At 47.9% G+C, this 107,306-nt stretch overlaps 1 protein-coding gene and 148 non-coding genes across 149 annotated transcripts; 49 read left to right on the plus strand and 100 right to left on the minus strand.

Annotated features, from left to right (window-relative positions):
• Positions 1-8,078: 8,078 nt before the first annotated feature.
• trnak-uuu (transfer RNA lysine (anticodon UUU)) lies at positions 8,079-8,151 on the minus strand. The gene has a single exon. It is a non-coding gene; the product is annotated as a tRNA-Lys (tRNA).
• A 657-nt stretch (positions 8,152-8,808) lies between these two features.
• trnaf-gaa (transfer RNA phenylalanine (anticodon GAA)) lies at positions 8,809-8,881 on the minus strand. The gene has a single exon. It is a non-coding gene; the product is annotated as a tRNA-Phe (tRNA).
• A 328-nt stretch (positions 8,882-9,209) lies between these two features.
• trnaa-agc (transfer RNA alanine (anticodon AGC)) lies at positions 9,210-9,282 on the plus strand. Its single transcript has one exon. It is a non-coding gene; the product is annotated as a tRNA-Ala (tRNA).
• A 1,524-nt stretch (positions 9,283-10,806) lies between these two features.
• trnak-uuu (transfer RNA lysine (anticodon UUU)) lies at positions 10,807-10,879 on the minus strand. Its single transcript has one exon. It is a non-coding gene; the product is annotated as a tRNA-Lys (tRNA).
• Positions 10,880-12,740: 1,861 nt separating this feature from the next.
• trnaf-gaa (transfer RNA phenylalanine (anticodon GAA)) lies at positions 12,741-12,813 on the minus strand. The gene has a single exon. It is a non-coding gene; the product is annotated as a tRNA-Phe (tRNA).
• Positions 12,814-13,151: 338 nt separating this feature from the next.
• Positions 13,152-13,224, plus strand: trnaa-agc (transfer RNA alanine (anticodon AGC)). Its single transcript has one exon. It is a non-coding gene; the product is annotated as a tRNA-Ala (tRNA).
• A 388-nt stretch (positions 13,225-13,612) lies between these two features.
• trnak-uuu (transfer RNA lysine (anticodon UUU)) lies at positions 13,613-13,685 on the minus strand. Its single transcript has one exon. It is a non-coding gene; the product is annotated as a tRNA-Lys (tRNA).
• A 428-nt stretch (positions 13,686-14,113) lies between these two features.
• trnaf-gaa (transfer RNA phenylalanine (anticodon GAA)) lies at positions 14,114-14,186 on the minus strand. The gene has a single exon. It is a non-coding gene; the product is annotated as a tRNA-Phe (tRNA).
• Positions 14,187-14,524: 338 nt separating this feature from the next.
• Positions 14,525-14,597, plus strand: trnaa-agc (transfer RNA alanine (anticodon AGC)). Its single transcript has one exon. It is a non-coding gene; the product is annotated as a tRNA-Ala (tRNA).
• Positions 14,598-14,985: 388 nt separating this feature from the next.
• trnak-uuu (transfer RNA lysine (anticodon UUU)) lies at positions 14,986-15,058 on the minus strand. Its single transcript has one exon. It is a non-coding gene; the product is annotated as a tRNA-Lys (tRNA).
• Positions 15,059-15,486: 428 nt separating this feature from the next.
• Positions 15,487-15,559, minus strand: trnaf-gaa (transfer RNA phenylalanine (anticodon GAA)). The gene has a single exon. It is a non-coding gene; the product is annotated as a tRNA-Phe (tRNA).
• Positions 15,560-15,897: 338 nt separating this feature from the next.
• trnaa-agc (transfer RNA alanine (anticodon AGC)) lies at positions 15,898-15,970 on the plus strand. The gene has a single exon. It is a non-coding gene; the product is annotated as a tRNA-Ala (tRNA).
• A 388-nt stretch (positions 15,971-16,358) lies between these two features.
• trnak-uuu (transfer RNA lysine (anticodon UUU)) lies at positions 16,359-16,431 on the minus strand. The gene has a single exon. It is a non-coding gene; the product is annotated as a tRNA-Lys (tRNA).
• A 428-nt stretch (positions 16,432-16,859) lies between these two features.
• Positions 16,860-16,932, minus strand: trnaf-gaa (transfer RNA phenylalanine (anticodon GAA)). Its single transcript has one exon. It is a non-coding gene; the product is annotated as a tRNA-Phe (tRNA).
• Positions 16,933-17,270: 338 nt separating this feature from the next.
• On the plus strand, positions 17,271-17,343 carry trnaa-agc (transfer RNA alanine (anticodon AGC)). Its single transcript has one exon. It is a non-coding gene; the product is annotated as a tRNA-Ala (tRNA).
• A 388-nt stretch (positions 17,344-17,731) lies between these two features.
• trnak-uuu (transfer RNA lysine (anticodon UUU)) lies at positions 17,732-17,804 on the minus strand. The gene has a single exon. It is a non-coding gene; the product is annotated as a tRNA-Lys (tRNA).
• Positions 17,805-18,232: 428 nt separating this feature from the next.
• trnaf-gaa (transfer RNA phenylalanine (anticodon GAA)) lies at positions 18,233-18,305 on the minus strand. Its single transcript has one exon. It is a non-coding gene; the product is annotated as a tRNA-Phe (tRNA).
• A 338-nt stretch (positions 18,306-18,643) lies between these two features.
• Positions 18,644-18,716, plus strand: trnaa-agc (transfer RNA alanine (anticodon AGC)). The gene has a single exon. It is a non-coding gene; the product is annotated as a tRNA-Ala (tRNA).
• A 388-nt stretch (positions 18,717-19,104) lies between these two features.
• Positions 19,105-19,177, minus strand: trnak-uuu (transfer RNA lysine (anticodon UUU)). Its single transcript has one exon. It is a non-coding gene; the product is annotated as a tRNA-Lys (tRNA).
• Positions 19,178-19,605: 428 nt separating this feature from the next.
• Positions 19,606-19,678, minus strand: trnaf-gaa (transfer RNA phenylalanine (anticodon GAA)). The gene has a single exon. It is a non-coding gene; the product is annotated as a tRNA-Phe (tRNA).
• A 338-nt stretch (positions 19,679-20,016) lies between these two features.
• On the plus strand, positions 20,017-20,089 carry trnaa-agc (transfer RNA alanine (anticodon AGC)). Its single transcript has one exon. It is a non-coding gene; the product is annotated as a tRNA-Ala (tRNA).
• A 388-nt stretch (positions 20,090-20,477) lies between these two features.
• On the minus strand, positions 20,478-20,550 carry trnak-uuu (transfer RNA lysine (anticodon UUU)). The gene has a single exon. It is a non-coding gene; the product is annotated as a tRNA-Lys (tRNA).
• A 428-nt stretch (positions 20,551-20,978) lies between these two features.
• trnaf-gaa (transfer RNA phenylalanine (anticodon GAA)) lies at positions 20,979-21,051 on the minus strand. Its single transcript has one exon. It is a non-coding gene; the product is annotated as a tRNA-Phe (tRNA).
• A 338-nt stretch (positions 21,052-21,389) lies between these two features.
• Positions 21,390-21,462, plus strand: trnaa-agc (transfer RNA alanine (anticodon AGC)). The gene has a single exon. It is a non-coding gene; the product is annotated as a tRNA-Ala (tRNA).
• Positions 21,463-21,850: 388 nt separating this feature from the next.
• On the minus strand, positions 21,851-21,923 carry trnak-uuu (transfer RNA lysine (anticodon UUU)). The gene has a single exon. It is a non-coding gene; the product is annotated as a tRNA-Lys (tRNA).
• A 428-nt stretch (positions 21,924-22,351) lies between these two features.
• Positions 22,352-22,424, minus strand: trnaf-gaa (transfer RNA phenylalanine (anticodon GAA)). Its single transcript has one exon. It is a non-coding gene; the product is annotated as a tRNA-Phe (tRNA).
• A 338-nt stretch (positions 22,425-22,762) lies between these two features.
• On the plus strand, positions 22,763-22,835 carry trnaa-agc (transfer RNA alanine (anticodon AGC)). Its single transcript has one exon. It is a non-coding gene; the product is annotated as a tRNA-Ala (tRNA).
• A 388-nt stretch (positions 22,836-23,223) lies between these two features.
• trnak-uuu (transfer RNA lysine (anticodon UUU)) lies at positions 23,224-23,296 on the minus strand. The gene has a single exon. It is a non-coding gene; the product is annotated as a tRNA-Lys (tRNA).
• A 428-nt stretch (positions 23,297-23,724) lies between these two features.
• trnaf-gaa (transfer RNA phenylalanine (anticodon GAA)) lies at positions 23,725-23,797 on the minus strand. Its single transcript has one exon. It is a non-coding gene; the product is annotated as a tRNA-Phe (tRNA).
• Positions 23,798-24,135: 338 nt separating this feature from the next.
• Positions 24,136-24,208, plus strand: trnaa-agc (transfer RNA alanine (anticodon AGC)). The gene has a single exon. It is a non-coding gene; the product is annotated as a tRNA-Ala (tRNA).
• Positions 24,209-24,596: 388 nt separating this feature from the next.
• On the minus strand, positions 24,597-24,669 carry trnak-uuu (transfer RNA lysine (anticodon UUU)). Its single transcript has one exon. It is a non-coding gene; the product is annotated as a tRNA-Lys (tRNA).
• A 428-nt stretch (positions 24,670-25,097) lies between these two features.
• trnaf-gaa (transfer RNA phenylalanine (anticodon GAA)) lies at positions 25,098-25,170 on the minus strand. The gene has a single exon. It is a non-coding gene; the product is annotated as a tRNA-Phe (tRNA).
• Positions 25,171-25,508: 338 nt separating this feature from the next.
• Positions 25,509-25,581, plus strand: trnaa-agc (transfer RNA alanine (anticodon AGC)). Its single transcript has one exon. It is a non-coding gene; the product is annotated as a tRNA-Ala (tRNA).
• A 388-nt stretch (positions 25,582-25,969) lies between these two features.
• Positions 25,970-26,042, minus strand: trnak-uuu (transfer RNA lysine (anticodon UUU)). Its single transcript has one exon. It is a non-coding gene; the product is annotated as a tRNA-Lys (tRNA).
• A 428-nt stretch (positions 26,043-26,470) lies between these two features.
• Positions 26,471-26,543, minus strand: trnaf-gaa (transfer RNA phenylalanine (anticodon GAA)). The gene has a single exon. It is a non-coding gene; the product is annotated as a tRNA-Phe (tRNA).
• A 338-nt stretch (positions 26,544-26,881) lies between these two features.
• trnaa-agc (transfer RNA alanine (anticodon AGC)) lies at positions 26,882-26,954 on the plus strand. Its single transcript has one exon. It is a non-coding gene; the product is annotated as a tRNA-Ala (tRNA).
• Positions 26,955-27,342: 388 nt separating this feature from the next.
• trnak-uuu (transfer RNA lysine (anticodon UUU)) lies at positions 27,343-27,415 on the minus strand. Its single transcript has one exon. It is a non-coding gene; the product is annotated as a tRNA-Lys (tRNA).
• Positions 27,416-27,843: 428 nt separating this feature from the next.
• Positions 27,844-27,916, minus strand: trnaf-gaa (transfer RNA phenylalanine (anticodon GAA)). Its single transcript has one exon. It is a non-coding gene; the product is annotated as a tRNA-Phe (tRNA).
• A 338-nt stretch (positions 27,917-28,254) lies between these two features.
• trnaa-agc (transfer RNA alanine (anticodon AGC)) lies at positions 28,255-28,327 on the plus strand. Its single transcript has one exon. It is a non-coding gene; the product is annotated as a tRNA-Ala (tRNA).
• Positions 28,328-28,715: 388 nt separating this feature from the next.
• Positions 28,716-28,788, minus strand: trnak-uuu (transfer RNA lysine (anticodon UUU)). Its single transcript has one exon. It is a non-coding gene; the product is annotated as a tRNA-Lys (tRNA).
• Positions 28,789-29,216: 428 nt separating this feature from the next.
• trnaf-gaa (transfer RNA phenylalanine (anticodon GAA)) lies at positions 29,217-29,289 on the minus strand. The gene has a single exon. It is a non-coding gene; the product is annotated as a tRNA-Phe (tRNA).
• Positions 29,290-29,627: 338 nt separating this feature from the next.
• Positions 29,628-29,700, plus strand: trnaa-agc (transfer RNA alanine (anticodon AGC)). The gene has a single exon. It is a non-coding gene; the product is annotated as a tRNA-Ala (tRNA).
• A 388-nt stretch (positions 29,701-30,088) lies between these two features.
• Positions 30,089-30,161, minus strand: trnak-uuu (transfer RNA lysine (anticodon UUU)). Its single transcript has one exon. It is a non-coding gene; the product is annotated as a tRNA-Lys (tRNA).
• Positions 30,162-30,589: 428 nt separating this feature from the next.
• Positions 30,590-30,662, minus strand: trnaf-gaa (transfer RNA phenylalanine (anticodon GAA)). The gene has a single exon. It is a non-coding gene; the product is annotated as a tRNA-Phe (tRNA).
• A 338-nt stretch (positions 30,663-31,000) lies between these two features.
• Positions 31,001-31,073, plus strand: trnaa-agc (transfer RNA alanine (anticodon AGC)). The gene has a single exon. It is a non-coding gene; the product is annotated as a tRNA-Ala (tRNA).
• A 388-nt stretch (positions 31,074-31,461) lies between these two features.
• Positions 31,462-31,534, minus strand: trnak-uuu (transfer RNA lysine (anticodon UUU)). Its single transcript has one exon. It is a non-coding gene; the product is annotated as a tRNA-Lys (tRNA).
• A 428-nt stretch (positions 31,535-31,962) lies between these two features.
• On the minus strand, positions 31,963-32,035 carry trnaf-gaa (transfer RNA phenylalanine (anticodon GAA)). The gene has a single exon. It is a non-coding gene; the product is annotated as a tRNA-Phe (tRNA).
• A 338-nt stretch (positions 32,036-32,373) lies between these two features.
• Positions 32,374-32,446, plus strand: trnaa-agc (transfer RNA alanine (anticodon AGC)). Its single transcript has one exon. It is a non-coding gene; the product is annotated as a tRNA-Ala (tRNA).
• Positions 32,447-32,825: 379 nt separating this feature from the next.
• trnak-uuu (transfer RNA lysine (anticodon UUU)) lies at positions 32,826-32,898 on the minus strand. Its single transcript has one exon. It is a non-coding gene; the product is annotated as a tRNA-Lys (tRNA).
• A 428-nt stretch (positions 32,899-33,326) lies between these two features.
• On the minus strand, positions 33,327-33,399 carry trnaf-gaa (transfer RNA phenylalanine (anticodon GAA)). Its single transcript has one exon. It is a non-coding gene; the product is annotated as a tRNA-Phe (tRNA).
• Positions 33,400-33,737: 338 nt separating this feature from the next.
• trnaa-agc (transfer RNA alanine (anticodon AGC)) lies at positions 33,738-33,810 on the plus strand. Its single transcript has one exon. It is a non-coding gene; the product is annotated as a tRNA-Ala (tRNA).
• A 388-nt stretch (positions 33,811-34,198) lies between these two features.
• Positions 34,199-34,271, minus strand: trnak-uuu (transfer RNA lysine (anticodon UUU)). The gene has a single exon. It is a non-coding gene; the product is annotated as a tRNA-Lys (tRNA).
• A 428-nt stretch (positions 34,272-34,699) lies between these two features.
• trnaf-gaa (transfer RNA phenylalanine (anticodon GAA)) lies at positions 34,700-34,772 on the minus strand. The gene has a single exon. It is a non-coding gene; the product is annotated as a tRNA-Phe (tRNA).
• A 338-nt stretch (positions 34,773-35,110) lies between these two features.
• Positions 35,111-35,183, plus strand: trnaa-agc (transfer RNA alanine (anticodon AGC)). The gene has a single exon. It is a non-coding gene; the product is annotated as a tRNA-Ala (tRNA).
• A 379-nt stretch (positions 35,184-35,562) lies between these two features.
• trnak-uuu (transfer RNA lysine (anticodon UUU)) lies at positions 35,563-35,635 on the minus strand. Its single transcript has one exon. It is a non-coding gene; the product is annotated as a tRNA-Lys (tRNA).
• Positions 35,636-36,063: 428 nt separating this feature from the next.
• On the minus strand, positions 36,064-36,136 carry trnaf-gaa (transfer RNA phenylalanine (anticodon GAA)). Its single transcript has one exon. It is a non-coding gene; the product is annotated as a tRNA-Phe (tRNA).
• Positions 36,137-36,474: 338 nt separating this feature from the next.
• trnaa-agc (transfer RNA alanine (anticodon AGC)) lies at positions 36,475-36,547 on the plus strand. Its single transcript has one exon. It is a non-coding gene; the product is annotated as a tRNA-Ala (tRNA).
• A 388-nt stretch (positions 36,548-36,935) lies between these two features.
• On the minus strand, positions 36,936-37,008 carry trnak-uuu (transfer RNA lysine (anticodon UUU)). The gene has a single exon. It is a non-coding gene; the product is annotated as a tRNA-Lys (tRNA).
• A 428-nt stretch (positions 37,009-37,436) lies between these two features.
• On the minus strand, positions 37,437-37,509 carry trnaf-gaa (transfer RNA phenylalanine (anticodon GAA)). The gene has a single exon. It is a non-coding gene; the product is annotated as a tRNA-Phe (tRNA).
• Positions 37,510-37,847: 338 nt separating this feature from the next.
• On the plus strand, positions 37,848-37,920 carry trnaa-agc (transfer RNA alanine (anticodon AGC)). The gene has a single exon. It is a non-coding gene; the product is annotated as a tRNA-Ala (tRNA).
• A 388-nt stretch (positions 37,921-38,308) lies between these two features.
• On the minus strand, positions 38,309-38,381 carry trnak-uuu (transfer RNA lysine (anticodon UUU)). The gene has a single exon. It is a non-coding gene; the product is annotated as a tRNA-Lys (tRNA).
• Positions 38,382-38,809: 428 nt separating this feature from the next.
• On the minus strand, positions 38,810-38,882 carry trnaf-gaa (transfer RNA phenylalanine (anticodon GAA)). Its single transcript has one exon. It is a non-coding gene; the product is annotated as a tRNA-Phe (tRNA).
• A 338-nt stretch (positions 38,883-39,220) lies between these two features.
• trnaa-agc (transfer RNA alanine (anticodon AGC)) lies at positions 39,221-39,293 on the plus strand. Its single transcript has one exon. It is a non-coding gene; the product is annotated as a tRNA-Ala (tRNA).
• A 388-nt stretch (positions 39,294-39,681) lies between these two features.
• On the minus strand, positions 39,682-39,754 carry trnak-uuu (transfer RNA lysine (anticodon UUU)). The gene has a single exon. It is a non-coding gene; the product is annotated as a tRNA-Lys (tRNA).
• Positions 39,755-40,182: 428 nt separating this feature from the next.
• Positions 40,183-40,255, minus strand: trnaf-gaa (transfer RNA phenylalanine (anticodon GAA)). Its single transcript has one exon. It is a non-coding gene; the product is annotated as a tRNA-Phe (tRNA).
• A 338-nt stretch (positions 40,256-40,593) lies between these two features.
• trnaa-agc (transfer RNA alanine (anticodon AGC)) lies at positions 40,594-40,666 on the plus strand. The gene has a single exon. It is a non-coding gene; the product is annotated as a tRNA-Ala (tRNA).
• A 388-nt stretch (positions 40,667-41,054) lies between these two features.
• trnak-uuu (transfer RNA lysine (anticodon UUU)) lies at positions 41,055-41,127 on the minus strand. Its single transcript has one exon. It is a non-coding gene; the product is annotated as a tRNA-Lys (tRNA).
• Positions 41,128-41,555: 428 nt separating this feature from the next.
• Positions 41,556-41,628, minus strand: trnaf-gaa (transfer RNA phenylalanine (anticodon GAA)). Its single transcript has one exon. It is a non-coding gene; the product is annotated as a tRNA-Phe (tRNA).
• Positions 41,629-42,418: 790 nt separating this feature from the next.
• Positions 42,419-42,491, minus strand: trnak-uuu (transfer RNA lysine (anticodon UUU)). Its single transcript has one exon. It is a non-coding gene; the product is annotated as a tRNA-Lys (tRNA).
• Positions 42,492-42,919: 428 nt separating this feature from the next.
• On the minus strand, positions 42,920-42,992 carry trnaf-gaa (transfer RNA phenylalanine (anticodon GAA)). The gene has a single exon. It is a non-coding gene; the product is annotated as a tRNA-Phe (tRNA).
• Positions 42,993-43,330: 338 nt separating this feature from the next.
• On the plus strand, positions 43,331-43,403 carry trnaa-agc (transfer RNA alanine (anticodon AGC)). The gene has a single exon. It is a non-coding gene; the product is annotated as a tRNA-Ala (tRNA).
• Positions 43,404-43,791: 388 nt separating this feature from the next.
• Positions 43,792-43,864, minus strand: trnak-uuu (transfer RNA lysine (anticodon UUU)). Its single transcript has one exon. It is a non-coding gene; the product is annotated as a tRNA-Lys (tRNA).
• A 428-nt stretch (positions 43,865-44,292) lies between these two features.
• On the minus strand, positions 44,293-44,365 carry trnaf-gaa (transfer RNA phenylalanine (anticodon GAA)). Its single transcript has one exon. It is a non-coding gene; the product is annotated as a tRNA-Phe (tRNA).
• A 338-nt stretch (positions 44,366-44,703) lies between these two features.
• Positions 44,704-44,776, plus strand: trnaa-agc (transfer RNA alanine (anticodon AGC)). The gene has a single exon. It is a non-coding gene; the product is annotated as a tRNA-Ala (tRNA).
• Positions 44,777-45,164: 388 nt separating this feature from the next.
• Positions 45,165-45,237, minus strand: trnak-uuu (transfer RNA lysine (anticodon UUU)). The gene has a single exon. It is a non-coding gene; the product is annotated as a tRNA-Lys (tRNA).
• A 428-nt stretch (positions 45,238-45,665) lies between these two features.
• trnaf-gaa (transfer RNA phenylalanine (anticodon GAA)) lies at positions 45,666-45,738 on the minus strand. Its single transcript has one exon. It is a non-coding gene; the product is annotated as a tRNA-Phe (tRNA).
• A 338-nt stretch (positions 45,739-46,076) lies between these two features.
• Positions 46,077-46,149, plus strand: trnaa-agc (transfer RNA alanine (anticodon AGC)). The gene has a single exon. It is a non-coding gene; the product is annotated as a tRNA-Ala (tRNA).
• A 388-nt stretch (positions 46,150-46,537) lies between these two features.
• trnak-uuu (transfer RNA lysine (anticodon UUU)) lies at positions 46,538-46,610 on the minus strand. The gene has a single exon. It is a non-coding gene; the product is annotated as a tRNA-Lys (tRNA).
• A 428-nt stretch (positions 46,611-47,038) lies between these two features.
• Positions 47,039-47,111, minus strand: trnaf-gaa (transfer RNA phenylalanine (anticodon GAA)). The gene has a single exon. It is a non-coding gene; the product is annotated as a tRNA-Phe (tRNA).
• A 338-nt stretch (positions 47,112-47,449) lies between these two features.
• On the plus strand, positions 47,450-47,522 carry trnaa-agc (transfer RNA alanine (anticodon AGC)). Its single transcript has one exon. It is a non-coding gene; the product is annotated as a tRNA-Ala (tRNA).
• Positions 47,523-47,910: 388 nt separating this feature from the next.
• Positions 47,911-47,983, minus strand: trnak-uuu (transfer RNA lysine (anticodon UUU)). Its single transcript has one exon. It is a non-coding gene; the product is annotated as a tRNA-Lys (tRNA).
• A 428-nt stretch (positions 47,984-48,411) lies between these two features.
• Positions 48,412-48,484, minus strand: trnaf-gaa (transfer RNA phenylalanine (anticodon GAA)). Its single transcript has one exon. It is a non-coding gene; the product is annotated as a tRNA-Phe (tRNA).
• Positions 48,485-48,822: 338 nt separating this feature from the next.
• Positions 48,823-48,895, plus strand: trnaa-agc (transfer RNA alanine (anticodon AGC)). Its single transcript has one exon. It is a non-coding gene; the product is annotated as a tRNA-Ala (tRNA).
• A 388-nt stretch (positions 48,896-49,283) lies between these two features.
• Positions 49,284-49,356, minus strand: trnak-uuu (transfer RNA lysine (anticodon UUU)). Its single transcript has one exon. It is a non-coding gene; the product is annotated as a tRNA-Lys (tRNA).
• A 428-nt stretch (positions 49,357-49,784) lies between these two features.
• trnaf-gaa (transfer RNA phenylalanine (anticodon GAA)) lies at positions 49,785-49,857 on the minus strand. The gene has a single exon. It is a non-coding gene; the product is annotated as a tRNA-Phe (tRNA).
• A 338-nt stretch (positions 49,858-50,195) lies between these two features.
• On the plus strand, positions 50,196-50,268 carry trnaa-agc (transfer RNA alanine (anticodon AGC)). Its single transcript has one exon. It is a non-coding gene; the product is annotated as a tRNA-Ala (tRNA).
• Positions 50,269-50,656: 388 nt separating this feature from the next.
• trnak-uuu (transfer RNA lysine (anticodon UUU)) lies at positions 50,657-50,729 on the minus strand. Its single transcript has one exon. It is a non-coding gene; the product is annotated as a tRNA-Lys (tRNA).
• Positions 50,730-51,157: 428 nt separating this feature from the next.
• Positions 51,158-51,230, minus strand: trnaf-gaa (transfer RNA phenylalanine (anticodon GAA)). The gene has a single exon. It is a non-coding gene; the product is annotated as a tRNA-Phe (tRNA).
• A 338-nt stretch (positions 51,231-51,568) lies between these two features.
• On the plus strand, positions 51,569-51,641 carry trnaa-agc (transfer RNA alanine (anticodon AGC)). Its single transcript has one exon. It is a non-coding gene; the product is annotated as a tRNA-Ala (tRNA).
• Positions 51,642-52,029: 388 nt separating this feature from the next.
• Positions 52,030-52,102, minus strand: trnak-uuu (transfer RNA lysine (anticodon UUU)). Its single transcript has one exon. It is a non-coding gene; the product is annotated as a tRNA-Lys (tRNA).
• A 428-nt stretch (positions 52,103-52,530) lies between these two features.
• trnaf-gaa (transfer RNA phenylalanine (anticodon GAA)) lies at positions 52,531-52,603 on the minus strand. The gene has a single exon. It is a non-coding gene; the product is annotated as a tRNA-Phe (tRNA).
• A 338-nt stretch (positions 52,604-52,941) lies between these two features.
• Positions 52,942-53,014, plus strand: trnaa-agc (transfer RNA alanine (anticodon AGC)). Its single transcript has one exon. It is a non-coding gene; the product is annotated as a tRNA-Ala (tRNA).
• A 388-nt stretch (positions 53,015-53,402) lies between these two features.
• On the minus strand, positions 53,403-53,475 carry trnak-uuu (transfer RNA lysine (anticodon UUU)). Its single transcript has one exon. It is a non-coding gene; the product is annotated as a tRNA-Lys (tRNA).
• Positions 53,476-53,903: 428 nt separating this feature from the next.
• trnaf-gaa (transfer RNA phenylalanine (anticodon GAA)) lies at positions 53,904-53,976 on the minus strand. The gene has a single exon. It is a non-coding gene; the product is annotated as a tRNA-Phe (tRNA).
• Positions 53,977-54,314: 338 nt separating this feature from the next.
• On the plus strand, positions 54,315-54,387 carry trnaa-agc (transfer RNA alanine (anticodon AGC)). Its single transcript has one exon. It is a non-coding gene; the product is annotated as a tRNA-Ala (tRNA).
• Positions 54,388-54,775: 388 nt separating this feature from the next.
• On the minus strand, positions 54,776-54,848 carry trnak-uuu (transfer RNA lysine (anticodon UUU)). The gene has a single exon. It is a non-coding gene; the product is annotated as a tRNA-Lys (tRNA).
• A 428-nt stretch (positions 54,849-55,276) lies between these two features.
• trnaf-gaa (transfer RNA phenylalanine (anticodon GAA)) lies at positions 55,277-55,349 on the minus strand. Its single transcript has one exon. It is a non-coding gene; the product is annotated as a tRNA-Phe (tRNA).
• A 338-nt stretch (positions 55,350-55,687) lies between these two features.
• trnaa-agc (transfer RNA alanine (anticodon AGC)) lies at positions 55,688-55,760 on the plus strand. The gene has a single exon. It is a non-coding gene; the product is annotated as a tRNA-Ala (tRNA).
• Positions 55,761-56,139: 379 nt separating this feature from the next.
• trnak-uuu (transfer RNA lysine (anticodon UUU)) lies at positions 56,140-56,212 on the minus strand. Its single transcript has one exon. It is a non-coding gene; the product is annotated as a tRNA-Lys (tRNA).
• A 428-nt stretch (positions 56,213-56,640) lies between these two features.
• On the minus strand, positions 56,641-56,713 carry trnaf-gaa (transfer RNA phenylalanine (anticodon GAA)). The gene has a single exon. It is a non-coding gene; the product is annotated as a tRNA-Phe (tRNA).
• Positions 56,714-57,051: 338 nt separating this feature from the next.
• On the plus strand, positions 57,052-57,124 carry trnaa-agc (transfer RNA alanine (anticodon AGC)). Its single transcript has one exon. It is a non-coding gene; the product is annotated as a tRNA-Ala (tRNA).
• A 388-nt stretch (positions 57,125-57,512) lies between these two features.
• On the minus strand, positions 57,513-57,585 carry trnak-uuu (transfer RNA lysine (anticodon UUU)). Its single transcript has one exon. It is a non-coding gene; the product is annotated as a tRNA-Lys (tRNA).
• A 428-nt stretch (positions 57,586-58,013) lies between these two features.
• Positions 58,014-58,086, minus strand: trnaf-gaa (transfer RNA phenylalanine (anticodon GAA)). Its single transcript has one exon. It is a non-coding gene; the product is annotated as a tRNA-Phe (tRNA).
• Positions 58,087-58,424: 338 nt separating this feature from the next.
• On the plus strand, positions 58,425-58,497 carry trnaa-agc (transfer RNA alanine (anticodon AGC)). The gene has a single exon. It is a non-coding gene; the product is annotated as a tRNA-Ala (tRNA).
• A 388-nt stretch (positions 58,498-58,885) lies between these two features.
• On the minus strand, positions 58,886-58,958 carry trnak-uuu (transfer RNA lysine (anticodon UUU)). The gene has a single exon. It is a non-coding gene; the product is annotated as a tRNA-Lys (tRNA).
• Positions 58,959-59,386: 428 nt separating this feature from the next.
• trnaf-gaa (transfer RNA phenylalanine (anticodon GAA)) lies at positions 59,387-59,459 on the minus strand. Its single transcript has one exon. It is a non-coding gene; the product is annotated as a tRNA-Phe (tRNA).
• A 338-nt stretch (positions 59,460-59,797) lies between these two features.
• On the plus strand, positions 59,798-59,870 carry trnaa-agc (transfer RNA alanine (anticodon AGC)). Its single transcript has one exon. It is a non-coding gene; the product is annotated as a tRNA-Ala (tRNA).
• Positions 59,871-60,258: 388 nt separating this feature from the next.
• trnak-uuu (transfer RNA lysine (anticodon UUU)) lies at positions 60,259-60,331 on the minus strand. The gene has a single exon. It is a non-coding gene; the product is annotated as a tRNA-Lys (tRNA).
• A 428-nt stretch (positions 60,332-60,759) lies between these two features.
• On the minus strand, positions 60,760-60,832 carry trnaf-gaa (transfer RNA phenylalanine (anticodon GAA)). Its single transcript has one exon. It is a non-coding gene; the product is annotated as a tRNA-Phe (tRNA).
• A 338-nt stretch (positions 60,833-61,170) lies between these two features.
• trnaa-agc (transfer RNA alanine (anticodon AGC)) lies at positions 61,171-61,243 on the plus strand. The gene has a single exon. It is a non-coding gene; the product is annotated as a tRNA-Ala (tRNA).
• Positions 61,244-61,631: 388 nt separating this feature from the next.
• trnak-uuu (transfer RNA lysine (anticodon UUU)) lies at positions 61,632-61,704 on the minus strand. Its single transcript has one exon. It is a non-coding gene; the product is annotated as a tRNA-Lys (tRNA).
• Positions 61,705-62,132: 428 nt separating this feature from the next.
• trnaf-gaa (transfer RNA phenylalanine (anticodon GAA)) lies at positions 62,133-62,205 on the minus strand. Its single transcript has one exon. It is a non-coding gene; the product is annotated as a tRNA-Phe (tRNA).
• Positions 62,206-62,543: 338 nt separating this feature from the next.
• trnaa-agc (transfer RNA alanine (anticodon AGC)) lies at positions 62,544-62,616 on the plus strand. Its single transcript has one exon. It is a non-coding gene; the product is annotated as a tRNA-Ala (tRNA).
• Positions 62,617-63,004: 388 nt separating this feature from the next.
• Positions 63,005-63,077, minus strand: trnak-uuu (transfer RNA lysine (anticodon UUU)). Its single transcript has one exon. It is a non-coding gene; the product is annotated as a tRNA-Lys (tRNA).
• Positions 63,078-63,505: 428 nt separating this feature from the next.
• On the minus strand, positions 63,506-63,578 carry trnaf-gaa (transfer RNA phenylalanine (anticodon GAA)). Its single transcript has one exon. It is a non-coding gene; the product is annotated as a tRNA-Phe (tRNA).
• Positions 63,579-63,916: 338 nt separating this feature from the next.
• trnaa-agc (transfer RNA alanine (anticodon AGC)) lies at positions 63,917-63,989 on the plus strand. Its single transcript has one exon. It is a non-coding gene; the product is annotated as a tRNA-Ala (tRNA).
• Positions 63,990-64,377: 388 nt separating this feature from the next.
• trnak-uuu (transfer RNA lysine (anticodon UUU)) lies at positions 64,378-64,450 on the minus strand. The gene has a single exon. It is a non-coding gene; the product is annotated as a tRNA-Lys (tRNA).
• Positions 64,451-64,878: 428 nt separating this feature from the next.
• On the minus strand, positions 64,879-64,951 carry trnaf-gaa (transfer RNA phenylalanine (anticodon GAA)). The gene has a single exon. It is a non-coding gene; the product is annotated as a tRNA-Phe (tRNA).
• Positions 64,952-65,289: 338 nt separating this feature from the next.
• Positions 65,290-65,362, plus strand: trnaa-agc (transfer RNA alanine (anticodon AGC)). The gene has a single exon. It is a non-coding gene; the product is annotated as a tRNA-Ala (tRNA).
• Positions 65,363-65,753: 391 nt separating this feature from the next.
• On the minus strand, positions 65,754-65,826 carry trnak-uuu (transfer RNA lysine (anticodon UUU)). The gene has a single exon. It is a non-coding gene; the product is annotated as a tRNA-Lys (tRNA).
• Positions 65,827-66,254: 428 nt separating this feature from the next.
• Positions 66,255-66,327, minus strand: trnaf-gaa (transfer RNA phenylalanine (anticodon GAA)). The gene has a single exon. It is a non-coding gene; the product is annotated as a tRNA-Phe (tRNA).
• Positions 66,328-66,665: 338 nt separating this feature from the next.
• Positions 66,666-66,738, plus strand: trnaa-agc (transfer RNA alanine (anticodon AGC)). Its single transcript has one exon. It is a non-coding gene; the product is annotated as a tRNA-Ala (tRNA).
• Positions 66,739-67,126: 388 nt separating this feature from the next.
• trnak-uuu (transfer RNA lysine (anticodon UUU)) lies at positions 67,127-67,199 on the minus strand. The gene has a single exon. It is a non-coding gene; the product is annotated as a tRNA-Lys (tRNA).
• A 428-nt stretch (positions 67,200-67,627) lies between these two features.
• On the minus strand, positions 67,628-67,700 carry trnaf-gaa (transfer RNA phenylalanine (anticodon GAA)). The gene has a single exon. It is a non-coding gene; the product is annotated as a tRNA-Phe (tRNA).
• Positions 67,701-68,038: 338 nt separating this feature from the next.
• trnaa-agc (transfer RNA alanine (anticodon AGC)) lies at positions 68,039-68,111 on the plus strand. The gene has a single exon. It is a non-coding gene; the product is annotated as a tRNA-Ala (tRNA).
• A 391-nt stretch (positions 68,112-68,502) lies between these two features.
• Positions 68,503-68,575, minus strand: trnak-uuu (transfer RNA lysine (anticodon UUU)). The gene has a single exon. It is a non-coding gene; the product is annotated as a tRNA-Lys (tRNA).
• A 428-nt stretch (positions 68,576-69,003) lies between these two features.
• trnaf-gaa (transfer RNA phenylalanine (anticodon GAA)) lies at positions 69,004-69,076 on the minus strand. Its single transcript has one exon. It is a non-coding gene; the product is annotated as a tRNA-Phe (tRNA).
• Positions 69,077-69,414: 338 nt separating this feature from the next.
• Positions 69,415-69,487, plus strand: trnaa-agc (transfer RNA alanine (anticodon AGC)). Its single transcript has one exon. It is a non-coding gene; the product is annotated as a tRNA-Ala (tRNA).
• Positions 69,488-69,875: 388 nt separating this feature from the next.
• trnak-uuu (transfer RNA lysine (anticodon UUU)) lies at positions 69,876-69,948 on the minus strand. Its single transcript has one exon. It is a non-coding gene; the product is annotated as a tRNA-Lys (tRNA).
• Positions 69,949-70,376: 428 nt separating this feature from the next.
• trnaf-gaa (transfer RNA phenylalanine (anticodon GAA)) lies at positions 70,377-70,449 on the minus strand. The gene has a single exon. It is a non-coding gene; the product is annotated as a tRNA-Phe (tRNA).
• Positions 70,450-70,787: 338 nt separating this feature from the next.
• trnaa-agc (transfer RNA alanine (anticodon AGC)) lies at positions 70,788-70,860 on the plus strand. The gene has a single exon. It is a non-coding gene; the product is annotated as a tRNA-Ala (tRNA).
• Positions 70,861-71,248: 388 nt separating this feature from the next.
• trnak-uuu (transfer RNA lysine (anticodon UUU)) lies at positions 71,249-71,321 on the minus strand. Its single transcript has one exon. It is a non-coding gene; the product is annotated as a tRNA-Lys (tRNA).
• Positions 71,322-71,749: 428 nt separating this feature from the next.
• trnaf-gaa (transfer RNA phenylalanine (anticodon GAA)) lies at positions 71,750-71,822 on the minus strand. The gene has a single exon. It is a non-coding gene; the product is annotated as a tRNA-Phe (tRNA).
• Positions 71,823-72,160: 338 nt separating this feature from the next.
• trnaa-agc (transfer RNA alanine (anticodon AGC)) lies at positions 72,161-72,233 on the plus strand. Its single transcript has one exon. It is a non-coding gene; the product is annotated as a tRNA-Ala (tRNA).
• Positions 72,234-72,621: 388 nt separating this feature from the next.
• Positions 72,622-72,694, minus strand: trnak-uuu (transfer RNA lysine (anticodon UUU)). Its single transcript has one exon. It is a non-coding gene; the product is annotated as a tRNA-Lys (tRNA).
• A 428-nt stretch (positions 72,695-73,122) lies between these two features.
• On the minus strand, positions 73,123-73,195 carry trnaf-gaa (transfer RNA phenylalanine (anticodon GAA)). The gene has a single exon. It is a non-coding gene; the product is annotated as a tRNA-Phe (tRNA).
• A 338-nt stretch (positions 73,196-73,533) lies between these two features.
• Positions 73,534-73,606, plus strand: trnaa-agc (transfer RNA alanine (anticodon AGC)). Its single transcript has one exon. It is a non-coding gene; the product is annotated as a tRNA-Ala (tRNA).
• Positions 73,607-73,994: 388 nt separating this feature from the next.
• On the minus strand, positions 73,995-74,067 carry trnak-uuu (transfer RNA lysine (anticodon UUU)). The gene has a single exon. It is a non-coding gene; the product is annotated as a tRNA-Lys (tRNA).
• A 428-nt stretch (positions 74,068-74,495) lies between these two features.
• On the minus strand, positions 74,496-74,568 carry trnaf-gaa (transfer RNA phenylalanine (anticodon GAA)). Its single transcript has one exon. It is a non-coding gene; the product is annotated as a tRNA-Phe (tRNA).
• A 338-nt stretch (positions 74,569-74,906) lies between these two features.
• trnaa-agc (transfer RNA alanine (anticodon AGC)) lies at positions 74,907-74,979 on the plus strand. The gene has a single exon. It is a non-coding gene; the product is annotated as a tRNA-Ala (tRNA).
• A 388-nt stretch (positions 74,980-75,367) lies between these two features.
• trnak-uuu (transfer RNA lysine (anticodon UUU)) lies at positions 75,368-75,440 on the minus strand. Its single transcript has one exon. It is a non-coding gene; the product is annotated as a tRNA-Lys (tRNA).
• Positions 75,441-75,868: 428 nt separating this feature from the next.
• On the minus strand, positions 75,869-75,941 carry trnaf-gaa (transfer RNA phenylalanine (anticodon GAA)). Its single transcript has one exon. It is a non-coding gene; the product is annotated as a tRNA-Phe (tRNA).
• Positions 75,942-76,279: 338 nt separating this feature from the next.
• On the plus strand, positions 76,280-76,352 carry trnaa-agc (transfer RNA alanine (anticodon AGC)). The gene has a single exon. It is a non-coding gene; the product is annotated as a tRNA-Ala (tRNA).
• Positions 76,353-76,740: 388 nt separating this feature from the next.
• On the minus strand, positions 76,741-76,813 carry trnak-uuu (transfer RNA lysine (anticodon UUU)). Its single transcript has one exon. It is a non-coding gene; the product is annotated as a tRNA-Lys (tRNA).
• A 428-nt stretch (positions 76,814-77,241) lies between these two features.
• trnaf-gaa (transfer RNA phenylalanine (anticodon GAA)) lies at positions 77,242-77,314 on the minus strand. The gene has a single exon. It is a non-coding gene; the product is annotated as a tRNA-Phe (tRNA).
• Positions 77,315-77,652: 338 nt separating this feature from the next.
• On the plus strand, positions 77,653-77,725 carry trnaa-agc (transfer RNA alanine (anticodon AGC)). Its single transcript has one exon. It is a non-coding gene; the product is annotated as a tRNA-Ala (tRNA).
• A 388-nt stretch (positions 77,726-78,113) lies between these two features.
• trnak-uuu (transfer RNA lysine (anticodon UUU)) lies at positions 78,114-78,186 on the minus strand. Its single transcript has one exon. It is a non-coding gene; the product is annotated as a tRNA-Lys (tRNA).
• Positions 78,187-92,758: 14,572 nt separating this feature from the next.
• On the plus strand, positions 92,759-94,944 carry LOC139658358 (uncharacterized). Its single transcript, XM_071536472.1, has 2 exons — positions 92,759-93,064; positions 93,611-94,944. The coding sequence occupies exon 2, from the start codon at positions 93,631-93,633 to the stop codon at positions 94,660-94,662; it is 1,032 nt and encodes a 343-aa protein (XP_071392573.1). The 5' UTR covers positions 92,759-93,064; positions 93,611-93,630; the 3' UTR covers positions 94,663-94,944.
• Positions 94,945-101,930: 6,986 nt separating this feature from the next.
• Positions 101,931-102,003, minus strand: trnaf-gaa (transfer RNA phenylalanine (anticodon GAA)). The gene has a single exon. It is a non-coding gene; the product is annotated as a tRNA-Phe (tRNA).
• Positions 102,004-107,306: the final 5,303 nt, after the last annotated feature.

The following is a 107,306-nucleotide window of genomic DNA, read 5'->3' on the forward strand; positions in this document are numbered from 1 at the left end:
CTATAGAAAATACTGTTCACCTCAGCTTTCAGATGGTAAATACTATAGAAAATACTGTTCTCCTCAGCTTTCAGATGGTAAATACTATAGAAAATACTGTTCACCTCAGCTTTCAGATGTAAATACTACAGAAAATACTGTTCACCTCAGCTGCCTGCCTAAAACTGCCTGTTTTATTCTTCCATAACCCTTTTTAATGTTTATCTTAATGCCTTTTATTGTTCCCCATGATGAAATCGGGGGATATAGATCAGTCTGCTTCTTTGTTAGTTCGTTTGTCTGTCCGTTCGTCACATTCAATATCTCAGCCACTGATTTTGACGATTTTTGTATAATGATGCATCTCACCACTGAAGGCATTTTCATTACACTGCCCAAAAGAGGGCACTACAATGACGGGTCAAAATTTTAAATGTTTAATGGCCTAACCCTAACCCTTCCACACCACATGATGTAATGACATGAAGTATGGTGAACATACAAGTACTGTCACCTTTTCCAGCTTTGCCAATTCATTCTCTATGGAGCTGTGTATCACAGACGTCAGTGTTGTCAAGTATGGCTCTATCTTAGTAGATCAGTGAACATCTGCTTTTGGACTTCATTAGGAAAATAGATGGTTTTGACTCCTGTATTTATGATATGATTAAATCTTGCAGTATTTAGATAAATAATTGCAATGTGAGTTTTTTTGTCTAGATTGTGCTGATCAAAGAAGCACAAACACACACAGAGCCTAAGAGCACTTTTCTGAGGCAACGTGCACCCACACACATGCACGCACACACACACACACAGTCCTACCAGTATTTTGAGACAGGCCAGGTCTTTGCGATGATATGCCTGTAGCCAGAGTCCGTAGTAATCTGTGGCGTAGCAGCAGAAGATCAAAGCACTGTAGTTGGAAACTGCTATCAGTGCTAATACAACCAGAGCTATCATCATCAACCTACAAGAGAGAGAGAGAGAAACAGAGGAAAAAGTGTTTGATATCAGCACTCTTGAGTTAGGGCCTTATGTGTGTACATATTGTACCTGCACGGGGTGTATAGGGTTTTCGATCAATGGCAATGACAATCAACTCAATGGCAAAATAGTAGTAGTAGTAGTAGTTGTAGTAATAGTAGTACACATACTCTCTGTCCCATAGCAGTAGCCAAATCATGTTCATCACCATGTTGGCCAGCCAGCTCCCATAGAAGCCCAGGGGCAGCAGACACAGAGCCCAGGATCTAAACAGAGAGAGGGAGAGAGTGAGAGAGCGAGAGAGAGAAATGTCAGTTACATCTGCATGTTGGTCAACTGGCTGCAGGAGACAGGACAGGACATGGGAACAAGACACACATACCCAACATAGGGATATTAATATGCACTTCCATTAGTGATATCACTACCAGTCTCTCTTTAGTGTTTGCATTGCAAAATTACAAATACAAATTTGCAGTCTGTTAACAGCAGAGCCAGCCATATATGTTACAGCTCACATAGCTCACATCAAAAACACAAAATACATATTTGCATCTGGATATAATAGGCTAATAGACTACTAGCTTAATCTCTAATAAATAGGTGGTGATATATGTTATCAGACTTGCTGTATCTACAATACACATTAGATACTATCTAAAATACTAAAAGGAGTCCTCTAAGACAATCCAATGAGCTGTATGTACATGAGTTAATAAGCAAAGTGTCTGCTAGGGCTGAATGATTTTGAAAAAATATCTAATTACTGCGATTATTTTGACAGATTTTGCAATTGTGATATGATTTGCGATATTAGAGGGAATGATCATTTTTACATCATTATTCTCATTTTCATTGAAAAATGTATTAAAATGATTACGGTGTGATTTTTGCGGGGATCTGTACCAAACAAAGATGTCTTCTTAAGTCTGTAGAATATGATGTGTAGGCCAGGACATCTCTGCAGCACCACAATATTTACTTTAAAATGGTATTTTGACACATTTCACCTTTAACAAATATTGCGCCTCCTGCGATTTGAAAATTGCAGTAGGCCATATTGCGATTTCGAGAAAATTTTGATTGTTCAGCCCTAGTGTCTGCATTCTAGAACAGAATATCTTTGTCATTGTACAAGTACAACGAGATTAAGTTTGCGACTTCCATACTCGATGCAATAAAAGAACAATAAATAGGTAAAAATAGAACAATAAATACAAGAAATATAAACTACAGCTCAGATGTGCAAAGCAGCAACAAAACCAGTACAGTACGGGAATGTAGATATAGAGTCTTCATAAAACACAAAGTGGATGAATGTATTAATCCCTGAAAACTGAGGTCTGTTGTTAGCTTACCCTCTGAATACATAGGTGGTGAGGTATATGACCATCAGGGTAAGCCAGGTATAGATGACGCCCCAGATGGAGAAGGTCCAGCCAGCAGGAGTGATGTCTGTCTCAAAGCGGCTCGACACATTGCCGGTAGAGGAGTGGAACGGACCTGGAGATAGAGAACAGAAAACATAAGCCAGAATTCAGAATTGGTCACAATTAGAGATGTACTGAATGAATGAATTACAAAAAGTATGGTGAAGCAGCTTTCTGTTCTTATGCACTAAAGATTTGGAACAAACTCCCATTACAGATAAGACAAGCAACTTCTGTTTTAAGTTTTAAGAAACAGCTCAAAACCCATTTTTATGATCTTGCTTTTAATTAATTCCACCTTTTTATTTTAACACCACTGTTATTAATTCATACTTCCTTTATTTTTCTTATACTTGTTTTCTATTTCTTATACTTGTTTTATGCTTTTTATATCTAGGATTGTTCTTTATTTTTTTCAATTTATTTTATACTTGTACTTGTTTTATGCTTTTTATATCTAGGATTGTTCTTTATTATTTTTAATTTATTTTATTATTATACCTGTTTTATATTTCTTATACTTGTTTTATGCTTTTTATATCTAGGATTGTTCTTTATTATTTTCAATTTATTTTATACTTATACTTGTTTTATGCTTTTTATATCTTAGGATTGTTTTTTTATCATTATTTACTGATTTTTTTCTTTGATCTGCATTTTATTATATGAAAGGTGCTATATAAATAAAGTTTATTATTATTATTATCATTATTATCATTATTATTATCATTATTATTACTGGAGGGTAAACCCGACAAACTCACTTTACCTGTTTTTTAGTTATGGAATAGAGTTTATCACCTTTCAAGGCTGACAAATAGATTCACAGTGTACATCACAGTAAAGCAGTATTAAACTGATGGAAATGATATGGTTATATGGTCCTAGTTTACTTTTTATTTACCACTACATCACTGGTTACAATACACTTTCCCCAGTGAAGAAAAACAAAACAGAACAGATGAGTCAGGCTCCAATTCACAGTTGGCTGACACAAATTCCTCAGACAAGGCAGTTGTGTTATGAGTTATGTGGGAAATTAATGTAGAACATATGGAACCACTACTCCAACCAAAGAACCCTTCTTTCCCAAGCTGACTTCATTCTGTTCTTTAATGACCAAATTATATGTTACAATTAAATCCTATTTGTTCTCTTCAACTAAACTCTACTCTCTGACTCAGGTCCAGTCCTGCCTGAGGTCAGTTTTTCCTTCGAGACTCCAGCTGGAACCACAGGCAGTAAACTGACCTTGGAACAGAATTCATCATCGTTGTGTAACAACAACCAATGAGGTTTTATGGGTTTTATGTAACAACATAAGCTGCCAACACTTCCTCGTTGCTTGGGAGTATCCCTTCTGTTTAAAAAAAAAAAAAAAACACGCCACGCCAAAATACTTAAAATTCTGGCAGTTATACAGTATATTACCTTGTTTGTCGGCAAAGGTGCATACCAGAACATTACTTAAGTGCTTCACTGAATTGTTAGGGGTAACTCTTCAATTCGGCACACATCCAATATACCAAAAATAACTTATTTCAATAAATTGTCGGCTTTTGGGATTGATTAGCCATCACTCCCACTATCCTCTTCAACCAAAATACACCGGGGAGGGCAGCGGTGAACGGCGTGAACCAATTGAAATGCTGCTTGATTGATCACCAACTGTATCTGCAGAAGGTCTTAGGTCAGTTGCACGAGGTGGAAACTTTAAATTCCCGTTTTTTTTAATGCAGTTTGACATGACATTCTCACCGTACAAGACAATGGGGCGTATCGGGGCTGTTAGCAACAGTTAAAATTAGAAGGAAGACTATTTTCCGAATTGAACACCGAACACAGAGTCAAAGACCATTTTAAGAAATACAATATCGTTGCCTACTGGAGAACACTGAAGCCTCTATACATTTGAAAACATGTCCGTAAACACATGGTCATGTAACTCACCTTTGCCCGCCCCAGCCAGAGCGTTGACAGCTATAACTGCCATAAAAACCACCGCACACAAGACGATGACAATAACACGAAACACATTACTCTCCCGCATTTTCTCCCAATAGTTAACGTTACGTCGTTAGCTGTATGTTTGTTGGTCAGTTGTTGAAGAGCTCCAGGAAGGCTGAGAAACAACCATAAACTGAAAAAATTTCCACGTCGATTTTGGCAGCTGTGTTATACCAAATGCTGCCTTCAAGTGTTCCTCGTAAATTTCTACTTCCTAGTTCGAAAGTTGTATAATACAGTGGTTCTCATCGGGTACCACCAGGGGTCTTTGAGGGGGTTCCAGGGGGTCCCCAGCAAACTGATGAATTATTTAACTTCAGCATTATTTAATTTACAAGAAGTTAACACAATTAGAGAATGTAGAAGAATGACTGATTTGATCGTTATCTCTCTACCTACAATAGTCATTGGATTCTGGACAAAATCATATCTAACAATAAAAATAATCTCAGATTTGGGTCTGAGAGACAAAATCTCATCAAATGGGGGTCTGTGGCCCTAATGTGGACCAAATTAGAGTCCTTGAGATGCAAAAGGTTGAGAATCACTAGTATAATAGGCTAAGTCTTGTCGCTCACCAGATGCTTTTGGTGAGACGGGTCAGTCATAACAAAATGGACATTACAACAAAAGTAGTTTTTAGTAGAGCAACTTTGACCTGGAGTGGCAAAATGCAAGAGAGAAAATGGGCATAAGGCATGTAATTGTTTATTTATTAAAAACAAAAATCGTTGAAGTTAAACAGAGTGGGGGGAAAAAATCATACAACAAAACTAGGTTGTACTAAGGTTGGACGTTTTGGTGGTAGATGAAATATGATGTAGCGACTTTGCCATACCTTAGGGCAATGGTTCTCACCCTGGGATTCGGGACTCCCCAGGACATCATGAGGGGTTTTGAGGGGTCGTGAGATGATTTATTGGATAGGGAAAACATATTTAGGCTATATCATACAAATTTATTATGTCTATTTTTTGTATTTTATTTATTTATTTTTACTTTTTATTTATATCTTTTATATCAAATTGATATGTTAAGCTTGTTGTGAAGATATTGCTTGGTTTATTTGATTGTAAATTGCTTGTTCTTATTTGGGAAACCTATCTCTTTTTGTCTATCTTTTTGTCTATCTATTTTTGTCTATCTCCTCAATACAAAATGTCCACTTTCCCATATTTACCACTTTTTTGGATCATTGTTGTGCGCTTAAATTGGAATTTAGATATTTCAGACAGCACTTGAAAGCAGCAAAAGTCCTTTCTCTTCTTCTTGTCATGAGTTTTGAGGCAGATTAGATGCATGTGAGGCGTACTGCTGCCCTCCATAGGAAATGAATAGGAATATAGACTGCTCACTGTAAAAACTGTGGCCAGCGGGGTGCCTGTCCTCTGTCTTCTGAATAAACAACTGCCCACTCAATATGTAAATAAAAATAAAAGATGTTGTTCTCAAAATGTCTTTTCATCATAGCTGTATAGGCCCATGCAAGATGCCAAATACATATAAAGACTCCAACACAAACCATGTACGAGACAACTTGGAAGGAGGTCTACTCACTGAGAGAGTCCATTTTATCCCATAAGTTTAACATAGGCTACATAACATCAATCAGTAGTCTCCCTAGTTAAATGATAATTCCGGTTATTTTCAATCTGGGCCTTACTTTCCTAGTTTTTGCCCATCATGATGATTGATTGTGTTGAAAAATGTAATCACTTCACTGTAGAGCGTCAACGCACACACACACACACACACACACACACACACACACACACACACACACAGGGCCAACTGTAATCTCCAACAGTTGAATCCAAAAAGCGACTAAAACACATCCTTTCAACACAATAACAGTCATAACTTAAATAGACAATACATTGACCAGTTCAACTGTACGGCAGCGTATTGATGTCACAGTGAAAAAAGAAAATCGTCTCAGTATCTCATTATAACAAGATTTTTCTTTTTATAACAATATATTTTAACGTTATAACGACATATTTTAATGACATACCAACATATCTCGTTATAACAAGATACCAAGAAACTTTCAAATGTTGTTATAATGAGAAAAAAGATCTATAACCTAATGAGAAAACAGCCTATGGACATAACGAGAAACGTTTCTCGTTATGAGATAAGTTGGTATGTCGTAATAACGAGAAAAGATGTCATTATAACGTGAAAATATCTTGCTATAACGAGAAAAAGATCTACTATATTTTTTTCCCACTGTGACATCAATACGCTTTCGTACAACTGCATTGAGAATCTGATGTTTATCTTCTTATAACAGAGTTCAGTCGTCTGTTAGCGGAGAGATTTTCCAAAGGCCTCTATAAGTGAAACATCTATAATCTATATGAGTTATGAAAGTTCATAGCAGTGCTGATATACAGTATAACAGCAGTTATTTCTGGTCGAGTAATTTGATTGGACAGAAGGGATTCCATGTGTGCTGATATACAGTATAATAACACTACATCCTGTGGAAAAAACAGCGGCAACCCAATGAGATATCAGTTAAGGAAAGAAAGGCAGTTTTATTTGAGGGGAGAGGCTGGATTGTTAAAAAATCTGTGATAGTTTTATTGGTTAGAATTTGTATTTATGCCTACTGGTGCACGGTGATTGCCTGATATTCAGACTGAAGAGGTAACCACTAAAAATACACTGTTTTCCAGGAAGTAAAAGCAATGGGATTTTGATATAAAAGACTTATTGATAAATACAGTAGGTGTATGTTACGGCATGCAAACAAGGTGAAGAAGTCATAAAAAGTTATATGGTGTGATCACAAAAGGGGGGTATCCTAGGAAGTGCTATTCCTACTATTTCTGGTGATTTTGGTACTTGGAGGTGTAAAGTAATCACAATAAAAAAAGCAGAATCATATTACTATGCCGTTTCCCCACAGTCACCAACTAAAAAACATGCCCCCTTGTACAAGCCAGTCAGATTTTACTCCAGATTCTACATAGACACTGGACTGTCTAAAATTGACCAATGAGCACTAACTACTCATTGGCATATTTACGCCCCAACACCTGCAAACTTCGCCCACCGTGTCCGCTACTTCTGCGACTCTTAGTAATGAGCAAGATGACAAGTAAAACAGGCAACGCCAACTGCTCTGTTTCTGGCTGCAAATCAGCCAACAAGTCCTTACATCGACTTCCCAAAGATATGGGACTTCGTTCTCAGAGGCTTCACTATTTTTAGTAACTGCATATCCTCGAAAGTCAGCCACCACTTTTTGGTATGTTCTGCACACTTTTCAACCGACAGCCTAATGAATGAGGCTCAACACATCGCCGTATTTGCAGGGAGACATTTACTCCAAACCAGGATCAGTACCAACCATCCGGGATCCAAGAGTAAGTAAGAGATCAATGCTCTTTCATGATTTGGCTTGAAACACCAGTGCCTTGCACTTCACATTGCGGCGACAAATACCTGCTCCGTGCGCCGAGCGTGGCGTGTGCTTGTCCTCGGCACCAACTGGGCTTGATTTAGAGCTGCGATTCTACAGCGTACTGCTGCAACGGTGGGAGCGTTTGCTTGACCTTCAATGTACAAAAGCCCAGTGCAGCAATTGTAGTCCTCCTTGGTTTGTTGCCAGTGTCCTCGCTTGGGGCGATTGGTTTCACATTGCTTCAGCAAGTGCTACGCGCACGCCTGAACAGGGACTTGAACCCTGGACCCTCAGATTAAAAGTCTGATGCTCTACCGTCTGAGCTACCCAGGCTCTCAGTGCCTCTCCAGAGTGTCCTTGATCGTACAATTCAACTGCCAAGGTCATTGTTGCATGAAGGAATAGCAGAAAAATCACGCCCAAGTTTGTGCAGCGAAATGTGCTGCAACCAATCATTCTGCCATCTTCCGTAGGGCGGGATAGGAAAAGGGCGCCGGTTTTGTATGCAGACACATCTGTGTTGGTTACTTTGCTTTTGCATTCCAGTCTTTCAAACCGAGAACCTTGCTTTGCTGTGCCACCATATTTGCAACCTAACGCCTGTTGAAAAGGCCCATTGACGGACAGTTTTCAATGAACGCAAATTATAAGTGAATGCCAGCCACTGATTTAAGAATTGTGTGGAACGCTAACATGAAGCTAGGTCCTGCCCTGTCAAAGGGTGCAGCCCGTTTGAGTGTTGCGAATCAAAGCGCCAATGGAGAAGGGAGTTATCTCAAACACTTAAACGCTGTCCTCCAGTGCGAGACGGAGCCCTATGCATGCTTGCGTTCTCCTAAAAGGGTATTTCTTTGTAAATGTGCGCCGTGTTTTGGGAAATCACGCGCCAGAAAATCACGGGATTAAAACGTTTGCCGCGCCAGCTGTTACGGACATTGGGAAATACATGGCAACCAAAAGGGACGATGTTACACAAGTGACCTCCGCACTTGCCGAAACCCGGGATCGAATCAGGGACCTTTAGATCTTCAGTCTAACACTCTCCCAACTGAGCTATTTCGGCTTGTCGTCAGAGAGCCATCCCATGCACCGCCAGGGACCGCAACCGGCATGTGAAAGGATCACTGGGCGCGCTTGCAGGGACATGTATCTTCCAATGCACTTTGCATATGTTAATTAAAGACTTCTGCCTCTAAAACTGAAGAGCTCGGCCTGCTGTGCCATCACATTGGCAATATAACGGCTCTTGAAATGGTTCAGTGAGCACCGATTTTTAACGACTGCAAGTTGCCAGACACTGATTTATCAATTTGGGGTGACCCTAATAGACAGCGAGGTCCTGCCACAGGGTGAAAAGTCTCGAGGCTTCCCTATGGCTTGGCTTACAGGCCGGGGAATTAGCTCAAATGGTAGAGCGCTCGCTTAGCATGCGAGAGGTAGCGGGATCGATGCCCGCATTCTCCAAATGACCTGTCCATCCTATGACAGGGGCTTGTCTTTTGAACAAATAAGCCGTAGCCATTTGTAAAAACCCAGGATTTAAACTGGATCTTTGCATCCGGAGTTCAACGCTCTTTCATGATTTGGCTTGAAACACGAGTGCCTTGCAGTTGACACTGCGCCGACAAATACCTGCTCCGAGTACTGAGAGTGGCGTGTGCCTGTCCTCGGCACCGAATGGGCTTGATCTAGAACTGCGATTCTACAGCGTACAGCTGCAAAGGTGGGAGCGTTTGCTTGACCTTCAATGTACAAAAGCCCAGCGGAGCAATTGCAGTCCTCCTTGGCTTGTTGCCAGCGTCCTCGCTTGGGGCGATTGGTTTCACATTGCTTCAGCAAGTCTGCCCTGCAAAGGCAAAAGACCTTAACTCGCCAGAGTGTAGAACTGAGAAAAATGACTTTAAAGTTTTTTTGTTGTCCAGCCAAATGAATTGTAGGCAGATTATTGGAAATGTGGCAATTCTTTGTTTTTTTAATGAAGTTATATATCTACATAAAAATTTTGGGCTCAAACTTGACCTTTGACCCTTATTCGGAAGTTACTGTACTCTGCCTTTGCATTGTCTGCAAAATAATAAGGGGTCATGCCAAGGCAAAAGGCATTAACTTACATTTGATCGCTCACTTGGTTGGATTTAACTTCTCAGTGGACATTGTTTGCAATGGATTTTTTATCAGGTTACAAGAAAAGGTTATTTAATTGTGAATTGTTATACTGCTGAGCTTGTGTGTGTGTGATTAGGCTACTTAGGAGGTGTGTCGTGTGTCTATGCGAGCCCTAACCCACTTGCACTGTTTCCTTGGCTGTCAGTGTCGGGCTGTCACAGGCTGGCACTGACTAGCCTGCATGACACGAAAAAAGCATTCATTGCGTATGATTTACGATTACTTATAGCTGGCAAGCCATCTAGTTATTGTTTGTTCCCAATGCTTTGTTTGCATTCTGATTGCATATGGGAGCAGTTTAGTTTTGTTTGTCAAGTAGTTAGCCTAAGCTAGCTAACGCTAGCTAGCTCGCTAACAAGTAACATTAGTAAAAACAACCACTGCAACACTATTTGCTTTACACTATATTCAAGCTACTGTGTGTGTGTCAGAAATGCTTCGATGACAGATATTAATACATAGGTATAACACCGTAACTCCAGCGCGGTAAACAGTAACTTCACTTGATGTGCAGCAAAACAAAGGCAGAGCACCTTAACTCCTACCTTAACTCTGAACTGAACGGGACTGAGTGTTCCAGAGTGCAGCGAAACAAAGACAAAGAACCGTAACTGATGTTACGGGATTCTGCCTTGGCTTTTCTAGGGCTTTTGGAAGTTACAGCAAAGACAACCTACTATTTTCTACAAAAAACAACAAAATTGACAGATATTTGTCCACTTGAAAGCTGATCTTTAATGTTCCAAAAATCACAATAACTCATTTTCGACCAAAATTGAAGTCAAGGCCTTTTGCCTTTGCACAGCAGAAGTGCTACGCACACACCTGAACAGGGACTTGAACCCTGGACCCTCAGATTAAAAGTCTGATGCTCTACTGTTTGAGCTACCCAGGGTCTCAGTGCCTCTCCAGAGTGTCCTTTTTTGTTCCTACAATTCAACTGCCAAGGTCATTGTTGCGTGAAGGAATAGCAGAAAAATCACGCCCACGTTTACACTGGCTACCAGTCACTCAGAGAATTGATTTCAAAATCTTGCTGCTTGTCTACAAATCACTCTGTGGCTCTGGGCCCAAATACATCTCTGACTCAGATTTAAATTTCAATTGCCACATCAAATCGGTAACTTCGTCAGCTTACTACCATCTAAAAAATATTGCAAGAGTCAGAGGACTAATGTCCAAACAAGACCTAGAAAGGCTAACCCACGCCTTTATTTCCAGTAGATTGGATTACTGCAATGGCCTGTTCACAGGGCTTTCAAAAAAAGCTCTTCAGCAACTCCAATTTATTCAGAACGCCGCTGCCAGGGTCCTGACGAAAACTAAGAAATATGACCACATTACACCAGTTCTAAAATCCTTACACTGGCTACCAGTCACTCAGAGAATTGATTTCAAAATCTTGCTGCTTGTCTACAAATCACTCTGTGGCTCTGGGCCCAAATACATCTCTGACATGATTGTGCCATATGAACCTTCTAGGACCCTTAGGACATCTGGGGCTGGCCTACTGGCTGTCCCAAGAGTTAGAACAAAACACGGTGAAGCAGCGTTTTGTTATCATGCAACACAGACCTGGAATAACCTCCCAGATGATATTAGACAAGCCCCGACTCTGACCACTTTTAAGTCAAAGCTAAAAACTTTCATATTTTACGCTGCCTACTCTACCCTGTAATGGCTAAAAACTTATCTTTTCAGCTTAGCTTTTAAATAACCTTAAATTTAACTCTTTCTGTTTAGGATCCCAACAGAGCTGACACGGGCAAGTACGAATTTTCATTAGTCTTGTCCAGGTAATGCTTACTTGCGCATGAGTGAACACTATATGTGGGGGGGACAGAGCTTTACCCTGTATGATTCTCATCCATCTGTAGATGGTGAGGTTTTTGACCAAGAGGAGAATCTATGATTCTCGTCTGCCTTAGGCAGTGAGATCTGACATAAATCAGATCAAGAGTAGAATCAGGAAGGACAGGGGAAAAGAAAATTACAGAAAAACATATGGGTTCACAATGTGCATCTAAAAGTGGGAGTATTTGTTGTATTTGTTGTGTTCTTTCATCTTTCTATCTCATTTGATTTGAACTGCACTAGTTTACTTTTTAAGTCTTTTATCTTTTGTATCTCTTGTCTGTACTTTTGCACTTTTTAATTGTAAATCTTTTACCTTTACTGTATTTTTATCACTCTGTAAAGCACTTTGAACTGCCACAGTGTATGAAATGTGCTATACAAATAAAGATACCTTGCCTTGCCTTGCCTTTGTATGCAGACACATCTGTGTTGGTTACTTTGCTTTTGCATTCCAGTCTTTCAAACCGAGAACCTCGCTTTGCTGTGCCACCATATTTGCAACCTAACGCCTGTTGAAAAGGCCCATTGACGGCCAGTTTTTAATGAAAACAAATTATAAGTGAATGCCAGCCACTGATTTAAGAATTGTGTGGAACGCTAACATGAAGCTAGGTCCTGCCCTGTCAAAGGGTGCGGCCCGTTTGAGTGTTGCGAATAGAAGCGGCGTTACTTTGCTTTTGCATTCCAGTCTTTCAAACCGAGAACCTCGGTTTGCTGTGCCACCCTATGCATGCCTACGTTGTCCTAAAAGGGTATTTCTTTGTAAATGTCCGCCGTGTTTTGGGAAATCACGAGGCAGAAAATCACAGGCTTAAAACGGTTGCCGCGCCAGCCGTTACGGACACTGGGAGATAGATGGCAACCAAAAGGGACCGCTTCCCGCAAGTGACCTCCTCACTTGCCGAAACCCGGGATCGAACCAGGGACCTTTAGATCTTCAGTCTAACGCTCTCCCAACTGAGCTATTTCGGCTTGTCGTCAGAGAGCCATCCCACGCACCGCCAGGGACCGCAACCGGCATGTGAAAGGATCACTGGGCGCGCTTGCAGGGACATGTATTTTCCAATGCACTTTGCATATGTCAATCAAAGACTTCTGCCTCTGAAACGGAAGAGCTCGGTCTGCTGTGCCATCACATTGGCAACATAACGGCTCTTGAAATGGTTCAATGAGCACCGATTTTTCACGACTGCAAGTTGCCAGTCAATGCCAGACACTGATTTATCAACTTGGGGTAACCCTAATAGACAGCGAGGTCCTGCCACAGGGTGAAAAGTCTCGAGGCTTCCCTATGGCTTGGCTTGCAGGCAGGGGAATTAGCTCAAATGGTAGAGCGCTCGCTTAGCATGCGAGAGGTAGCGGGATCGATGCCCGCATTCTCCAGGTGACTTGGCCTTCCTATGACAGGGGCTTGGCTTTTGAACAAAAGAGCCGTAGCCGCTTGTCAAAAGCCCGGATTTAAACTGGACCTTTGCATCCGGAGTTCAACGCTCTTTCATGGTTTGGCTTGAAACACCAGTGCCTTGCACTTGACGCTGCGCCCACAAATACCTGCTCCGAGTGCTGAGAGTGGCGCGTGCCTGTCCTCGGCATCAAATGGGCTTGATGTAGAGCTGCGGTTCCACAGCGTACCCGTGCAAAGGTGGGAGCGTAAGCTTGACCTTCAATGTACAAAAGCCCAGCGCAGCAATTGCAGTCCTCCCTGGTTTGTTGCCAGCGTCCTGGCTTGGGGCGATTGGTTTCACATTGCTTACAGCAAGTGCTACGCGCACGCCTGAACAGGGACTTGAACCCTGGACCCTCAGATTAAAAGTCTGATGCTCTACCGTCTGAGCTACCCAGGCTCTCAGCGCCTCTCCAGAGTGTCCTTTTTTGATCCTACAATTCAACTGCCAAGGTCATTGTTGCGTGAAGGTATAGCAGAAAGATCCCGCCCACGTTTGTGCAGTGAAATGTGCTGCAACCAAGCGTTCTGCCATCTGCCGTAGGGTGGGATAGGAAAAGGGCGCCGGTTTTGTATGCATACACATCTGAGTTGTTTACTTTGCTTTTGCATTCCAGTCTTTCAAACCGAGAACCTCGGTTTGCTGTGCCACCCTATGCATGCCTACGTTGTCCTAAAAGGGTATTTCTTTGTAAATGTCCGCCGTGTTTTGGGAAATCACGAGGCAGAAAATCACAGGCTTAAAACGGTTGCCGCGCCAGCCGTTACGGACACTGGGAGATAGATGGCAACCAAAAGGGACCGCTTCCCGCAAGTGACCTCCTCACTTGCCGAAACCCGGGATCGAACCAGGGACCTTTAGATCTTCAGTCTAACGCTCTCCCAACTGAGCTATTTCGGCTTGTCGTCAGAGAGCCATCCCACGCACCGCCAGGGACCGCAACCGGCATGTGAAAGGATCACTGGGCGCGCTTGCAGGGACATGTATTTTCCAATGCACTTTGCATATGTCAATCAAAGACTTCTGCCTCTGAAACGGAAGAGCTCGGTCTGCTGTGCCATCACATTGGCAACATAACGGCTCTTGAAATGGTTCAATGAGCACCGATTTTTCACGACTGCAAGTTGCCAGTCAATGCCAGACACTGATTTATCAACTTGGGGTAACCCTAATAGACAGCGAGGTCCTGCCACAGGGTGAAAAGTCTCGAGGCTTCCCTATGGCTTGGCTTGCAGGCAGGGGAATTAGCTCAAATGGTAGAGCGCTCGCTTAGCATGCGAGAGGTAGCGGGATCGATGCCCGCATTCTCCAGGTGACTTGGCCTTCCTATGACAGGGGCTTGGCTTTTGAACAAAAGAGCCGTAGCCGCTTGTCAAAAGCCCGGATTTAAACTGGACCTTTGCATCCGGAGTTCAACGCTCTTTCATGGTTTGGCTTGAAACACCAGTGCCTTGCACTTGACGCTGCGCCCACAAATACCTGCTCCGAGTGCTGAGAGTGGCGCGTGCCTGTCCTCGGCATCAAATGGGCTTGATGTAGAGCTGCGGTTCCACAGCGTACCCGTGCAAAGGTGGGAGCGTAAGCTTGACCTTCAATGTACAAAAGCCCAGCGCAGCAATTGCAGTCCTCCCTGGTTTGTTGCCAGCGTCCTGGCTTGGGGCGATTGGTTTCACGTTGCTTACAGCAAGTGCTACGCGCACGCCTGAACAGGGACTTGAACCCTGGACCCTCAGATTAAAAGTCTGATGCTCTACCGTCTGAGCTACCCAGGCTCTGAGCACCCCTCCAGAGTGTCCTTTTTTGATCCTACAATTCAACTGCCAAGGTCATTGTTGCGTGAAGGTATAGCAGAAAAATCCCGCCCACGTTTGTGCAGTGAAATGTGCTGCAACCAAGCGTTCTGCCATCTGCCGTAGGGTGGGATAGGAAAAGGGCGCCGGTTTTGTATGCATACACATCTGAGTTGGTTACTTTGCTTTTGCATTCCAGTCTTTCAAACCGAGAACCTCGGTTTGCTGTGCCACCCTATGCATGCCTACGTTGTCCTAAAAGGGTATTTCTTTGTAAATGTCCGCCGTGTTTTGGGAAATCACGAGGCAGAAAATCACAGGCTTAAAACGGTTGCCGCGCCAGCCGTTACGGACACTGGGAGATAGATGGCAACCAAAAGGGACCGCTTCCCGCAAGTGACCTCCTCACTTGCCGAAACCCGGGATCGAACCAGGGACCTTTAGATCTTCAGTCTAACGCTCTCCCAACTGAGCTATTTCGGCTTGTCGTCAGAGAGCCATCCCACGCACCGCCAGGGACCGCAACCGGCATGTGAAAGGATCACTGGGCGCGCTTGCAGGGACATGTATTTTCCAATGCACTTTGCATATGTCAATCAAAGACTTCTGCCTCTGAAACGGAAGAGCTCGGTCTGCTGTGCCATCACATTGGCAACATAACGGCTCTTGAAATGGTTCAATGAGCACCGATTTTTCACGACTGCAAGTTGCCAGTCAATGCCAGACACTGATTTATCAACTTGGGGTAACCCTAATAGACAGCGAGGTCCTGCCACAGGGTGAAAAGTCTCGAGGCTTCCCTATGGCTTGGCTTGCAGGCAGGGGAATTAGCTCAAATGGTAGAGCGCTCGCTTAGCATGCGAGAGGTAGCGGGATCGATGCCCGCATTCTCCAGGTGACTTGGCCTTCCTATGACAGGGGCTTGGCTTTTGAACAAAAGAGCCGTAGCCGCTTGTCAAAAGCCCGGATTTAAACTGGACCTTTGCATCCGGAGTTCAACGCTCTTTCATGGTTTGGCTTGAAACACCAGTGCCTTGCACTTGACGCTGCGCCCACAAATACCTGCTCCGAGTGCTGAGAGTGGCGCGTGCCTGTCCTCGGCATCAAATGGGCTTGATGTAGAGCTGCGGTTCCACAGCGTACCCGTGCAAAGGTGGGAGCGTAAGCTTGACCTTCAATGTACAAAAGCCCAGCGCAGCAATTGCAGTCCTCCCTGGTTTGTTGCCAGCGTCCTGGCTTGGGGCGATTGGTTTCACATTGCTTACAGCAAGTGCTACGCGCACGCCTGAACAGGGACTTGAACCCTGGACCCTCAGATTAAAAGTCTGATGCTCTACCGTCTGAGCTACCCAGGCTCTCAGCGCCTCTCCAGAGTGTCCTTTTTTGATCCTACAATTCAACTGCCAAGGTCATTGTTGCGTGAAGGTATAGCAGAAAGATCCCGCCCACGTTTGTGCAGTGAAATGTGCTGCAACCAAGCGTTCTGCCATCTGCCGTAGGGTGGGATAGGAAAAGGGCGCCGGTTTTGTATGCATACACATCTGAGTTGTTTACTTTGCTTTTGCATTCCAGTCTTTCAAACCGAGAACCTCGGTTTGCTGTGCCACCCTATGCATGCCTACGTTGTCCTAAAAGGGTATTTCTTTGTAAATGTCCGCCGTGTTTTGGGAAATCACGAGGCAGAAAATCACAGGCTTAAAACGGTTGCCGCGCCAGCCGTTACGGACACTGGGAGATAGATGGCAACCAAAAGGGACCGCTTCCCGCAAGTGACCTCCTCACTTGCCGAAACCCGGGATCGAACCAGGGACCTTTAGATCTTCAGTCTAACGCTCTCCCAACTGAGCTATTTCGGCTTGTCGTCAGAGAGCCATCCCACGCACCGCCAGGGACCGCAACCGGCATGTGAAAGGATCACTGGGCGCGCTTGCAGGGACATGTATTTTCCAATGCACTTTGCATATGTCAATCAAAGACTTCTGCCTCTGAAACGGAAGAGCTCGGTCTGCTGTGCCATCACATTGGCAACATAACGGCTCTTGAAATGGTTCAATGAGCACCGATTTTTCACGACTGCAAGTTGCCAGTCAATGCCAGACACTGATTTATCAACTTGGGGTAACCCTAATAGACAGCGAGGTCCTGCCACAGGGTGAAAAGTCTCGAGGCTTCCCTATGGCTTGGCTTGCAGGCAGGGGAATTAGCTCAAATGGTAGAGCGCTCGCTTAGCATGCGAGAGGTAGCGGGATCGATGCCCGCATTCTCCAGGTGACTTGGCCTTCCTATGACAGGGGCTTGGCTTTTGAACAAAAGAGCCGTAGCCGCTTGTCAAAAGCCCGGATTTAAACTGGACCTTTGCATCCGGAGTTCAACGCTCTTTCATGGTTTGGCTTGAAACACCAGTGCCTTGCACTTGACGCTGCGCCCACAAATACCTGCTCCGAGTGCTGAGAGTGGCGCGTGCCTGTCCTCGGCATCAAATGGGCTTGATGTAGAGCTGCGGTTCCACAGCGTACCCGTGCAAAGGTGGGAGCGTAAGCTTGACCTTCAATGTACAAAAGCCCAGCGCAGCAATTGCAGTCCTCCCTGGTTTGTTGCCAGCGTCCTGGCTTGGGGCGATTGGTTTCACGTTGCTTACAGCAAGTGCTACGCGCACGCCTGAACAGGGACTTGAACCCTGGACCCTCAGATTAAAAGTCTGATGCTCTACCGTCTGAGCTACCCAGGCTCTGAGCACCCCTCCAGAGTGTCCTTTTTTGATCCTACAATTCAACTGCCAAGGTCATTGTTGCGTGAAGGTATAGCAGAAAAATCCCGCCCACGTTTGTGCAGTGAAATGTGCTGCAACCAAGCGTTCTGCCATCTGCCGTAGGGTGGGATAGGAAAAGGGCGCCGGTTTTGTATGCATACACATCTGAGTCGGTTACTTTGCTTTTGCATTCCAGTCTTTCAAACCGAGAACCTCGGTTTGCTGTGCCACCCTATGCATGCCTACGTTGTCCTAAAAGGGTATTTCTTTGTAAATGTCCGCCGTGTTTTGGGAAATCACGAGGCAGAAAATCACAGGCTTAAAACGGTTGCCGCGCCAGCCGTTACGGACACTGGGAGATAGATGGCAACCAAAAGGGACCGCTTCCCGCAAGTGACCTCCTCACTTGCCGAAACCCGGGATCGAACCAGGGACCTTTAGATCTTCAGTCTAACGCTCTCCCAACTGAGCTATTTCGGCTTGTCGTCAGAGAGCCATCCCACGCACCGCCAGGGACCGCAACCGGCATGTGAAAGGATCACTGGGCGCGCTTGCAGGGACATGTATTTTCCAATGCACTTTGCATATGTCAATCAAAGACTTCTGCCTCTGAAACGGAAGAGCTCGGTCTGCTGTGCCATCACATTGGCAACATAACGGCTCTTGAAATGGTTCAATGAGCACCGATTTTTCACGACTGCAAGTTGCCAGTCAATGCCAGACACTGATTTATCAACTTGGGGTAACCCTAATAGACAGCGAGGTCCTGCCACAGGGTGAAAAGTCTCGAGGCTTCCCTATGGCTTGGCTTGCAGGCAGGGGAATTAGCTCAAATGGTAGAGCGCTCGCTTAGCATGCGAGAGGTAGCGGGATCGATGCCCGCATTCTCCAGGTGACTTGGCCTTCCTATGACAGGGGCTTGGCTTTTGAACAAAAGAGCCGTAGCCGCTTGTCAAAAGCCCGGATTTAAACTGGACCTTTGCATCCGGAGTTCAACGCTCTTTCATGGTTTGGCTTGAAACACCAGTGCCTTGCACTTGACGCTGCGCCCACAAATACCTGCTCCGAGTGCTGAGAGTGGCGCGTGCCTGTCCTCGGCATCAAATGGGCTTGATGTAGAGCTGCGGTTCCACAGCGTACCCGTGCAAAGGTGGGAGCGTAAGCTTGACCTTCAATGTACAAAAGCCCAGCGCAGCAATTGCAGTCCTCCCTGGTTTGTTGCCAGCGTCCTGGCTTGGGGCGATTGGTTTCACGTTGCTTACAGCAAGTGCTACGCGCACGCCTGAACAGGGACTTGAACCCTGGACCCTCAGATTAAAAGTCTGATGCTCTACCGTCTGAGCTACCCAGGCTCTGAGCACCCCTCCAGAGTGTCCTTTTTTGATCCTACAATTCAACTGCCAAGGTCATTGTTGCGTGAAGGTATAGCAGAAAAATCCCGCCCACGTTTGTGCAGTGAAATGTGCTGCAACCAAGCGTTCTGCCATCTGCCGTAGGGTGGGATAGGAAAAGGGCGCCGGTTTTGTATGCATACACATCTGAGTCGGTTACTTTGCTTTTGCATTCCAGTCTTTCAAACCGAGAACCTCGGTTTGCTGTGCCACCCTATGCATGCCTACGTTGTCCTAAAAGGGTATTTCTTTGTAAATGTCCGCCGTGTTTTGGGAAATCACGAGGCAGAAAATCACAGGCTTAAAACGGTTGCCGCGCCAGCCGTTACGGACACTGGGAGATAGATGGCAACCAAAAGGGACCGCTTCCCGCAAGTGACCTCCTCACTTGCCGAAACCCGGGATCGAACCAGGGACCTTTAGATCTTCAGTCTAACGCTCTCCCAACTGAGCTATTTCGGCTTGTCGTCAGAGAGCCATCCCACGCACCGCCAGGGACCGCAACCGGCATGTGAAAGGATCACTGGGCGCGCTTGCAGGGACATGTATTTTCCAATGCACTTTGCATATGTCAATCAAAGACTTCTGCCTCTGAAACGGAAGAGCTCGGTCTGCTGTGCCATCACATTGGCAACATAACGGCTCTTGAAATGGTTCAATGAGCACCGATTTTTCACGACTGCAAGTTGCCAGTCAATGCCAGACACTGATTTATCAACTTGGGGTAACCCTAATAGACAGCGAGGTCCTGCCACAGGGTGAAAAGTCTCGAGGCTTCCCTATGGCTTGGCTTGCAGGCAGGGGAATTAGCTCAAATGGTAGAGCGCTCGCTTAGCATGCGAGAGGTAGCGGGATCGATGCCCGCATTCTCCAGGTGACTTGGCCTTCCTATGACAGGGGCTTGGCTTTTGAACAAAAGAGCCGTAGCCGCTTGTCAAAAGCCCGGATTTAAACTGGACCTTTGCATCCGGAGTTCAACGCTCTTTCATGGTTTGGCTTGAAACACCAGTGCCTTGCACTTGACGCTGCGCCCACAAATACCTGCTCCGAGTGCTGAGAGTGGCGCGTGCCTGTCCTCGGCATCAAATGGGCTTGATGTAGAGCTGCGGTTCCACAGCGTACCCGTGCAAAGGTGGGAGCGTAAGCTTGACCTTCAATGTACAAAAGCCCAGCGCAGCAATTGCAGTCCTCCCTGGTTTGTTGCCAGCGTCCTGGCTTGGGGCGATTGGTTTCACGTTGCTTACAGCAAGTGCTACGCGCACGCCTGAACAGGGACTTGAACCCTGGACCCTCAGATTAAAAGTCTGATGCTCTACCGTCTGAGCTACCCAGGCTCTGAGCACCCCTCCAGAGTGTCCTTTTTTGATCCTACAATTCAACTGCCAAGGTCATTGTTGCGTGAAGGTATAGCAGAAAAATCCCGCCCACGTTTGTGCAGTGAAATGTGCTGCAACCAAGCGTTCTGCCATCTGCCGTAGGGTGGGATAGGAAAAGGGCGCCGGTTTTGTATGCATACACATCTGAGTTGGTTACTTTGCTTTTGCATTCCAGTCTTTCAAACCGAGAACCTCGGTTTGCTGTGCCACCCTATGCATGCCTACGTTGTCCTAAAAGGGTATTTCTTTGTAAATGTCCGCCGTGTTTTGGGAAATCACGAGGCAGAAAATCACAGGCTTAAAACGGTTGCCGCGCCAGCCGTTACGGACACTGGGAGATAGATGGCAACCAAAAGGGACCGCTTCCCGCAAGTGACCTCCTCACTTGCCGAAACCCGGGATCGAACCAGGGACCTTTAGATCTTCAGTCTAACGCTCTCCCAACTGAGCTATTTCGGCTTGTCGTCAGAGAGCCATCCCACGCACCGCCAGGGACCGCAACCGGCATGTGAAAGGATCACTGGGCGCGCTTGCAGGGACATGTATTTTCCAATGCACTTTGCATATGTCAATCAAAGACTTCTGCCTCTGAAACGGAAGAGCTCGGTCTGCTGTGCCATCACATTGGCAACATAACGGCTCTTGAAATGGTTCAATGAGCACCGATTTTTCACGACTGCAAGTTGCCAGTCAATGCCAGACACTGATTTATCAACTTGGGGTAACCCTAATAGACAGCGAGGTCCTGCCACAGGGTGAAAAGTCTCGAGGCTTCCCTATGGCTTGGCTTGCAGGCAGGGGAATTAGCTCAAATGGTAGAGCGCTCGCTTAGCATGCGAGAGGTAGCGGGATCGATGCCCGCATTCTCCAGGTGACTTGGCCTTCCTATGACAGGGGCTTGGCTTTTGAACAAAAGAGCCGTAGCCGCTTGTCAAAAGCCCGGATTTAAACTGGACCTTTGCATCCGGAGTTCAACGCTCTTTCATGGTTTGGCTTGAAACACCAGTGCCTTGCACTTGACGCTGCGCCCACAAATACCTGCTCCGAGTGCTGAGAGTGGCGCGTGCCTGTCCTCGGCATCAAATGGGCTTGATGTAGAGCTGCGGTTCCACAGCGTACCCGTGCAAAGGTGGGAGCGTAAGCTTGACCTTCAATGTACAAAAGCCCAGCGCAGCAATTGCAGTCCTCCCTGGTTTGTTGCCAGCGTCCTGGCTTGGGGCGATTGGTTTCACATTGCTTACAGCAAGTGCTACGCGCACGCCTGAACAGGGACTTGAACCCTGGACCCTCAGATTAAAAGTCTGATGCTCTACCGTCTGAGCTACCCAGGCTCTCAGCGCCTCTCCAGAGTGTCCTTTTTTGATCCTACAATTCAACTGCCAAGGTCATTGTTGCGTGAAGGTATAGCAGAAAGATCCCGCCCACGTTTGTGCAGTGAAATGTGCTGCAACCAAGCGTTCTGCCATCTGCCGTAGGGTGGGATAGGAAAAGGGCGCCGGTTTTGTATGCATACACATCTGAGTTGTTTACTTTGCTTTTGCATTCCAGTCTTTCAAACCGAGAACCTCGGTTTGCTGTGCCACCCTATGCATGCCTACGTTGTCCTAAAAGGGTATTTCTTTGTAAATGTCCGCCGTGTTTTGGGAAATCACGAGGCAGAAAATCACAGGCTTAAAACGGTTGCCGCGCCAGCCGTTACGGACACTGGGAGATAGATGGCAACCAAAAGGGACCGCTTCCCGCAAGTGACCTCCTCACTTGCCGAAACCCGGGATCGAACCAGGGACCTTTAGATCTTCAGTCTAACGCTCTCCCAACTGAGCTATTTCGGCTTGTCGTCAGAGAGCCATCCCACGCACCGCCAGGGACCGCAACCGGCATGTGAAAGGATCACTGGGCGCGCTTGCAGGGACATGTATTTTCCAATGCACTTTGCATATGTCAATCAAAGACTTCTGCCTCTGAAACGGAAGAGCTCGGTCTGCTGTGCCATCACATTGGCAACATAACGGCTCTTGAAATGGTTCAATGAGCACCGATTTTTCACGACTGCAAGTTGCCAGTCAATGCCAGACACTGATTTATCAACTTGGGGTAACCCTAATAGACAGCGAGGTCCTGCCACAGGGTGAAAAGTCTCGAGGCTTCCCTATGGCTTGGCTTGCAGGCAGGGGAATTAGCTCAAATGGTAGAGCGCTCGCTTAGCATGCGAGAGGTAGCGGGATCGATGCCCGCATTCTCCAGGTGACTTGGCCTTCCTATGACAGGGGCTTGGCTTTTGAACAAAAGAGCCGTAGCCGCTTGTCAAAAGCCCGGATTTAAACTGGACCTTTGCATCCGGAGTTCAACGCTCTTTCATGGTTTGGCTTGAAACACCAGTGCCTTGCACTTGACGCTGCGCCCACAAATACCTGCTCCGAGTGCTGAGAGTGGCGCGTGCCTGTCCTCGGCATCAAATGGGCTTGATGTAGAGCTGCGGTTCCACAGCGTACCCGTGCAAAGGTGGGAGCGTAAGCTTGACCTTCAATGTACAAAAGCCCAGCGCAGCAATTGCAGTCCTCCCTGGTTTGTTGCCAGCGTCCTGGCTTGGGGCGATTGGTTTCACGTTGCTTACAGCAAGTGCTACGCGCACGCCTGAACAGGGACTTGAACCCTGGACCCTCAGATTAAAAGTCTGATGCTCTACCGTCTGAGCTACCCAGGCTCTGAGCACCCCTCCAGAGTGTCCTTTTTTGATCCTACAATTCAACTGCCAAGGTCATTGTTGCGTGAAGGTATAGCAGAAAAATCCCGCCCACGTTTGTGCAGTGAAATGTGCTGCAACCAAGCGTTCTGCCATCTGCCGTAGGGTGGGATAGGAAAAGGGCGCCGGTTTTGTATGCATACACATCTGAGTCGGTTACTTTGCTTTTGCATTCCAGTCTTTCAAACCGAGAACCTCGGTTTGCTGTGCCACCCTATGCATGCCTACGTTGTCCTAAAAGGGTATTTCTTTGTAAATGTCCGCCGTGTTTTGGGAAATCACGAGGCAGAAAATCACAGGCTTAAAACGGTTGCCGCGCCAGCCGTTACGGACACTGGGAGATAGATGGCAACCAAAAGGGACCGCTTCCCGCAAGTGACCTCCTCACTTGCCGAAACCCGGGATCGAACCAGGGACCTTTAGATCTTCAGTCTAACGCTCTCCCAACTGAGCTATTTCGGCTTGTCGTCAGAGAGCCATCCCACGCACCGCCAGGGACCGCAACCGGCATGTGAAAGGATCACTGGGCGCGCTTGCAGGGACATGTATTTTCCAATGCACTTTGCATATGTCAATCAAAGACTTCTGCCTCTGAAACGGAAGAGCTCGGTCTGCTGTGCCATCACATTGGCAACATAACGGCTCTTGAAATGGTTCAATGAGCACCGATTTTTCACGACTGCAAGTTGCCAGTCAATGCCAGACACTGATTTATCAACTTGGGGTAACCCTAATAGACAGCGAGGTCCTGCCACAGGGTGAAAAGTCTCGAGGCTTCCCTATGGCTTGGCTTGCAGGCAGGGGAATTAGCTCAAATGGTAGAGCGCTCGCTTAGCATGCGAGAGGTAGCGGGATCGATGCCCGCATTCTCCAGGTGACTTGGCCTTCCTATGACAGGGGCTTGGCTTTTGAACAAAAGAGCCGTAGCCGCTTGTCAAAAGCCCGGATTTAAACTGGACCTTTGCATCCGGAGTTCAACGCTCTTTCATGGTTTGGCTTGAAACACCAGTGCCTTGCACTTGACGCTGCGCCCACAAATACCTGCTCCGAGTGCTGAGAGTGGCGCGTGCCTGTCCTCGGCATCAAATGGGCTTGATGTAGAGCTGCGGTTCCACAGCGTACCCGTGCAAAGGTGGGAGCGTAAGCTTGACCTTCAATGTACAAAAGCCCAGCGCAGCAATTGCAGTCCTCCCTGGTTTGTTGCCAGCGTCCTGGCTTGGGGCGATTGGTTTCACGTTGCTTACAGCAAGTGCTACGCGCACGCCTGAACAGGGACTTGAACCCTGGACCCTCAGATTAAAAGTCTGATGCTCTACCGTCTGAGCTACCCAGGCTCTGAGCACCCCTCCAGAGTGTCCTTTTTTGATCCTACAATTCAACTGCCAAGGTCATTGTTGCGTGAAGGTATAGCAGAAAAATCCCGCCCACGTTTGTGCAGTGAAATGTGCTGCAACCAAGCGTTCTGCCATCTGCCGTAGGGTGGGATAGGAAAAGGGCGCCGGTTTTGTATGCATACACATCTGAGTCGGTTACTTTGCTTTTGCATTCCAGTCTTTCAAACCGAGAACCTCGGTTTGCTGTGCCACCCTATGCATGCCTACGTTGTCCTAAAAGGGTATTTCTTTGTAAATGTCCGCCGTGTTTTGGGAAATCACGAGGCAGAAAATCACAGGCTTAAAACGGTTGCCGCGCCAGCCGTTACGGACACTGGGAGATAGATGGCAACCAAAAGGGACCGCTTCCCGCAAGTGACCTCCTCACTTGCCGAAACCCGGGATCGAACCAGGGACCTTTAGATCTTCAGTCTAACGCTCTCCCAACTGAGCTATTTCGGCTTGTCGTCAGAGAGCCATCCCACGCACCGCCAGGGACCGCAACCGGCATGTGAAAGGATCACTGGGCGCGCTTGCAGGGACATGTATTTTCCAATGCACTTTGCATATGTCAATCAAAGACTTCTGCCTCTGAAACGGAAGAGCTCGGTCTGCTGTGCCATCACATTGGCAACATAACGGCTCTTGAAATGGTTCAATGAGCACCGATTTTTCACGACTGCAAGTTGCCAGTCAATGCCAGACACTGATTTATCAACTTGGGGTAACCCTAATAGACAGCGAGGTCCTGCCACAGGGTGAAAAGTCTCGAGGCTTCCCTATGGCTTGGCTTGCAGGCAGGGGAATTAGCTCAAATGGTAGAGCGCTCGCTTAGCATGCGAGAGGTAGCGGGATCGATGCCCGCATTCTCCAGGTGACTTGGCCTTCCTATGACAGGGGCTTGGCTTTTGAACAAAAGAGCCGTAGCCGCTTGTCAAAAGCCCGGATTTAAACTGGACCTTTGCATCCGGAGTTCAACGCTCTTTCATGGTTTGGCTTGAAACACCAGTGCCTTGCACTTGACGCTGCGCCCACAAATACCTGCTCCGAGTGCTGAGAGTGGCGCGTGCCTGTCCTCGGCATCAAATGGGCTTGATGTAGAGCTGCGGTTCCACAGCGTACCCGTGCAAAGGTGGGAGCGTAAGCTTGACCTTCAATGTACAAAAGCCCAGCGCAGCAATTGCAGTCCTCCCTGGTTTGTTGCCAGCGTCCTGGCTTGGGGCGATTGGTTTCACATTGCTTACAGCAAGTGCTACGCGCACGCCTGAACAGGGACTTGAACCCTGGACCCTCAGATTAAAAGTCTGATGCTCTACCGTCTGAGCTACCCAGGCTCTCAGCGCCTCTCCAGAGTGTCCTTTTTTGATCCTACAATTCAACTGCCAAGGTCATTGTTGCGTGAAGGTATAGCAGAAAGATCCCGCCCACGTTTGTGCAGTGAAATGTGCTGCAACCAAGCGTTCTGCCATCTGCCGTAGGGTGGGATAGGAAAAGGGCGCCGGTTTTGTATGCATACACATCTGAGTTGTTTACTTTGCTTTTGCATTCCAGTCTTTCAAACCGAGAACCTCGGTTTGCTGTGCCACCCTATGCATGCCTACGTTGTCCTAAAAGGGTATTTCTTTGTAAATGTCCGCCGTGTTTTGGGAAATCACGAGGCAGAAAATCACAGGCTTAAAACGGTTGCCGCGCCAGCCGTTACGGACACTGGGAGATAGATGGCAACCAAAAGGGACCGCTTCCCGCAAGTGACCTCCTCACTTGCCGAAACCCGGGATCGAACCAGGGACCTTTAGATCTTCAGTCTAACGCTCTCCCAACTGAGCTATTTCGGCTTGTCGTCAGAGAGCCATCCCACGCACCGCCAGGGACCGCAACCGGCATGTGAAAGGATCACTGGGCGCGCTTGCAGGGACATGTATTTTCCAATGCACTTTGCATATGTCAATCAAAGACTTCTGCCTCTGAAACGGAAGAGCTCGGTCTGCTGTGCCATCACATTGGCAACATAACGGCTCTTGAAATGGTTCAATGAGCACCGATTTTTCACGACTGCAAGTTGCCAGTCAATGCCAGACACTGATTTATCAACTTGGGGTAACCCTAATAGACAGCGAGGTCCTGCCACAGGGTGAAAAGTCTCGAGGCTTCCCTATGGCTTGGCTTGCAGGCAGGGGAATTAGCTCAAATGGTAGAGCGCTCGCTTAGCATGCGAGAGGTAGCGGGATCGATGCCCGCATTCTCCAGGTGACTTGGCCTTCCTATGACAGGGGCTTGGCTTTTGAACAAAAGAGCCGTAGCCGCTTGTCAAAAGCCCGGATTTAAACTGGACCTTTGCATCCGGAGTTCAACGCTCTTTCATGGTTTGGCTTGAAACACCAGTGCCTTGCACTTGACGCTGCGCCCACAAATACCTGCTCCGAGTGCTGAGAGTGGCGCGTGCCTGTCCTCGGCATCAAATGGGCTTGATGTAGAGCTGCGGTTCCACAGCGTACCCGTGCAAAGGTGGGAGCGTAAGCTTGACCTTCAATGTACAAAAGCCCAGCGCAGCAATTGCAGTCCTCCCTGGTTTGTTGCCAGCGTCCTGGCTTGGGGCGATTGGTTTCACGTTGCTTACAGCAAGTGCTACGCGCACGCCTGAACAGGGACTTGAACCCTGGACCCTCAGATTAAAAGTCTGATGCTCTACCGTCTGAGCTACCCAGGCTCTGAGCACCCCTCCAGAGTGTCCTTTTTTGATCCTACAATTCAACTGCCAAGGTCATTGTTGCGTGAAGGTATAGCAGAAAAATCCCGCCCACGTTTGTGCAGTGAAATGTGCTGCAACCAAGCGTTCTGCCATCTGCCGTAGGGTGGGATAGGAAAAGGGCGCCGGTTTTGTATGCATACACATCTGAGTCGGTTACTTTGCTTTTGCATTCCAGTCTTTCAAACCGAGAACCTCGGTTTGCTGTGCCACCCTATGCATGCCTACGTTGTCCTAAAAGGGTATTTCTTTGTAAATGTCCGCCGTGTTTTGGGAAATCACGAGGCAGAAAATCACAGGCTTAAAACGGTTGCCGCGCCAGCCGTTACGGACACTGGGAGATAGATGGCAACCAAAAGGGACCGCTTCCCGCAAGTGACCTCCTCACTTGCCGAAACCCGGGATCGAACCAGGGACCTTTAGATCTTCAGTCTAACGCTCTCCCAACTGAGCTATTTCGGCTTGTCGTCAGAGAGCCATCCCACGCACCGCCAGGGACCGCAACCGGCATGTGAAAGGATCACTGGGCGCGCTTGCAGGGACATGTATTTTCCAATGCACTTTGCATATGTCAATCAAAGACTTCTGCCTCTGAAACGGAAGAGCTCGGTCTGCTGTGCCATCACATTGGCAACATAACGGCTCTTGAAATGGTTCAATGAGCACCGATTTTTCACGACTGCAAGTTGCCAGTCAATGCCAGACACTGATTTATCAACTTGGGGTAACCCTAATAGACAGCGAGGTCCTGCCACAGGGTGAAAAGTCTCGAGGCTTCCCTATGGCTTGGCTTGCAGGCAGGGGAATTAGCTCAAATGGTAGAGCGCTCGCTTAGCATGCGAGAGGTAGCGGGATCGATGCCCGCATTCTCCAGGTGACTTGGCCTTCCTATGACAGGGGCTTGGCTTTTGAACAAAAGAGCCGTAGCCGCTTGTCAAAAGCCCGGATTTAAACTGGACCTTTGCATCCGGAGTTCAACGCTCTTTCATGGTTTGGCTTGAAACACCAGTGCCTTGCACTTGACGCTGCGCCCACAAATACCTGCTCCGAGTGCTGAGAGTGGCGCGTGCCTGTCCTCGGCATCAAATGGGCTTGATGTAGAGCTGCGGTTCCACAGCGTACCCGTGCAAAGGTGGGAGCGTAAGCTTGACCTTCAATGTACAAAAGCCCAGCGCAGCAATTGCAGTCCTCCCTGGTTTGTTGCCAGCGTCCTGGCTTGGGGCGATTGGTTTCACATTGCTTACAGCAAGTGCTACGCGCACGCCTGAACAGGGACTTGAACCCTGGACCCTCAGATTAAAAGTCTGATGCTCTACCGTCTGAGCTACCCAGGCTCTCAGCGCCTCTCCAGAGTGTCCTTTTTTGATCCTACAATTCAACTGCCAAGGTCATTGTTGCGTGAAGGTATAGCAGAAAGATCCCGCCCACGTTTGTGCAGTGAAATGTGCTGCAACCAAGCGTTCTGCCATCTGCCGTAGGGTGGGATAGGAAAAGGGCGCCGGTTTTGTATGCATACACATCTGAGTTGTTTACTTTGCTTTTGCATTCCAGTCTTTCAAACCGAGAACCTCGGTTTGCTGTGCCACCCTATGCATGCCTACGTTGTCCTAAAAGGGTATTTCTTTGTAAATGTCCGCCGTGTTTTGGGAAATCACGAGGCAGAAAATCACAGGCTTAAAACGGTTGCCGCGCCAGCCGTTACGGACACTGGGAGATAGATGGCAACCAAAAGGGACCGCTTCCCGCAAGTGACCTCCTCACTTGCCGAAACCCGGGATCGAACCAGGGACCTTTAGATCTTCAGTCTAACGCTCTCCCAACTGAGCTATTTCGGCTTGTCGTCAGAGAGCCATCCCACGCACCGCCAGGGACCGCAACCGGCATGTGAAAGGATCACTGGGCGCGCTTGCAGGGACATGTATTTTCCAATGCACTTTGCATATGTCAATCAAAGACTTCTGCCTCTGAAACGGAAGAGCTCGGTCTGCTGTGCCATCACATTGGCAACATAACGGCTCTTGAAATGGTTCAATGAGCACCGATTTTTCACGACTGCAAGTTGCCAGTCAATGCCAGACACTGATTTATCAACTTGGGGTAACCCTAATAGACAGCGAGGTCCTGCCACAGGGTGAAAAGTCTCGAGGCTTCCCTATGGCTTGGCTTGCAGGCAGGGGAATTAGCTCAAATGGTAGAGCGCTCGCTTAGCATGCGAGAGGTAGCGGGATCGATGCCCGCATTCTCCAGGTGACTTGGCCTTCCTATGACAGGGGCTTGGCTTTTGAACAAAAGAGCCGTAGCCGCTTGTCAAAAGCCCGGATTTAAACTGGACCTTTGCATCCGGAGTTCAACGCTCTTTCATGGTTTGGCTTGAAACACCAGTGCCTTGCACTTGACGCTGCGCCCACAAATACCTGCTCCGAGTGCTGAGAGTGGCGCGTGCCTGTCCTCGGCATCAAATGGGCTTGATGTAGAGCTGCGGTTCCACAGCGTACCCGTGCAAAGGTGGGAGCGTAAGCTTGACCTTCAATGTACAAAAGCCCAGCGCAGCAATTGCAGTCCTCCCTGGTTTGTTGCCAGCGTCCTGGCTTGGGGCGATTGGTTTCACGTTGCTTACAGCAAGTGCTACGCGCACGCCTGAACAGGGACTTGAACCCTGGACCCTCAGATTAAAAGTCTGATGCTCTACCGTCTGAGCTACCCAGGCTCTGAGCACCCCTCCAGAGTGTCCTTTTTTGATCCTACAATTCAACTGCCAAGGTCATTGTTGCGTGAAGGTATAGCAGAAAAATCCCGCCCACGTTTGTGCAGTGAAATGTGCTGCAACCAAGCGTTCTGCCATCTGCCGTAGGGTGGGATAGGAAAAGGGCGCCGGTTTTGTATGCATACACATCTGAGTCGGTTACTTTGCTTTTGCATTCCAGTCTTTCAAACCGAGAACCTCGGTTTGCTGTGCCACCCTATGCATGCCTACGTTGTCCTAAAAGGGTATTTCTTTGTAAATGTCCGCCGTGTTTTGGGAAATCACGAGGCAGAAAATCACAGGCTTAAAACGGTTGCCGCGCCAGCCGTTACGGACACTGGGAGATAGATGGCAACCAAAAGGGACCGCTTCCCGCAAGTGACCTCCTCACTTGCCGAAACCCGGGATCGAACCAGGGACCTTTAGATCTTCAGTCTAACGCTCTCCCAACTGAGCTATTTCGGCTTGTCGTCAGAGAGCCATCCCACGCACCGCCAGGGACCGCAACCGGCATGTGAAAGGATCACTGGGCGCGCTTGCAGGGACATGTATTTTCCAATGCACTTTGCATATGTCAATCAAAGACTTCTGCCTCTGAAACGGAAGAGCTCGGTCTGCTGTGCCATCACATTGGCAACATAACGGCTCTTGAAATGGTTCAATGAGCACCGATTTTTCACGACTGCAAGTTGCCAGTCAATGCCAGACACTGATTTATCAACTTGGGGTAACCCTAATAGACAGCGAGGTCCTGCCACAGGGTGAAAAGTCTCGAGGCTTCCCTATGGCTTGGCTTGCAGGCAGGGGAATTAGCTCAAATGGTAGAGCGCTCGCTTAGCATGCGAGAGGTAGCGGGATCGATGCCCGCATTCTCCAGGTGACTTGGCCTTCCTATGACAGGGGCTTGGCTTTTGAACAAAAGAGCCGTAGCCGCTTGTCAAAAGCCCGGATTTAAACTGGACCTTTGCATCCGGAGTTCAACGCTCTTTCATGGTTTGGCTTGAAACACCAGTGCCTTGCACTTGACGCTGCGCCCACAAATACCTGCTCCGAGTGCTGAGAGTGGCGCGTGCCTGTCCTCGGCATCAAATGGGCTTGATGTAGAGCTGCGGTTCCACAGCGTACCCGTGCAAAGGTGGGAGCGTAAGCTTGACCTTCAATGTACAAAAGCCCAGCGCAGCAATTGCAGTCCTCCCTGGTTTGTTGCCAGCGTCCTGGCTTGGGGCGATTGGTTTCACGTTGCTTACAGCAAGTGCTACGCGCACGCCTGAACAGGGACTTGAACCCTGGACCCTCAGATTAAAAGTCTGATGCTCTACCGTCTGAGCTACCCAGGCTCTGAGCACCCCTCCAGAGTGTCCTTTTTTGATCCTACAATTCAACTGCCAAGGTCATTGTTGCGTGAAGGTATAGCAGAAAAATCCCGCCCACGTTTGTGCAGTGAAATGTGCTGCAACCAAGCGTTCTGCCATCTGCCGTAGGGTGGGATAGGAAAAGGGCGCCGGTTTTGTATGCATACACATCTGAGTCGGTTACTTTGCTTTTGCATTCCAGTCTTTCAAACCGAGAACCTCGGTTTGCTGTGCCACCCTATGCATGCCTACGTTGTCCTAAAAGGGTATTTCTTTGTAAATGTCCGCCGTGTTTTGGGAAATCACGAGGCAGAAAATCACAGGCTTAAAACGGTTGCCGCGCCAGCCGTTACGGACACTGGGAGATAGATGGCAACCAAAAGGGACCGCTTCCCGCAAGTGACCTCCTCACTTGCCGAAACCCGGGATCGAACCAGGGACCTTTAGATCTTCAGTCTAACGCTCTCCCAACTGAGCTATTTCGGCTTGTCGTCAGAGAGCCATCCCACGCACCGCCAGGGACCGCAACCGGCATGTGAAAGGATCACTGGGCGCGCTTGCAGGGACATGTATTTTCCAATGCACTTTGCATATGTCAATCAAAGACTTCTGCCTCTGAAACGGAAGAGCTCGGTCTGCTGTGCCATCACATTGGCAACATAACGGCTCTTGAAATGGTTCAATGAGCACCGATTTTTCACGACTGCAAGTTGCCAGTCAATGCCAGACACTGATTTATCAACTTGGGGTAACCCTAATAGACAGCGAGGTCCTGCCACAGGGTGAAAAGTCTCGAGGCTTCCCTATGGCTTGGCTTGCAGGCAGGGGAATTAGCTCAAATGGTAGAGCGCTCGCTTAGCATGCGAGAGGTAGCGGGATCGATGCCCGCATTCTCCAGGTGACTTGGCCTTCCTATGACAGGGGCTTGGCTTTTGAACAAAAGAGCCGTAGCCGCTTGTCAAAAGCCCGGATTTAAACTGGACCTTTGCATCCGGAGTTCAACGCTCTTTCATGGTTTGGCTTGAAACACCAGTGCCTTGCACTTGACGCTGCGCCCACAAATACCTGCTCCGAGTGGCGCGTGCCTGTCCTCGGCATCAAATGGGCTTGATGTAGAGCTGCGGTTCCACAGCGTACCCGTGCAAAGGTGGGAGCGTAAGCTTGACCTTCAATGTACAAAAGCCCAGCGCAGCAATTGCAGTCCTCCCTGGTTTGTTGCCAGCGTCCTGGCTTGGGGCGATTGGTTTCACGTTGCTTACAGCAAGTGCTACGCGCACGCCTGAACAGGGACTTGAACCCTGGACCCTCAGATTAAAAGTCTGATGCTCTACCGTCTGAGCTACCCAGGCTCTGAGCACCCCTCCAGAGTGTCCTTTTTTGATCCTACAATTCAACTGCCAAGGTCATTGTTGCGTGAAGGTATAGCAGAAAAATCCCGCCCACGTTTGTGCAGTGAAATGTGCTGCAACCAAGCGTTCTGCCATCTGCCGTAGGGTGGGATAGGAAAAGGGCGCCGGTTTTGTATGCATACACATCTGAGTCGGTTACTTTGCTTTTGCATTCCAGTCTTTCAAACCGAGAACCTCGGTTTGCTGTGCCACCCTATGCATGCCTACGTTGTCCTAAAAGGGTATTTCTTTGTAAATGTCCGCCGTGTTTTGGGAAATCACGAGGCAGAAAATCACAGGCTTAAAACGGTTGCCGCGCCAGCCGTTACGGACACTGGGAGATAGATGGCAACCAAAAGGGACCGCTTCCCGCAAGTGACCTCCTCACTTGCCGAAACCCGGGATCGAACCAGGGACCTTTAGATCTTCAGTCTAACGCTCTCCCAACTGAGCTATTTCGGCTTGTCGTCAGAGAGCCATCCCACGCACCGCCAGGGACCGCAACCGGCATGTGAAAGGATCACTGGGCGCGCTTGCAGGGACATGTATTTTCCAATGCACTTTGCATATGTCAATCAAAGACTTCTGCCTCTGAAACGGAAGAGCTCGGTCTGCTGTGCCATCACATTGGCAACATAACGGCTCTTGAAATGGTTCAATGAGCACCGATTTTTCACGACTGCAAGTTGCCAGTCAATGCCAGACACTGATTTATCAACTTGGGGTAACCCTAATAGACAGCGAGGTCCTGCCACAGGGTGAAAAGTCTCGAGGCTTCCCTATGGCTTGGCTTGCAGGCAGGGGAATTAGCTCAAATGGTAGAGCGCTCGCTTAGCATGCGAGAGGTAGCGGGATCGATGCCCGCATTCTCCAGGTGACTTGGCCTTCCTATGACAGGGGCTTGGCTTTTGAACAAAAGAGCCGTAGCCGCTTGTCAAAAGCCCGGATTTAAACTGGACCTTTGCATCCGGAGTTCAACGCTCTTTCATGGTTTGGCTTGAAACACCAGTGCCTTGCACTTGACGCTGCGCCCACAAATACCTGCTCCGAGTGCTGAGAGTGGCGCGTGCCTGTCCTCGGCATCAAATGGGCTTGATGTAGAGCTGCGGTTCCACAGCGTACCCGTGCAAAGGTGGGAGCGTAAGCTTGACCTTCAATGTACAAAAGCCCAGCGCAGCAATTGCAGTCCTCCCTGGTTTGTTGCCAGCGTCCTGGCTTGGGGCGATTGGTTTCACGTTGCTTACAGCAAGTGCTACGCGCACGCCTGAACAGGGACTTGAACCCTGGACCCTCAGATTAAAAGTCTGATGCTCTACCGTCTGAGCTACCCAGGCTCTGAGCACCCCTCCAGAGTGTCCTTTTTTGATCCTACAATTCAACTGCCAAGGTCATTGTTGCGTGAAGGTATAGCAGAAAAATCCCGCCCACGTTTGTGCAGTGAAATGTGCTGCAACCAAGCGTTCTGCCATCTGCCGTAGGGTGGGATAGGAAAAGGGCGCCGGTTTTGTATGCATACACATCTGAGTCGGTTACTTTGCTTTTGCATTCCAGTCTTTCAAACCGAGAACCTCGGTTTGCTGTGCCACCCTATGCATGCCTACGTTGTCCTAAAAGGGTATTTCTTTGTAAATGTCCGCCGTGTTTTGGGAAATCACGAGGCAGAAAATCACAGGCTTAAAACGGTTGCCGCGCCAGCCGTTACGGACACTGGGAGATAGATGGCAACCAAAAGGGACCGCTTCCCGCAAGTGACCTCCTCACTTGCCGAAACCCGGGATCGAACCAGGGACCTTTAGATCTTCAGTCTAACGCTCTCCCAACTGAGCTATTTCGGCTTGTCGTCAGAGAGCCATCCCACGCACCGCCAGGGACCGCAACCGGCATGTGAAAGGATCACTGGGCGCGCTTGCAGGGACATGTATTTTCCAATGCACTTTGCATATGTCAATCAAAGACTTCTGCCTCTGAAACGGAAGAGCTCGGTCTGCTGTGCCATCACATTGGCAACATAACGGCTCTTGAAATGGTTCAATGAGCACCGATTTTTCACGACTGCAAGTTGCCAGTCAATGCCAGACACTGATTTATCAACTTGGGGTAACCCTAATAGACAGCGAGGTCCTGCCACAGGGTGAAAAGTCTCGAGGCTTCCCTATGGCTTGGCTTGCAGGCAGGGGAATTAGCTCAAATGGTAGAGCGCTCGCTTAGCATGCGAGAGGTAGCGGGATCGATGCCCGCATTCTCCAGGTGACTTGGCCTTCCTATGACAGGGGCTTGGCTTTTGAACAAAAGAGCCGTAGCCGCTTGTCAAAAGCCCGGATTTAAACTGGACCTTTGCATCCGGAGTTCAACGCTCTTTCATGGTTTGGCTTGAAACACCAGTGCCTTGCACTTGACGCTGCGCCCACAAATACCTGCTCCGAGTGGCGCGTGCCTGTCCTCGGCATCAAATGGGCTTGATGTAGAGCTGCGGTTCCACAGCGTACCCGTGCAAAGGTGGGAGCGTAAGCTTGACCTTCAATGTACAAAAGCCCAGCGCAGCAATTGCAGTCCTCCCTGGTTTGTTGCCAGCGTCCTGGCTTGGGGCGATTGGTTTCACGTTGCTTACAGCAAGTGCTACGCGCACGCCTGAACAGGGACTTGAACCCTGGACCCTCAGATTAAAAGTCTGATGCTCTACCGTCTGAGCTACCCAGGCTCTGAGCACCCCTCCAGAGTGTCCTTTTTTGATCCTACAATTCAACTGCCAAGGTCATTGTTGCGTGAAGGTATAGCAGAAAAATCCCGCCCACGTTTGTGCAGTGAAATGTGCTGCAACCAAGCGTTCTGCCATCTGCCGTAGGGTGGGATAGGAAAAGGGCGCCGGTTTTGTATGCATACACATCTGAGTTGGTTACTTTGCTTTTGCATTCCAGTCTTTCAAACCGAGAACCTCGGTTTGCTGTGCCACCCTATGCATGCCTACGTTGTCCTAAAAGGGTATTTCTTTGTAAATGTCCGCCGTGTTTTGGGAAATCACGAGGCAGAAAATCACAGGCTTAAAACGGTTGCCGCGCCAGCCGTTACGGACACTGGGAGATAGATGGCAACCAAAAGGGACCGCTTCCCGCAAGTGACCTCCTCACTTGCCGAAACCCGGGATCGAACCAGGGACCTTTAGATCTTCAGTCTAACGCTCTCCCAACTGAGCTATTTCGGCTTGTCGTCAGAGAGCCATCCCACGCACCGCCAGGGACCGCAACCGGCATGTGAAAGGATCACTGGGCGCGCTTGCAGGGACATGTATTTTCCAATGCACTTTGCATATGTCAATCAAAGACTTCTGCCTCTGAAACGGAAGAGCTCGGTCTGCTGTGCCATCACATTGGCAACATAACGGCTCTTGAAATGGTTCAATGAGCACCGATTTTTCACGACTGCAAGTTGCCAGTCAATGCCAGACACTGATTTATCAACTTGGGGTAACCCTAATAGACAGCGAGGTCCTGCCACAGGGTGAAAAGTCTCGAGGCTTCCCTATGGCTTGGCTTGCAGGCAGGGGAATTAGCTCAAATGGTAGAGCGCTCGCTTAGCATGCGAGAGGTAGCGGGATCGATGCCCGCATTCTCCAGGTGACTTGGCCTTCCTATGACAGGGGCTTGGCTTTTGAACAAAAGAGCCGTAGCCGCTTGTCAAAAGCCCGGATTTAAACTGGACCTTTGCATCCGGAGTTCAACGCTCTTTCATGGTTTGGCTTGAAACACCAGTGCCTTGCACTTGACGCTGCGCCCACAAATACCTGCTCCGAGTGCTGAGAGTGGCGCGTGCCTGTCCTCGGCATCAAATGGGCTTGATGTAGAGCTGCGGTTCCACAGCGTACCCGTGCAAAGGTGGGAGCGTAAGCTTGACCTTCAATGTACAAAAGCCCAGCGCAGCAATTGCAGTCCTCCCTGGTTTGTTGCCAGCGTCCTGGCTTGGGGCGATTGGTTTCACGTTGCTTACAGCAAGTGCTACGCGCACGCCTGAACAGGGACTTGAACCCTGGACCCTCAGATTAAAAGTCTGATGCTCTACCGTCTGAGCTACCCAGGCTCTGAGCACCCCTCCAGAGTGTCCTTTTTTGATCCTACAATTCAACTGCCAAGGTCATTGTTGCGTGAAGGTATAGCAGAAAAATCCCGCCCACGTTTGTGCAGTGAAATGTGCTGCAACCAAGCGTTCTGCCATCTGCCGTAGGGTGGGATAGGAAAAGGGCGCCGGTTTTGTATGCATACACATCTGAGTCGGTTACTTTGCTTTTGCATTCCAGTCTTTCAAACCGAGAACCTCGGTTTGCTGTGCCACCCTATGCATGCCTACGTTGTCCTAAAAGGGTATTTCTTTGTAAATGTCCGCCGTGTTTTGGGAAATCACGAGGCAGAAAATCACAGGCTTAAAACGGTTGCCGCGCCAGCCGTTACGGACACTGGGAGATAGATGGCAACCAAAAGGGACCGCTTCCCGCAAGTGACCTCCTCACTTGCCGAAACCCGGGATCGAACCAGGGACCTTTAGATCTTCAGTCTAACGCTCTCCCAACTGAGCTATTTCGGCTTGTCGTCAGAGAGCCATCCCACGCACCGCCAGGGACCGCAACCGGCATGTGAAAGGATCACTGGGCGCGCTTGCAGGGACATGTATTTTCCAATGCACTTTGCATATGTCAATCAAAGACTTCTGCCTCTGAAACGGAAGAGCTCGGTCTGCTGTGCCATCACATTGGCAACATAACGGCTCTTGAAATGGTTCAATGAGCACCGATTTTTCACGACTGCAAGTTGCCAGTCAATGCCAGACACTGATTTATCAACTTGGGGTAACCCTAATAGACAGCGAGGTCCTGCCACAGGGTGAAAAGTCTCGAGGCTTCCCTATGGCTTGGCTTGCAGGCAGGGGAATTAGCTCAAATGGTAGAGCGCTCGCTTAGCATGCGAGAGGTAGCGGGATCGATGCCCGCATTCTCCAGGTGACTTGGCCTTCCTATGACAGGGGCTTGGCTTTTGAACAAAAGAGCCGTAGCCGCTTGTCAAAAGCCCGGATTTAAACTGGACCTTTGCATCCGGAGTTCAACGCTCTTTCATGGTTTGGCTTGAAACACCAGTGCCTTGCACTTGACGCTGCGCCCACAAATACCTGCTCCGAGTGCTGAGAGTGGCGCGTGCCTGTCCTCGGCATCAAATGGGCTTGATGTAGAGCTGCGGTTCCACAGCGTACCCGTGCAAAGGTGGGAGCGTAAGCTTGACCTTCAATGTACAAAAGCCCAGCGCAGCAATTGCAGTCCTCCCTGGTTTGTTGCCAGCGTCCTGGCTTGGGGCGATTGGTTTCACATTGCTTACAGCAAGTGCTACGCGCACGCCTGAACAGGGACTTGAACCCTGGACCCTCAGATTAAAAGTCTGATGCTCTACCGTCTGAGCTACCCAGGCTCTCAGCGCCTCTCCAGAGTGTCCTTTTTTGATCCTACAATTCAACTGCCAAGGTCATTGTTGCGTGAAGGTATAGCAGAAAGATCCCGCCCACGTTTGTGCAGTGAAATGTGCTGCAACCAAGCGTTCTGCCATCTGCCGTAGGGTGGGATAGGAAAAGGGCGCCGGTTTTGTATGCATACACATCTGAGTTGTTTACTTTGCTTTTGCATTCCAGTCTTTCAAACCGAGAACCTCGGTTTGCTGTGCCACCCTATGCATGCCTACGTTGTCCTAAAAGGGTATTTCTTTGTAAATGTCCGCCGTGTTTTGGGAAATCACGAGGCAGAAAATCACAGGCTTAAAACGGTTGCCGCGCCAGCCGTTACGGACACTGGGAGATAGATGGCAACCAAAAGGGACCGCTTCCCGCAAGTGACCTCCTCACTTGCCGAAACCCGGGATCGAACCAGGGACCTTTAGATCTTCAGTCTAACGCTCTCCCAACTGAGCTATTTCGGCTTGTCGTCAGAGAGCCATCCCACGCACCGCCAGGGACCGCAACCGGCATGTGAAAGGATCACTGGGCGCGCTTGCAGGGACATGTATTTTCCAATGCACTTTGCATATGTCAATCAAAGACTTCTGCCTCTGAAACGGAAGAGCTCGGTCTGCTGTGCCATCACATTGGCAACATAACGGCTCTTGAAATGGTTCAATGAGCACCGATTTTTCACGACTGCAAGTTGCCAGTCAATGCCAGACACTGATTTATCAACTTGGGGTAACCCTAATAGACAGCGAGGTCCTGCCACAGGGTGAAAAGTCTCGAGGCTTCCCTATGGCTTGGCTTGCAGGCAGGGGAATTAGCTCAAATGGTAGAGCGCTCGCTTAGCATGCGAGAGGTAGCGGGATCGATGCCCGCATTCTCCAGGTGACTTGGCCTTCCTATGACAGGGGCTTGGCTTTTGAACAAAAGAGCCGTAGCCGCTTGTCAAAAGCCCGGATTTAAACTGGACCTTTGCATCCGGAGTTCAACGCTCTTTCATGGTTTGGCTTGAAACACCAGTGCCTTGCACTTGACGCTGCGCCCACAAATACCTGCTCCGAGTGCTGAGAGTGGCGCGTGCCTGTCCTCGGCATCAAATGGGCTTGATGTAGAGCTGCGGTTCCACAGCGTACCCGTGCAAAGGTGGGAGCGTAAGCTTGACCTTCAATGTACAAAAGCCCAGCGCAGCAATTGCAGTCCTCCCTGGTTTGTTGCCAGCGTCCTGGCTTGGGGCGATTGGTTTCACGTTGCTTACAGCAAGTGCTACGCGCACGCCTGAACAGGGACTTGAACCCTGGACCCTCAGATTAAAAGTCTGATGCTCTACCGTCTGAGCTACCCAGGCTCTGAGCACCCCTCCAGAGTGTCCTTTTTTGATCCTACAATTCAACTGCCAAGGTCATTGTTGCGTGAAGGTATAGCAGAAAAATCCCGCCCACGTTTGTGCAGTGAAATGTGCTGCAACCAAGCGTTCTGCCATCTGCCGTAGGGTGGGATAGGAAAAGGGCGCCGGTTTTGTATGCATACACATCTGAGTCGGTTACTTTGCTTTTGCATTCCAGTCTTTCAAACCGAGAACCTCGGTTTGCTGTGCCACCCTATGCATGCCTACGTTGTCCTAAAAGGGTATTTCTTTGTAAATGTCCGCCGTGTTTTGGGAAATCACGAGGCAGAAAATCACAGGCTTAAAACGGTTGCCGCGCCAGCCGTTACGGACACTGGGAGATAGATGGCAACCAAAAGGGACCGCTTCCCGCAAGTGACCTCCTCACTTGCCGAAACCCGGGATCGAACCAGGGACCTTTAGATCTTCAGTCTAACGCTCTCCCAACTGAGCTATTTCGGCTTGTCGTCAGAGAGCCATCCCACGCACCGCCAGGGACCGCAACCGGCATGTGAAAGGATCACTGGGCGCGCTTGCAGGGACATGTATTTTCCAATGCACTTTGCATATGTCAATCAAAGACTTCTGCCTCTGAAACGGAAGAGCTCGGTCTGCTGTGCCATCACATTGGCAACATAACGGCTCTTGAAATGGTTCAATGAGCACCGATTTTTCACGACTGCAAGTTGCCAGTCAATGCCAGACACTGATTTATCAACTTGGGGTAACCCTAATAGACAGCGAGGTCCTGCCACAGGGTGAAAAGTCTCGAGGCTTCCCTATGGCTTGGCTTGCAGGCAGGGGAATTAGCTCAAATGGTAGAGCGCTCGCTTAGCATGCGAGAGGTAGCGGGATCGATGCCCGCATTCTCCAGGTGACTTGGCCTTCCTATGACAGGGGCTTGGCTTTTGAACAAAAGAGCCGTAGCCGCTTGTCAAAAGCCCGGATTTAAACTGGACCTTTGCATCCGGAGTTCAACGCTCTTTCATGGTTTGGCTTGAAACACCAGTGCCTTGCACTTGACGCTGCGCCCACAAATACCTGCTCCGAGTGCTGAGAGTGGCGCGTGCCTGTCCTCGGCATCAAATGGGCTTGATGTAGAGCTGCGGTTCCACAGCGTACCCGTGCAAAGGTGGGAGCGTAAGCTTGACCTTCAATGTACAAAAGCCCAGCGCAGCAATTGCAGTCCTCCCTGGTTTGTTGCCAGCGTCCTGGCTTGGGGCGATTGGTTTCACGTTGCTTACAGCAAGTGCTACGCGCACGCCTGAACAGGGACTTGAACCCTGGACCCTCAGATTAAAAGTCTGATGCTCTACCGTCTGAGCTACCCAGGCTCTGAGCACCCCTCCAGAGTGTCCTTTTTTGATCCTACAATTCAACTGCCAAGGTCATTGTTGCGTGAAGGTATAGCAGAAAAATCCCGCCCACGTTTGTGCAGTGAAATGTGCTGCAACCAAGCGTTCTGCCATCTGCCGTAGGGTGGGATAGGAAAAGGGCGCCGGTTTTGTATGCATACACATCTGAGTCGGTTACTTTGCTTTTGCATTCCAGTCTTTCAAACCGAGAACCTCGGTTTGCTGTGCCACCCTATGCATGCCTACGTTGTCCTAAAAGGGTATTTCTTTGTAAATGTCCGCCGTGTTTTGGGAAATCACGAGGCAGAAAATCACAGGCTTAAAACGGTTGCCGCGCCAGCCGTTACGGACACTGGGAGATAGATGGCAACCAAAAGGGACCGCTTCCCGCAAGTGACCTCCTCACTTGCCGAAACCCGGGATCGAACCAGGGACCTTTAGATCTTCAGTCTAACGCTCTCCCAACTGAGCTATTTCGGCTTGTCGTCAGAGAGCCATCCCACGCACCGCCAGGGACCGCAACCGGCATGTGAAAGGATCACTGGGCGCGCTTGCAGGGACATGTATTTTCCAATGCACTTTGCATATGTCAATCAAAGACTTCTGCCTCTGAAACGGAAGAGCTCGGTCTGCTGTGCCATCACATTGGCAACATAACGGCTCTTGAAATGGTTCAATGAGCACCGATTTTTCACGACTGCAAGTTGCCAGTCAATGCCAGACACTGATTTATCAACTTGGGGTAACCCTAATAGACAGCGAGGTCCTGCCACAGGGTGAAAAGTCTCGAGGCTTCCCTATGGCTTGGCTTGCAGGCAGGGGAATTAGCTCAAATGGTACTTAGCATGCGAGAGGTAGCGGGATCGATGCCCGCATTCTCCAGGTGACTTGGCCTTCCTATGACAGGGGCTTGGCTTTTGAACAAAAGAGCCGTAGCCGCTTGTCAAAAGCCCGGATTTAAACTGGACCTTTGCATCCGGAGTTCAACGCTCTTTCATGGTTTGGCTTGAAACACCAGTGCCTTGCACTTGACGCTGCGCCCACAAATACCTGCTCCGAGTGCTGAGAGTGGCGCGTGCCTGTCCTCGGCATCAAATGGGCTTGATGTAGAGCTGCGGTTCCACAGCGTACCCGTGCAAAGGTGGGAGCGTAAGCTTGACCTTCAATGTACAAAAGCCCAGCGCAGCAATTGCAGTCCTCCCTGGTTTGTTGCCAGCGTCCTGGCTTGGGGCGATTGGTTTCACGTTGCTTACAGCAAGTGCTACGCGCACGCCTGAACAGGGACTTGAACCCTGGACCCTCAGATTAAAAGTCTGATGCTCTACCGTCTGAGCTACCCAGGCTCTGAGCACCCCTCCAGAGTGTCCTTTTTTGATCCTACAATTCAACTGCCAAGGTCATTGTTGCGTGAAGGTATAGCAGAAAAATCCCGCCCACGTTTGTGCAGTGAAATGTGCTGCAACCAAGCGTTCTGCCATCTGCCGTAGGGTGGGATAGGAAAAGGGCGCCGGTTTTGTATGCATACACATCTGAGTTGGTTACTTTGCTTTTGCATTCCAGTCTTTCAAACCGAGAACCTCGGTTTGCTGTGCCACCCTATGCATGCCTACGTTGTCCTAAAAGGGTATTTCTTTGTAAATGTCCGCCGTGTTTTGGGAAATCACGAGGCAGAAAATCACAGGCTTAAAACGGTTGCCGCGCCAGCCGTTACGGACACTGGGAGATAGATGGCAACCAAAAGGGACCGCTTCCCGCAAGTGACCTCCTCACTTGCCGAAACCCGGGATCGAACCAGGGACCTTTAGATCTTCAGTCTAACGCTCTCCCAACTGAGCTATTTCGGCTTGTCGTCAGAGAGCCATCCCACGCACCGCCAGGGACCGCAACCGGCATGTGAAAGGATCACTGGGCGCGCTTGCAGGGACATGTATTTTCCAATGCACTTTGCATATGTCAATCAAAGACTTCTGCCTCTGAAACGGAAGAGCTCGGTCTGCTGTGCCATCACATTGGCAACATAACGGCTCTTGAAATGGTTCAATGAGCACCGATTTTTCACGACTGCAAGTTGCCAGTCAATGCCAGACACTGATTTATCAACTTGGGGTAACCCTAATAGACAGCGAGGTCCTGCCACAGGGTGAAAAGTCTCGAGGCTTCCCTATGGCTTGGCTTGCAGGCAGGGGAATTAGCTCAAATGGTAGAGCGCTCGCTTAGCATGCGAGAGGTAGCGGGATCGATGCCCGCATTCTCCAGGTGACTTGGCCTTCCTATGACAGGGGCTTGGCTTTTGAACAAAAGAGCCGTAGCCGCTTGTCAAAAGCCCGGATTTAAACTGGACCTTTGCATCCGGAGTTCAACGCTCTTTCATGGTTTGGCTTGAAACACCAGTGCCTTGCACTTGACGCTGCGCCCACAAATACCTGCTCCGAGTGCTGAGAGTGGCGCGTGCCTGTCCTCGGCATCCAATGGGCTTGATGTAGAGCTGCGGTTCCACAGCGTACCCGTGCAAAGGTGGGAGCGTAAGCTTGACCTTCAATGTACAAAAGCCCAGCGCAGCAATTGCAGTCCTCCCTGGTTTGTTGCCAGCGTCCTGGCTTGGGGCGATTGGTTTCACGTTGCTTACAGCAAGTGCTACGCGCACGCCTGAACAGGGACTTGAACCCTGGACCCTCAGATTAAAAGTCTGATGCTCTACCGTCTGAGCTACCCAGGCTCTGAGCACCCCTCCAGAGTGTCCTTTTTTGATCCTACAATTCAACTGCCAAGGTCATTGTTGCGTGAAGGTATAGCAGAAAAATCCCGCCCACGTTTGTGCAGTGAAATGTGCTGCAACCAAGCGTTCTGCCATCTGCCGTAGGGTGGGATAGGAAAAGGGCGCCGGTTTTGTATGCATACACATCTGAGTTGGTTACTTTGCTTTTGCATTCCAGTCTTTCAAACCGAGAACCTCGGTTTGCTGTGCCACCCTATGCATGCCTACGTTGTCCTAAAAGGGTATTTCTTTGTAAATGTCCGCCGTGTTTTGGGAAATCACGAGGCAGAAAATCACAGGCTTAAAACGGTTGCCGCGCCAGCCGTTACGGACACTGGGAGATAGATGGCAACCAAAAGGGACCGCTTCCCGCAAGTGACCTCCTCACTTGCCGAAACCCGGGATCGAACCAGGGACCTTTAGATCTTCAGTCTAACGCTCTCCCAACTGAGCTATTTCGGCTTGTCGTCAGAGAGCCATCCCACGCACCGCCAGGGACCGCAACCGGCATGTGAAAGGATCACTGGGCGCGCTTGCAGGGACATGTATTTTCCAATGCACTTTGCATATGTCAATCAAAGACTTCTGCCTCTGAAACGGAAGAGCTCGGTCTGCTGTGCCATCACATTGGCAACATAACGGCTCTTGAAATGGTTCAATGAGCACCGATTTTTCACGACTGCAAGTTGCCAGTCAATGCCAGACACTGATTTATCAACTTGGGGTAACCCTAATAGACAGCGAGGTCCTGCCACAGGGTGAAAAGTCTCGAGGCTTCCCTATGGCTTGGCTTGCAGGCAGGGGAATTAGCTCAAATGGTAGAGCGCTCGCTTAGCATGCGAGAGGTAGCGGGATCGATGCCCGCATTCTCCAGGTGACTTGGCCTTCCTATGACAGGGGCTTGGCTTTTGAACAAAAGAGCCGTAGCCGCTTGTCAAAAGCCCGGATTTAAACTGGACCTTTGCATCCGGAGTTCAACGCTCTTTCATGGTTTGGCTTGAAACACCAGTGCCTTGCACTTGACGCTGCGCCCACAAATACCTGCTCCGAGTGCTGAGAGTGGCGCGTGCCTGTCCTCGGCATCCAATGGGCTTGATGTAGAGCTGCGGTTCCACAGCGTACCCGTGCAAAGGTGGGAGCGTAAGCTTGACCTTCAATGTACAAAAGCCCAGCGCAGCAATTGCAGTCCTCCCTGGTTTGTTGCCAGCGTCCTGGCTTGGGGCGATTGGTTTCACGTTGCTTACAGCAAGTGCTACGCGCACGCCTGAACAGGGACTTGAACCCTGGACCCTCAGATTAAAAGTCTGATGCTCTACCGTCTGAGCTACCCAGGCTCTGAGCACCCCTCCAGAGTGTCCTTTTTTGATCCTACAATTCAACTGCCAAGGTCATTGTTGCGTGAAGGTATAGCAGAAAAATCCCGCCCACGTTTGTGCAGTGAAATGTGCTGCAACCAAGCGTTCTGCCATCTGCCGTAGGGTGGGATAGGAAAAGGGCGCCGGTTTTGTATGCATACACATCTGAGTCGGTTACTTTGCTTTTGCATTCCAGTCTTTCAAACCGAGAACCTCGGTTTGCTGTGCCACCCTATGCATGCCTACGTTGTCCTAAAAGGGTATTTCTTTGTAAATGTCCGCCGTGTTTTGGGAAATCACGAGGCAGAAAATCACAGGCTTAAAACGGTTGCCGCGCCAGCCGTTACGGACACTGGGAGATAGATGGCAACCAAAAGGGACCGCTTCCCGCAAGTGACCTCCTCACTTGCCGAAACCCGGGATCGAACCAGGGACCTTTAGATCTTCAGTCTAACGCTCTCCCAACTGAGCTATTTCGGCTTGTCGTCAGAGAGCCATCCCACGCACCGCCAGGGACCGCAACCGGCATGTGAAAGGATCACTGGGCGCGCTTGCAGGGACATGTATTTTCCAATGCACTTTGCATATGTCAATCAAAGACTTCTGCCTCTGAAACGGAAGAGCTCGGTCTGCTGTGCCATCACATTGGCAACATAACGGCTCTTGAAATGGTTCAATGAGCACCGATTTTTCACGACTGCAAGTTGCCAGTCAATGCCAGACACTGATTTATCAACTTGGGGTAACCCTAATAGACAGCGAGGTCCTGCCACAGGGTGAAAAGTCTCGAGGCTTCCCTATGGCTTGGCTTGCAGGCAGGGGAATTAGCTCAAATGGTAGAGCGCTCGCTTAGCATGCGAGAGGTAGCGGGATCGATGCCCGCATTCTCCAGGTGACTTGGCCTTCCTATGACAGGGGCTTGGCTTTTGAACAAAAGAGCCGTAGCCGCTTGTCAAAAGCCCGGATTTAAACTGGACCTTTGCATCCGGAGTTCAACGCTCTTTCATGGTTTGGCTTGAAACACCAGTGCCTTGCACTTGACGCTGCGCCCACAAATACCTGCTCCGAGTGCTGAGAGTGGCGCGTGCCTGTCCTCGGCATCAAATGGGCTTGATGTAGAGCTGCGGTTCCACAGCGTACCCGTGCAAAGGTGGGAGCGTAAGCTTGACCTTCAATGTACAAAAGCCCAGCGCAGCAATTGCAGTCCTCCCTGGTTTGTTGCCAGCGTCCTGGCTTGGGGCGATTGGTTTCACATTGCTTACAGCAAGTGCTACGCGCACGCCTGAACAGGGACTTGAACCCTGGACCCTCAGATTAAAAGTCTGATGCTCTACCGTCTGAGCTACCCAGGCTCTCAGCGCCTCTCCAGAGTGTCCTTTTTTGATCCTACAATTCAACTGCCAAGGTCATTGTTGCGTGAAGGTATAGCAGAAAGATCCCGCCCACGTTTGTGCAGTGAAATGTGCTGCAACCAAGCGTTCTGCCATCTGCCGTAGGGTGGGATAGGAAAAGGGCGCCGGTTTTGTATGCATACACATCTGAGTTGTTTACTTTGCTTTTGCATTCCAGTCTTTCAAACCGAGAACCTCGGTTTGCTGTGCCACCCTATGCATGCCTACGTTGTCCTAAAAGGGTATTTCTTTGTAAATGTCCGCCGTGTTTTGGGAAATCACGAGGCAGAAAATCACAGGCTTAAAACGGTTGCCGCGCCAGCCGTTACGGACACTGGGAGATAGATGGCAACCAAAAGGGACCGCTTCCCGCAAGTGACCTCCTCACTTGCCGAAACCCGGGATCGAACCAGGGACCTTTAGATCTTCAGTCTAACGCTCTCCCAACTGAGCTATTTCGGCTTGTCGTCAGAGAGCCATCCCACGCACCGCCAGGGACCGCAACCGGCATGTGAAAGGATCACTGGGCGCGCTTGCAGGGACATGTATTTTCCAATGCACTTTGCATATGTCAATCAAAGACTTCTGCCTCTGAAACGGAAGAGCTCGGTCTGCTGTGCCATCACATTGGCAACATAACGGCTCTTGAAATGGTTCAATGAGCACCGATTTTTCACGACTGCAAGTTGCCAGTCAATGCCAGACACTGATTTATCAACTTGGGGTAACCCTAATAGACAGCGAGGTCCTGCCACAGGGTGAAAAGTCTCGAGGCTTCCCTATGGCTTGGCTTGCAGGCAGGGGAATTAGCTCAAATGGTAGAGCGCTCGCTTAGCATGCGAGAGGTAGCGGGATCGATGCCCGCATTCTCCAGGTGACTTGGCCTTCCTATGACAGGGGCTTGGCTTTTGAACAAAAGAGCCGTAGCCGCTTGTCAAAAGCCCGGATTTAAACTGGACCTTTGCATCCGGAGTTCAACGCTCTTTCATGGTTTGGCTTGAAACACCAGTGCCTTGCACTTGACGCTGCGCCCACAAATACCTGCTCCGAGTGCTGAGAGTGGCGCGTGCCTGTCCTCGGCATCAAATGGGCTTGATGTAGAGCTGCGGTTCCACAGCGTACCCGTGCAAAGGTGGGAGCGTAAGCTTGACCTTCAATGTACAAAAGCCCAGCGCAGCAATTGCAGTCCTCCCTGGTTTGTTGCCAGCGTCCTGGCTTGGGGCGATTGGTTTCACGTTGCTTACAGCAAGTGCTACGCGCACGCCTGAACAGGGACTTGAACCCTGGACCCTCAGATTAAAAGTCTGATGCTCTACCGTCTGAGCTACCCAGGCTCTGAGCACCCCTCCAGAGTGTCCTTTTTTGATCCTACAATTCAACTGCCAAGGTCATTGTTGCGTGAAGGTATAGCAGAAAAATCCCGCCCACGTTTGTGCAGTGAAATGTGCTGCAACCAAGCGTTCTGCCATCTGCCGTAGGGTGGGATAGGAAAAGGGCGCCGGTTTTGTATGCATACACATCTGAGTCGGTTACTTTGCTTTTGCATTCCAGTCTTTCAAACCGAGAACCTCGGTTTGCTGTGCCACCCTATGCATGCCTACGTTGTCCTAAAAGGGTATTTCTTTGTAAATGTCCGCCGTGTTTTGGGAAATCACGAGGCAGAAAATCACAGGCTTAAAACGGTTGCCGCGCCAGCCGTTACGGACACTGGGAGATAGATGGCAACCAAAAGGGACCGCTTCCCGCAAGTGACCTCCTCACTTGCCGAAACCCGGGATCGAACCAGGGACCTTTAGATCTTCAGTCTAACGCTCTCCCAACTGAGCTATTTCGGCTTGTCGTCAGAGAGCCATCCCACGCACCGCCAGGGACCGCAACCGGCATGTGAAAGGATCACTGGGCGCGCTTGCAGGGACATGTATTTTCCAATGCACTTTGCATATGTCAATCAAAGACTTCTGCCTCTGAAACGGAAGAGCTCGGTCTGCTGTGCCATCACATTGGCAACATAACGGCTCTTGAAATGGTTCAATGAGCACCGATTTTTCACGACTGCAAGTTGCCAGTCAATGCCAGACACTGATTTATCAACTTGGGGTAACCCTAATAGACAGCGAGGTCCTGCCACAGGGTGAAAAGTCTCGAGGCTTCCCTATGGCTTGGTTTGCAGGCAGGGGAATTAGCTCAAATGGTAGAGCGCTCGCTTAGCATGCGAGAGGTAGCGGGATCGATGCCCGCATTCTCCAGGTGACTTGGCCTTCCTATGACAGGGGCTTGGCTTTTGAACAAAAGAGCCGTAGCCGCTTGTCAAAAGCCCGGATTTAAACTGGACCTTTGCATCCGGAGTTCAACGCTCTTTCATGGTTTGGCTTGAAACACCAGTGCCTTGCACTTGACGCTGCGCCCACAAATACCTGCTCCGAGTGCTGAGAGTGGCGCGTGCCTGTCCTCGGCATCAAATGGGCTTGATGTAGAGCTGCGGTTCCACAGCGTACCCGTGCAAAGGTGGGAGCGTAAGCTTGACCTTCAATGTACAAAAGCCCAGCGCAGCAATTGCAGTCCTCCCTGGTTTGTTGCCAGCGTCCTGGCTTGGGGCGATTGGTTTCACATTGCTTACAGCAAGTGCTACGCGCACGCCTGAACAGGGACTTGAACCCTGGACCCTCAGATTAAAAGTCTGATGCTCTACCGTCTGAGCTACCCAGGCTCTCAGCGCCTCTCCAGAGTGTCCTTTTTTGATCCTACAATTCAACTGCCAAGGTCATTGTTGCGTGAAGGTATAGCAGAAAGATCCCGCCCACGTTTGTGCAGTGAAATGTGCTGCAACCAAGCGTTCTGCCATCTGCCGTAGGGTGGGATAGGAAAAGGGCGCCAGTTTTGTATGCATACACATCTGAGTTGGTTACTTTGCTTTTGCATTCCAGTCTTTCAAACCGAGAACCTCGGTTTGCTGTGCCACCCTATGCATGCCTACGTTGTCCTAAAAGGGTATTTCTTTGTAAATGTCCGCCGTGTTTTGGGAAATCACGAGGCAGAAAATCACAGGCTTAAAACGGTTGCCGCGCCAGCCGTTACGGACACTGGGAGATAGATGGCAACCAAAAGGGACCGCTTCCCGCAACTGACCTCCTCACTTGCCGAAACCCGGGATCGAACCAGGGACCTTTAGATCTTCAGTCTAACGCTCTCCCAACTGAGCTATTTCGGCTTGTCGTCAGAGAGCCATCCCACGCACCGCCAGGGACCGCAACCGGCATGTGAAAGGATCACTGGGCGCGCTTGCAGGGACATGTATTTTCCAATGCACTTTGCATATGTCAATCAAAGACTTCTGCCTCTGAAACGGAAGAGCTCGGTCTGCTGTGCCATCACATTGGCAACATAACGGCTCTTGAAATGGTTCAATGAGCACCGATTTTTCACGACTGCAAGTTGCCAGTCAATGCCAGACACTGATTTATCAACTTGGGGTAACCCTAATAGACAGCGAGGTCCTGCCACAGGGTGAAAAGTCTCGAGGCTTCCCTATGGCTTGGCTTGCAGGCAGGGGAATTAGCTCAAATGGTAGAGCGCTCGCTTAGCATGCGAGAGGTAGCGGGATCGATGCCCGCATTCTCCAGGTGACTTGGCCTTCCTATGACAGGGGCTTGGCTTTTGAACAAAAGAGCCGTAGCCGCTTGTCAAAAGCCCGGATTTAAACTGGACCTTTGCATCCGGAGTTCAACGCTCTTTCATGGTTTGGCTTGAAACACCAGTGCCTTGCACTTGACGCTGCGCCCACAAATACCTGCTCCGAGTGCTGAGAGTGGCGCGTGCCTGTCCTCGGCATCAAATGGGCTTGATGTAGAGCTGCGGTTCCACAGCGTACCCGTGCAAAGGTGGGAGCGTAAGCTTGACCTTCAATGTACAAAAGCCCAGCGCAGCAATTGCAGTCCTCCCTGGTTTGTTGCCAGCGTCCTGGCTTGGGGCGATTGGTTTCACATTGCTTACAGCAAGTGCTACGCGCACGCCTGAACAGGGACTTGAAGCCTGGACCCTCAGATTAAAAGTCTGATGCTCTACCGTCTGAGCTACCCAGGCTCTCAGCGCCTCTCCAGAGTGTCCTTTTTTGATCCTACAATTCAACTGCCAAGGTCATTGTTGCGTGAAGGTATAGCAGAAAGATCCCGCCCACGTTTGTGCAGTGAAATGTGCTGCAACCAAGCGTTCTGCCATCTGCCGTAGGGTGGGATAGGAAAAGGGCGCCGGTTTTGTATGCATACACATCTGAGTTGTTTACTTTGCTTTTGCATTCCAGTCTTTCAAACCGAGAACCTCGGTTTGCTGTGCCACCCTATGCATGCCTACGTTGTCCTAAAAGGGTATTTCTTTGTAAATGTCCGCCGTGTTTTGGGAAATCACGAGGCAGAAAATCACAGGCTTAAAACGGTTGCCGCGCCAGCCGTTACGGACACTGGGAGATAGATGGCAACCAAAAGGGACCGCTTCCCGCAAGTGACCTCCTCACTTGCCGAAACCCGGGATCGAACCAGGGACCTTTAGATCTTCAGTCTAACGCTCTCCCAACTGAGCTATTTCGGCTTGTCGTCAGAGAGCCATCCCACGCACCGCCAGGGACCGCAACCGGCATGTGAAAGGATCACTGGGCGCGCTTGCAGGGACATGTATTTTCCAATGCACTTTGCATATGTCAATCAAAGACTTCTGCCTCTGAAACGGAAGAGCTCGGTCTGCTGTGCCATCACATTGGCAACATAACGGCTCTTGAAATGGTTCAATGAGCACCGATTTTTCACGACTGCAAGTTGCCAGTCAATGCCAGACACTGATTTATCAACTTGGGGTAACCCTAATAGACAGCGAGGTCCTGCCACAGGGTGAAAAGTCTCGAGGCTTCCCTATGGCTTGGCTTGCAGGCAGGGGAATTAGCTCAAATGGTAGAGCGCTCGCTTAGCATGCGAGAGGTAGCGGGATCGATGCCCGCATTCTCCAGGTGACTTGGCCTTCCTATGACAGGGGCTTGGCTTTTGAACAAAAGAGCCGTAGCCGCTTGTCAAAAGCCCGGATTTAAACTGGACCTTTGCATCCGGAGTTCAACGCTCTTTCATGGTTTGGCTTGAAACACCAGTGCCTTGCACTTGACGCTGCGCCCACAAATACCTGCTCCGAGTGCTGAGAGTGGCGCGTGCCTGTCCTCGGCATCAAATGGGCTTGATGTAGAGCTGCGGTTCCACAGCGTACCCGTGCAAAGGTGGGAGCGTAAGCTTGACCTTCAATGTACAAAAGCCCAGCGCAGCAATTGCAGTCCTCCCTGGTTTGTTGCCAGCGTCCTGGCTTGGGGCGATTGGTTTCACATTGCTTACAGCAAGTGCTACGCGCACGCCTGAACAGGGACTTGAACCCTGGACCCTCAGATTAAAAGTCTGATGCTCTACCGTCTGAGCTACCCAGGCTCTCAGCGCCTCTCCAGAGTGTCCTTTTTTGATCCTACAATTCAACTGCCAAGGTCATTGTTGCGTGAAGGTATAGCAGAAAGATCCCGCCCACGTTTGTGCAGTGAAATGTGCTGCAACCAAGCGTTCTGCCATCTGCCGTAGGGTGGGATAGGAAAAGGGCGCCGGTTTTGTATGCATACACATCTGAGTTGGTTACTTTGCTTTTGCATTCCAGTCTTTCAAACCGAGAACCTCGGTTTGCTGTGCCACCCTATGCATGCCTACGTTGTCCTAAAAGGGTATTTCTTTGTAAATGTCCGCCGTGTTTTGGGAAATCACGAGGCAGAAAATCACAGGCTTAAAACGGTTGCCGCGCCAGCCGTTACGGACACTGGGAGATAGATGGCAACCAAAAGGGACCGCTTCCCGCAAGTGACCTCCTCACTTGCCGAAACCCGGGATCGAACCAGGGACCTTTAGATCTTCAGTCTAACGCTCTCCCAACTGAGCTATTTCGGCTTGTCGTCAGAGAGCCATCCCACGCACCGCCAGGGACCGCAACCGGCATGTGAAAGGATCACTGGGCGCGCTTGCAGGGACATGTATTTTCCAATGCACTTTGCATATGTCAATCAAAGACTTCTGCCTCTGAAACGGAAGAGCTCGGTCTGCTGTGCCATCACATTGGCAACATAACGGCTCTTGAAATGGTTCAATGAGCACCGATTTTTCACGACTGCAAGTTGCCAGTCAATGCCAGACACTGATTTATCAACTTGGGGTAACCCTAATAGACAGCGAGGTCCTGCCACAGGGTGAAAAGTCTCGAGGCTTCCCTATGGCTTGGCTTGCAGGCAGGGGAATTAGCTCAAATGGTAGAGCGCTCGCTTAGCATGCGAGAGGTAGCGGGATCGATGCCCGCATTCTCCAGGTGACTTGGCCTTCCTATGACAGGGGCTTGGCTTTTGAACAAAAGAGCCGTAGCCGCTTGTCAAAAGCCCGGATTTAAACTGGACCTTTGCATCCGGAGTTCAACGCTCTTTCATGGTTTGGCTTGAAACACCAGTGCCTTGCACTTGACGCTGCGCCCACAAATACCTGCTCCGAGTGCTGAGAGTGGCGCGTGCCTGTCCTCGGCATCAAATGGGCTTGATGTAGAGCTGCGGTTCCACAGCGTACCCGTGCAAAGGTGGGAGCGTAAGCTTGACCTTCAATGTACAAAAGCCCAGCGCAGCAATTGCAGTCCTCCCTGGTTTGTTGCCAGCGTCCTGGCTTGGGGCGATTGGTTTCACGTTGCTTACAGCAAGTGCTACGCGCACGCCTGAACAGGGACTTGAACCCTGGACCCTCAGATTAAAAGTCTGATGCTCTACCGTCTGAGCTACCCAGGCTCTGAGCACCCCTCCAGAGTGTCCTTTTTTGATCCTACAATTCAACTGCCAAGGTCATTGTTGCGTGAAGGTATAGCAGAAAAATCCCGCCCACGTTTGTGCAGTGAAATGTGCTGCAACCAAGCGTTCTGCCATCTGCCGTAGGGTGGGATAGGAAAAGGGCGCCGGTTTTGTATGCATACACATCTGAGTTGGTTACTTTGCTTTTGCATTCCAGTCTTTCAAACCGAGAACCTCGGTTTGCTGTGCCACCCTATGCATGCCTACGTTGTCCTAAAAGGGTATTTCTTTGTAAATGTCCGCCGTGTTTTGGGAAATCACGAGGCAGAAAATCACAGGCTTAAAACGGTTGCCGCGCCAGCCGTTACGGACACTGGGAGATAGATGGCAACCAAAAGGGACCGCTTCCCGCAAGTGACCTCCTCACTTGCCGAAACCCGGGATCGAACCAGGGACCTTTAGATCTTCAGTCTAACGCTCTCCCAACTGAGCTATTTCGGCTTGTCGTCAGAGAGCCATCCCACGCACCGCCAGGGACCGCAACCGGCATGTGAAAGGATCACTGGGCGCGCTTGCAGGGACATGTATTTTCCAATGCACTTTGCATATGTCAATCAAAGACTTCTGCCTCTGAAACGGAAGAGCTCGGTCTGCTGTGCCATCACATTGGCAACATAACGGCTCTTGAAATGGTTCAATGAGCACCGATTTTTCACGACTGCAAGTTGCCAGTCAATGCCAGACACTGATTTATCAACTTGGGGTAACCCTAATAGACAGCGAGGTCCTGCCACAGGGTGAAAAGTCTCGAGGCTTCCCTATGGCTTGGCTTGCAGGCAGGGGAATTAGCTCAAATGGTAGAGCGCTCGCTTAGCATGCGAGAGGTAGCGGGATCGATGCCCGCATTCTCCAGGTGACTTGGCCTTCCTATGACAGGGGCTTGGCTTTTGAACAAAAGAGCCGTAGCCGCTTGTCAAAAGCCCGGATTTAAACTGGACCTTTGCATCCGGAGTTCAACGCTCTTTCATGGTTTGGCTTGAAACACCAGTGCCTTGCACTTGACGCTGCGCCCACAAATACCTGCTCCGAGTGCTGAGAGTGGCGCGTGCCTGTCCTCGGCATCAAATGGGCTTGATGTAGAGCTGCGGTTCCACAGCGTACCCGTGCAAAGGTGGGAGCGTAAGCTTGACCTTCAATGTACAAAAGCCCAGCGCAGCAATTGCAGTTCTCCCTGGTTTGTTGCCAGCGTCCTGGCTTGGGGCGATTGGTTTCACGTTGCTTACAGCAAGTGCTACGCGCACGCCTGAACAGGGACTTGAACCCTGGACCCTCAGATTAAAAGTCTGATGCTCTACCGTCTGAGCTACCCAGGCTCTGAGCACCCCTCCAGAGTGTCCTTTTTTGATCCTACAATTCAACTGCCAAGGTCATTGTTGCGTGAAGGTATAGCAGAAAAATCCCGCCCACGTTTGTGCAGTGAAATGTGCTGCAACCAAGCGTTCTGCCATCTGCCGTAGGGTGGGATAGGAAAAGGGCGCCGGTTTTGTATGCATACACATCTGAGTTGGTTACTTTGCTTTTGCATTCCAGTCTTTCAAACCGAGAACCTCGGTTTGCTGTGCCACCCTATGCATGCCTACGTTGTCCTAAAAGGGTATTTCTTTGTAAATGTCCGCCGTGTTTTGGGAAATCACGAGGCAGAAAATCACAGGCTTAAAACGGTTGCCGCGCCAGCCGTTACGGACACTGGGAGATAGATGGCAACCAAAAGGGACCGCTTCCCGCAAGTGACCTCCTCACTTGCCGAAACCCGGGATCGAACAAGGGACCTTTAGATCTTCAGTCTAACGCTCTCCCAACTGAGCTATTTCGGCTTGTCGTCAGAGAGCCATCCCACGCACCGCCAGGGACCGCAACCGGCATGTGAAAGGATCACTGGGCGCGCTTGCAGGGACATGTATTTTCCAATGCACTTTGCATATGTCAATCAAAGACTTCTGCCTCTGAAACGGAAGAGCTCGGTCTGCTGTGCCATCACATTGGCAACATAACGGCTCTTGAAATGGTTCAATGAGCACCGATTTTTCACGACTGCAAGTTGCCAGTCAATGCCAGACACTGATTTATCAACTTGGGGTAACCCTAATAGACAGCGAGGTCCTGCCACAGGGTGAAAAGTCTCGAGGCTTCCCTATGGCTTGGCTTGCAGGCAGGGGAATTAGCTCAAATGGTAGAGCGCTCGCTTAGCATGCGAGAGGTAGCGGGATCGATGCCCGCATTCTCCAGGTGACTTGGCCTTCCTATGACAGGGGCTTGGCTTTTGAACAAAAGAGCCGTAGCCGCTTGTCAAAAGCCCGGATTTAAACTGGACCTTTGCATCCGGAGTTCAACGCTCTTTCATGGTTTGGCTTGAAACACCAGTGCCTTGCACTTGACGCTGCGCCCACAAATACCTGCTCCGAGTGGCGCGTGCCTGTCCTCGGCATCAAATGGGCTTGATGTAGAGCTGCGGTTCCACAGCGTACCCGTGCAAAGGTGGGAGCGTAAGCTTGACCTTCAATGTACAAAAGCCCAGCGCAGCAATTGCAGTCCTCCCTGGTTTGTTGCCAGCGTCCTGGCTTGGGGCGATTGGTTTCACATTGCTTACAGCAAGTGCTACGCGCACGCCTGAACAGGGACTTGAACCCTGGACCCTCAGATTAAAAGTCTGATGCTCTACCGTCTGAGCTACCCAGGCTCTCAGCGCCTCTCCAGAGTGTCCTTTTTTGATCCTACAATTCAACTGCCAAGGTCATTGTTGCGTGAAGGTATAGCAGAAAGATCCCGCCCACGTTTGTGCAGTGAAATGTGCTGCAACCAAGCGTTCTGCCATCTGCCGTAGGGTGGGATAGGAAAAGGGCGCCGGTTTTGTATGCATACACATCTGAGTTGGTTACTTTGCTTTTGCATTCCAGTCTTTCAAACCGAGAACCTCGGTTTGCTGTGCCACCCTATGCATGCCTACGTTGTCCTAAAAGGGTATTTCTTTGTAAATGTCCGCCGTGTTTTGGGAAATCACGAGGCAGAAAATCACAGGCTTAAAACGGTTGCCGCGCCAGCCGTTACGGACACTGGGAGATAGATGGCAACCAAAAGGGACCGCTTCCCGCAAGTGACCTCCTCACTTGCCGAAACCCGGGATCGAACCAGGGACCTTTAGATCTTCAGTCTAACGCTCTCCCAACTGAGCTATTTCGGCTTGTCGTCAGAGAGCCATCCCACGCACCGCCAGGGACCGCAACCGGCATGTGAAAGGATCACTGGGCGCGCTTGCAGGGACATGTATTTTCCAATGCACTTTGCATATGTCAATCAAAGACTTCTGCCTCTGAAACGGAAGAGCTCGGTCTGCTGTGCCATCACATTGGCAACATAACGGCTCTTGAAATGGTTCAATGAGCACCGATTTTTCACGACTGCAAGTTGCCAGTCAATGCCAGACACTGATTTATCAACTTGGGGTAACCCTAATAGACAGCGAGGTCCTGCCACAGGGTGAAAAGTCTTGAGGCTTCCCTATGGCTTGGCTTGCAGGCAGGGGAATTAGCTCAAATGGTAGAGCGCTCGCTTAGCATGCGAGAGGTAGCGGGATCGATGCCCGCATTCTCCAGGTGACTTGGCCTTCCTATGACAGGGGCTTGGCTTTTGAACAAAAGAGCCGTAGCCGCTTGTCAAAAGCCCGGATTTAAACTGGACCTTTGCATCCGGAGTTCAACGCTCTTTCATGGTTTGGCTTGAAACACCAGTGCCTTGCACTTGACGCTGCGCCCACAAATACCTGCTCCGAGTGCTGAGAGTGGCGCGTGCCTGTCCTCGGCATCAAATGGGCTTGATGTAGAGCTGCGGTTCCACAGCGTACCCGTGCAAAGGTGGGAGCGTAAGCTTGACCTTCAATGTACAAAAGCCCAGCGCAGCAATTGCAGTCCTCCCTGGTTTGTTGCCAGCGTCCTGGCTTGGGGCGATTGGTTTCACGTTGCTTACAGCAAGTGCTACGCGCACGCCTGAACAGGGACTTGAACCCTGGACCCTCAGATTAAAAGTCTGATGCTCTACCGTCTGAGCTACCCAGGCTCTGAGCACCCCTCCAGAGTGTCCTTTTTTGATCCTACAATTCAACTGCCAAGGTCATTGTTGCGTGAAGGTATAGCAGAAAAATCCCGCCCACGTTTGTGCAGTGAAATGTGCTGCAACCAAGCGTTCTGCCATCTGCCGTAGGGTGGGATAGGAAAAGGGCGCCGGTTTTGTATGCATACACATCTGAGTCGGTTACTTTGCTTTTGCATTCCAGTCTTTCAAACCGAGAACCTCGGTTTGCTGTGCCACCCTATGCATGCCTACGTTGTCCTAAAAGGGTATTTCTTTGTAAATGTCCGCCGTGTTTTGGGAAATCACGAGGCAGAAAATCACAGGCTTAAAACGGTTGCCGCGCCAGCCGTTACGGACACTGGGAGATAGATGGCAACCAAAAGGGACCGCTTCCCGCAAGTGACCTCCTCACTTGCCGAAACCCGGGATCGAACCAGGGACCTTTAGATCTTCAGTCTAACGCTCTCCCAACTGAGCTATTTCGGCTTGTCGTCAGAGAGCCATCCCACGCACCGCCAGGGACCGCAACCGGCATGTGAAAGGATCACTGGGCGCGCTTGCAGGGACATGTATTTTCCAATGCACTTTGCATATGTCAATCAAAGACTTCTGCCTCTGAAACGGAAGAGCTCGGTCTGCTGTGCCATCACATTGGCAACATAACGGCTCTTGAAATGGTTCAATGAGCACCGATTTTTCACGACTGCAAGTTGCCAGTCAATGCCAGACACTGATTTATCAACTTGGGGTAACCCTAATAGACAGCGAGGTCCTGCCACAGGGTGAAAAGTCTCGAGGCTTCCCTATGGCTTGGCTTGCAGGCAGGGGAATTAGCTCAAATGGTAGAGCGCTCGCTTAGCATGCGAGAGGTAGCGGGATCGATGCCCGCATTCTCCAGGTGACTTGGCCTTCCTATGACAGGGGCTTGGCTTTTGAACAAAAGAGCCGTAGCCGCTTGTCAAAAGCCCGGATTTAAACTGGACCTTTGCATCCGGAGTTCAACGCTCTTTCATGGTTTGGCTTGAAACACCAGTGCCTTGCACTTGACGCTGCGCCCACAAATACCTGCTCCGAGTGCTGAGAGTGGCGCGTGCCTGTCCTCGGCATCAAATGGGCTTGATGTAGAGCTGCGGTTCCACAGCGTACCCGTGCAAAGGTGGGAGCGTAAGCTTGACCTTCAATGTACAAAAGCCCAGCGCAGCAATTGCAGTCCTCCCTGGTTTGTTGCCAGCGTCCTGGCTTGGGGCGATTGGTTTCACATTGCTTACAGCAAGTGCTACGTGCACGCCTGAACAGGGACTTGAACCCTGGACCCTCAGATTAAAAGTCTGATGCGCTACCGTCTGAGCTACCCAGGCTCTCAGCGCCTCTCCAGAGTGTCCTTTTTTGATCCTACAATTCAACTGCCAAGGTCATTGTTGCGTGAAGGTATAGCAGAAAGATCCCGCCCACGTTTGTGCAGTGAAATGTGCTGCAACCAAGCGTTCTGCCATCTGCCGTAGGGTGGGATAGGAAAAGGGCGCCGGTTTTGTATGCATACACATCTGAGTTGGTTACTTTGCTTTTGCATTCCAGTCTTTCAAACCGAGAACCTCGGTTTGCTGTGCCACCCTATGCATGCCTACGTTGTCCTAAAAGGGTATTTCTTTGTAAATGTCCGCCGTGTTTTGGGAAATCACGAGGCAGAAAATCACAGGCTTAAAACGGTTGCCGCGCCAGCCGTTACGGACACTGGGAGATAGATGGCAACCAAAAGGGACCGCTTCCCGCAAGTGACCTCCTCACTTGCCGAAACCCGGGATCGAACCAGGGACCTTTAGATCTTCAGTCTAACGCTCTCCCAACTGAGCTATTTCGGCTTGTCGTCAGAGAGCCATCCCACGCACCGCCAGGGACCGCAACCGGCATGTGAAAGGATCACTGGGCGCGCTTGCAGGGACATGTATTTTCCAATGCACTTTGCATATGTCAATCAAAGACTTCTGCCTCTGAAACGGAAGAGCTCGGTCTGCTGTGCCATCACATTGGCAACATAACGGCTCTTGAAATGGTTCAATGAGCACCGATTTTTCACGACTGCAAGTTGCCAGTCAATGCCAGACACTGATTTATCAACTTGGGGTAACCCTAATAGACAGCGAGGTCCTGCCACAGGGTGAAAAGTCTCGAGGCTTCCCTATGGCTTGGCTTGCAGGCAGGGGAATTAGCTCAAATGGTAGAGCGCTCGCTTAGCATGCGAGAGGTAGCGGGATCGATGCCCGCATTCTCCAGGTGACTTGGCCTTCCTATGACAGGGGCTTGGCTTTTGAACAAAAGAGCCGTAGCCGCTTGTCAAAAGCCCGGATTTAAACTGGACCTTTGCATCCGGAGTTCAACGCTCTTTCATGGTTTGGCTTGAAACACCAGTGCCTTGCACTTGACGCTGCGCCCACAAATACCTGCTCCGAGTGCTGAGAGTGGCGCGTGCCTGTCCTCGGCATCAAATGGGCTTGATGTAGAGCTGCGGTTCCACAGCGTACCCGTGCAAAGGTGGGAGCGTAAGCTTGACCTTCAATGTACAAAAGCCCAGCGCAGCAATTGCAGTCCTCCCTGGTTTGTTGCCAGCGTCCTGGCTTGGGGCGATTGGTTTCACATTGCTTACAGCAAGTGCTACGCGCACGCCTGAACAGGGACTTGAACCCTGGACCCTCAGATTAAAAGTCTGATGCGCTACCGTCTGAGCTACCCAGGCTCTCAGCGCCTCTCCAGAGTGTCCTTTTTTGATCCTACAATTCAACTGCCAAGGTCATTGTTGCGTGAAGGTATAGCAGAAAGATCCCGCCCACGTTTGTGCAGTGAAATGTGCTGCAACCAAGCGTTCTGCCATCTGCCGTAGGGTGGGATAGGACAAGGGCGCCGGTTTTGTATGCATACACATCTGAGTTGGTTACTTTGCTTTTGCATTCCAGTCTTTCAAACCGAGAACCTCGGTTTGCTGTGCCACCCTATGCATGCCTACGTTGTCCTAAAAGGGTATTTCTTTGTAAATGTCCGCCGTGTTTTGGGAAATCACGAGGCAGAAAATCACAGGCTTAAAACGGTTGCCGCGCCAGCCGTTACGGACACTGGGAGATAGATGGCAACCAAAAGGGACCGCTTCCCGCAAGTGACCTCCTCACTTGCCGAAACCCGGGATCGAACCAGGGACCTTTAGATCTTCAGTCTAACGCTCTCCCAACTGAGCTATTTCGGCTTGTCGTCAGAGAGCCATCCCACGCACCGCCAGGGACCGCAACCGGCATGTGAAAGGATCACTGGGCGCGCTTGCAGGGACATGTATTTTCCAATGCACTTTGCATATGTCAATCAAAGACTTCTGCCTCTGAAACGGAAGAGCTCGGTCTGCTGTGCCATCACATTGGCAACATAACGGCTCTTGAAATGGTTCAATGAGCACCGATTTTTCACGACTGCAAGTTGCCAGTCAATGCCAGACACTGATTTATCAACTTGGGGTAACCCTAATAGACAGCGAGGTCCTGCCACAGGGTGAAAAGTCTCGAGGCTTCCCTATGGCTTGGCTTGCAGGCAGGGGAATTAGCTCAAATGGTAGAGCGCTCGCTTAGCATGCGAGAGGTAGCGGGATCGATGCCCGCATTCTCCAGGTGACTTGGCCTTCCTATGACAGGGGCTTGGCTTTTGAACAAAAGAGCCGTAGCCGCTTGTCAAAAGCCCGGATTTAAACTGGACCTTTGCATCCGGAGTTCAACGCTCTTTCATGGTTTGGCTTGAAACACCAGTGCCTTGCACTTGACGCTGCGCCCACAAATACCTGCTCCGAGTGCTGAGAGTGGCGCGTGCCTGTCCTCGGCATCAAATGGGCTTGATGTAGAGCTGCGGTTCCACAGCGTACCCGTGCAAAGGTGGGAGCGTAAGCTTGACCTTCAATGTACAAAAGCCCAGCGCAGCAATTGCAGTCCTCCCTGGTTTGTTGCCAGCGTCCTGGCTTGGGGCGATTGGTTTCACATTGCTTACAGCAAGTGCTACGCGCACGCCTGAACAGGGACTTGAACCCTGGACCCTCAGATTAAAAGTCTGATGCTCTACCGTCTGAGCTACCCAGGCTCTGAGCACCCCTCCAGAGTGTCCTTTTTTGATCCTACAATTCAACTGCCAAGGTCATTGTTGCGTGAAGGTATAGCAGAAAAATCCCGCCCACGTTTGTGCAGTGAAATGTGCTGCAACCAAGCGTTCTGCCATCTGCCGTAGGGTGGGATAGGAAAAGGGCGCCGGTTTTGTATGCATACACATCTGAGTTGGTTACTTTGCTTTTGCATTCCAGTCTTTCAAACCGAGAACCTCGGTTTGCTGTGCCACCCTATGCATGCCTACGTTGTCCTAAAAGGGTATTTCTTTGTAAATGTCCGCCGTGTTTTGGGAAATCACGAGGCAGAAAATCACAGGCTTAAAACGGTTGCCGCGCCAGCCGTTACGGACACTGGGAGATAGATGGCAACCAAAACGGACCGCTTCCCGCAAGTGACCTCCTCACTTGCCGAAACCCGGGATCGAACCAGGGACCTTTAGATCTTCAGTCTAACGCTCTCCCAACTGAGCTATTTCGGCTTGTCGTCAGAGAGCCATCCCACGCACCGCCAGGGACCGCAACCGGCATGTGAAAGGATCACTGGGCGCGCTTGCAGGGACATGTATTTTCCAATGCACTTTGCATATGTCAATCAAAGACTTCTGCCTCTGAAACGGAAGAGCTCGGTCTGCTGTGCCATCACATTGGCAACATAACGGCTCTTGAAATGGTTCAATGAGCACCGATTTTTCACGACTGCAAGTTGCCAGTCAATGCCAGACACTGATTTATCAACTTGGGGTAACCCTAATAGACAGCGAGGTCCTGCCACAGGGTGAAAAGTCTCGAGGCTTCCCTATGGCTTGGCTTGCAGGCAGGGGAATTAGCTCAAATGGTAGAGCGCTCGCTTAGCATGCGAGAGGTAGCGGGATCGATGCCCGCATTCTCCAGGTGACTTGGCCTTCCTATGACAGGGGCTTGGCTTTTGAACAAAAGAGCCGTAGCCGCTTGTCAAAAGCCCGGATTTAAACTGGACCTTTGCATCCGGAGTTCAACGCTCTTTCATGGTTTGGCTTGAAACACCAGTGCCTTGCACTTGACGCTGCGCCCACAAATACCTGCTCCGAGTGCTGAGAGTGGCGCGTGCCTGTCCTCGGCATCAAATGGGCTTGATGTAGAGCTGCGGTTCCACAGCGTACCCGTGCAAAGGTGGGAGCGTAAGCTTGACCTTCAATGTACAAAAGCCCAGCGCAGCAATTGCAGTCCTCCCTGGTTTGTTGCCAGCGTCCTGGCTTGGGGCGATTGGTTTCACATTGCTTACAGCAAGTGCTACGCGCACGCCTGAACAGGGACTTGAACCCTGGACCCTCAGATTAAAAGTCTGATGCTCTACCGTCTGAGCTACCCAGGCTCTGAGCACCCCTCCAGAGTGTCCTTTTTTGATCCTACAATTCAACTGCCAAGGTCATTGTTGCGTGAAGGTATAGCAGAAAAATCCCGCCCACGTTTGTGCAGTGAAATGTGCTGCAACCAAGCGTTCTGCCATCTGCCGTAGGGTGGGATAGGAAAAGGGCGCCGGTTTTGTATGCATACACATCTGAGTTGGTTACTTTGCTTTTGCATTCCAGTCTTTCAAACCGAGAACCTCGGTTTGCTGTGCCACCCTATGCATGCCTACGTTGTCCTAAAAGGGTATTTCTTTGTAAATGTCCGCCGTGTTTTGGGAAATCACGAGGCAGAAAATCACAGGCTTAAAACGGTTGCCGCGCCAGCCGTTACTGACACTGGGAGATAGATGGCAACCAAAACGGACCGCTTCCCGCAAGTGACCTCCTCACTTGCCGAAACCCGGGATCGAACCAGGGACCTTTAGATCTTCAGTCTAACGCTCTCCCAACTGAGCTATTTCGGCTTGTCGTCAGAAAGCCATCCCACGCACCGCCAGGGACCGCAACCGGCATGTGAAAGGATCACTGGGCGCGCTTGCAGGGACATGTATTTTCCAATGCACTTTGCATATGTCAATCAAAGACTTCTGCCTCTGAAACGGAAGAGCTCGGTCTGCTGTGCCATCACATTGGCAACATAACGGCTCTTGAAATGGTTCAATGAGCACCGATTTTTCACGACTGCAAGTTGCCAGTCAATGCCAGACACTGATTTATCAACTTGGGGTAACCCTAATAGACAGCGAGGTCCTGCCACAGGGTGAAAAGTCTCAAGGCTTCCCTATGGCTTGGCTTGCAGGCAGGGGAATTAGCTCAAATGGTAGAGCGCTCGCTTAGCATGCGAGAGGTAGCGGGATCGATGCCCGCATTCTCCAGGTGACTTGGCCTTCCTATGACAGGGGCTTGGCTTTTGAACAAAAGAGCCGTAGCCGCTTGTCAAAAGCCCGGATTTAAACTGGACCTTTGCATCCGGAGTTCAACGCTCTTTCATGGTTTGGCTTGAAACACCAGTGCCTTGCACTTGACGCTGCGCCCACAAATACCTGCTCCGAGTGCTGAGAGTGGCGCGTGCCTGTCCTCGGCATCAAATGGGCTTGATGTAGAGCTGCGGTTCCACAGCGTACCCGTGCAAAGGTGGGAGCGTAAGCTTGACCTTCAATGTACAAAAGCCCAGCGCAGCAATTGCAGTCCTCACTGGTTTGTTGCCAGCGTCCTGGCTTGGGGCGATTGGTTTCACATTGCTTACAGCAAGTGCTACGCGCACGCCTGAACAGGGACTTGAACCCTGGACCCTCAGATTAAAAGTCTGATGCTCTACCGTCTGAGCTACCCAGGCTCTGAGCACCCCTCCAGAGTGTCCTTTTTTGATCCTACAATTCAACTGCCAAGGTCATTGTTGCGTGAAGGTATAGCAGAAAAATCCCGCCCACGTTTGTGCAGTGAAATGTGCTGCAACCAAGCGTTCTGCCATCTGCCGTAGGGTGGGATAGGAAAAGGGCGCCGGTTTTGTATGCATACACATCTGAGTTGGTTACTTTGCTTTTGCATTCCAGTCTTTCAAACCGAGAACCTCGGTTTGCTGTGCCACCCTATGCATGCCTACGTTGTCCTAAAAGGGTATTTCTTTGTAAATGTCCGCCGTGTTTTGGGAAATCACGAGGCAGAAAATCACAGGCTTAAAACGGTTGCCGCGCCAGCCGTTACGGACACTGGGAGATAGATGGCAACCAAAACGGACCGCTTCCCGCAAGTGACCTCCTCACTTGCCGAAACCCGGGATCGAACCAGGGACCTTTAGATCTTCAGTCTAACGCTCTCCCAACTGAGCTATTTCGGCTTGTCGTCAGAGAGCCATCCCACGCACCACCAGGGACCGCAACCGGCATGTGAAAGGATCACTGGGCGCGCTTGCAGGGACATGTATTTTCCAATGCACTTTGCATATGTCAATCAAAGACTTCTGCCTCTGAAACGGAAGAGCTCGGTCTGCTGTGCCATCACATTGGCAACATAACGGCTCTTGAAATGGTTCAATGAGCACCGATTTTTCACGACTGCAAGTTGCCAGTCAATGCCAGACACTGATTTATCAACTTGGGGTAACCCTAATAGACAGCGAGGTCCTGCCACAGGGTGAAAGGTCTCGAGGCTTCCCTATGGCTTGGCTTGCAGGCAGGGGAATTAGCTCAAATGGTAGAGCGCTCGCTTAGCATGCGAGAGGTAGCGGGATCGATGCCCGCATTCTCCAGGTGACTTGGCCTTCCTATGACAGGGGCTTGGCTTTTGAACAAAAGAGCCGTAGCCGCTTGTCAAAAGCCCGGATTTAAACTGGACCTTTGCATTCGGAGTTCAACGCTCTTTCATGGTTTGGCTTGAAACACCAGTGCCTTGCACTTGACGCTGCGCCCACAAATACCTGCTCCGAGTGCTGAGAGTGGCGCGTGCCTGTCCTCGGCATCAAATGGGCTTGATGTAGAGCTGCGGTTCCACAGCGTACCCGTGCAAAGGTGGGAGCGTAAGCTTGACCTTCAATGTACAAAAGCCCAGCGCAGCAATTGCAGTCCTCCCTCCTGGTTTGTTGCCAGCGTCCTGGCTTGGGGCAATTGGTTTCACATTGCTTACAGCAAGTGCTACGCGCACGCCTGAACAGGGACTTGAACCCTGGACCCTCAGATTAAAAGTCTGATGCTCTACCGTCTGAGCTACCCAGGCTCTCAGCGCCTCTCCAGAGTGTCCTTTTTTGATCCTACAATTCAACTGCCAAGGTCATTGTTGCGTGAAGGTATAGCAGAAAGATCCCGCCCACGTTTGTGCAGTGAAATGTGCTGCAACCAAGCGTTCTGCCATCTGCCGTAGGGTGGGATAGGAAAAGGGCGCCGGTTTTGTATGCATACACATCTGAGTTGGTTACTTTGCTTTTGCATTCCAGTCTTTCAAACCGAGAACCTCGGTTTGCTGTGCCACCCTATGCATGCCTACGTTGTCCTAAAAGGGTATTTCTTTGTAAATGTCCGCCGTGTTTTGGGAAATCACGAGGCAGAAAATCACAGGCTTAAAACGGTTGCCGCGCCAGCCGTTACGGACACTGGGAGATAGATGGCAACCAAAAGGGACCGCTTCCCACAAGTGACCTCCTCATTTGCCGAAACCCGGGATCGAACCAGGGACCTTTAGATCTTCAGTCTAACGCTCTCCCAACTGAGCTATTTCGGCTTGTCGTCAGAGAGCCATCCCACGCACCGCCAGGGACCGCAACCGGCATGTGAAAGGATCACTGGGCGCGCTTGCAGGGACATGTATTTTCCAATGCACTTTGCATATGTCAATCAAAGACTTCTGCCTCTGAAACGGAAGAGCTCGGTCTGCTGTGCCATCACATTGGCAACATAACGGCTCTTGAAATGGTTCAATGAGCACCGATTTTTCACGACTGCAAGTTGCCAGTCAATGCCAGACACTGATTTATCAACTTGGGGTAACCCTAATAGACAGCGAGGTCCTGCCACAGGGTGAAAAGTCTCGAGGCTTCCCTATGGCTTGGCTTGCAGGCAGGGGAATTAGCTCAAATGGTAGAGCGCTCGCTTAGCATGCGAGAGGTAGCGGGATCGATGCCCGCATTCTCCAGGTGACTTGGCCTTCCTATGACAGGGGCTTGGCTTTTGAACAAAAGAGCCGTAGCCGCTTGTCAAAAGCCCGGATTTAAACTGGACCTTTGCATCCGGAGTTCAACGCTCTTTCATGGTTTGGCTTGAAACACCAGTGCCTTGCACTTGACGCTGCGCCCACAAATACCTGCTCCGAGTGCTGAGAGTGGCGCGTGCCTGTCCTCGGCATCAAATGGGCTTGATGTAGAGCTGCGGTTCCACAGCGTACCCGTGCAAAGGTGGGAGCGTAAGCTTGACCTTCAATGTACAAAAGCCCAGCGCAGCAATTGCAGTCCTCACTGGTTTGTTGCCAGCGTCCTGGCTTGGGGCGATTGGTTTCACATTGCTTACAGCAAGTGCTACGCGCACGCCTGAACAGGGACTTGAACCCTGGACCCTCAGATTAAAAGTCTGATGCTCTACCGTCTGAGCTACCCAGGCTCTGAGCACCCCTCCAGAGTGTCCTTTTTTGATCCTACAATTCAACTGCCAAGGTCATTGTTGCGTGAAGGTATAGCAGAAAAATCCCGCCCACGTTTGTGCAGTGAAATGTGCTGCAACCAAGCGTTCTGCCATCTGCCGTAGGGTGGGATAGGAAAAGGGCGCCGGTTTTGTATGCATACACATCTGAGTTGGTTACTTTGCTTTTGCATTCCAGTCTTTCAAACCGAGAACCTCGGTTTGCTGTGCCACCCTATGCATGCCTACGTTGTCCTAAAAGGGTATTTCTTTGTAAATGTCCGCCGTGTTTTGGGAAATCACGAGGCAGAAAATCACAGGCTTAAAACGGTTGCCGCGCCAGCCGTTACGGACACTGGGAGATAGATGGCAACCAAAACGGACCGCTTCCCGCAAGTGACCTCCTCACTTGCCGAAACCCGGGATCGAACCAGGGACCTTTAGATCTTCAGTCTAACGCTCTCCCAACTGAGCTATTTCGGCTTGTCGTCAGAGAGCCATCCCACGCACCGCCAGGGACCGCAACCGGCATGTGAAAGGATCACTGGGCGCGCTTGCAGGGACATGTATTTTCCAATGCACTTTGCATATGTCAATCAAAGACTTCTGCCTCTGAAACGGAAGAGCTCGGTCTGCTGTGCCATCACATTGGCAACATAACGGCTCTTGAAATGGTTCAATGAGCACCGATTTTTCACGACTGCAAGTTGCCAGTCAATGCCAGACACTGATTTATCAACTTGGGGTAACCCTAATAGACAGCGAGGTCCTGCCACAGGGTGAAAGGTCTCGAGGCTTCCCTATGGCTTGGCTTGCAGGCAGGGGAATTAGCTCAAATGGTAGAGCGCTCGCTTAGCATGCGAGAGGTAGCGGGATCGATGCCCGCATTCTCCAGGTGACTTGGCCTTCCTATGACAGGGGCTTGGCTTTTGAACAAAAGAGCCGTAGCCGCTTGTCAAAAGCCCGGATTTAAACTGGACCTTTGCATTCGGAGTTCAACGCTCTTTCATGGTTTGGCTTGAAACACCAGTGCCTTGCACTTGACGCTGCGCCCACAAATACCTGCTCCGAGTGCTGAGAGTGGCGCGTGCCTGTCCTCGGCATCAAATGGGCTTGATGTAGAGCTGCGGTTCCACAGCGTACCCGTGCAAAGGTGGGAGCGTAAGCTTGACCTTCAATGTACAAAAGCCCAGCGCAGCAATTGCAGTCCTCCCTCCTGGTTTGTTGCCAGCGTCCTGGCTTGGGGCAATTGGTTTCACATTGCTTACAGCAAATGCTACGCGCACGCCTGAACAGGGACTTGAACCCTGGACCCTCAGATTAAAAGTCTGATGCTCTACCGTCTGAGCTACCCAGGCTCTCAGCGCCTCTCCAGAGTGTCCTTTTTTGATCCTACAATTCAACTGCCAAGGTCATTGTTGCGTGAAGGTATAGCAGAAAGATCCCGCCCACGTTTGTGCAGTGAAATGTGCTGCAACCAAGCGTTCTGCCATCTGCCGTAGGGTGGGATAGGAAAAGGGCGCCGGTTTTGTATGCATACACATCTGAGTTGGTTACTTTGCTTTTGCATTCCAGTCTTTCAAACCGAGAACCTCGGTTTGCTGTGCCACCCTATGCATGCCTACGTTGTCCTAAAAGGGTATTTCTTTGTAAATGTCCGCCGTGTTTTGGGAAATCACGAGGCAGAAAATCACAGGCTTAAAACGGTTGCCGCGCCAGCCGTTACGGACACTGGGAGATAGATGGCAACCAAAAGGGACCGCTTCCCACAAGTGACCTCCTCATTTGCCGAAACCCGGGATCGAACCAGGAACCTTTAGATCTTCAGTCTAACGCTCTCCCAACTGAGCTATTTCGGCTTGTCGTCAGAGAGCCATCCCACGCACCGCCAGGGACCGCAACCGGCATGTGAAAGGATCACTGGGCGCGCTTGCAGGGACATGTATTTTCCAATGCACTTTGCATATGTCAATCAAAGACTTCTGCCTCTGAAACGGAAGAGCTCGGTCTGCTGTGCCATCACATTGGCAACATAACGGCTCTTGAAATGGTTCAATGAGCACCGATTTTTCACGACTGCAAGTTGCCAGTCAATGCCAGACACTGATTTATCAACTTGGGGTAACCCTAATAGACAGCGAGGTCCTGCCACAGGGTGAAAAGTCTCGAGGCTTCCCTATGGCTTGGCTTGCAGGCAGGGGAATTAGCTCAAATGGTAGAGCGCTCGCTTAGCATGCGAGAGGTAGCGGGATCGATGCCCGCATTCTCCAGGTGACTTGGCCTTCCTATGACAGGGGCTTGGCTTTTGAACAAAAGAGCCGTAGCCGCTTGTCAAAAGCCCGGATTTAAACTGGACCTTTGCATCCGGAGTTCAACGCTCTTTCATGGTTTGGCTTGAAACACCAGTGCCTTGCACTTGACGCTGCGCCCACAAATACCTGCTCCGAGTGCTGAGAGTGGCGCGTGCCTGTCCTCGGCATCAAATGGGCTTGATGTAGAGCTGCGGTTCCACAGCGTACCCGTGCAAAGGTGGGAGCGTAAGCTTGACCTTCAATGTACAAAAGCCCAGCGCAGCAATTGCAGTCCTCACTGGTTTGTTGCCAGTGTCCTGGCTTGGGGCGATTGGTTTCACATTGCTTACAGCAAGTGCTACGCGCACGCCTGAACAGGGACTTGAACCCTGGACCCTCAGATTAAAAGTCTGATGCTTTACCGTCTGAGCTACCCAGGCTCTGAGCGCCCCTCCAGAGTGTCCTTTTTTGATCCTACAATTCAACTGCCAAGGTCATTGTTGCGTGAAGGTATAGCAGAAAAATCCCGCCCACGTTTGTGCAGTGAAATGTGCTGCAACCAAGCGTTCTGCCATCTGCCGTAGGGTGGGATAGGAAAAGGGCGCCGGTTTTGTATGCATACACATCTGAGTTGGTTACTTTGCTTTTGCATTCCAGTCTTTCAAACCGAGAACCTCGGTTTGCTGTGCCACCCTATGCATGCCTACGTTGTCCTAAAAGGGTATTTCTTTGTAAATGTCCGCCGTGTTTTGGGAAATCACGAGGCAGAAAATCACAGGCTTAAAACGGTTGCCGCGCCAGCCGTTACGGACACTGGGAGATAGATGGCAACCAAAAGGGACCGCTTCCCGCAAGTGACCTCCTCACTTGCCGAAACCCGGGATCGAACCAGGGACCTTTAGATCTTCAGTCTAACGCTCTCCCAACTGAGCTATTTCGGCTTGTCGTCAGAGAGCCATCCCACGCACCGCCAGGGACCGCAACCGGCATGTGAAAGGATCACTGGGCGCGCTTGCAGGGACATGTATTTTCCAATGCACTTTGCATATGTCAATCAAAGACTTCTGCCTCTGAAACGGAAGAGCTCGGTCTGCTGTGCCATCACATTGGCAACATAACGGCTCTTGAAATGGTTCAATGAGCACCGATTTTTCACGACTGCAAGTTGCCAGTCAATGCCAGACACTGATTTATCAACTTGGGGTAACCCTAATAGACAGCGAGGTCCTGCCACAGGGTGAAAAGTCTCGAGGCTTCCCTATGGCTTGGCTTGCAGGCAGGGGAATTAGCTCAAATGGTAGAGCGCTCGCTTAGCATGCGAGAGGTAGCGGGATCGATGCCCGCATTCTCCAGGTGACTTGGCCTTCCTATGACAGGGGCTTGGCTTTTGAACAAAAGAGCCGTAGCCGCTTGTCAAAAGCCCGGATTTAAACTGGACCTTTGCATCCGGAGTTCAACGCTCTTTCATGGTTTGGCTTGAAACGCCAGTGCCTTGCACTTGACGCTGCGCCCACAAATACCTGCTCCGAGTGCTGAGAGTGGCGCGTGCCTGTCCTCGGCATCAAATGGGCTTGATGTAGAGCTGCGGTTCCACAGCGTACCCGTGCAAAGGTGGGAGCGTAAGCTTGACCTTCAATGTACAAAAGCCCAGCGCAGCAATTGCAGTCCTCCCTGGTTTGTTGCGAGCGTCCTGGCTTGGGGCGATTGGTTTCACATTGCTTACAGCAAGTGCTACGCGCACGCCTGAACAGGGACTTGAACCCTGGACCCTCAGATTAAAAGTCTGATGCTCTACCGTCTGAGCTACCCAGGCTCTGAGCGCCCCTCCAGAGTGTCCTTTTTTGATCCTACAATTCAACTGCCAAGGTCATTGTTGCGTGAAGGTATAGCAGAAAAATCCCGCCCACGTTTGTGCAGTGAAATGTGCTGCAACCAAGCGTTCTGCCATCTGCCGTAGGGTGGGATAGGAAAAGGGCGCCGGTTTTGTATGCATACACATCTGAGTTGGTTACTTTGCTTTTGCATTCCAGTCTTTCAAACCGAGAACCTCGGTTTGCTGTGCCACCCTATGCATGCCTACGTTGTCCTAAAAGGGTATTTCTTTGTAAATGTCCGCCGTGTTTTGGGAAATCACGAGGCAGAAAATCACAGGCTTAAAACGGTTGCCGCGCCAGCCGTTACGGACACTGGGAGATAGATGGCAACCAAAAGGGACCGCTTCCCGCAAGTGACCTCCTCACTTGCCGAAACCCGGGATCGAACCAGGGACCTTTAGATCTTCAGTCTAACGCTCTCCCAAGTGAGCTATTTCGGCTTGTCGTCAGAGAGCCATCCCACGCACCGCCAGGGACCGCAACCGGCATGTGAAAGGATCACTGGGCGCGCTTGCAGGGACATGTATTTTCCAATGCACTTTGCATATGTCAATCAAAGACTTCTGCCTCTGAAACGGAAGAGCTCGGTCTGCTGTGCCATCACATTGGCAACATAACGGCTCTTGAAATGGTTCAATGAGCACCGATTTTTCACGACTGCAAGTTGCCAGTCAATGCCAGACACTGATTTATCAACTTGGGGTAACCCTAATAGACAGCGAGGTCCTGCCACAGGGTGAAAAGTCTCGAGGCTTCCCTATGGCTTGGCTTGCAGGCAGGGGAATTAGCTCAAATGGTAGAGCGCTCGCTTAGCATGCGAGAGGTAGCGGGATCGATGCCCGCATTCTCCAGGTGACTTGGCCTTCCTATGACAGGGGCTTGGCTTTTGAACAAAAGAGCCGTAGCCGCTTGTCAAAAGCCCGGATTTAAACTGGACCTTTGCATCCGGAGTTCAACGCTCTTTCATGGTTTGGCTTGAAACGCCAGTGCCTTGCACTTGACGCTGCGCCCACAAATACCTGCTCCGAGTGCTGAGAGTGGCGCGTGCCTGTCCTCGGCATCAAATGGGCTTGATGTAGAGCTGCGGTTCCACAGCGTACCCGTGCAAAGGTGGGAGCGTAAGCTTGACCTTCAATGTACAAAAGCCCAGCGCAGCAATTGCAGTCCTCCCTGGTTTGTTGCGAGCGTCCTGGCTTGGGGCGATTGGTTTCACATTGCTTACAGCAAGTGCTACGCGCACGCCTGAACAGGGACTTGAACCCTGGACCCTCAGATTAAAAGTCTGATGCTCTACCGTCTGAGCTACCCAGGCTCTGAGCGCCCCTCCAGAGTGTCCTTTTTTGATCCTACAATTCAACTGCCAAGGTCATTGTTGCGTGAAGGTATAGCAGAAAAATCCCGCCCACGTTTGTGCAGTGAAATGTGCTGCAACCAAGCGTTCTGCCATCTGCCGTAGGGTGGGATAGGAAAAGGGCGCCGGTTTTGTATGCATACACATCTGAGTTGGTTACTTTGCTTTTGCATTCCAGTCTTTCAAACCGAGAACCTCGGTTTGCTGTGCCACCCTATGCATGCCTACGTTGTCCTAAAAGGGTATTTCTTTGTAAATGTCCGCCGTGTTTTGGGAAATCACGAGGCAGAAAATCACAGGCTTAAAACGGTTGCCGCGCCAGCCGTTACGGACACTGGGAGATAGATGGCAACCAAAACGGACCGCTTCCCGCAAGTGACCTCCTCACTTGCCGAAACCCGGGATCGAACCAGGGACCTTTAGATCTTCAGTCTAACGCTCTCCCAACTGAGCTATTTCGGCTTGTCGTCAGAGAGCCATCCCACGCACCGCCAGGGACCGCAACCGGCATGTGAAAGGATCACTGGGCGCGCTTGCAGGGACATGTATTTTCCAATGCACTTTGCATATGTCAATCAAAGACTTCTGCCTCTGAAACGGAAGAGCTCGGTCTGCTGTGCCATCACATTGGCAACATAACGGCTCTTGAAATGGTTCAATGAGCACCGATTTTTCACGACTGCAAGTTGCCAGTCAATGCCAGACACTGATTTATCAACTTGGGGTAACCCTAATAGACAGCGAGGTCCTGCCACAGGGTGAAAAGTCTCGAGGCTTCCCTATGGCTTGGCTTGCAGGCAGGGGAATTAGCTCAAATGGTAGAGCGCTCGCTTAGCATGCGAGAGGTAGCGGGATCGATGCCCGCATTCTCCAGGTGACTTGGCCTTCCTATGACAGGGGCTTGGCTTTTGAACAAAAGAGCCGTAGCCGCTTGTCAAAAGCCCGGATTTAAACTGGACCTTTGCATCCGGAGTTCAACGCTCTTTCATGGTTTGGCTTGAAACGCCAGTGCCTTGCACTTGACGCTGCGCCCACAAACACCTGCTCCGAGTGCTGAGAGTGGCGCGTGCCTGTCCTCGGCATCAAATGGGCTTGATGTAGAGCTGCGGTTCCACAGCGTACCCGTGCAAAGGTGGGAGCGTAAGCTTGACCTTCAATGTACAAAAGCCCAGCGCAGCAATTGCAGTCCTCCCTGGTTTGTTGCGAGCGTCCTGGCTTGGGGCGATTGGTTTCACATTGCTTACAGCAAGTGCTACGCGCACGCCTGAACAGGGACTTGAACCCTGGACCCTCAGATTAAAAGTCTGATGCTCTACCGTCTGAGCTACCCAGGCTCTGAGCGCCCCTCCAGAGTGTCCTTTTTTGATCCTACAATTCAACTGCCAAGGTCATTGTTGCGTGAAGGTATAGCAGAAAAATCCCGCCCACGTTTGTGCAGTGAAATGTGCTGCAACCAAGCGTTCTGCCATCTGCCGTAGGGTGGGATAGGAAAAGGGCGCCGGTTTTGTATGCATACACATCTGAGTTGGTTACTTTGCTTTTGCATTCCAGTCTTTCAAACCGAGAACCTCGGTTTGCTGTGCCACCCTATGCATGCCTACGTTGTCCTAAAAGGGTATTTCTTTGTAAATGTCCGCCGTGTTTTGGGAAATCACGAGGCAGAAAATCACAGGCTTAAAACGGTTGCCGCGCCAGCCGTTACGGACACTGGGAGATAGATGGCAACCAAAAGGGACCGCTTCCCGCAAGTGACCTCCTCATTTGCCGAAACCCGGGATCGAACCAGGGACCTTTAGATCTTCAGTCTAACGCTCTCCCAACTGAGCTATTTCGGCTTGTCGTCAGAGAGCCATCCCACGCACCGCCAGGGACCGCAACCGGCATGTGAAAGGATCACTGGGCGCGCTTGCAGGGACATGTATTTTCCAATGCACTTTGCATATGTCAATCAAAGACTTCTGCCTCTGAAACGGAAGAGCTCGGTCTGCTGTGCCATCACATTGGCAACATAACGGCTCTTGAAATGGTTCAATGAGCACCGATTTTTCACGACTGCAAGTTGCCAGTCAATGCCAGACACTGATTTATCAACTTGGGGTAACCCTAATAGACAGCGAGGTCCTGCCACAGGGTGAAAAGTCTCGAGGCTTCCCTATGGCTTGGCTTGCAGGCAGGGGAATTAGCTCAAATGGTAGAGCGCTCGCTTAGCATGCGAGAGGTAGCGGGATCGATGCCCGCATTCTCCAGGTGACTTGGCCTTCCTATGACAGGGGCTTGGCTTTTGAACAAAAGAGCCGTAGCCGCTTGTCAAAAGCCCGGATTTAAACTGGACCTTTGCATCCGGAGTTCAACGCTCTTTCATGGTTTGGCTTGAAACACCAGTGCCTTGCACTTGACGCTGCGCCCACAAATACCTGCTCCGAGTGCTGAGAGTGGCGCGTGCCTGTCCTCGGCATCAAATGGGCTTGATGTAGAGCTGCGGTTCCACAGCGTACCCGTGCAAAGGTGGGAGCGTAAGCTTGACCTTCAATGTACAAAAGCCCAGCGCAGCAATTGCAGTCCTCACTGGTTTGTTGCCAGTGTCCTGGCTTGGGGCGATTGGTTTCACATTGCTTACAGCAAGTGCTACGCGCACGCCTGAACAGGGACTTGAACCCTGGACCCTCAGATTAAAAGTCTGATGCTCTACCGTCTGAGCTACCCAGGCTCTGAGCGCCCCTCCAGAGTGTCCTTTTTTGATCCTACAATTCAACTGCCAAGGTCATTGTTGCGTGAAGGTATAGCAGAAAAATCCCGCCCACGTTTGTGCAGTGAAATGTGCTGCAACCAAGCGTTCTGCCATCTGCCGTAGGGTGGGATAGGAAAAGGGCGCCGGTTTTGTATGCATACACATCTGAGTTGGTTACTTTGCTTTTGCATTCCAGTCTTTCAAACCGAGAACCTCGGTTTGCTGTGCCACCCTATGCATGCCTACGTTGTCCTAAAAGGGTATTTCTTTGTAAATGTCCGCCGTGTTTTGGGAAATCACGAGGCAGAAAATCACAGGCTTAAAACGGTTGCCGCGCCAGCCGTTACGGACACTGGGAGATAGATGGCAACCAAAAGGGACCGCTTCCCGCAAGTGACCTCCTCACTTGCCGAAACCCGGGATCGAACCAGGGACCTTTAGATCTTCAGTCTAACGCTCTCCCAACTGAGCTATTTCGGCTTGTCGTCAGAGAGCCATCCCACGCACCGCCAGGGACCGCAACCGGCATGTGAAAGGATCACTGGGCGCGCTTGCAGGGACATGTATTTTCCAATGCACTTTGCATATGTCAATCAAAGACTTCTGCCTCTGAAACGGAAGAGCTCGGTCTGCTGTGCCATCACATTGGCAACATAACGGCTCTTGAAATGGTTCAATGAGCACCGATTTTTCACGACTGCAAGTTGCCAGTCAATGCCAGACACTGATTTATCAACTTGGGGTAACCCTAATAGACAGCGAGGTCCTGCCACAGGGTGAAAAGTCTCGAGGCTTCCCTATGGCTTGGCTTGCAGGCAGGGGAATTAGCTCAAATGGTAGAGCGCTCGCTTAGCATGCGAGAGGTAGCGGGATCGATGCCCGCATTCTCCAGGTGACTTGGCCTTCCTATGACAGGGGCTTGGCTTTTGAACAAAAGAGCCGTAGCCGCTTGTCAAAAGCCCGGATTTAAACTGGACCTTTGCATCCGGAGTTCAACGCTCTTTCATGGTTTGGCTTGAAACACCAGTGCCTTGCACTTGACGCTGCGCCCACAAATACCTGCTCCGAGTGCTGAGAGTGGCGCGTGCCTGTCCTCGGCATCAAATGGGCTTGATGTAGAGCTGCGGTTCCACAGCGTACCCGTGCAAAGGTGGGAGCGTAAGCTTGACCTTCAATGTACAAAAGCCCAGCGCAGCAATTGCAGTCCTCACTGGTTTGTTGCCAGCGTCCTGGCTTGGGGCGATTGGTTTCACATTGCTTACAGCAAGTGCTACGCGCACGCCTGAACAGGGACTTGAACCCTGGACCCTCAGATTAAAAGTCTGATGCTCTACCGTCTGAGCTACCCAGGCTCTGAGCGCCCCTCCAGAGTGTCCTTTTTTGATCCTACAATTCAACTGCCAAGGTCATTGTTGCGTGAAGGTATAGCAGAAAAATCCCGCCCACGTTTGTGCAGTGAAATGTGCTGCAACCAAGCGTTCTGCCATCTGCCGTAGGGTGGGATAGGAAAAGGGCGCCGGTTTTGTATGCATACACATCTGAGTTGGTTACTTTGCTTTTGCATTCCAGTCTTTCAAACCGAGAACCTCGGTTTGCTGTGCCACCCTATGCATGCCTACGTTGTCCTAAAAGGGTATTTCTTTGTAAATGTCCGCCGTGTTTTGGGAAATCACGAGGCAGAAAATCACAGGCTTAAAACGGTTGCCGCGCCAGCCGTTACGGACACTGGGAGATAGATGGCAACCAAAACGGACCGCTTCCCGCAAGTGACCTCCTCACTTGCCGAAACCCGGGATCGAACCAGGGACCTTTAGATCTTCAGTCTAACGCTCTCCCAACTGAGCTATTTCGGCTTGTCGTCAGAGAGCCATCCCACGCACCGCCAGGGACCGCAACCGGCATGTGAAAGGATCACTGGGCGCGCTTGCAGGGACATGTATTTTCCAATGCACTTTGCATATGTCAATCAAAGACTTCTGCCTCTGAAACGGAAGAGCTCGGTCTGCTGTGCCATCACATTGGCAACATAACGGCTCTTGAAATGGTTCAATGAGCACCGATTTTTCACGACTGCAAGTTGCCAGTCAATGCCAGACACTGATTTATCAACTTGGGGTAACCCTAATAGACAGCGAGGTCCTGCCACAGGGTGAAAAGTCTCGAGGCTTCCCTATGGCTTGGCTTGCAGGCAGGGGAATTAGCTCAAATGGTAGAGCGCTCGCTTAGCATGCGAGAGGTAGCGGGATCGATGCCCGCATTCTCCAGGTGACTTGGCCTTCCTATGACAGGGGCTTGGCTTTTGAACAAAAGAGCCGTAGCCGCTTGTCAAAAGCCCGGATTTAAACTGGACCTTTGCATCCGGAGTTCAACGCTCTTTCATGGTTTGGCTTGAAACACCAGTGCCTTGCACTTGACGCTGCGCCCACAAATACCTGCTCCGAGTGCTGAGAGTGGCGCGTGCCTGTCCTCGGCATCAAATGGCCTTGATGTAGAGCTGCGGTTCCACAGCGTACCCGTGCAAAGGTGGGAGCGTAAGCTTGACCTTCAATGTACAAAAGCCCAGCGCAGCAATTGCAGTCCTCACTGGTTTGTTGCCAGTGTCCTGGCTTGGGGCGATTGGTTTCACATTGCTTACAGCAAGTGCTACGCGCACGCCTGAACAGGGACTTGAACCCTGGACCCTCAGATTAAAAGTCTGATGCTCTACCGTCTGAGCTACCCAGGCTCTGAGCACCCCTCCAGAGTGTCCTTTTTTGATCCTACAATTCAACTGCCAAGGTCATTGTTGCGTGAAGGTATAGCAGAAAAATCCCGCCCACGTTTGTGCAGTGAAATGTGCTGCAACCAAGCGTTCTGCCATCTGCCGTAGGGTGGGATAGGAAAAGGGCGCCGGTTTTGTATGCATACACATCTGAGTTGGTTACTTTGCTTTTGCATTCCAGTCTTTCAAACCGAGAACCTCGGTTTGCTGTGCCACCCTATGCATGCCTACGTTGTCCTAAAAGGGTATTTCTTTGTAAATGTCCGCCGTGTTTTGGGAAATCACGAGGCAGAAAATCACAGGCTTAAAACGGTTGCCGCGCCAGCCGTTACGGACACTGGGAGATAGATGGCAACCAAAAGGGACTGCTTCCCGCAAGTGACCTCCTCACTTGCCGAAACCCGGGATCGAACCAGGGACCTTTAGAAAGAAAAATACCACATTAGTATTTACCATTCAAAATGGAGTACACCGCACTGGTTTCGAAGGCTGTCTTGGAACGGTGGCCCTTCATGTTGAATTTGGACATGAGACTGTTTGTAAAGAGCCTGAAAGACACATACAGGATCCACTTTACTGATCAATACAACACTGCTGTGGAAATAAGCCTTGTGATTTTAATATCCATGTTACAAACCTTTGCATCATTACTTCATAGTGTAAACATATGGCATACCTGTCCATGATCTTGGCTGCACAGTCCCTGACATTTTTGCCTCCGATTCTGCTCAACTGTTCAATCTGAGAGTAAAGAGTAAAATTACCAAGACTTGAAATTTCACCTGATAAATGGGCATAATTTAGCATCCATTAATAGCATTATGTGTGATTGTAAAATGGCATTCAGTACAGTTATGGAAAATATCAATATCAAATATAGCCGCAAGCAGCGATTGAGGGGTCCAAGCGGTTTGTGCTGGACAGTCCAGACATGCTGTGAGCGAAAATTGGTGAAGATTGGACAAAATATGTAGGAGAAGACGCGAAAAAACAGTTTTGGACAAAATTCAACATGGCGGAAAACCTTGTGGGCTGAAATGGGAGTGGCCTATATGGATAGATGCAACTTGGCCCAAGGAATCCAGCAATCAAGGAATTTTGTTCCTATGATCTACAGTCACCAAGTTATGGCCTTTTAAAATTTGAAATGTTGCTATAGCGCCCCCTATAGGCGAAATGACACCAATTTTTTTTATATTAGCTCAGACTACATACCTGCACACGTGTACCAAGTTTGGTTACCATAGGACAATGCGTTCCTGAGTTATGGCTATGATTTTTGTGAAATAGGCCCCACCCACGACAGTTGACCAAACTTTGGAAGTCGATTATATGAAAATAGTGTGGAATATCAAAAAACTGCTCGATAACTTTTGTTCAGGACAGTCCAGACATGCTGTCACAAATTTGGTGACGATTGGACAAAATTTGTAGGAGTAGCAGCGAAAAAACAGTTTTGGACAAAATTCAAAATGGCGGAAAATCTAGTTAGGCGGAAATGGGCGGGGCCTATATGGATGGATGCAGAATGAACCAAGGAATCCAGGGAAAGTGGTTGGAATTTTGATTGTGGCCCATACGGTTCAGAAGTTATAGGCCAAAACATAAAGTTGCTTGCTATAGCGCCACCATGAGGCCAATTGACGTGGGTTTCGTTGCCTGAGTAGCGGCTGAGACTTTGGACCTATCTGCCAAGTTTGGTCGCTGTAGCTCTTACGGTTTCTGAGATCCAGATACTTTTAGGTCAGAAGAAGAAGAAGAAGAAGAAGAAGAAGCGGAATAATAATCCGAACAAAAACAATAGGGTTCCCAGCACTACGTGCTTGGACCCCTAAAAACAGCAAATATCAGAGCATTTATCAATACACAGGATATGATATTACTATCCCTTGTGCCATAATCCAAGGTGAGCATACATGTAGAGGGCCAAATCTAGGTTCATCGGAATGATATATTACCATAGAAAACATCAGGCTATACCATCATAAATCTACAGCACCATAAGACAGGCAGCAACATACATCAGCTCTAGTGTCAGGGTGAGTGAGTATAAGGAAATCATTTGGGTTATCAAGTGGGCAGCTTCCTTTACCATTAGATTTCTTTCCTCTGGAGTTTTGAGCTGTTCCTCCAAGAGATCAAACTCATCCATCCTCTCCATTCTTTTAATATGATAATCAGAGTTCCTTGGCTCCGCCCTCCCGACACGTTTTACCTCCTCCAATATCTCCACCAGTTTAGTTAGAACGCACTTCTGAAATTCTGAAATGTTGTAAACACACAGACAGGAACACTCATGTATAAGCCATTTACGAAAATTAACTTCAGTCATTTGAGTTTAAAAATATGTGTGACAACAGGTTCCCATTTCATTCACACTGCAAAACCTAAAGGCCAAAATCCCTGTAATATTTTTAGTAATCGCAATACATTCAGTTCATTGAATCTAATAAGCCAACGCCACAGTTGAATGTCAAGAAATTCACTTTGTGGCTTTGTAATGTTGGCACGTGTCTGTATCATGCTGCCCACACATATATTGCAAATTGTACTATTGCAGTGGTTAGCAAGGAATATAACTGATGATTGACTTTGTTTGCACTTGTGGCCTGAAAATGTCAATTAACAAGAGCTTGACAGACAAGAGATACAAGTCTGAAGGAAAATACCTATACACAAGACAAGCTTATTCAATTCTGTACTTACTGGCAGTAGACATAGGAAACATGCCTCTCTGGCCTTCTGAAGCCCTGGGTGTTTCTGAAACAAACATTTAAACTCAATACACTGCATGCCAATAAGAAAAACAAGATCAAAGTTGCCCTTACAACTGTATAACTATAGTATTTATGCCCCAATTTAGGGATACTGAGAACAGACATGCTATGATAGTTAGGTAGCTACATATTATTATCATCATTGATCATATGAACCCAATACAATTTGCATATAGAGCAGACAAAGGACACAGAGGATGATTGACTTTTTATCTGCCAGTGAAACCCCAAGTCCTAATGAAAGGTCTCTGAACTGCAAGTATCATGCTTCAACATCAAGACTCAAAAGAAAGAAATCAAGTCACTTTTTTCAATACAGGTGTGCCTCAATGCTGTGTTCTCTTTATTGTCCTTTTTTTGACCAAGCCTAGAGATTTTATGAGAACAATAAATACCATACAATCCTCAAGCTTAATGTCGGGGAGACTACAAGACACCAGCAGATGCCCATTGATGTAAAACCTTTCACAACAAAAATTAGTTCACAATTCCTATAATTTGTCTTACCATGTCCAGCACAATCTCTATCAGATGGATCCTGGGAAGGAAAAAATGTAGATGAAGAGTCTCTTGCCCAGCTTGACTGGTGTGCAAATGCCCTGGATAGTTCTGTAACACAATTTCATACACATATAATAAAATGTCCCAGTCAGTACACATGTCAAGAGAAACAAAATAAGACAGGTAAGTAGGTAGGTGTCTCTTAGGGCACTTTTACTTTACATTTTCTTATTTATTTATAATATTCTCTTTGTTTATATTGTTTATTCAAACATTTCATTAAAAAGGGATTTACTCTAGTAATATGTTTCTCTTTTCTGTGTTGCATAGTAATTTTCAAATTTAAAAGATATTGAATATTGGCACAAAATATCGGCAGGTTCAGGTAAAAAATATCAAAATCAATATCTGCCTCAAAAAACCCTTGTTGGTCGAACCCTAAACTGAAGTCACCTGATCTTGCAGAGGATGTGGAGGGAGACCTCCTGCCACACTCCCCTGAAGCCCTGGATTGCCCTGAAACACCAATATGGCACTTGAACATGAATGGCATGAATTGTTGAAAGTTGCATGAGAACTGGCGTCAAGACTTGCACAGTTATGGTGGTATACGTGATATCGCGTTGTTTGTACTATGGCGTGGCTTGTACAAGGTCCACCTATTCTTGTTTTTCTTACCATGTCTGGTTGAATCTCTGCCAATCTCTGTTTTGTATCTTGTAGGCCAACTGAACTCACCTGATCTTGAAGAGGATGTGGAGGGGGACCACCTGGTACGCTCTCCTGAAGCCCCGGATTGCTCTGAAACACCAACATGGCGCTTGAGCATGAATGGCACTGCTGAGGTGACAGTGTGCTACATCTAACCTATAATGTTTATATAATATGTATGCATTTGTGTAGCATGTTTGCTAAGTCTACAAATTCCTGTCATTAAGTGGTCCAGAAGGACCCATGGAACCGGCCTAGAACACTGAAAATAACTGACTGTTTGACTGACTGCTCATTGTTGAAAGCTGCGTAAGAAGTGGCGTCAAGACCTGCAGTTATGGTGGTATTGCCTTGTTTGCACTATGGCCTGGCTTGTACAAGGTCCACCTATTCTTGTTTTTCTTACCATGTCTGGTTGAATCTCTGCCAGAATCTCTTCTACGCCTGGACTGTTGCGCAGATGCCCTGGATTGTTCTGAAACACAATTTCAAACTCATCCCAGTGAGTTCACATGCCAGCAGAAACAAAATGAGACAGTTTTGTATCTTGTAGGCCAAGCTGTCAACTGAACTCACCTGATCTTGAAGAGGATGTCGAGGCGGACCTCCTGGTACACTCTCCTGAAGCCCCGGATTGCCCTGAAACACCAACATAGCACTTGAGCATGAATGGCACTGCTGAGGTGACAGTGTGCTACACCTAACCTACAATATCTATACAGTATGTATGCATTTATGTATCATAAATTCCCATCATAAAATGGCTAAATGTTTGTTGTTTGTTCTCACCATGTCTGGTAGTGGACTGGGGACAGGGGGGATAGGAACCTTGCAGTGAATCTGCAAAACATAGGAAATCAAATCAATGTCCATCAAAAGATATAGCAATAAACTGGCTAAAATACCCAAATCATGAAACAGGCTACAATCGAGCAAATTGTAAAAGCTTACATGTAATCAGTGTTGGGCAAGTTACTGAAAATTAGTAATTAGTTAGTTACTAGTTACTTCTCTCAAAAAGTAATTTAAATACTTTACCAATTACTGCATAATAAAAGTAATTAGTTACTAGGGAAAGTAACTTTTGCGTTACTTTTAAATGTCTGCTTCAGTTCTCTTATTACACATAGCTATATTATTTTAGTGTTGCTGTGGCACAGTGTGGGACAAGACAACTGTCAAATTTTATCTATCATTGTACCCATTATCACTATGATGAAAAGTAAGTAGTGGAACAATAGAACTCAATAGATATGTTTTGATAGGCGTATTTATTGTAGCCTCGACAGGCCTTCAAATCAAGCATTAGTACACTGTGTGGGCTGAGTTACCGCACCGGTAGCAGTGTTGCCAACTCCTTTCCAAGGAAAGTAGCTATTGGCTGCTCAGAAAGTCGCTAGAAGTCGCCAGATGATGTCATACGATAATTTGCCTATCAATATATAATGCTGCACTTGTTATGCACGCTGCGGAGTAGCCCATTTAAATATAAGTGCTGACTCCGCCCACCCGGGCCAGTTTCGGCGTACGCCGGTAACAATTACAAGTGGACCCTATCCTACGTACAGCCCCTGCTGTGGGAAGCGCTGTGATCATCAGACTCTCTGGATTAGACAAGCAAGTAGAGAAAACCGGCATCAGCCAAACCAATTTATTGCCAAATGCTTTGGGATTCAACACATTAACATTGCTTCCCATGGTCAGAAAAAGTCGGCAGATTTGTTGCTAGTCGCTTTTGAGAAATAAAGTCTCCAGGGAGGTTGGTAGTCTTTTGATTCACTTGCACCACCGTAAAGTTAGATGATCATAAACCGGATAATCCAGTAACGAGTGATGAGCCCATTTAAATTTCGGTAACTGTAATTGCGTTATTAATTTCAAAAAGTAATTAGTTACATTACTAGTTACTGCCAAAAGTTACGTTGTAACGCGTTATTCCCAACACTGCGTATTGGTATATCTGGGCAGCGACTACATTTTGATGTTCGCAGTACCCTGACTATTGTTGATAATAATAAGGTGACAGTTTAGTTTGAGGTGTTTGCTCACCCCGATTATGACCCTACCCTAATTAAGATAACCAGAGTAGGCCTAAGGTCTTTACATGACAGTTACAATAGTCAAAGTTTCGTATTAGTGACATTATGATCAGATTATTAGTGTGCATGGAAATGTTGTCGCTGTGGGCTTCTGATTCTGAGCTGGACAACGGCTAATTTGTTCCCAGGTATCACTCACAATGAAGATATTGTTTCCAGTGATTACACTGATCATCCACACTTACTGGACACCCATAGAATTAGTGGCAAAACCTCCCTTTAATATGCCCAATACAAATAAATGAAATAGGTTTACTGTTCACTTAATCACTATACATGGTTATCTCACCAGGTGTATCCTCTGAGGATGGTGAAGAGTCAGGAAGCTTTCTCTTCCACATAGACGAGCTATAAGGATTGTGTGATTCTGCAAACAACATTAAAACATAATGCATAAACCTTACCCTATGACCAATTTTGATTATATGAATTTTATTCAAGCTTAACTCGGCCCACCTTGTGTGTGTTCTCTGAAACACAAACAGTTAAACTAAATCTGGTTACACCTCAGAAAGGAATAAGCTACTACACAGGCAGTTATTACTGACACAGGAACATTACCTTGATGCTGATAATAAGTTGACCTTTAACATGTTAGGGGAAACAGACAAACAGAGCTCCAGCACTCTTACAAAGTATATGATGCTGCTAAAACATACAATATCCATACCTTATTCCATTAGAGAGCAGACTATTTATTGGATCATAATAATACCAGCTTTTGTTACCACAACCTGCTGCGTGCCCACCAACTGCATCCTGACTTTCGCTATAGATATAGGCTGTAGATGTGTTTTGCTGGTTGACAAGAGATGGAGAGAGGGATCTGCAACGCTCTCTGCTTTCAGATCTCCCTGTCAAATTAAAATATGCTCATGTAGAACCGTCAGTGAACTAACTGTACTATTAGTTACAAAACAACTTAAACCTGCACTAAGCGATTTCAGACCCTATAACCAATCCTGAAACTAATGTGTGCTATGCATAGACTATGTGGAGATTGTTTAAGATGTTACGATATAAACCGCTCTCCACACAGCAGCAGCTGTGTTGCTGTTTTCACCTATTTTCTGAAGCTTGTTTTCAAAACTTGTGGAACCTAATAACAAATGCAATGTGACTAGATACACAACAATGTGTTACAAACTATTGCTCATGTCAACAACTAGCCTGCACTATCTCTGTTGAACAATGCTCTAGCAAGGTATGGTCTATCAACTTACCCTCAGCAGTGGACTTGGATCCAGCAGCAGTCTCATTTTTTTTTTATCTCAGGTGGCTTTGGAAATGCCTGCAGACTAGGGCTGTCCCGAATACCATTTTTTGGGCTTCGGAGCTTCGGTAGTAATCAACAGCGAATATTCAAAGCTTCGGTCACAGCGGGGGGGGGTTTAAGCATCACGCACCTTCAAACTGCTTGGCTTTCCATACACGGGTAACAGTTCACCCGACAAAGTTCACACATAGTCACAGTTCTCCTCACAAAAACATAGCGCTGAAAACATACTTAACGTACATATAACTTCAATTAATAGCCAGAGAGAGAGAGAGAGAGAGTCGAGCGAGAGAGAGAGAGAGAGTCGAGCGAGAGAGAGATGGTCGAGCGAGCTAGAAAGTGAATGAAGAGAGGAAGCGGTAGTAGCGAGAAAGCTGGTGAATCAGAGAAATAAAACGTTATTTTCTGATTGTTTCACAGCGGTTACGTTCTAAAGCGCAGAGAGAGAGAGAGAGAGAGAGAGAGAGAGAGAGAGCCCCGTATCAAAATACCGGTAGCCTACCTTAGAAAAAAGATTTAAAAAAAAAGAAAAGATCAACGGAGAAATGTCTTGCTGCTGCTTCTCCTGAGTTTTGTTCAGCAAATTTGACAACTGACAGCTTGAATTTCAGGTCGTACTTTTTTTCTCTGTGCCACCATGGCGATCAGCAAATGTGACTGACATTTGAATGCAAGTAAAAAAAAAAAGAAACTGCTTCGCAGCGTCAATGGCAACCGGCTTACGGATTACATATTAAATTACATTTAAAAAAACGAATATCCGAATCCCAAAATTGAAAACCGAAAACCTACCCAACGAACGAATATCCGAATAGTCGAATATTCGGGTCCAGCCCTACTGCAGACCTGTATGGTTATCTAGATGTAAAGCAGCAACATAAATATTCCCTAAGCATTCTTTACAATTAATGTTTAACAGTCAGAATATTACTTTTAGATACAGTGAACATTAGAAAAAGAAGATGGTAATTCTATATGAATGTATTCACCTTTAGATCTCTTCCTCTTGACAGCAGTGTCATTGTCTTCTTCTGAGGGAAATGGTCCTGTAATTACATAAAATCTTACTTTTTGTGAGTTGAACAATGTGAATATTATAAATGTAAATACATTTGTACATTTACCTTCTATATAATCCTCATATCTCTTCTTTTTGACAGTTCTTTGCCGCTTGCTTCTGGGATAATGGAATCCTCATCCGTTTGTGCAGATGTATAATTGTAGTCTTCACAAATTTTTTCCTTTTCTGTTACAAAGTTTATTGAATTAAACAGTGCACATTAAACAAGTACACTGAAAAAACAACCCCCCCCCCCCCCCAAAAAAAAAAAAAAAAACTTAAAGGACAGTGATTCATACCTGATGTAATCTTAATTTTCACAAGATGGAAAGAGAGCCAGTCCTCTGCTGGATCTTGCCGCCGTTTACGTGCTGTTAGCACTTGGCTTTTTGGCCAACGCACCACCTTTGTCTCCATATTTATCCAGTTGTATGGAATGACGTCTTCATACTGTTTATCTCCCTCTGTCCACACAGCCCTTGCAAAGGCCATTATCTGAAAAAAATCTTAACACATGTTCAAAATAACAAAATAAATGTAAGCATCCAATTTCATACCCAGAGATAATAGCTGAGACTGCCATTTCCCACGGTCTCCAAAAAGACAGAAAAAAAATCTGAGCAGTGTTTTGGCCGCTAAAAAAAACAGAAAATAATCGATTGATAGAATTCAATTAGGGTCATCACGATCATCGTAGCCATATTGCTGACATAGCACTGCAGCTGTCAACAGTAACAAGTCACAGAACGGTGACAGCAACGCTAATAGCCACTGTTAACCTTACCAATTATCTCTTACCTATTGCCCATTACCTTTTCTATTGGATCTATTACAAAATAGCAATGGTGTCCTGTGTTATACTCCACTGTAGTAATAACAGTAATAACAACCCTACCGTCCACAGACGTGAAGGGAAACAGACTGAGGATCTGCAGCAGGAGAGATGTGTGGATAGCTAGGATAAACAGGCGAAACTTGAAGCCAACTCTTCATGACAAAGTCTGTTCACATCATTTGACCACAGGTAGACACTAACGTTAGCTATGGGAAGAAGAGTCTGTAAGATCAATCGATTGGTCATGATTGATGTTAGCTATTAAGATAACAGTAAACAGATATGTGATGTACCTGATTCTCCAGCTCCTCCACCTCCTTTTTCTCAGAGTTTTATGCCTTATGGCCGATTGCAAACTGTCTTTTTTTCAGATGCAAATAGGTACACCACACAACTGTTGGCTAAAAGTTTTGCCTGTTTATCCTAGCTGTCCACACATCTCTCCTGCTGCAGATCCTCAGTCTGTTTCCCTTCACGTCTGTGGACGGCAGGGTTTTTATTACTGTTATTACTACAGTGGAGTATAACACAGGACACCATTGCTATTTTGTAATAGATCCTAACATAATAGAAACGGTAATAGGCAATAGGTAATAGATAATAGGTAATGCTAACGGTGGCTAGCGTCATATTAGCGTTGCTGTCACCTGTGCTGTGACTTGTTATTGTTGACAGCTGCAGCGCTATGTCAGCAATATGGCCGCAGTGATCGTGATGACACTAATTGAAGTCTATCTATTGTAGTCCATGCAAAAGTGGGAAGATGACAACTCCTCCGTCATGTGGGAGACAAACGGCTTTTCTCCTCAAGTGTTGGCTCTGTAACAGCTGCCTTTTAGCCACTCCACGGATATTGCCTACAAAGGCGATGTTTAGGAGCTTTGACTTGAGGGGCTTCTCAAAGACTGAGTGTTTCTCAGTCACAAATGCAACACTATCGTCAGTGAGCAAAAAGCAGCTGTCTCTCTGCTTAACTGACACTGACTGGATTGGCCTTTGCTTCAGTTTCACATTCTTTTGTGAACACTCCTTCTCAGCCATTCGCTTTGCCACTTGTACCAGAGGATTGTGGCTGGTCTTCACAAGTTTCTTAATTGTCTGAAGGTGGTTCTCAAACGGGAAACTCGAAATGTCATTCAATGAGCAGCCAAACATTTCTGCATCTTCATGGAGGTGTTTCACAGCATGGACATTGTAGACAGTCATCTGCACACAGTGGCATTGACCTTCCTCCATTTTTGTAGGTAGTTTGAGGCCATCTGTTAATTTTGGTCTGTTTCACAGAGATAAGTGAAAACTCATAATATGCAATCAAAACTAATAGTGTTAATTTGTAAAAGGCAATATGTAATTTTAAAAAATAAATAAAATTATTGGCAGCACCCAAATTTCCCACATTCTGTAACTTGACGCATGCTGTTGGCATTCTGCTCGAGTGTGGTGGTGTATAGCAAAATACTACTCTAACCAATCAGTCTGCTGCTGAGGTGATCCTGAGATGGACATATTTTTGGGGTATTTCAAAAGATTTAGAGATTAAGAAGAAGTAATCATTATGCATAATACAATTTAATGATTAATGTTTTGATACATGACTATAGTAACACATTACTTGAATAGTAATCATTATTGCTTGCCAAATGTGAAGAGTTTTTTAGCGCTAGCAATCCTGCCACGTCATAGCCAATAACCTAACTGCAACAATATTATATATATATATATATATATATATATATATTAGGGCTGCATGATTCTGAATAAGATTTTCTTGCTTAGAATTGAGATCACGATTCTCTCTCACGATTTTTAAGCAAAACAATTTTTAATATAATTTTTTACTGCACTCTTTTGCCTGATACAGACAGAAACAACAAAAAATATGATAATGCCTGTAATGGGACTGTCATATCAACTTTGCGGGTCAAATGGGCTTCAGACAGTACACACACAATGTAATTATAGACTAAATTCCAATGAAATTTAAATTTAATTAACGGAATAAACTTCTCCAATCTCCAGCTGATTTATTCCGCCATACATTTCATTCTGCGCACACAGCAGCACAGTGCAGCAGCCTTAGTTACAGGAGTCTTTGGAAATTTATCTGGCTTCCTGAATCTTTTTTTTTCGGGTTGCAGATCGGTTTCGGGTCGTTGTTTTATGTGTATGAAAATGGGTTGGTAACGTTGAAGTAATGTTAGTGGAATCAGTTTAATTGACAACCGTGTGGCAATGCATTGAATTGAGCTCAACATGCTCTGTCGGCCTGTCAAAGATATGAGCTTGTTTTTTAACAGACAAAACTTAATTCAAATGCTTGATGAATCCAACACTTATAAAAACAGTCAACTTACATCTCTCTTCTTCCCTTATTTAGAACACCAACTTTGAACAAGTGTTCTCCCGTGTGTCTACTGTTTTCCATTTTGTCTCTCTCTGGAGTTGTTTTCTTTTCTGCCCGCTCTGCATGTGCGCATTTTGTCACGTGGTGAAACGGTGTTGTCACTTGTTAGGAGAGCTTGGTTTGATGCAACAGATGTCCCTGATGGAACATGCGACAGAATCGTTGTCATTTAGAAATGAGATCACATAGAGGTATGAATCGAGATCGCGATTTTAATACGATTAATTGTGCAGCCCTTATATATATACATATATATATATATATGTAAAGCATTGACAACTCACAAATTTCAGCGCATTTTGTGTTAATGTGCTGTTAAATCAAGCTTGCACAGTTTTTTTATACTTATTTTCTTATACTTTTTATACTTATTTGGAATTATGGGCTTAAATGGTACACCTATACCCATTAAGCCCAGGCCAGACTTGTCCCCCAGAATCTATTCCAATTCTGCTTATTTTTGCAAATAAATTAATCTCCTCAAGCAAATAGGAAAGAATGTAAGCTAACATGGTAGATAGAGATTAATTTCCATTATATCTTAACCTTCCTGCGAGAAATCAAGGCTGTGTACACGAAAAATTGTCAAAATGTACATTTAGTGGGCTTAATTGGTACGCTTACCCTAATTCATTATGGTATTACTTGCAAAGTGCTGGCCAAAGAATATTTGCATTACATACCTTGTGTAACTTCTCCAACAGAATGGGAATCTGTGAAAAAACAGAAAAGCCAAAACAAAAAGCATGAGCCTTTGAATGCATTCATGTTGATACTACGCACAAGGCATAGCAACTCATCAAGCAGTATTTCCCATATATAGACAATCCTGTAGTACTGCCAAGAAAATCACCACTACGACACAGAATGAAACTTTGGTAAATGCATAATTGATTAAAAACAACTGTGCCTTGGTGCAAATCAACCTCTGCAGTCGGAGAAAACAAAACAAAGAGTACACAAAAATCTTTTTAACATAATTATTTTGATGGTCAGTCTAAAGTGATGCTGCTTTACTCGCCACTGGCACGTAGGCATCTTGTTATGAAAATGATATATCATCATTTACCATGGAATTGTATGTGGAACTAAACAGCACAAAGCATCAGTAGCTACAATTGCTAAAATCTTGCAAGTGAAAAAGTACTAGCTAGTGAAGATCGGCTGTACCATAAGTTTGTATTTTTCCTGAAATGCAAAATCATTTGACCTCAGGCGCCGAAAAGAAGCGGAGGCAGGAATACACTAGGAGCTGTGTCAACCAAAGACCTCTTGAGCGCTTTGGCAGCGGCAGGTGAGCGCTACAGCGGGGAGCTGTGAAGACATGTTGCTACGTATCATAGGCTAACGTTGGCTAGGCTAACTTAAACGTTTGCCCGACGTTAGCTAGGGTAACATAAACGTTAGCCGACTCCTGGTCCCGCCCCTGCTCCATTCTTATTGGTTGGTACAACTCTGAAGTGACATTGATGAGCGATGAAATTAAACTTGAGTTTTGGGTCTTAAAAAGCACTGAAAACGCAACTTTTCCATAGAAAGCAAAAACAGGTCTTTGGTAGACATTGCCCCTTAAGCTAAACTTAAACTAGCTCCTCTTTGGCCTTGAGAGGAGGTTAGCTAAAGAGGCCGTGCCCACCAAAGACCTGTGGAAAAAAAATGCTGGCACTGTTTTTTTATTTTCTCCTACAGAAAAGTTGCGCTTTCAGCTATCAAACAACTATCAAATATCTCAGCGCGAGTAAAGTGCAGTTACTAATTAGCGTTACCGTTAGTTAAACCTACGACAGTTGGTTAACGTAACTGCTACGTTAGCCCTTCCATTTTCTCCGGCTAATTAGCCTAGCAGTCATCAAAATTATGCTTGCTAACAACGTGACTAATGTGTTAACAGTTAAGGCGAAAGGAGGTGAAATAATTAATAAAGAAATGTACTTACATGTCGAAGAAAACACTTGACTTTGACTGCTGCTGCTGTTGTTCTTGTTGTTGAACGTTATTCGTCCTACTCGCTATACCGTCCTACTCGCTACTCCGTCACACTATTTTCAGAAGCACTGGTATTTTTTCACGCGGCAACTGCAGCGCCTGTGCAGTAAGCATCCCAGCAGCCTTCCCAGCAGCCTTTTTTCCCAGCAGCTTTTTTTTTTTTTTTTAACTCCATGCATGAACCCAAATTACAATACAAACAAGAAATATCTATTAGGCTGTGCCAGATGTGAGTCTTCATTAGTTTATATGTGTAAGACAATGAGAAATAAATAATTTGAAATTTGAATCGACACCAACTGGTGCAGACATTTGTCCAGTAGGTGGCAGTATTGTACTGTAGGTGAGGCAGTACTCAATCTTCAAGCAAATGTGCATTTATATAGCAGCACAAAGACGTTGAAAAGACGTTGAAAAGTTGACTATACCTGACAGCTAAACAATGGCCCATTTTGGTTGAAAAGTAAAGGTAAAGTACGTCTTTTTCGGACCGTTGAAAAGACAACTTATTTAAGACAGCTAAACAACGGCCTATTTTGGTTGAGGACAAGATGTGGCCTGAAAGACATTTGAATTTGTGAAAAATTCTATCAAAATAGCCAAAACCTAAGAAAAATCACCAGCTTATGTATGTATTTTTGTGACACCCATATTTCCTTTCAAGAACACTATGCCTCCAGAATTGTTGGGCTATTCACCTTATGTTCCATGGCAACGCGGGGGTCAGCGGAGTACTTCCGATTGTGTTTGCACTTCCGGTGGTCGCGGCGCGAATTAGCGGAAGTTGTTTTGTAGTAATAAGTTTGGTGAGAGTCTTGATTATTATATATTAGCTAGCTGTCCACATATCGATAGAAAAATGACGAGCATAATATGTTCAGTAAGAGGGTGCCATAATAATTGGAAAAAACGAAGGGAGTTTTTACAGCAGGAATGTGTTGAACATCGACCTCAACTGCGGTCTCAGTGCACCTGTGGAGCCGCTTACGACTTGCATCCACCTCCGAAGGAGGACGAAGCTCTACGGCTCTGGTTGAAGGCTTTGAACCTCAAAAACCCACCCAAACGCCCTTTTGTTTGTTCCTTCCACTTTGTGGACAAGAAGCCAACGACAGAGCACCCCTACCCGGAAAAGTGGCTTGGCTATGAAGCTCCGGTGAAGAAACCACGTCGGGTGCTAGCCAGGCAGTCAGGTACGTCAAATTATCAAGCTCCTCTGTTTACACGGGTTGTTTGTTGAAAAGTAGGTGTACAGTTTGTAATGATAACAATAACAATAATGGCGAAAAGCAAAGCTGTATCATTTACAGTCTGTCACCAAATTAATTTATCATCCAATTTAAGCATTCAGTAATACTACAAATTATACTTAAAAAAAGGTTAACACCAGGAATAACACGTTAGTAGACGTCCTTACTGCATAAGTGTTCAAATTGTGTACCATCACCGACTCATTCTTGCATTCCCTCACCATGTCACACACAGTGCACAGTCCTTTGCATTGATTTGATATGAAATGGATACCTACTTCTGATACACCTTGCATATCTATGGCAGGACCAAACAGGCTAATAATGACCACATAATCTGGCAAAGCACAGATCAGATCATTTGCCACTTGCCATCATTGTGTATAATTTGCTAGTTAATGAAAATGTTTAATTTATAGTAGTCTACAGTGGTAAAATTATGTATGTTTATACATATTGTTAAAGAAATACAATTTAATATTTTACTAGATGACAATGCAACACCCAGCATGGAGCATGAGGCCACGGATTACCTGGATGTGTCAAACTCCCAGAGAGATGTCGGGACCCAGTGGGAGGACTGCACACTTGGTGATCATACCTACAGTTCAAGTCTCCCCCTGATGCCTTTGCCCACCACTGCTGACCAGGGAACACAATGTGCAGAACCTCTCTACAAGACTCTGCTTAGGACCGAAGCTCTCTCTCTGCTCCATACTGGCTTGTCGCTTGCTGCCTTTTATTCAGTGGCTGAACACCTCATACCTCTCTACAAAGGTAGCTTCCAGCTCGACCCAACAGACCAGCTTCTGTTGACTATGATGAAGTTGAGGCTTAATCTGCTCCAGGAGGACTTGGCCGAAAGATTTAGTGTGTCCCAGAGCGTTGTTAGCCGAGTGTTGAGCTACTGGATTGACCTCATGGAAGAAAATATGAGGGAATACATTCCTTGGCTTCCAAGAGAAATTATCCGTGCTACAATGCCCCAGTGCTTTAAAGAACACTACCCAGGCACACCATGCATCATAGACTGCTCTGAGACCCCCCTCCAAAAGGCCAGGAATCTTGATTCCCGGGCAGAGTCTTTTAGCCACTACTATGCCCAAAACACCGTCAAGTACTTGGTGGCAATTGCACCCTGTGGCCTAATAATGTTCATCTCCCCAGCTTATGGAGGTAGGAGTAGTGACAAATTCATTACATCTGACTCTGGGTTCCTGGAGTACCTGCGTCCAGGAGATGAGGTCCTGGCTGACCGAGGCTTCACCATCCGTGATCTGCTGTGCGAAAGGAAGGTGAAACTCACAATACCGGCCTTTACTAAACGAGGGGCACAGCTCTCTGAAGAAGACACCACCAGCACAAGGAGGATTGCTAATGTGAGAGTTCACGTGGAGCGTATTATATGCAGACTAAAGCACTTCAGAATTATTTCACAAGTTGTGCCAATCAACCTCGCACCAAAAATAGATAAAATTCTGAGAATTTGTGCTTCCCTGTGTAACCTGCGAGGTGACATGATACATGAAGATGCTGAGTGAGATGGATTGGAGTTGTAAACAGAGCAGCAGCAACAGGATCGAGCCTGTGTCCTCATCTCCAAACCTTTTGTATATTGTGTTCTTAACTAACTCTGCAGTTGTCCAAACTTGTATATATTGTATATACTGCATTTCCATTTATTTGGTGTATATATTTACATTTATATCATATAGCTTGTATTCTTTAACTGTCCAGTCTGTCCAAACTTGTATGTACACATTTCATTTTACCCAGGACAGGAAGTGTAGGGATGAATGGCCATTTTCTTTAAGTATACTTCTCTCCTGTTTGTTTTTGTTTTATTTATGATAGTATTATTAGGATTAGTTGAGTTTGGTCTGTTGTTTGTGCTTCTTATTGTTGACCAATTAAATACATTCTTGATTTCTCCCTGTAGTCCTACTGTCAGTGTCTGGTTATTTTGTACTGCATCTTTTTACCACCATAATATCACAAATTTCCAATAGGATATAAGTTATTAGTTAGTGTTACTTCCAAGGGAAGGATCACTTTACATGGACAATAAGTCAGTTTTGCTGAGAATATTCAATTGGGTAAAATGTGTTTACTTATTTACAAAAGGCATACAACACATATACAATAAAATGCTTAATTGCAACAAAGTTCATTAATGGCAGATAAAACATTTCAACAGCATTCAACAATGAAATAACTTTTTTTAACTCTTAAAATATTCATACCTACAACTAGCCACTCAATGTGATCATAAGTCGATTAGTCACATTAGAAAAGGAAAAAAACAACAGCAGTGATTAATTTAATCTGCATTCATGTGTGAATGCTCGAGTTATCAATTGAAAGAAAAATCAAATGAGAAAATACTGCACTTTCAAAAAACAGCACCATAGAGAAAGATTTAATGCTTACACCAATATGCAGCAACATGGCCGAAATATTGGTATGAGCATTAAATCTTTATGGTGCTGTTTTTTGAGTGTGCAGTATTTTCTCCTTTTCTGTAGTTATTTTGGCATTACCAGCACCAAACTAGGACACTGGTGTGTGTTGATTTTTCTTTCAACTGATAACTCGAGCATTGACACATGAATGAAGATTAAATTACTGTTAAATTGCCTGTGGCAATTAGACCTGTTAATTCCGTTCAGCTCTCCAGAAGTGCAGAAGCCTAGGGCCTTGCATTGGTACCTGCATTAGGAAGAGAGGGTGAATTAGAGAGCAGAAATTAACAGTGGGTTTGGATCTAGCTTTCACAAAGCTGCATGTACCTATCACTCAATGACAACCTGCCTGCCTGAAATTCATTGACAATATGAGGCAGCATATGTTTAAAATAGCAAGCCTTTAGCCTAGGCACAATCTCAGCACAGAAATTTGCATCATATGCAACACTGATCATGGCTTGCTGAGATGGGGTCCAGATGAGCAGCTTCGATGCTCTCAGCCCTGTGCAGAACATGCCCAGCTGCACCTGCATGTAATAGCCACGTGGCCCATGTGGTTGGAGTTGAAATGCCCCGTCCACCATCTTCACATCTGAGGTCTTGCTACTGAAGAGGTCTTCCAGAGACTCAAAGGATTTTCCCAAGACGGGACACTTGATCTCTAACAGTTCCTCAGTGTTCAGCACTCCATCGAGGCTTGCCGACAGCCATGGCTCTTCTACGCTGACCACAGTGCCTCTGTGACTGATAGAGTAGCCACAGCCTTCGAGCCACTGGGAAGCTACCAGCTCACTCTCCTTCCCATAGCGTGTAGCTGCATTCCCATGGAACCTTGGGTAGAGATGCTCATGCAGGAACTTCTCAGGACTGGCTCTGACTGGAATCCTCTTGGCTGAGCTAGCAGTGATCCGAATTTTACGAGCATCATACCACATGTGTGAGGCACTCTGCTCTTTGGTGATCTGCTCCAGTGTTGCAGACTTGGTCAGGTCAAGTGCAATGAAGGTACTGTAAAATAACAGACACTTCTGGCAGGTGGTGGGAACATCATGCTCGCCATGTGGAAGGGAATCTGGCTGGGATTGCTCTTCTCTTGGCTGAGTGTTGCAACATTTGTAGAGCAGGCTTCCTAAAGGCAGCTTCAGGTGGCTCAGGCTCTCCCTCAACTTCTCATGTGAACGAAATGCAGGGGTGGGAGGCAGGGGTGGACATTGTGGCCTTACCTCTGGGTGCTGAAATTGGTCAGTGGCTCTGTGGTGCGTGAAGCTGATGTCCACTAACCGCTTTGGGGCAAGGTTCCTCTGGGTTCCAGCATTCCAGTAGCGTTGCTCATCAGTGCACGCTATACCAGTGAGTCCCTGGGACACAGCATTCTGGACCTGAGACAGAGAAAATTACAATCAGAATAAAATAAAGACATTTATTTCAAGCAACAACAAAGTGGTTGGATCAATATACAGCAATATACAGCAATTCAAAATCTTTCAGATTCAAAAAGGCAGACATCTGAATATCCTAATAACTTACTTTGGTTCCAAGTAATATGATTAGACTTATACTTACTGTGACATCTCCAGCCTATTTCTGAATGGCTGGAGAAACAAACCCAAACCTGTGCAACTGATTACTATCATTTAGAAAGTGACAACTTAAGAGACATTACTGAATATTACAGATTATTCTGAATGAGTCCAAGAGCTGAAACAACATTTTTTTTTTACCATGTAATAACTGTAACATACAATAGCTTTCTTAATAAATGTTTTTTGCTTCTTAATAACTTTGTTGCAGGTGGAAAAATAATTGCATGAAGCACATCAGGTAACAAAGGACTCCATGCACAAAGACTGCATTGCAATACATCACATTTAATAGTTGCTTGCTGAGCATCCGGCCTCAGCTAGTGAGCAACTACTAAACATGGTGCGTTGCAATGCAGTCTTTGTGCATGGAGTCCTTTGTTACCTGATATATCATGTTTTGATGTAGAGAAGATTTGATGTAGCTCACTTACCTTGACTCCATATTACTTACCTTCTTCCTCTTCCAAAATGAGATTTGACTGGGATACTTACAGATTCTCCATGATTCTCATTCTCGCAGTTCTGTGATACACAAATGTCATGTTAGCAAGTTAAGTTTTATTCTATTGTTTTAATATGAACATGTTCTTTTATACTAATGGTATAAATTGTACATTATTACACGGTTTCAGTTTTGTGATAGGCTATTTGCATTGAAGTAGCTGCAAATAATTAATATGCTCCATATGCCAATTGTCTTCCTATAATATTCTATTTTCTGGTTAGACAAGACAAAAAAAAAAAACAGCTGATCATTTTTAACCTAACGTAGCCACATAATTCTGTATTATATAGTCTATCAACCAATGTGACTTGAGTTTTTACTTTCAAATAGGCCACCATGCCCTTGTATGATCGAACAGGCGATGATCATTATAGACAAAAAAAACATATCCTGCTTTCTTACCTTCCACAAAATTGAAGCAGCGTGGCTGCAGGACTTCCCAAGGCCAGCGATGCAAGAGCACCCTGCTGTCTCTACTGCTCCCAGGCTTGTCACCAGTACCCAGGCGGAGTGTACTGGACTGCTGGACTGGCTGGGCTGAACATCAGCCTTCAGAAATACCAGATCGCTTACTTGGTGGAGAAATACGCGGCCCACTTTACCACTGTGAAGGTACTGGTAGGCTTCAGTGCTCTTGTAGTTCTTCATAGTGGCACCATCTACTCCAAGGGACAGCACGAAATAATTGAATATATCCCCGTAAGCTATTTCTGGCCACTTTCTCATGTCATCCTCCCAGTCGCTAATGTTGATCTTCGCAGGGTGCGGTACACTAACACCGTCCGACCGCCGCAGTGTAGAAGATGTATGCTCCCATGTGTTTACCACGTTATCCATTTCAGATATTCTACCGAAAACAAGAGTTATAAACAAAGTTTACTAGCTGCTACATCAGTTTTTTGGTGTTAGCCGATCCAAAACACTTCCTCATTCCGCCGGCGCTTGAAACGGAAGTCGGAACACAATCGCGTTCGAATGGAACCGGGTCAAATGGGCGGGGCTACATAAGGTGAATATTTGGACTAAAACGGACATCCATCTTGGACTAAAAAAGGACAGAAAAAGATGGACTAAACATAGCCCAAATTTCAACAACTATTTTTGGGCTAAACGATGACCACGACGGACGGACCTGATTTAGTCCAAAAATTAACGTCTGTGGACGTCGGGTGCTGGGTGGGCCAAAACTACCCGTTCAGTCAGAAGTCCCACGCACCTATTGAATAGAATAGAATAGAATAAAATAGAATAGAATAGAATAGAATAGAATAGAATAGAACAGAATAGAATTAATTAAATAATCAAATAACACAACACTAAATACAGGGTTCGAGTTATGTGGGAGCTGAGCTCCCGTAAGGAGGGGTCTGAGCTCCCATGAAAGCAGTAAAATCATACATCTGGGGGTCGCTAATACATTACCAACAACCATTATTTGAATGACAAATAATGCATTTTTCAATGTAATGAGTATCATTTACGAGATAAATAAACTAAAAGAAACATGTTTTCCAAAAGAACTACGCACCATATTCTCTCGTGAATGACAGTATGGCTACACTTCACCACCAAGTGGATGGCTTTTATTTTTTACCAGGCTATTGTATGTATTTTTGCCCCCTCTGTTTAAGCTTTATGCATCTACAGAAAAATAACAAAAACAACACTGGCCAAGATACATGTGACTATCGCTTATTGCTGTTGTTTCAGAACCATGGACAGCGCTGTTTGTTGTGTTTATGGGGTGCGTGCAAAGTGGGCTGCTGTGTGTGTGTGTGAAAGTGTTGGACCACATAATGAGCAGTGAAGTCTCTCTCTCTCTCTCACTCTCTCTCTCTCTCTCTCTTTATCTCCGCCCCTAACGTTAGTTATTTTAGAGACCCCCACAACGCTCAGATTATAACTAGAACCCTGACTAAATAACTATAGCAAACGGTGAATAAATTAGGAATGAGTTGGAAATTAGAAGAGAGATATTAGGCTACATCTGACCTGCGTTTCAGTATCTCGAGGGGTACTGGATCAGCTGGGGTGATTTGGCAATGGTTCATCAGCGTGGTTTTCCAGAGGGCCACCAAGTTGATCGTAGGGTAGTTTGAGCCACTGAGCGCTTCGGTAGCCTGCTTGAAAGGCTGCAGGAATCACACAAGCAGCTGAAGCATGTCCTTGGATATGAGACTCATGCGATGCATCTCTCCTCGTTCAAGCAAAATGGACTGAATGTCTTCAAATCCACCAAGCACAGAATCGATCATCTCCAGTTTAGTATTCCACCTCGTTTCGCATTCTTGTTTTAAAGACTGCTTGAGTCGGAGTTGTAATCCGGAGTGTTTAAAAAATGTCGTTAGGGTCTTACATTGCTCAATGCAGGCTCTTAGTTGTTGCAGCTCTTCCTCCTCTCCATCATCCTCTTCATCATCTTCCCTAGACTTCTTGAAGGTGTGCTATACAGCTGTTGTGCGCCCATTGGGCGAGCGCTGCCTGCACATTTGCGACTTGGTCGCTGACAAACACCAGTTTGTCGATCTGTTCTGGGGTCAGACCAAATTCGCCCAATTGCTTGAGAAATTCTCCCTTTAGGTTTAGGGCCGTCTTCTTTGCCCTGAGTGGGAATGTTGTCATCTATGTAATGCAAAGTGATACAGGTGTAACTGACCTTCCTGTAGTCATCCGTCCACATGTCTGTGGATGCTCCGCATGCCAATCCATCGGCTATGGCTTTCCTAACCGTTGGCAGGAGCTCTGCCCTGACACTTTCATATTTCTTCTGTGTGAAACGAGATACCGTCACACCAGAGGGAAGAAGGTCCTTCACATCAAACTGGCCATGTGTTGCTCCTGTGTCCGATATTGTCTGCGCTAACTCCGTGAACGCAGGCGTTTCAAACATTCTAAAGGCCGTTAAATCCTTCGCACAGACTTTGGTGCATTTTTGCAAAATAGCTTCCTTTGCTTTTTTTTGGAACTGAATCCATTCTGAAGTTTGGGTCGAAACTTTGTTTTGACAAGACCTGATGTGCTTTAAAAGATGCGATGTGCCTGTCTTAATTGAATCGAACCGTAACAGTCCGCCACACTTAATACACTTAACAGCGCTTACTTTGTTGTCGTCTTTGTCCACAATTTGCATGAAGGAGGCCCAGACAGAAGAGGTGCCGCTAGGTTTGACCTCTTTGTATTCATTTTCTTTTAGCTGTTTTTTATCTCACTGAAGAAGGTATCCATCATGTACTTTTACTCCGCTCCAACTCGCTGGCGCTGCTCAAAGTTTTTTTTCACCTTATTTTTGCTCTTGTGATCCTGTTGGTCAGCCTAATTATCACGCAAGTTACATGGCGCTTCCATGCGTTTCTCATCTCGTCACGTGATCAGCGCTGATCATGGGTCCTCTCGGATCCACTCAGGTATTACACATAATGATAAACAGACCCGGGACCCGCAGTAATAGAAGGGGACCCGACTCGGACCCGATTGACCTTAATAAAACGTGGACCCAAACCCGTACGGGTCCCGGGTTGGGTCTCGGGTCGACCCGTGAAGACCTCTACCCTGGACCCTCAGATTAAAAGTCTGATGCTCTACCGTCTGAGCTACCCAGGCTCTCAGCGCCTCTCCAGAGTGTCCTTTTTTGTTCCTACAATTCAACTGCCAAGGGGCGAGAAGGTATAGCAGAAAAACCACGCCCACGTTTGTGCAGCGAAATGTGCTGCAACCAATCATTCTGCCATCTTCCGTAGGGCGGGATAGGAAAAGGGTGCCGGTTTTGTATGCAGACACATCTGAGTTGGTTACTTTGCTTTTGCATTCCAGTCTTTCAAACCGAGAACCTCGCTTTGCTGTGCCACCATATTTGCAACCTAACGCGTGTTGAAAAGGCCCATTGACGGACAGTTTTTAATGAACGCAAGTTATAAGTGAATGCCAGCCACTGATTTAAGAATTGTGTGGAACGCTAACATGAAGCTAGGTCCTGCCCTGTCAAAGGGTGCAGCCTGTTTGAGTGTTGCGAATAGAAGCGCCAATGGAGAAGGGAGTTATCTCAAACGCCTAAACGCTGTCCTCCAGTGCGAGAGGGAGCCCTATATGTATCCCTACGTTCTCCTAAAAGGGTATTTCTTTGTAAATGTCCGCCGTGTTTTGGGAAATCACGAGCCAGAAAATCACAGGATTAAAACGGTTGCCGCGCCAGCCGTTACAGACAATGGGAGATAGATGGCAACCAAAAGGGACAGCTTTACACAAGTGACCTCCTCACTTGCCGAAACCCGGGATCGAACCAGGGACCTTTAGATCTTCAGTCTAACGCTCTCCCAACTGAGCTATTTCGGCTTGTCATCAAAGACCCATCCCACGCACCACCAAGCACTGCAACCGGAATGTGAAAGGATCACTGGGCGCGCTTGCAGGGACATGTATCTTCCAATGCACTTTGCATATGTTAATCAAAGACTTCTGCCTCTAAAACTGAAGAGCTCGGTCTGCTGTGCCATCACATTGGCAATATAACGGCTCTTGAAATGGTTCAATGAGCACCGATTTTTAACGACTGCAAGTTGCCAGACACTGATTTATCAACTTGGGGTAACCCTAATAGACAGCGAGGTCCTGCCACAGGGTGAAACCTCTTGGCTGTCTCTCCATTGGAAAACGTTACATTAACAGGATTTAAAATGTATTTACATGGATTGTTAAACTATTAGCTATTAGCAAATTGTTGCTATGTTAATGGTGTATTACATTGATGAGAAGTCAAGACATTAACAACCCTGTGTGCAAATTTTGTGCACAATGACACCTTTCAGCTACAGTAATATATGTTTTCCAATGCTTTTAATTTATTTCATGCCTCTTATTCTATTCAGTATAACCTCACTTCCCTTTACAGTTGCATCAAACCCGATCAAAATCACACAGATATAGAATATTGAGTTATAGCCTACTGTATACAGTCTACTGGACCTTTGCAAGGTATCAGTTCTTGGTATCACCTGTTACCATGCATTTTAGTTTGCACCGAATGCTGTCAGTATGTCTCTGCACCAATGTCACCAATGCAACTTCCAGTATTTATTGTACTTAACAATTAAGTTATTCTGTTTCCTCCAGATAGTCACAATCTGTGGATAGTCATTTGATAAACTGATAGAAATAGAAATGAGGAGGGCAGATTATCATAGCTATCTCTTATTGAACCACAAGATGGCAGCAAATAAATGGTGTATTGAATTAGCCTCAATTGTGAAGGCGACTACTTAAGAGGACCAATAGACCTAAATATTCAGAAAGACTCAAAATCAGGTAGCCGGGCAGCATAACATTTAAAAATCACTTCTATGATATCACATTAGATGTTGATCCTTTAGCCCGTGATAGTCTGTGTTTTGTGTTTGTTTTGTGAGTGTTTTACTATGTCATGTTCATCTAAGCCATGGATGGACAACCATCCCATTTCACTGATAGTTTCTCCTTGCTGGTTGAAAGTGTCTTAATCAGTGAAATCAGCTGCTGTAGTATTTGGTTGGAATGAAAACCTGCAGAGTACTGGGCCTCCATGGCACATGGTTGCACATCCCCAATCTAGGCTTGCATTAATCTCATTAAAAGAGTACCACCACCGAGCACTTTTGTCTGGTTTTATAATAAGATGTAAACCTACTACAGTTTTTCTTATGTCATGGGCCCTTTTAATAGGTGCTGATACAGGATAGATGATGGCACTTGCATGCCATTCCTCCCTGACATTATATGATAGGGCTGGAGGCAAGGCTGCTGCACAGGAGGCTGTTAGCCATAGTTCACTGGAGAAAAATCTGTGATGTAAAGCAAAGATTTAACAGCCCAGAGCCCAACCGCTGGGAAAATGTGGGTGGGGAAAGTGAATGAATAACACTCTCTCCTCCCTCAACAACTACTGTCAAGGTGCGTTTGAGCAAGGCACCCAGCTGCTCCAGTGGAGAAGCTCAGTGGCCACCAGTAAGACTGTGGTGGTACTGGGCAACTCCTCTGTGTAACTGTATGAATGTGAAGCAGGGTGTTGCTGGAAAATGCATGAAGCTCTGTCGACTTTCCTGGACAAATAAAGGTAAAAAAAAAAAAAACCTGCATTCATTTCTGTCCTGCTCTAAATCCGCAGGGCGTCAGAGAGCCACATTCATAACCCAGACCTAGGCCAGATAATATAGCCTACACCAGGAGCGGGATAACCAACATCAATGAAGTCTGGCAAGAGGAGAAAGGAAAATCTCTACCTCAGGATATTGCAAACCGCTACAAATAGCGCTCCTCAAAACACAGTTCACATTTTTCTGCATCAAAGCAGAAAGCAGCGCAGGGTGTGAGGATGCAGTGTTTCCCACAGAATTGCCCCTGCCCTTTTTGTTGTGAGTGCCCTTTTTTTTTTGGCTATATACCTTTATTTAACCAGGGTAGATCCAGGCCCCAATGACCACTTCCAATACTTCATTCGTTTTTAGGCTTTTTCACCTTAATTGACAGGGCAGTAAAGATTGACAGGACAGACAGAGGGGATGACATGCAGCCATACACCATAGGGGCACTGGAGCTGCTCAAATACCCATCTGGTGTGACATTAGGGCAAAAATGACAGAAAATTGAAAATGAATTCTGTTTTTTTCTACTGTGGGCGTAGTAAAACATGAGACCCTCACTTTTTTCATCCAAAGGGACATTCTAATGAGATGCTTCATTTTTGCCCTAAGGTCACAAGGAAACGTGTTTTTTCTACCATAGGGCCCTAAGAGCTGGTTGATACACTGACTCGCTGTTCACCTGTTGGTCTGTCAGCCAGGCAGCACCAGACTGTGTGTTTGTATGTGTGTATCTGTGAGTGTTTGCACAGATGTGTGTGTGTACATGTGTTGCATATTTGCATGTGTGTTCACAGTAAGTGTAGGTTGATGATGTCGTGCCAGTATAAAAGTATCGTAATAATTGTTTTCATTTAGCAGACCTATGGCCTATGTCATTCTATTCAATCAATTTTGATTTGAAATTATGTTGGTGTTAGGTCAGACTTTAATGAAGGGTTTTTTACTTGACAAGTTGATATAAAATGATTTGCATATTAAAAAATAGACATTGGTTCAGATTAGAGAAGTTGGCTATAGCCTAGAAATAGACTTAAAATTAACACAGCAGTCAAGGAAAATAGATAAATTGCATCCTGCAACATCCAAGCAACTATATACAGTGAAACTGTTGCTGTGTTTCCCTCAACTGTAATTATGAAAACAAATAAAGTATTTGCCAGCTAGCACTGTGTTATTTTCTCTAGCTATCTTACAATCAATCTCGTATTTTATTGATGGTTTTGGTAAGCTATTGATAGCTAGCTTTGAAGTTTAAATGAGGCATCTAGCTTGAGTTGAAGCTACTGTGGCAAATAAAGGTGTCAATAGGAGGATTTTGCTTTGAATCCAGTCTTGATACAGGAAAGGTTTTTTTTAGACAATTTTCCCCCTATTTTTTCAGTTTTTTCCCCAAATTCAAAACCGTGGAATATTTTATAATAAATGGTCAACAGCATCGTCTTATTATCTCTGATGATAATTTATTTGAATGCGAGTTCAGAATCATAAATAAAACATAAATCGTAGAGTTAGAGTTGGTATCCAAGTCCCCCAAACCCAGGTGGCTTCAGGTTGGTGCCGGCGGAAGAGGTTCCCCCTTTTTCATTTTTTGCCCCTGCCCCTTGAGAGTCTGTGCACGCCACTGCTCCAGCCCCTGCCTTAGGTGATACAACACTTCAAACTTTTTCAACTAATCAAGAATAGAGTTCTACAAAGGACAGGTTGGGAGAATTCATTAGTTCACTGCAGTGACGGAGATGCTGCTGAGGAACTGATGACAGAAGTCCAGAGGAACCCGGCGCTATTTGACAAAGACCATCACCCCTAAACATATTAAAATGAAACGTGACGTACCCCAGTCGGAATCGCAACAGCTCTTGGGATTAGCGGTAAGGCTGTTTACTGACCTGGAAGCTAGTTAACTCGCTAACTTTTGCTAGCTAACTAACAAAATAGCACAATGTCTTGGGCAACCTGACCGCAAATGCGCTATTATCCTATCTTTTTAATATGACCGGGAGGTAACAACATGTGTCTCCAGTAGCCTGTTGAAACCCGTTTAGCCTCGGTGAAGTTACAGGTGTTTCTCTCAACATGGACTTCACTCTTTGATCCACAGTAGATGTGGTATGCAGAGTCTCCTACTGGTAAAGAAATGAATAGCTTCACTTGGTGGCCATTAGTACAATTAGCTCTCATATAGGCTAAACAAAGCACAATAATGTAATGAAAGCGCCGTAAAAGAGCATTATTGATTTTGCTAGCTCCTCTCTCTTTTGCGGCAATTCATGAACCCAAATCCATCGGCTCTGTCCTATTTACTTTAGAGAGCGAGTAAAATAAATGCACCATTGTTTTCTCTGAATATTTGGCGCCAATATCGCTGCAGTGTGAACGCTTAAGCAACAGCATATCATTATAGTTTATAGTTATCTTTATAGTTGTCGCCATGTGTGAATGGGCCTGCTACAAATGCGTTCCAGGTCGTGGCTTGTGCTTCGTTGAGAGACGTCCGCAGTATCACGTAGTGTGTGTGTGTGTGTGTGCGCGCGCGCGTATGCACGTGTTTGTGTCTCATCTCACACATATTGGGATGGGGAGGGAGGGGGTGTTTAGCACCAGCCAAAGCAGGGAGGAGAGACAGCTCTTTGAGAGGAGACTGAGTTATATGAAGGCAAAGACCGCAATAACAATAATAAACCTACTAACAGTTAATAATAACGGCAACATTTCTTTTTCAGCGACGTGAAACTGGCGGTGCGCCACAGTACATTAATGGGAAACCCTGTAGGATGGATATTGTGGATGCATGTGGATGGGACACACACACACACGCGCGCGCTCACACGGGATTCGACTAGGAGAGGGGGGAAAAAAACAGAACGCCGCCATCGCATCTCTTGAAAAATATAGGCTACGTAAGGATATTGCGATATAAAGCAGGCGAGGAGAGGAGAGGAGAGGAGAGAAGAGGAGAGAAGGTCTAAATGACGCCGCGCCGTCACATCTCTGGATGGAATCGCACGGTTTCCTGACGCGATGACTGGCTCGCAGCAGCACCGGCAAGCCAAACCCACCGGTGTGAGGGCTGATACCACCTTATAAAAAGCCCGGCACCGGCTCTCTCGGCGGGTGTCTTTCACCAGGACGTTATTCGGCTTTTCCCCCCCTCCTGTTTCCCTGGTCGAGCTGCAAGCCACCGACTCGGATTATTTCACTGCCATTCATTTTTCTATATAGGAATAGGAGCATCAGCCAATCGCCATGTCTCACGGATGGGGATACGGACCAACTGACGGTGAGGCATTTCTAGCCTTTATAGGAGCCAGGGGTGGTTGATGTTGTGGACGTTCAGATTAGAGTAAAGCTGCCATGTAACAGGTCAAGGACATGTTGGCATTTACAAAGGCCCGCCGGTTTAAACTGAATCAAATGGACTATTGTACACAGCTGTCATATTGCAGTCATTCCCTGATAGTAAGGAGTAGGGAGAAAACAAAATAACTGAATTATTTCCCTTCTCATATCTTTTAATCTACAGAG

The sequence above is a fragment of the Centroberyx affinis genome, unplaced genomic scaffold (genome assembly GCF_046629955.1).
Source record: "Centroberyx affinis isolate AG114_WGS23_722 - 3 ecotype Tasmania unplaced genomic scaffold, CSIRO-AGI_Caff_v1 ptg000188l_1, whole genome shotgun sequence".
NCBI classification, from domain to species: domain Eukaryota; kingdom Metazoa; phylum Chordata; class Actinopteri; order Beryciformes; family Berycidae; genus Centroberyx; species Centroberyx affinis.

Coding starts and splice junctions, on each gene's coding strand:
- LOC139658358 (XM_071536472.1), top strand. CDS start 93,631: ATGGAGCATGAGGCCACGGATTACCTGGATGTGTCAAACTCCCAGAGA.